The sequence below is a fragment of the Bufo gargarizans genome, chromosome 2 (assembly GCF_014858855.1).
Source record: "Bufo gargarizans isolate SCDJY-AF-19 chromosome 2, ASM1485885v1, whole genome shotgun sequence".
Taxonomy (NCBI): Eukaryota; Metazoa; Chordata; class Amphibia; order Anura; family Bufonidae; genus Bufo; species Bufo gargarizans.
In genome coordinates, this window is record NC_058081.1 from 140,404,438 (window position 1) to 140,548,616 (window position 144,179).

Below are 144,179 nucleotides of genomic sequence, written 5' to 3' on the forward strand. Positions count from 1 at the left end.
GTTCCTCCAGAGGCGGAGGAAGAGGCCGAGGCGGCAGCAGCAGAAGAGGCCGAGGCGGCAGCAGCAGAAGAGGTAGCAGGGGGAGCCTGAGTGACTTCCTTGTTTTTAAGGTGTTTACTCCACTGCAGTTCATGCTTTGCATGCAGGTGCCTGGTCATGCAGGTTGTGCTAAGGTTCAGAACGTTAATGCCTCGCTTCAGGCTCTGATGGCACAGCGTGCAAACCACTCGGGTCTTGTCGTCAGCACATTGTTTGAAGAAGTGCCATGCCAGGGAACTCCTTGAAGCTGCCTTTGGGGTGCTCGGTCCCAGATGGCGACGGTCAGTAGCAGGCGGAGTCTCTTGGCGGCGGGTGTTCTGCTTTTGCCCACTGCTCCCTCTTTTGCTACGCTGTTGGCTCGGTCTCACCACTGCCTCTTCCTCCGAACTGTGAAAGTCAGTGGCATGACCTTCATTCCATGTGGGGTCTAGGACCTCATCGTCCCCTGCATCGTCTTCCACCCAGTCTTGATCCCTGACCTCCTGTTCAGTCTGCACACTGCAGAAAGACGCAGCAGTTGGCACCTGTGTTTCGTCATCATCAGAGACATGCTGAGGTGGTATTCCCATGTCCTCATCATCAGGAAACATAAGTGGTTGTGCGTCAGTGCATTCTATGTCTTCCACCGCTGGGGAAGGGCTGGGTGGATGCCCTTGGGAAACCCTGCCAGCGGAGTCTTCAAACAGCATAAGAGACTGCTGCATAACTTGAGGCTCAGACAGTTTCCCTGGTATGCATGGGGGTGATGTGACAGACTGATGGGCTTGGTTTTCAGGCGCCATCTGTGCGCTTTCTGCAGAAGACTGGGTGGGAGATAATGTGAACGTGCTGGATCCACTGTCGGCCACCCAACTGACTAATGCCTGTACCTGCTCAGGCCTTACCATCCTTAGAACGGCATTGGGCCCCACCAAATATCGCTGTAAATTATGGCGGCTACTGGGACCTGAGGTAGTTGGTACACTAGGACGTGTGGCTGTGGCAGAACGGCCACGTCCTCTCCCAGCACCAGAGGGTCCACTAACACCACCACGACCATGTCCGCGTCCCTTACTAGATGTTTTCCTCATTGTTACCGTTCACCACAATAAGAAAAATATTATTTGGCCCAATGTATTGAATTCAAATTCAGGCCTTTTTTTACAGACACCTAACACTATCTGGCTATCTATTTATGTGTGAAGTTATTCAGAATGACCCTATGTGCACCTTGAATCTTATATACCCTTTTAGGGATAGATTTAAAGTAGCTCTGATACAGCAGAAACCACTAAATTAGGAAATTGCTAAATTGGGAATTGTATTTCAACGCAGAACAAAAACTGTGCTTTGACGGACACTAAATAACTTGACCAGCCACAGCAGTAACGACAGATTTAGCTGGATATAAATTTGAGGCCTAGTATTTAGGCGCTGGGTGACAGGTATAGGTTTACTGACAGAATTAGACTTGGAAATGCACAGTAGCGTGTGTGTGAAGTTATTCAGAATGACCCTATGTGCACCTTGAATCTTATATACCCTTTTAGGGATAGATTTAAAGTAGCTCTGATACAGCAGAAACCACTAAATTAGGAAATTGCTAAATTGGGAATTGTATTTCAACCCAGAACAAAAACTGTGCTTTGACGGACACTAAATAACTTGACCAGCCACAGCAGTAACGACAGATTTAGCTGAATATAAATTTGAGGCCTAGTATTTAGGCGCTGGGTGACAGGTATAGGTTTACTGACAGAATTAGACTTGGAAATGCACAGTAGCGTGTGTGTGAAGTTATTCAGAATGACCCTATGTGCACCTTGAATCTTATATACCCTTTTTAGGGATAGATTTAAAGTAGCTCTGATACAGCAGAAACTACTAAATTAGGAAATTGCTAAATTGGGAATTGTATTTCAACCCAGAACAAAAACTGTGCTTTGACGGACACTAAATAACTTGACCAGCCACAGCAGTAACGACAGATTTAGATGAATATAAATTTGAGGCCTAGTATTTAGGCGCTGGGTGACAGGTATAGGTTTACTGACAGAATTAGACTTGGAAATGCACAGTAGCGTGTGTGTGAAGTTATTCAGAATGACCCTATGTGCACCTTGAATCTTATATACCCTTTTAGGGATAGATTTAAAGTAGCTCTGATACAGCAGAAACCACTAAATTAGGAAATTGCTAAATTGGGAATTGTATTTCAACCCAGAACAAAAACTTTGCTTTGACGGACACTAAATAACTTGCCCAGCCACAGCAATAACCACAGATTTAGCTGACTATAAATTTGAGGCCTATTATTTAGGCGCTGGGTGACAGGTATACGTTTACTGACAGAATTAGACTGGGATATGGCCAAAAAATAACCACACTATTGATGGTTAAATGCAATTGGTGTGACAGCTTGACCAACCACACTATTGAGGGTTAAATGCACTTGGTGACAGCTTGCCCCTGATGTAGTATATGGCCAAAAAATAACCAGACTTTTGATGGTTAAATGCACTTGGTGTGACAGCTTGACCCTGATGTAGGATTTAGCCAAAAAACAACCACACCATTGAGGGTTAAATGCACTTGGTGACAGCTTGCCCCTGATGTAGTATATGGCCAAAAAATAACCACACTATTGCTGGTTAAATTCACTTGGTGTGACAGCTTGACCCTGATGTAGGATTTAGCCAAAAAACAACCACACCATTGAGGGTTAAATGCACTTGGTGACAGCTTGCCCCTGATGTAGTATATGGCCAAAAAATAACCACACTATTGCTGGTTAAATGCACTTGGTGTGACAGCTTGACCCTGATGTAGGATTTAGCCAAAAAACAACCACACCATTGAGGGTTAAGTGCACTTGGTGACAGCTTGCCCCTGATGTAGTATATGGCCAAAAAATAACCAGACTATTGATGGTTAAATGCACTTGGTGTGACAGCTTGACTCTGATGTAGGATTTAGCCAAAAAACAACCACACCATTGAGGGTTAAATGCACTTGGTGACAGCTTGCCCCTGATGTAGTATATGGCCAAAAAATAACCACACTATTGCGGGTTAAATGCACTTGGTGTGACAGCTTGACCCTGATGTAGGATTTAGCCAAAAAACAACCACACCATTGAGGGGTAAATGCACTTGGTGACAGCTTGCCCCTGATGTAGTATATGGCCAAAAAATAACCAGACTATTGATGGTTAAATGCACTTGGTGTGACAGCTTGACCCTGATGTAGGATTTAGCCAAAAAACAACCACACTATTGAGGGTTAAATGCACTTGGTGGCAGCTTGTGCTGGCGCACCACAAGACACAAAATGGCCGCCGATCACCCCAGAAAAAAGTGACTGAAAAACGTTCTGGGCAGCCTAAAAACAGTGAGCAATTCAATAGCAGCAGTTCAATCATCCACAGCTGCAGATCGATCTCTGAATGAAGTCTATTGGAGGAGTTAATCACTGCCTAATCTCGCCCTAACGTCGCAGCTGCAACCTCTCCCTATACTGATCAGAGCAGAGTGACGGGCGGCGCTATGTGACTCCAGCTTAAATAGAGGCTGGGTCACATGCTGCACTGGCCAATCACAGCCATGCCAATAGTAGGCATGGCTGTGACGGCCTCTTGGGGCAAGTAGTATGACGCTTGTTGATTGGCTGCTTTGCAGCCTTTCAAAAAGCGCCAAGAAAGCGACGAACACCGAACCCGGACTTTTACGAAAATGTCCGGGTTCGGGTCCGTGTCACGGACACCCCAAAATTCGGTACGAACCCGAACTATAAAGTTCGGGTTCGCTCATCCCTAGTCCTAAGTTTATTGGGCCTTACAAAATCTTGTCTGTCATCAATCCTGTTGCCTACCGTCTTGATCTTCCTCAGACTTGGAAGATCCATAATGTTTTTCATAAGTCCTTATTAAAAACTTATGTCCAACCCATTGTACCTTCGTCTTTGCCTCCTCCTCCGATTATGGTTGATGGTAATCTTGAATTTCAGGTCTCTAGGATTGTGGATTCTCGTGTTGTCCGCGGTTCTCTCCAGTACCTCGTTCATTGGGAGGGTTATGGTCCTGAGGAGAGGATGTGGGTCCCAGTGACGGACATTAAGGCCACTCGTCTCATCAGGGCTTTCCATAGGTCTCATCCTGAGAAGGTGGGCTCTGAGTGTCCGGAGTCCACTCGTAGAAGGAGGGGTACTGTCACCACCAGACATCTGAGAAGCTCTGACAGATGCCTTTCAGAACCTCCTCCTTGAGCTTCCTTTGTTTTGCTTTCAGTTCCTCATCTAGTTAGCCTCTCTCAGCTGTCATGTAGTTGTACTGATTGTTTCCCTTTAAATTCTGCCCCATAGTGCATCAGTGTGCGGTTTATAGTTCTTCCTGGAGTGTGTGTGCATGCTGATCCTACTTCCCAGTCTTCTACAAGATAAGTGTTGTGCATTCATTTGTGATTTTCTGTTTGCTGGATCCCAGGTGACCCTGACTCCCTCCGGATCTAGTGTAGGGAGCCGGTGGTCGTGTCCCCTCACTATTATAGGGTTTTCAGGAGTTATACAGTCAAGGTACGAGGATATGCGATCATCTACCATTGGGATTTTCGCATAGGCTGAGCAGTCAGGGAGAGTGCCAGGTCTGATGCAGGGGTCTCCCTTTTTGTTCCTTAGTTTTGGATCCAGTGAGTCGTATATTCATTTTGTGTTGTCTTGTTTCCTGTACACCTTCCGTGACAGCTCCTGCTTAATCCCAACCTGCACTATTCATTACCGACTTTGGCTTGTTTCTCAACCACGCTTCTGCTTGATCCCTGCCTGCTATATCTGCTACTGGACCTTGGCTTGCTCACCTCCTGCTGGGGCTATCCTGAGGACCGTGACCTGGTACTAACACGCAGCAAAGTCCATCTCCACCATCAGGAGCTCTGGCGAATACCAGTTAGTACTTAGACCCCGCACCTCAGGTGAAACCGTGTCATCAGCCAGGGTGACCAGTGTGAATATTTGCTCCATTGCTAGAGCTACTGGCCTCCGAACCTGACTCCAGACCATGACAGTAACTATTTGTGGATGTAGGTTTTCTGCAAATCTCAGTTTTTAAGGTTACCATTTTCTGTTTTCATTATTTTTAGGTCCAAGAAATAAATCTCCTTCTCCTGAATCTCGGAAGTATATCGCATACCTATTTCGTTGTTATTCAAAGCTTGGGCGAATTACAAAAAAAGTGAAAAACCTCCATTCCACAAGATGAGTATGTCATCTATATACCTGCCCCAAAATAATATGTGGCAGGTATATGACGACATCCCCTCTGTGATTCTCCCACCACCCCAAAAATAAGTTAGCATAAGATGGGGCACATGACGTCCCCATCGTGGTCCCTTTGATTTGTTTATAATAGTGCTCCTGAAACTTAAAATAATTGTGCTCCAAAATAAATTTTAACATGGATAGTACAAATTAATTGTGATGTCAGAAAATAGTGCTCTTGGTCCTCAAAAATAATTTGACTGTCGGTAACCCTAAGTAATGTGGTATGTTTGTGTATAATGATTCGACATCCAAGCTCGGTAATAATAAATCAGATGTCACTGTTATATCAATGATTTTAAGGAGAAGGTTCTTAGTATCTTTTATGTATGAGGGTAACGATGTTACAAATGGCATCAATATTTGGTCAACATATTCGCAAATTCCCTGTGTGAGACTGTCACTACCAGAGACTATGGGCCTACCTGGGATAGGTGTCTTCTTCTTGTGCACCTTGGGGAGGGCATAAAAAGTTGGAATCGTCTGACTTTTGTTATACATGTACAAACACTCGTCCTATGAGATAAGATCGTTCACTTTAGCCTCCACTAAAAGTTGTTTAAATTCAGTCAAATAATAGTTTGTGGGATTTTCCTGTAAGATTCTGTATGTATTTTTATCTCTGAGTAATCTTTGGACCATTTCAACATAATCTTCCCTATCTTGGATTAGGGTTGTTTCGATACTTTTATCCCGGTATCGATACAATACCGGGATTTGTCTTTTTCGATACTAGTCTGTGCGCCATGTTCCCTCAGCAGGACAGGGAAGAAGGAAGCAGTCTCTCCCTCCCCCCTGTGCTGCCACTGCCACCAATGAAATAAGAGAGGGGAGGAGGAGGGGAGGGGCTGTGGCCACTGCACCACCAACTAACATTTAATGCATTACAAATGCAGACGGTGGCAGAAAACATTGCCGGTACCTGCCTCTGACAGGGCACTGCGATCCGCGGTAATTAACCCCTCAGGTGCCGCACCTGAGAGGTTAACTGCCACAGATTGCAGTGCCCTGTCAGAGGCAGGGTGCGGGCAATGTGTTTCTGCCGCCAGCTGTGTTTGTATATTAAATGTTAATTATCATTGGGTGCACCCTGCCTCCCCTCCCTACTATTAAAACTATTAAAATATTAAAAAATATCTCCTATGCGGTGAACGCAGTAAAATAAAAAAAGTCACACTTGTGCCCACCAAAAATAGGATATGACTGTTCCATTATGGGCCAGATGTCCCATAAAATGCGGAATGCACGCTGCTTTTTTTGGCGTTTAATTTTTTTTGCGTGGTATCGAATGGTATTGAGTATTGCAATACTTTTTATGGTATCAAAACAGAATCAAAATTTTGGTATCGAAACAACCCTATCTTGGATAACAATATTTCCCCCTTTGTCACTCGGTTTTATTATTATTTCTGCATACTATTTTAGGTGCTCCAAAGGTATTCAAAACTGATTTGACAAACGTTGTTAACCCTTTTGGTGTTCCACAAGAATTAATGGAAAATGAAGATGAAATGTCAGAATTTCACTTTTTTGGCAGATTTTCAATTTTAATCAATTTTTTCCCACTAACAAAGCAATGGTTAGCAGCCAAACAAAACTCAATATTTATTGCCCTGATTCTGTAGTTTACATAAACATCCGATATGTGCTCGTAAACTGCTGTACGGGCAGAGTGCACTTTGCAGAAGGAAAGGAACGCCATATGGTTTTTGGAAGGCAGATTTCACTGGGATAATTTTAAGCTGCCATGTCACATTTGAAGACCCCCTGATGCACCCCTAGAGTAGAAACTCCAAAAAAATGACCCCATTTTGGAAACTACAGGATAAGGTGGTAGTTTTGTTGGTACTATTTGAGGGTACATTTGATTTTTGGTTGCTCTATATTACACTTTTTGTGAGGCAAGCTAACGAAAAATAGCTGTTTTAGCACAGTTTTTATTTTTTGTTAATTACAGTTTTCATCTGACAGGTTAGATCATGTGCTATTTTTATAGACCAGGTTCTTACGGACATGACAATACCAAATATGACTAGTGTGAGATCCTATTCATCCTAATAGAGCTATATTAGGGTGAATAGATAAGGGATTCAAAGATCCCAGGTTCTAGCCCCTAAGGGGGAAATAGTTATTAAATAAACTGTAAAGAAAAAAAAGATAAAACAAACACACCAAAATATTAAGTATAAATCACCCACTTTCCCAATTTTACATATAAAATATATAAACAATAAATAAATAAAATATTACATATCGCCGCATCCAAAAAGTCCAAACTATTAAAATATTAAAAAATATCTCCTATGCGGTGAACGCAGTAAAATAAAAAAAAGTCACCTTGTGCCCACCAAAAATAGGATAGGACTGTTCGATTATGGGCCAGATGTCCCATAAAATGCGGAATGCACGCTGCTTTTTTTGGCGTTTAATGGTATCGAGTATTGCAATACTTTTTTTATGGTATCAAAATTTTGGTATCGAAACAACCTGTCACGGCCATGGTCATGGTCGTGACTCCTGTGTCCGCATGCTGTTGCCTGCGGTTTGGTTGTTCAGCCACAGGTGAGGGCCGCTAGTTTGTTGCCTCACTTGTGGTTGCCACTGGCAACATGTGATTGTACTTGGCAGTATAGCAGCCGGAGCTGGTGCTAGGTAGCTTACTGTCAAGTGCATGCGGTTACACCTGAGTGGTGTGTGTGTATGTATGCACTCTGAATGTCTGGTGTGCACTCTGTTTTATGTTTGGTGTGCACTCTGACATTTTCCTTTCATCTGTGGCTGCCCGTGGCAACGTTTGGTGTTAGTACATGTGGTGGCAGTGTCTCGGCCTCCCAGGACACATTTGCCACACATGTCGTTGTCAACGGTAACAGCTGCAGTGAGTATTTGTGTGCATTTCCTTTTTTGTGGTCTCACTACACTTCCTGGTGTTGGAAGGGTTAATTCCCTTCTGTGTGTGTGATCACTGGGCGTGTCTGTGTGGGTGTGACTACTTGGGCCTATAAAGCCTCAGTGTTATCTCCAGTCTGAGGGGTTCTTCAGCCATGGTTAGCTGGAGCATCCTCCTGTGTTATATAACCTGCCAGTGGGGGCCACCCTTGTGGTCATAAGTTTAAGTTTGTGTGATGTTCAATTTATGTTTTCCTTTATTATTCTGTGCAGCTATGGATCTGGGTTCCTGTGTGTGGATGTGTGTGTGCTGAGTCCTATTAGTATTGTTGTGGACTTCAGCTTGCCTGCACACGGATCCAGTCAGCAAGGCTGTGGCAGGTGGCAGTTCACCTGCCATATCCATAGGCCTGTGTCTGTTCCCCTTTTTCCTGCAGCTTGGCCAGTGAGACTCCTGTTTCTCCATGTCCAGAAGGAACAGGTCGTCTTACCCTACTCCTAGTTCAGGGACCAGTCGGAGGGTGAGTAGGGATCCGAGGTTCCTGAGCATGGGCCCTCCTACCTTCAAGGTTGGCCCATGCAGCTAGGAGTTAGGGACAGATAAGGGATGTATTAGGAGGTGACCTGCTCCCTAATTCTGTTGTCCTGGCCGAGCAGCCATTAACATCTTCTGGCATTCTTTTTTAGGTGCTCCAAAGCTAGAGTTTCCTCTGCACTTAAATTGGATGGTGTCTGCTCTTTATTCATTTTTAATTTTGTTATATCCTGCAATACCGATTGGACAAACGTGTCAATCTCTTTGAATTGTGAAATAGTAGGCATATTTTTTTTATTTCAATTTTAGAGATGTGAAGGGAGGGTCCTGAGTGGCATTTTCTCCTTCATTTTCTCTCATTAAACTTTCCAATATTTCTACACTCCTCTGTTCCTTCTCAAATAATTTTGTTACAGCTGATTCATTTTGTTTATGTATTTTATATTTACGTGCAAAAAGGTTGATGTCCTTGATCCATGAGAATTTGTCACACAGTGGTATCGGAGCTAACATAAGTCCTTTATTCAAAAGAGATCTCTGTGCTGTCATTAGTTGACACTTGTAGAAATTAATGATTTGTTTATTATTTATATCCTCTATGGATTTGGACGCTCCTATTTGTTGTAGGCCCACTTCTCCCTGTCCCTCAACTGTACCCCCGTTTGTCCTAAAAAAAAAAGGGGGCGCTATTATTTTCGCCAGGAACTGTGCCTATCTGCAGGGTTGGTACATTCAAACGGTTTGGGTCTTGGCTGGTATTTGTCATTTGTTGTGAGGATTGGGCAAAGGAGAAGGATTGCATAGATGTACAGGGTGGGCCATTTATATGGATACACCTTAATAAAATGGGAATGGTTGGTGATATTAACTTCCTGTTTGTGGCACATTAATATATGTGAGGAGGGAAACTTTTCAAGATGGGTGGTGACCATGGCGGCCATTTTGAAGTCGGCCATTTTGAATCCAACTTTTGTTTTTTCAATAGGAAGAGGGTCATGTGACACATAAAACTTATTGGGAATTTCACAAGAAAAACAATGGTGTGCTTGGTTTTAACATAACTTTATTCTTTCATTAGTTATTTACAAGTTTCTGACCACTTATAAAATGTGTTCAATGTGCTGCCCATTGTGTTGGATTGTAAATGCAACCCTCTTCTCCCACTCTTCACACACTGATAGCAACACCACAGGAGAAATGCTAGCACAGGCTTCCAGTATCCATAGTTTCAGGTGCTGCACATCTCATATCTTCACAGCATAGACGATTGTCTTCAGATGACCCCAAAGATAAAAGTCTAAGGGGGTCAGATCAGGGGACCTTGGGGGCCATTCAACTGGTCCACGATGACCAATCCACTTTCCAGGAAACTGTTCCAGACAATCCAACACAATGGGCAGCACATTAAACACATTTTATAAGTGGTCAGAAACTTGTAAATAACTCATGAAAGAATAAAGTTACGTTAAAACCAAGCACACTATTGTTTTTCTTGTAAAATTCCCAAACAGTTTGATCTGTCACATGACCCTCTTCCTATTGAAAAAACAAAAGTTGGATTCAAAATGGCCGACTTCAAATAGGCCGCCATGGTCACCACCCATCTTGAAAAGTTTCCCCCCCTCACATATACTAATGTGCCACAAACAGGAAGTTAATATCACCAACCATTCCCATTTTATTAAGGTGTATCCATATAAATGGCCCACCCTGTAGAAGGAATGCTTACGGGAGGGTTTACATTTGTACTGATCGTCATCAGTCCTGGGTCTATCATACTTTGTCTTGTCAAATTTTCCACACATGTTTGTGGTATTGCTCTTCTACTCTGAGTAGGTCTTTTGGGTGCTTGATATTGTCTTTTTTTATTTTTTCTCTTTACACCCACTCTTCTGTCTGACGATCTCGATATACTCTGCCCTGAGCTCTCAATTTCTGAGGTTTCAGTGTCAGAGTCAATGTTTTCATATGTACTTCTTGTGTTATTCCTATTTTTCCAGATATAGACACAATCATTCTCAACATCTGAATGGTCCCTGACGTATTTACGATGTTTACGTTCTTTCATTTCCTGCTGCAGTTGGTCTATATTATTCTTGATTTATTTTTTTTCAAATTACTAAACTCTGGATGTTGACTAAAATCCTGTATCTCTTTAATTTATTTTTCTAATTGTTGGTCTAATTTAGAAAAATAGCTTTTTTCATATTCCGATAGATAACTCAATAATCTCAGGGAGCACTCTGTCAGGAGGCATTCACAACCCTTTACAAACTCAATATCTTCAAGATGTGAGTTTGGACTTAGGGGTATACGCAAACCCCTATATACAATTCCTTGTTGGATATATGTATCCAAACTAGCTATCTCCCACCACAACTGTATATGTTGGAAGTATGTTTTATTTAGATTTTTTAGTGCAATAATAATATCCGTCTAGTTAAGGGGGGTATTGCTATTAGAGAAGACCTGATTAGCTTCTACCTTTAGACTTTCCAAACTCAATTTTTGTTTAAGTAAGCCTGCCAAAGTCCTCAATATAAAAACAAATAAATGTAATTTATTTGTTTGGGGAGTGGTCCATAGAGTGCATTTCAGTAATGAAAAGCATTCTCCCTCATGCCCATGCCCATTACTTTACAGGTTGGATTACTCAAGGTAGTAAAATATATATTTTTTTAAATAATCTTACTGGAGTAGAATCTACAGGAGAGGCTGGCTGGTCTTAGCTGCAGTACAGATTTATAATAGGGGACGCTTGTCAACGGGGTCAATAAGTTGAGACAATTAACTAAAATTTTTAATCAATTCACATCTTAGACCCCAATCACGACCCAGGATTAATTCAAGCATTTCTGGTCCAATGGGCTAGAAAATTAACATTAACCCGTCTTTTGGATTTGAAATACTTTGATTGGAAACGCTCTTATTAGCTGTAGCTCCATTTCCCCTGAGGAAACCGCTGATGCGGTGAAACATGTTAAGGGGAGCTGCGCATGTTTTTTTTTTTAAATATTAGAGACCGTATGAATAGTGCTGCTGGGTGAACTGCAGACACCCCAACAGTTTGCGAATGATACAATGATAGAGTATAGTGAGAGAAGAGGGACAGATAGTGTCAATTACAAATACCAGGCATAAATAGACAGATAGAAACTAACAATTACTACCGAGTCTATTGATACAAGTCAGTAAGGTAACAGTGGTAACAGTGTTAAAAGGGCAGCACAATAACTGCCTGCAATAGTAGCGATCTAACATAGTAGGATTACTAGTCAATTTACATAATAAAGCATATCAAGGCATTTTACTTAATGGGGATATGAAGCCAATATCCCTGTTGGTCCCTCTCAGCAACTAGGAGGAATTTTTGTAAAACACTCATAGGGTTATCTTTAAGTTTTAAAGTAGTTAGTTTATTGGGTGAAATAATTGTTTTTAACAATATATATTAAACGCTATGTTTTAAATTAATCAAAAAGACCTTAAACAGGAATGTGATAGCCTTTGGTTATTGGACCAGAAATATCATTACGTCACCACGGGAGATTTTGCGCAGTTTCCTCGGCGCAATTGCCATTCCCCGCTACACAAGTAATTCAATTCGTCACAAATCAAATTTCCTTGTCAAATTCGGTAACGTAGCCGAATCAAATTTTTGATAACTTCACTCAACTGTCAATAGAAATAAAATAAAAAATACAACTTTTTTAGAATATTGTATAACAAGTGGGAGTCAAAAACAGGAGACAAAATTAATAAAATTCTAATGATAACTTTTTCCATGGCATTATTTAAAAAAATCTTCTTTATATAGATCTAGCTATTATTAAATTGACATATGGAGTGCTATTAATGTTGCATGCCACAACCCGCTATGTTATTAAAGTATCATCCTGTTCTAATACTATTAGAATAACACACTGCATTAACCCCTTCACTACCGAGCCACGTTTCACCTTAAATCCCAGGCTGATTTTTGCAAAGCTGACATGTGTCACTTTATGTGGTAATAACTTTAAAACACTTTTACTTATCCAGGACATTGTCAGATTGTTTTCTCGTCACATATTGTACTTTATGACAGTAGTAAAATTGAGTAAAAAAAAATTCATTTTTATTTATAAAAAAATACCAAATTTACCAATAATTTCGAAAAATTAGCAAATTTCTATTTCTCTACTTTTATAATATATAGTAATAACTCCAAAAACAGTTACTACTTTACATTCCCCATATGTCTACTTCATGTTTGGATAATTTTGTGAATGGCATTTTATTTTTTGGGGACGTTACAAGAATTAGAAGTTTAGAAGCAAATCTTGAAATTTTTCAGAAGATTTCCAAAACCCACTTTTTAAGGACCAGTTCAGGTCTGAAGTCACTTTGTGAGGCTTACATAACAGAAACCACCCAAAAATGACCCCATTTTAGAAACTAAACCCCTCAAGGTATTCAAAACTGATTTTACAAACTTTGTTAACCCTTTAGGTGTTCCACAAGAATTAATGGAAAATGAAGATAAAAATTTCCGAATTTCACTTTTTGGGCAGATTTTAAATTTTAATAAAATTTTTCCCACCAACAAAGCAATGGTTAACAGCCAAACAAAACTCAATATTTATTGCCCTGATTCTGTAGTTTACATAAACATCCCATATGTAAACTGCTGTACGGGCAGAGTGCATTGTGCAGAAGGAAAGGAACGCCATATGGTTTTTGGAAGGCAGATTTCACTGGGATAATTTTAAGCTGCCATGTCACATTTGAAGACCCCCTGATGCACCCCTAGAGTAGAAACTCCCAAAAAATTACCCCATTTTGGAAACTGCAGGATAAGGTGGCAGTTTTGTTGGTACTATTTTAGGGTACATATGATTTTTGGTTGCTCTATATTACACTTTTTGTTTTGTTTTGTTACAGTTTTTATTTTTTGTTAATTACAGTGTTCATCTGACAGGTTAGATCATGTGCTATTTTTATAGACCAGGTTGTTACGGACATGACAATACCAAATATTTTTGGTTGTTTGTTTCAGTTTTACATAATAAAGCATTTTTGAAAAAAACATTTTTTTTAGTGTTTCCATATTCTGAAAGCATATATTTTTTTATTTTTTTGGCGACTATCTTATGTAGGGGCTCATTTTTTGCGGGATGAGGTGATGGTACTATTTTGGGGGGCATACGCCTTTCTGATCGCTTGCTGTTGCTCTTTTAAGTGATGTAAGGTGACAAAAAAAAATTTTTTAGCACAGTATTTTTTTTTTTCATGGTGTTCACCTGAGGGGTTAGGTCATGTGATATTTTTATAGAGCCGATCGATACAGACTTGGCAATACCTAATATGTCTACTTTTCTTTTTTTCCCACATAGGGTGGCTTTTGTCAGGTTAGGGATTGCTAACTTTATACAGTACATGACTTTGTATAGTACCTAGTAATTCAATCTACCTAAATATATCTTCTTCACGATCCCTACACTGTCCCTGCAAGACCCTAAAATGGCTGGCTTGTGTGTCTTATTGCTCTGTCTGTTCCAGACATGAAAGACACATCCTATCACATCAGAGGCTGAGCTCACAATGGCGTATCTGCTTCAGAGCTAGCTTAGACCATGATAAACCAGCCAATATTCCCTCTCCTGATTGGTTGTCAGACTGACTGTAGTCAGGAGTCATGTAATCCTCCATCTTTGTCTTCCCTGCCCTGTTGCCCTCACTAATGCCCTGAATTTTAAATGTAAAATGGCGGGCACCATTGTGCATTATTTATCAATCAATCAAATCAAATTGCCAAATCTTTGGATTTTTTGGAAGAAAAAATTTGCGAAATTGATTACAAATCTAATTTGTTTAGAATCAATTCTCTTATCTTTAGTTCTATATTAAGATAACATAGTGGGTGGAAGTTTTATTAAACAGTGATTTGCAATAGAACAAATATCATATTGTAATATGATGGTGTACTGTGCCAAAAAGCAAACTTACTACTGCTACATCTGGTACACTGAGCCCCTCTGCATCGATACACATGTGCATAACTATTTGAATAATGCATATCTCATGGACAAAGGCATTGTCTTACCTTTGTGTGAAGGGGTGTTACGACATCTTTTAGGACCTTTATACCTCACACATTTTACTAGGAGGTTTCCACTGAGGTACATTAGGACAATGGATTCCACCATATGTTGGACAGTGCTGCTCAGTGTCACACTGTAAAGAAAAATAATCAAATTCTATGTGGAGTATTGTAGATCTGCTTAGAGACATTTAACCTGCAGATCCTAAACTGACTGAAGATCGATGTTATATTTGATCCATAATTGTACTTTACATCAGCTATAAATTAATAGAGTGGAGGCCAAGGGCTGAAGATCAGATAGACAACTGATTGCACCGGCTTGCAACCTTTGCTCCAACTAGTTATAAATTAGCTGAAGTCATGTGCAAACTCCTACCTCCAGATTGTGAGGAGGTATAAAAGGGACAGTGTCCCCATTCTTGGTTCCTGTGGCACCTTCTGGCACAATGGGGAAAGGCTTCTACGTTAGCAAGCTTGTGGCCTTTGTCTGCATCTTCTTTGCCATAGCTGCAGTGGCTACAATAATTGCTCTAGCAGTGGTTTATTCAAATGAGAAGTCCAACAATGATAAGGTAGAGAATGGAGGAACCACCACCACTGCTCCAACAAGCACCGCATCAAACATTGTTACTACAGCCAGGACCACACCAACGACCAACTCCTCAACTATAACCTCAGTAAAACCTGCCATTACAACTCCTGCGTCCAATGAAACATGGGATCAATATCGCCTTCCGCCTCACCTAGAACCAGAACTTTATGATGTTGACCTTAGACCCATTTTAACAAAAAATGACCAAGGACTCTACGTATTTCATGGAGTCAGCAAAGCCTATTTCACATGTAAAACAGCAACACAACAGCTCATTATCCACAGTAAAAAGCTCAATTATACCACAGACCCCGTACTCACTGATGACACCGGAATACAGATCAGCTCAAACAAATCCTTTTTTGCAGAGAAGACCAATTATTTAATACTGCCTCTCAACGAACAACTGCAACCTATGAAAAAATATATACTTCACACGCAGTACGTGGGAGAACTGGCAGATGATCTGGCAGGATTTTACCGAAGTGAATATGTAGAAGATGGTGTCACCAAGTAAGTAACAATCTAATAAAGACAGAAATTATAGATGCTGTTATTAAATGCTAATATCTATCTATCTATCTATCTATCTATCTATCTATCCATATATCTATCTATGTATCTGTCCATGTATCTATCTATCTATCTATCTATCTATTTATCTCATATTTAGCTACCTACCTATCTATGATACAAAATTATTTTTGTAACCAGCATGACTAAATGTACATCATCATTGTAGGATATTGCCACCCTACCAATATTAGTGTAGAGTATAATACATATAATCATATATTTTGAGATATTACTTTACCAACAAGTTTGCATAAAAAAATTCACAACTCGTACCAGATGTTTTTCCATATCTGCTTTTTTTTTTACCCCATTACGATAAAAATTCAAGTGCATATTTTTGTAACATCCTGTTAAAGACATGCAGTGTATGGCTTAATGCATCATCTTCCAATATATCTATCTCTAGACCAGGGATCAGCAACCTCCGGCACTCCAGCTGTTCAGAAACTACAATTCCCAGAATGCTTCATTCACTTATATGGGAGTTAATAGAACAGTCGAGCATGTTTGAATGCTGGGAGTTGTAGTTTTTACAGCATCTGGAGTGCCGAAGGTTGCTGATCCCTGTTCTAGGCCTTTGAGACTACCTTCCTTAGGCTGGCCATATACATTGGATTAATTTCAGCAGGACCAGTCAACCATCCAAAGAATATGGGAGTCTCCTGACTCTCTCCCTACAGCGTAAGAAGGGTCAGGCATGTTCTTAGGCTAGTCCAGCAGTGGTTTATCCCTCTTCTATTGAAGACTTACATACGTAAGTCTTCAATAGAGGAGGGATAAACCACTGCTGAGTTGAATATGCATGTTAACAGGGGTAAGAGGAATATATGGACCCCTTGATCATAGAGTACCCTCCAAGTCACTCCAACAATTTACCAGTAATTATGGGCGATTCCATTTATTACCTCAGTCTCTTACACGCAGTATGACGCTGCTTATTGCTTTGAAGGTGGCAGAGGTCCTCCTCACCTGCTGGGCCCTTGTGCAACTTCGTAGGTTGCACATACGGTATGTCCATTCCTGCATGTCTAAGGGGGGTCAGGAGGAATAGCTATTGGCAAAGTAAGACTCTGGCCAGCTTTATTTTTTTTTATTACCGTATATGCCGGCGTATAAGACGACTGGGCGTATAAGACGACCCCCAACTTTTACACTGAAAATATAGAGTTTGGGATATACTCGCCGTATAAGACTACCCCTTTTTCAACACACAGCAGTACATTACTGCATCCCACCACCATCCCTGGGTACCTCTGCCATCCCTGAATCCCACCACCATCCCTGGGTACCACTGCCATCCCTGCATCCCACCACCATGCCTGCATCCCACCACCATCCCTAGGTACCACCGCCATTCCATGGTATCACCACCATCCCTGCATCCCACCACCTTCCTTGTCCTCCCTCCCTGCCTCCCAGACCCTAAACATGTTTTTGTTATGTTATTCTTCATATTCACATTCACATACATATGCACATCTGCACCGCACTTAGATACGCCGCACGGAGATCTCGCACATGCGCAGGAGCGAGATGCGAGCGTCCGTGAGGATCCCGTGTATCCACGCTCGCCGCATGAAATCTCGCACATGCGTAGGAGCGAGATGCGAGCGGCCGGGAGGATGGCGGTACAACGAGCATACAAGGTACAGAGCAGGGGGGAGGCATACAAGGTACAGAGCAGGGGGCGGTATACAAGGTACAGCGCAGGGGGGGCATATGCCGTGGGTTACATCGCAGCTCTCAGTTGCTGGGGATACAAGGCAATAGCCCGGGCTCTCTCTGTTGATAATTCGGGCGTCCCGGCACTGCAGCGCCCGCCATACCCGGCGTATAAGACGACCCCCCACTCTAGAAAATATTTTCTAGGGCTCAAACGTAGTCTTATACGCCAGAATATACAGTGACTTTAATTATATATTATCTGGTTCTTTTAGATCACGGCTGTCCATCCTTTTTTGTCAAATTGTCAGATTACACTATTTCAAGGTGTCGCAAAAAAAAAAAAGGTTATCGACATTCATCGATTGATCACTAACACAGTCATTCCTCCCTCATTCAGTTCTATTGATATAGGTAGCACAAACATGTGATTGCTCATTCATTGGCTGATCATTGGCACGATTATACCGGCCAGTTATCAGCAATAAGCAGTCCTATGAACACCTGTTCCCAGTAATTGGTCCAAATATTGTGCCGTGTAATAGGAACTTCTGGCCCCTGAAACAGAAGATTTATACTTACCTGCTCTCCGCCGCTCTGGGCAGCGTGAGACAGGAAAGTGTTCTATTTCAGGGGCTGCAGGAACTTGTTAAAATTCATTTTTACCAGGAAATCTCTTTAAGTAGCGACATTTCCTTCCTGCATCCTATTCATAAATGAGTGCTTTCCTTCACTATAAAGGACAGCGCTAACTTTTTCTTACCGCTTCCTGCACCCCCAGATGTACTGTAGGTGCCCTGCAATAACCAGTAAACACTTTCCCTTACTAGCGAGTAAAGCACCTATTGGTTAACCCTTTAACCCTTTCAGGACACAGCCATTTTTCACCTTCAGAGCCCATCCTAATTTTGAAAATCTGACATGTCACTTTATGTGGTAATAATTTTAAAACGCTTTTACTTATCCAAGCCATTCTGAGATTGTTTTATCATCACATATTGTACTTCATGACAGGTGTAAAGTTGAGTCAAAATATTTAATTTTTATTTATTAAAAAAAATACAAATTTACCAAACATTTGGAAAAATTTGCAATTCATTTTTATTTTAGTTCTCTACTTTTAAAACAGATAGTGATACCTCCTAAAATAGTTATTACTTTACATTTTTCATATGTCTACTTTAAGTTTGGATCATTTTGTATATTACATTTTCATTTTTGTGGACGTTAGAAGCCTTAGAAGTTTAGAAGCAAATCTTAAAATTTTTAAGAAAATTTTCTAAACCCAATCTTTAAGGACCAGTTCAGGTCTGAAGTCACTTTGTGGGGCTTACATAATAGAAACCACTCTAGAACCAAACTATTTTAGAAACTACACCCCTCAAGGTAATCAAAACAGATTTTGCATACTTTGTTAACCCTTTAGGTGTTCAACAAGAAATAAAGGAAAATGGAGATTAAATTTCAGAATTTCACTTTTTGGGCAGATTTTCCATTTTAATCCATTTTTTCCAGTAACACAGCAAGATTTAACAGCCAAACAAAACTCAATATTTATTACCCTGATTCTGTAGTTTACAGAAACACCCCATATGTGATCATAAACTGCTGTACGGGCACACGGCAGGGCACAGAAGGAAAGAAATGCCATATGGTTTTGGAGGGCTAAATTTACTGGGATAATTTTAAGTTGCCATGTCACATTTAAAGACCCCCTGATGCACCCTTAGAGTAGAAACTTCAAAAAACAGTTACCCCATTTTGGAAACTACGGGATAAGGTGGCAGTTTTGTTAGTACTATTTTAGGGAACATATGATTTTTTTGTTGCTCTATATTACACTTGTTGTGAGGCAAGGTAACAAAAAATAGCTGTTTTAGCACCGTTTTTATTTTTTGTTTTTTACAATGTTCATCTGACAGGTTAGATCATGTGATATTTTTGTACAGCTGGTTCTTACGGACGCGGCAATACCTAATATGTATACTTTTTATTTATTTATTTAAGTTTTACACAATAACAGCATTTGTTAAGCAAAAACATCATGTTTTAGTGTCTCCATATTCTGAGAGCCATTTGGCAATTGTTTTAGGTAGGGTCTAATTTTTTGTGGGATGAGATGACGGTTTGATTGGTATGATTTTGGGGTGCGTATCACTTTTTGATTGCTTGATATTACACTTTTTGTGATGTAAGATGACAATAAATAGCTTTTTTTACACCGTTTTTTTTTTTTTTTTTTTTGTGTCTCTATATTCTAAATAGGGTATCATTTTTTGCGGGATGAGATGACGGTTTGATTGGTATGATTTTGGGGTGCGTATGACTTTTTAATCGCTTGGAATTACACTTTTTGTGATATAAGGTGACAAAAAAATTTAATTTTTTGATAAATTTTTATTTTTACGGCGTTCGCCTAAGGTGGCAGATTATGTGACATTTTTATATAGCACGTCGTTACGGACGCGGCGATACCTAATATGTATGTTTTTATTTTTTTATTTTAACACTTTTATGGTGAGTGGGCCTTTTTTTTACTTGAAACTTTAATTTTTTAATTATAAAAAAAATACATTTTTTTCACATTTTTTACTTTTTATATTTGTTCCACTGTGGGACTTCACCTTTTCATGGTTTGATCCCTGTTTCAATTCAGTACAATACATTCTGTCAGCGTCAGGCTGGATCTCCTGGGCTTTCGGCAGCCATCGGCCCCCTGTCAACACAGTGTGGGGGGCCAATGGAGTCAGAGGTAGCCCCCTCCCTCTGTAAACCCGCACATGCCATGGTCAGCGCTGACCGTGGCATGTGAAAGGGTTAATCCACTGCCATCACCGCATACAGATACAGCTATCAGTAACTGCTCTTGCACCCGCCCGATCACTTCACGTACATGCACGTAAGGATGCGGTAAGGCACCACATTCTCTGACTTACATGTACGTGATATTGCGGGAAGGGGTTAATGACCAGGCCTGAAAAGGCCTTAACCACCAGACACTTTTTGTTGATTTAGCTCAGGTGGTTCAAAAGCTTGTAATTTTATTTGTTGGACTACCAAAATAACTTTTGCAACTTTTTATTACATGACACATAGGACATTTTATTATGTTTTGTCGTTTTATTTGGAGGAAGCTGTACAAAACATTTTTAAAAAGTCATTTTTTTTTTCAAACTATAGCTCATTCTTTAAATATGCAAATTATTATAATTAGTTCCCTATTTGATCTTTTCTATTTTTTTTTATTTTTGTAATATATATGTATATATATTTTTTTTTTTATAAGCCTGTTGTCTGTATTGCTATATCAAACAAGAGATAATGATTTATCTATGTATGATACTCTTCTTTTATTTCTTGACATATTGAGTAGATATTTAAATATTGGATTCATACTATATATAGCATTCATTTTCTTTCTTGATTAATAACATTTCCTACTTTTTCAACCTGATTGTTCTAAGCCTGTCTATATGATATGTCAGCAGTGTAACCTGTGGAACTGTAGAATCTACTGTATGAAGTCTGGAAGTTTAACAAGCTGACACCCCCATTGCCCCCTCCACACAAACTTATAAAGATGGCCAATTAGCTGCTATGGCAGCTGCGGCTCTAACAATGGGGCCTAATTGATGCCTTTCTCTAACCCTAAGTTCACATCTGAGTGTTTTACAGCGCGTTCAAACGCGCTGTAAAACGCTCAACACATGAAAACCAATGCTTCCCTATGGGAATGGTTCTCACCTGGGCGTTTTACAGCGCATACGATCGCGCTGTAAAACGCCCGGCGCATAATCAAGTTCTTGAGCTTCTTTGGGGCGTTTTGACGCGCGTTTGTGGCCATAGGACACTGCAGTCAATCACTCAAACGCGCATTTACTATTGCAAAAAACGTGCATAAAAACGCGCAACAAAAACGTGCGTAAAACGCGCGTTTGAGAAACGCTCAGGTGTGAAAGCAGGGTTAGGCTACATGCACACGAACATTGTTTGTTTCCGTGTCCATTACTTTTTGCGGATAGGATGCGGACCCATTTATTTCAATGGGTCCGCAAAAAAAGGCGGACAGCACACCGTGTGCTATCTGCATCAGTATGTCAGTTCCGTTGCCCCGCAAAAAAAAATTGTGCGTGTCCAATTTTTTTCTAGTTTGCGGACAAGGATAGGCATTATTACAATGGATCTGCAAAAAAACTGATCCGCAAAAAAAAAAAATGATGCCATACAGAACGTCATCCGTTTTTTTTTTTTTGCAGATCCGCAATTTGCGGACCGGAAAAAAAACATACGGTCATGTGCATGTTGCCTTACGGCCATAATAAACTGCAATACATATTTTTTTGCATATTTTGCTAGCGATTGAGCGTTCCAGTGGTGAAGAACTGTGTTTAAAAATAATAGAAGAAAAACACCAAAACATTCCTATTATATGTGCTTTCAAGAAATATAAAAACAACTACACATATCTGGTATTGTTTCATCTCTAATGGATCCCAAACTAGTAAATGATCACATTAGTTAGCTATCGTGGTAATCGCAATAAAACATTAAAATTTGAAATACCAGAATTTCTGGCTTTTGGTCATCTTGCCTAAAAAAGTGGAATAAAAAGTGATCAAAAATGGTGCCAATAAAAACTACTACTTGTTCTGCAAAAAAACAAACCGCAACACAGCTCAACAGAAAAAAATGAAAAAAGTTAAAGCTTTCAGAATATGGACAAAAAAAAACTAGTGATTTTATGGACACCTTCAGGGCAATTTTTTATGATTGCATTTTACAATTTTAAGTATCACTTCTCAGTTCCATCAGCTGGCAGCTCATGTGAAGCCTAATCTTTGATCTTCCCCCTCATAAAAATATATAAAGCTAAAATCTTATCAAACGGATAACAGTGTGGCTTAAATGAGTTTTTATGAGGTCAGGAGTTGAGAGATAAGGCTTCACATCAGCCCTCAGCTCTGGGAACTGAGAAGTGATACTCTGCAGATTAACTTTTAACCCTTACATCTAAAAAATAGGTGAACATTTTTTCTAAAGACCAATTGAAAAAATGCTTTTAGCCTGAAATTAGTAAAATGCAATCATAAAAAATTGCCTGTAAGTTGTCCATAGCCTTTAAAGTACTTTTTATTTAATGTTTTTAAAAAAGCAGTAAACTATAAAAAAAAGTTTACATTTGGTATTGCCATAATCATATTCAAAGAATAAAGGTAATGTATTTTATACTGCACAGAGAAAGGCAGAACATTTTATATAAGAGTAAAAATTTTTTTTCCATCATTCTCTAGAGTTAATAAAAGATAATCAATAAGTTATATGCACCCCAAAATTGTGTGATAAAATGTTTAACTCACCCCTGAAAAGATAAGCCCTCATAAAGCTACATTAAAAAATAAAACAGTTATGCCCAAGGGGCGTTCTCAGGAAATACACTGATCTACAATAGATGGAAATGGCTTGATCCAGCCTACAATATGCCATCATGGCTGAGCAGCCTGACAGGAAAATTAACGAAAATGCAGTGTATACAAGTGCCAGCATGTAGTCAGGCTCCACCCCTTCATTCTCTTAGGCACCTCTGCAAGTGAAGACAACCAGTCCTGCTCACATTCTGGGACAGGTTGCTGGCAACCATTTTAAATCATTCCCAGGGGACCCCTTTAAGGGGTTAAGCAGTGCATATTAACCTAGAGTTTTTTTATCATAGCTATTTTCCTGGTTTATATCAGTCATTGAAGTGGGGTTGGATGTGCCAGTAATTTGCTTATTATTATTCTTTGGACATCCATTCCTTAAAGGGTTTATCCGGGAATTAGCAAAATGAAAATACTTAAATATTACTTTATTTTAAATATATTCCCAAATACCTTTCATTAGTTATAATGGCTTGTTTTGTCTGGGGAGAATCATTAGGAGAAATAAAATGGCCGCTGTCCTATTAGTACACACAAAACCTGTCCTAATCACACAGGAGGACAAGTTACTTCAGAGCATTGAGTCAAAGAGCTGCCTCATCTTCTATGAAACTGAATATAGTTTAATATGATCTTTAGCTAAATCTCTGTAGAAATAGAGTCCATGAGGAGGCATGAAGTACAGAGAGGAGGGTCAGTTGATGTGGATATTAATGTGCAGCAGTATGCAGTCTCCATTACCACAGCCTGTCCTGTCCGTCCTTTCTGTACTTCATGTCTCCTCATGAACTCCATTCCTACAGAGATTTATTTAAAGTTCTTATAATATGTATTCAGGATCATAATCCCTGGCAAGGGAAGAGGATGAAGCAGCTCTTTACCTCAGTGCTCGGAATTAACTTGTCCTGCTGTGTGATTAGGACAGGTTTTGTGTGTATTAATAGGATGGCGGCCATTTTGTTTCTCTTAATGATTGCTCCCTAATCAAAATGAGCCATTATAAGTCATGAAAGGTATATGGGAATATATTTATAATAATATATTTATAACAAAGTAATATTTAAGTATTTAAATTTTCTAAATTCCTGGAGGATCCCTTTAATGTATCTTATAATGCAAGCCAGGCTCTGATATTGTACCTCACTTGTTTCACAATATAAACTTGCTTTAGATTTCATTGCCATACAGTTCTTCCAGATATATTTTAAGGGGAATCTGTCACCATGATCTTGGGCTACCTGCACACAGTGTGGATTATAGACATTTTTTTCTGTACAGATTTCATGTGGAAATTCCACAGCATAATATAGTACCAGCAAAGTGACTGATTGAAAAACTCAAGTACACTTTGCTTTGTTTCTTAGGTGTGGAAATTGACCTGTTGTAAGGATTTAAAAATCCGCAGCATGTGAATTGTTAGTGCGATTCCGCACCTTCTGTAGAGTGGTCTTCCCCATAGATTTCAATGGTTTATTAAAATTTTTGTGCAATTTTGGTGCGGATTTTATGTATATTTTCTGCTCACAAATCTGCACTGGGTGCAAGTACTCTTATTTGTAGTAATACTGTAAATGAGTGTGTTATAGGTTAGAATCATGGTGACAGATTCTCTTGAAGAAACTAAAATGAACAACTTCCCCTTGCAAAGCTAATCATTTTTATAAACTGTCATCTACCAAAGAAAGTTAGCAGCAACTCTCCCTGTCTTGTTAGTTCATGCCTTATTTTATGGATAATTGGGTTAAAGTTGTATATTTTGGAATATTCCTAGGTTTCATTCCTAGGTATGTATTTTTCTTGAGCAATCTGCATATGGTATGTATACTTTTGTTCCATAAGATGTCAGCGTTCTTAGCTAGCATCAATACTTCCAATATAATTTAATTTACCTTATATCCTAACTTTTTAGTAAATAAGACCTAATTTATTTTTTCAACATAAATTTCTGATCAACCAGATGGAGAAGCAAACCAGTCTTGATATGCAATGCTCAGGGGCATTGCTAGGGTCTCAAAAGATCCAGGGCCCAAGCCCTGATGAATATGGCCCAAGTCTACCCTCCCCCCGCACACCGCATTTTACTGTACTTGCCATACAGCAGCACATACCTCTCACATCCAGGGCCTCCCAGGTGACGTCTCCTCTGATGTAGATCTTCTCGGTCATCATCTTCTCCATTCGGTCCGGACAATTTTTTTCAGCCGTGCCTCGTCTCTACAGAGTTTGACACACAGACATCTTAGCTTCCTCACATTCATATCATCATCCCCCAACCTTGAGTCCCCACAGTGTTATCCTGCTGCTCGCTGTGCTCCCGAAACCCTCAAATTCTATCCTGAAGAAAAATTTGTGCCATACAGATAGTCCCCGTCATAGCTATAGTGCTCCTCAAAGTTCCACTAATAGTAATTCCCTTCTAGAATGCCCTCATTAGTAATACAGCCAACTACAGTGCCCCCTACAGTGATAATGCTCCACAAGAGTGCCTCCATTAGTGGAAGTATCCAGTATTAATAATGCCCTCACAGAGCCCCCAGTAGAAATAAGGCCCCTATTGTTCCCCCAGTTGGTAATAAAGCTCTCTACAGACCCCCTCAGTTGTAATAAGGCGGATCTATAAGTCACTCCTATAAAGCCCCCAGTGGTAACAAGAATGCCTATAATGTCCCCTGGATTTACTGGATTTAAATTTTTTTAATGTCCGCTACTGCTATAATGCTCACCCTGAAGAGCCCCCAGTATTTATATCAACCCCTACTGTTATAATGCTTACCCTGAAGTGCCCCCAGTATTTTTATTACCCCCTACTGCTATAATGCTTGCCCTGAGGTGCCCCCAGTATTTATTTTACCCCCACTGTTATAATGCTCACCCTGAAATGCCCCTGGTATTTATAATGCCCCCTGCAGTGCCCCCTGTAGTTATAATCCCCCCTTTAGTGTCCTTAGAAATTATAATTCCTCTGCCCCTCCATCATATAGTCTCATGATAGCAGGTAGCTGCAAATACAGTGGAGGAGTTTAAGCATGCATGGGATAGGCATAAGGCCATCCTTCATATAAGATAGGGCCAGGGACTATTCATAGTATTCAGTATATTGGGCAGACTAGATGGGCCAAATGGTTCTTATCTGCCGACACATTCTATGTTTCTATGTTTCTATGTAAATAACACAATTTCTCTCCCTCCGTCATAGAGACCCATTTAAATAATATCACACCGTCTCTCCAGCCCCCTCCAACATGCAATTCCATGTAACTAACATCCCTCTCTATTTACAGCCCCCTCCAAAATACAGTCCCAAGCAAATAACATCACTTCCCTCCCTTCAGCCCCTTCAATATACAGTCCCATGTAAATAACATCACCCCCTTCCCAGCCGCCTTCAACATACAGTGCCATATAAATAATATCACCCCCTCCCCAGCTGTCTCAAACATGCAAACCCATGTAAACCCCCTCATCATTCAGTCCCATATAAATAACATCACTCCCTACCACAGCCGCCATCAACATACAGTCCCATGTAAATAAAATGACCCCCTCCCAAGCCACCTCCAACACACGGTCCAATGTAAATAATACCACCTTGCCCCAGCCACCTCCAACATGCAGTCCCATGTAAATAACATCACTACCTCCCACAGGCATCATCACCATACAGTCCCATGTAAACAACATCATCCCCTCCCCAGCCACCTCCAACACACAGTCCCATGTAAATAACATCACCCCGCCCCAGCCCCCTCAAACACACAGTCCAATGTAAATAACATCACGCTGCCCCATCCACCTTCGACATGCAGTCCCATGTAAATAACATCCCTCCCTTCGGCCATAACATACAGTCACAGTTAAATAACCAAACTCCCAGCATTCCTCTGCCTCTCACACTGAGAACCTATCCCTTCACTTACCTCTCCTCACTTAGCTGATCTTACCACAGGGACTTCTCTTCACTGCTGAACGCTGTCCTCTCCTGCACTGGTCACATGATGGTGACATCGTCGCAGGTCCTTTTCAGCCTCTGTGTATAGAACTGATCACATGACTGTGATGTCATCACAGGTCCTTTAGATCATCCATTGCATTAGATTCAATTGTATTGCCGTCCTGAGAACAGAAATACAGTTGTATTTATCTGGCAAGCAGTTTATTCAGGCCCAGGGCCCGAATGTTTTAATCCCTTAGTGACCACACACATTTTTTTTTATTTGTATTCCATGAGCTATAACTTTTTTGTTTTTTCATCAATGTACTTGTATGAGGTCTAATTTATGCAGGATAAGTTATAGTTTTTAATGCACCATTTTGGGAACATGTAATGATTGATTAAAGACAGCTGTTTAGCTAAAACCCTCGTTGTTTACATCATTAAAAAGGCGTATTAGTGGTCACTAAGGGGTTAACCTAGCAACGCCCCTGCTTCTGCTGTTTCCATATCAGGATTTTTAGGTTTAGTAATTATTACAGTACTTTGTATTCTAAAGGGAAATTCTTTTTAATCTACTAACTATTATGATTGGCTCTTCTATTTCTCATTAAAATGTCTATTTGGTGACAGGATCATAGCCACTACACAAATGCAGGCCCCTGATGCGAGGAAGGCATTCCCCTGTTTCGATGAGCCGGCATTAAAAGCTAATTTCAGCATCACGCTCAGACACAAACCAGACTATGTGGCATTGTCAAACATGGAAATTATAAGTAAGTCATTGTTTCCTTTTATCAGTAATATTTGGAATATTAAATAAAAACTCACCCATGCTATGTGTATTCAAGTATTGAAAAGTTAAAGATTTAGCATTTAAAGTTTAATAGCATAGAATTACTTAAAAAGTAAGTGAATCCTTTGCAATTACCTGGATTTCCGCATTGAAGCCATGTATTGCTGCCCTTCTATTCTTCTGTATAATGTTTTGATACACTTTAAAACACATTTTTCCTTGAAATAATTGCAAAGAATTCAGGTCCTTATTCTGCAAAGCAGCCCCAAACCATGATGCTCCCTCCACCATGCTTCACAGTTGAGATTAAGTTTTGATGTTGGTGTGGAGATTTCGGTTTCCTCCTGCCCGTTTGCTCTAGAGTGATCATAAAGGGGTTGTCCGGGTTCAGAGCTGAACTTAGACATATCCCCATCTTCACCCCTCCGGCCCCTCTGATTTTCATGCTCTAATGCTCTCCCTCGCCCTAAGCTGAATTGCGCAAGGCAATGGCTTTTTTGTTTACATTGGCACACTGCTAGGGGGAGGCTTTCATCCAGCAGTGTTTCCAGTGATGCCACAGGCTCTGATGTGTGGGCTTTAGCGCTGCCCTAGCCATTTTGCAGGCTAGGGCAGAGCTAAAACCCGGCCATTAGTGCCGGTGACATCACTGGGCTTACTGCTAGGCCAAAGCCTTCACCTAGCAGTCCCCATGTACGTCACCGGATCTCCAAAAAATGCCTTTGCCCTGCACAATTAAGCATAGGGCAAAGGAGAGCATTAGAGCATGACATACTCCAATGCTCATATCAGGGCGGCCAGAGAGGTGAAGATTGGGATATGTCCAGGTTCACCTCTGAACCCAGACAACCCCTTTAATAAGACACCCAATCCTAGAGAGAGCAGTAACAGTTCTGAGTTTTCTCTATCTGTAGATGGTAGATAATTTGTCTAACCATGGATTAATTTCATTAATTTCTTACTATTCATTTATTTGTCAGTAACCGGGCTTTGTATGCCTTTATTTACTGAATAACCTGTGAAATCTACACTTCAAATATCAGCTCCTTAAGGGGTTTGTCTGGGAAACATAAATTGATGACATATTCTTAGGACTGGTCAACAATATCAGATTGGCGGGGGTACAATTCCTGGCACCCTGCCAATCAGCTGTTTGAAGGGGCTATGCTAGCACTGCATCCTCTTCAGTGTTTTACCTGCATGATGTCTACTTTGTTATGGGGGTGCAGTGTACCTACAGTTGTTTGTCCCATTCAAGTAAATGGGAAAGGAAGCTGTAATTACCTTACACTGCTGCTACAAGAGAGACAGTATGCAGGTCAACATTGAAGAGAATGCAGTGCTCTCATAGCCCCTTCAAACAGCTGATTGGCAGGGATGCCGGGAATTGTACCCCCACTGATGACCTGTCTTGAAGATGCATCATCAGTATCTGTAGCCCGGACAGTCCCTTTATTTAAAACATTTTTTTTTATCAATTAGCGTTTGGAGAATTCATTAATAAATAATAATAAAGAGCAATTCACTTTTTTTCCATGCACTAGGGATATTTACTCAATTAAAGACATGAACAGTGAAACTGTTTGTGTGTTATTTGTTTAGTTACATTTTGTCTGGTAACATTGTGACTTAGATAGCAATACATAGTAACATAGTATATAAGGCCAAAAAAAGACATTTGTCCATCCAGTTCGGCCTGTCATCCTGCAAGTTGATCCAGAGGAAGGCAAAAAACAACAACTGTGAGGTAGAAGCCCACTTAAGGGTAAAAAAAAGGGGGGGGGATTCCTTCCTGACTCCACTCAGGCAATGTGATAACTTACTGGATCAATGACCCCTCTCTAGTAGCTATAACCTGTAATATTATTACACTCCAGAAATACATCCAGGCCCCTCTTGAACTCTTTTAGTGTACTCACCATCACCACCTCCTCAGGCAGAGAATTTCATAGTCTCACTGCTCTTACCGTATAGAATCTTCTTCTATGTTTGTGTACAAACCTTCTTTCCTCCAGACGCAGAGGATGTCCCCTCGTCACAGTCACAGTCCTGGGGATAAATAGATGATGGGAGAGATCACTGTATTGACACCTGATATATGTATATATAGTAATTAAATCTCTCCTCAGTTGTCTTTTTCTAAAGTGAATAACCCTAATTTTGATAATCTTTCAGGGAACTGTAGTTCCCTCATTCCAGTTATTACTTTAGTTGCCCTCCTCTGAACCCTCTCCAGCTCTGCTATGTCTGCCTTGGTAACAGGAGCCCAGAACTGTACACAGTACTCCATCTGTGGTCTGACCAGTGATTTGTAAAGTGCTAGGACTATGTTCTCGTCACGGGCATCTATTCCCCTTTTGAGGCAACCCAATATCTTATTGGCCTTGGCAGCAGCTTCCTCACACTGGTTTTTACAGCTTAGTTTGCTGTTCACTAAAATTCCTAGGTCCTTTTCCATGTCAGTGTTACCCAGTGATTTACCATTTAGTATGTACTGATGACTTGCATTATTCCTTCCCATGTGCATAACCTTACATTTGTCAGTGTTAAACCTCATCTGCCACTTCTCTGCCCAAGCCTCCAATCTATCCAGATCCATCTGTAGCAGTATACTGTCCTCTTCCGTGTCAATTACTTTACACAGTTTAGCGTCATCTGCAAAAATTTTATTATACTGTGCAAGCCTTCTACAAGATCATTAATAAATATATTGAAGAGGATATGGCCCAATACTGACCCCTGAGGTACCCCACTAGTGACAGTGACCCAATCTGAGTGTGTACTGTTAATAACCACCCTCTGTTTTCTATCACTGAGCCAGTTACTTACCCACATTCAGACATTTTCCCCCAGTCCAAGCATTCTCATTTTATATACTAACCTTGTATGCGGTACAGTGTCAAATGCTTTGGAGAAGTCCAGATATACGGAATCCATTGACTCACCGCTGTCAAGTCTAGAACTTACCTCCTCATAGAAACTGATTAAATTAGTTTGACATGACTGGTCCTTCGTGAAGCCATGCTGATATGGCGCTCCAAGATAGCATCTCTTAGAAAACCTTCAAACAGTTTACCCACGACGGATGTTAAACTTACCGGCCTATAGTTTCTGGGCTCTGTTTTTGGACCCTTTTTGAATATTGGTACCACATTTGCTGTACACCAATCCTGTGGAAAACTCCCTGTCAGTATAGAGTGTTTAAATATCAGAAATAAAGGTCTGGCTATGACATTACTTAATTCTCTTAGGATACGGGGCTGTATGACATCTGGTCTGGCAATTTGTCTATTTTAATCTTTTTAAGACGCTGTTGTACTTCTTCCTGGGTCAGACAGGGCACTTTTAATGGGGAATTTACTTTTACATTCTGCATTTCATCTGACAGTTTATTTTCTTCAGTGAATACAGTGGATAAAAAAATATCTATTAGCTTTGCTTTCTCCTCATTGCTCTCTGCAACTCCCCCTCATCACTCTGTAAAGGGCTGACACCTTCAGATTTCTACTTTTTACCATTTATATAATTGAAGAACATTTTAGTTTTGCTCTCTTTGGCAATTAATCTCTTGGTCTCTAGTTTGGCCGCTTTTATTTGTTTTTTACATATTCTATTTTTTTCCTTATAGTTTTTCAGTGCTTCCTCACTACCCTCCTGTTTTAGTGATTTAAAGTGCTTTCTTTTTGTCATTTATTGCTTTCTTTTTATACACATTGGTTTCTTTTTGTTCCTTAACTTTTTATTCCCATACGGTATGTACCTCTCACAATGAGATTTTAGGATGCTTTTAAAGATATCCCATTTTGTGGCTGTATTTTTATTTTTGAGGACATTGTCCCAGTTAGTTAGGCCTATTGCCTCTTTTAGTTGACTAGATTTCGTTTTTTTAATGTTTGGTATTTTTGTTCCTCCCTGAAGAAACACTCTTTTGAATGATAATTGGAAGGTTATTACTTTATGGTCACTATTTCCCAGGTGTCCCCCAACCTGCACATCTGTTGTTCTGTTAGGTCTATTGGTTAATACTAAGTCTAGTATGGCCGTCCCTCTAGTCGGGTCATAAACCAGTTGGCAATAACCAAAGACAAATACTTTTCCCAAGAACCTGTTTCCTTTATGAGATGTACAGGTTTCAGTTTCCCAGTCTATATCTGGGTAGTTGAAGTCCCCCATAATAACGACCTCATTATGATTTGACGCCTCGTCTATCTCGTTTAGTAGTAGATTTTCTGGGGACTCTGGTATATTAAGTGGTTTATAATAAACTCCTATTAGTAATTTATTATTGTTTTTGCCTCCATGTATTGCTACCCACAGTGACTCCACATGTTCATGTCCCTCACTTATATCTTCTCGGACTGTGGGCTTTAGATAGGACTTTACATAAAGGCAGACCCCTCCCCCTCTCCAGTTTTGGCAAACCTCTCTAAACAGACTGTAACCCTGAACATTAACCGCCCAGTCATAGCTATCATCCAGCCATGTCTCAGTTATTCCCACTATGTCATAGTCCTCCTCACACATCACAAATTCCAGTTCCCCAGTTTTATTAGTCAGGCTTCTGGCATTAGTATACATACATTTAAGAGGTTTAAGTATATTTTTTACCCTACACCTTTCCTTCTGAACTGTTCTAGTCCCTCCTTCCATTCCTCCCCCAGTTCCAGTACCTTGCCACAGGGCTCTATCTTCCCCTCCTATAAAGTAATTACCCTCCACCCCCAGACCCTAGTTTAAACACGTCTCCAACCACATTAATTATTAAACAAAGGGGATATGCATTTCTTATAACTGCATATAAGGGTAATGGTATGCAGAATATACAGACAAATATAAATTAGTATTTCATGTATACCCTGTAAGGGTGCGTTCACACCACTGCTATATACAGTGGATATAAAAAGTCTACACACCCCTGTTAAAATGTCAGGTTTCTGTGCTGTAAAAAAACTTTTTCCACCTTTAATGTGACCTATAAACTGTACCACTCAATTGAGAAACAAACTGAAATCTTTTAGGTGGAGGGAAGAAAACAAAAAAAACTAAAATAATGTGGTTGCATAAGTGTGCACACCCTCTTATAACTGGGGATGTAGCTGTGTTCAGAATTAAGCAATCACATTCAAAATCATGTTAAATAGGAGTCAGCATACACCTGCCATCATTTAAAGTGCCTCTGATTAACTAAATAAAGTTCAGCTGCTCTAGTTGGTCTTTCCTGAAATGTTCTTAGTCGCATCCCACAGCAAAAGCCATGGTCCACAGAGAGCTTCCAAAGCATCAGAGGGATCTCATTGTTAAAAGGTATCAGTCAGGAGAAGGGTACAAAAGAATTTCCAAGGCATTAGATATACCATGGAACACAGTGAAGACAATCAAGTGGAGAAAATATGGCACAACAGTGACATTACCAAGAACTGGACTTCCCTCCAAAATTGATGAGAAGACGAGAAGAAGGAGGCTACCAAGAGGCCTACAGCAACATTAAAGGAGCTGCAGAAATATCTGGCAAGTACTGGCTATGTGGTACATGTGACAACAATCTCCAGTATTCTTCATATGTCTGGACTATGGGGTAGAGTGGCAAGACGAAAGCCTTTTCTTACGAAGAAAAACATCCAAGCCAGGCTACATTTTGCAAAAACACATCTGAAGTCTCCCAAAAGCATGTGGGAAAAGGTGTTATGGTCTGATGAAACCAAAGTTAAACTTTTTGGCCATAATCCCAAAAGATATGTTTGGCACAAAAACAACACTGCACATCACCAAAAGAACACCATGCCCACAGTGAAGCATGGTGGTGGCAGCATCATGCTTCGGGGCTATTTTTCTTCAGCTGGAACTGGGGTCTTAGTTAAGCTAGAGGGAATTATGAACAGTTCCAAATACCAGTCAATATTGGCACAAAACCTTAAGGCTTCTGCTAGAAAGCTGAACATGAAGAGGAACTTCATCTTTCAGCATGACAACGACCCAAAGCATACATCCAAATCAACAAAGAAATGGCTTCACTGGAAGAAGATTAAAGTTTTGGAATGGCCCAGCCAGAGCCCAGACCTGAATCCTAATGAAAATCTGTGGGGTGATCTGAAGAGGGCCGTGCACAGGAGATGCCCTCGCAATCTGACAGATTTGGAGTGTTTTTACGAAGAAGAGTAGGAAAATCTTGCCAAGTCAAAATGTGCCATGCTGATAGACTCATACCCAAAAAGACTGAGTGCTGTAATAAAATCAAAAGGTGCTTCAACAAAGTATTAGTTTAAGGGTGTGCACACTTATGCAACCATATTATTTTATTTTTATATTTTTTCTTCCATCTACCTAAAAGATTTCAGTTTGTTTTACAATTGAGTTGTACAGTTTATAGGTCACATTAAAGGTAGAAAAAGTTCTGAAATTATTTATCTTTGTCTAATTTTTTTACATCACAGAAACCTGACATTTTTACAGGGGTGTGTAGACTTTTTATAGCCACTGTATTTCCATTAAGTGCGGCTGCGCTGCGCTCAATGTCAGCAGACCTACTTAACTACCTCTAACTACTTCTTACGCTCAGTACTTGCTGGCTGCCCAGGCGTGAGTTCGTTGCGCAATCCCGCGAGACCTGTGAACGTCAGTGGCGGGTCTCGCGGGAGCACGCGCCGACGGGATTGTGCAAAGAACTCACGCCTGGGCAGCCTTCAAGTACGGAGCGGAAGAAGTAGTTAGCGGTAGTTAAGTAGGTTTGCTGACATTGAGCGCAGCGCAGCCGCACTTAACAGCACACACCGGCTTCACCTCTAGGGAGAAGGGGGCGATGATTGGGGGATCTGTGGTGTGGCCGGTAGTAACTCAGAATTCATATAGAAAGAATGGATAATGCACACACTGGCTTCATACCTAAAGGAAAGGGGGGGTGGCGTTGGATGATCGGTGGTGCAGCCAGCACTAATGTCTGAATTAAGAAAGTCAAATTTTCTAGAACTAGGGTGAGTAACGGGACAGTGGAGGGCAAGGAAAAGAGAGGGGGGGGGGGAAAGGAGAGAAGGGGGGGGAAGTAAGGGAAGAGGAAGTGAGGAGTAAGTACCTGTCAGGAACCCAGTGTTTATTTCTCAAGTTTCAGAAAAATAAAGGACATTGAAGATGTTAAAAAAAAGTACGACTTACAATCATAGAATAAAGAAAACAAGCAAAAAACAACTAATGACTAGAGTGGTAAAGTGTTCTACAAAATAAAGTTGTACTAAATAGTTAAATTGGCATTATATGTAATGCTAATTGTTGTTTATACATTGACTTTTTTCTCTTAATCCCCATTTTTCATTATTATGTGATTTGCATTATTTACATATATGCTTCCTTATATTTACTGAGAGTGACGTTACTCTCATGTTTGTAATCATAAACTTTTTCAAAATAAAAGAATTTTCAAGAAAGTCAAATTTTCTAAAGAGCACAACAGGGTGGCACTTCCCAAAACTTTCTCCCAAGACACAAAAATCTTCAGATGCTGGGTTTTTCTCACTACAGATGGTGCTCTGCCTCCAAATCACAACAACTTATGTCACGAAGGAGAAAACCAATGTGGGCGGCACTCGCCAAAAATGTAGCTTCTTTATTCAGACATCATTATTGCAGACATCAAACATTATTGCTGCAGACATGGAGCGGACTTGGCATAGCGCAGGCTACAAGGATTGTGGCGACAGCCATTTCACACCTCAGCGCAATGCATGCTACCGCGTGGGAAGGTGGGATCCAGGGGGTCCAAGTAAATTCTTGCCCAGGGTCCTATCAATACTAAAGAAGGCCCTGAGTATAGTGTGGAGAGATAAGAGGAAGTAAATATAAATTTTTAAGATAATAATAAGTTCAAAATGGAACAAAACATTGAGAGCAGTGACTGTAAGCAGATAGATAACTTGGTGATCTAAGTCACTGCTCTGTTGCCTTCATAATGACCGACTATCATCATGTGCAGTAGGAAGAGCAGTTTTGGGGCACGTTTGTTACCACATTGCAACACCCCTTTTACACTGGCCGATTCTCATCACAATTTACTCAATTCCCACCTGTTGTAATGGACATACAGCAAAACATTGAGTATAATATTATGTTTTATCATTGATTCTGATTATGTCACCATAAACCCTACCATGATTGATAACTGAAATTAAAAAGTATGAATAGTGTTCTAGTATGTTTATATGGTCTATGTTAAAGTTCAACCTGCAGGCTGAGGTCAAGACTGTAGCATTACAAACATCTGCTCATCAATAATGATGGACATTGTAATAAAGCGCGTGTGGACTCACTATGTCCCTTGAGCAGGTTTTTCTTGGGGCTACTCCTAGGGCCTTATCTAAGTGTCTCATCAAGTATTCACCCTTTAACCAGTATAAAGAGATCTGTACTTCACTGCAGGGAACCATCAGGCTCCTACCCCATGGAACAGTCTTTCTTCAAGTGGGTGCTGACCCACAGGTACGGGAGATGCCAATGCAGGACACCGAGGATCAGGCAACAACCGTCGGCAGGTCAGGGCAAGCAGAGAATGTGCAATCCGATAAACAGGCCAAGGTGGGAACAAGTAGCTCAGGGTCAGAACAGAGAACAGGCACAGGCCAGGTACACTGAACAGGTAAAGGAACACGGCACACCTTAGCAGGAAACTAGCAAACTACAACCTATTGAATATAATTCTACAATAAAGCATGTATACCAAGCGTATACACAATTACATATGGGGCTGTGTTGCATTTATTCAATCTCTTTTATACCATTTGACAAAAATATTCTTGTTTAAGATGTAACTACTGAACAATGGAATAATGAAACCTGGAATATTACAACGTTTGAGACTTCTCCAAGGATGTCGACATATCTGGTGGCCTTTATAGTTTCTCAGTTTGAATCTATTGGCGACAACAGGGTGAGCATCTACAGTATTTTTGCAAAAAACAACAAAACATACATTTGAACATCAATTTATCATGCATATAGTTATATACACATAGAAGGAGATTTATCAACACTGGTGTAAAGGAAAACTGCCTTAGTTGCCCATAGCAACCAATTAGATTCTACCTTTCATTTTTCAAAGCAGCTCTGAAAAATTAAAGGTGGAATCTGATTGGTTGCTATGGGCAACTCAGCCAGTTTCGCTTTACACCAGTGTTGATATATCTCCCCCATAGTGTTGAGTAAGTTAAAATACTTTACATATTCCATTTATGATGTTTTCTTTTCATTTCACATCTAAAGCTATTCTCTGGATCCTGGTTACCTGATTGGCTGGGTCTACACTGCCCAATTATTGGGAAAATATGTTACTACAAACTTTCAGTCTCGATAATCTGACCTTGTAAATGTGCCGCCAATCACCCAATAAACAAGCGAAACACTTGTTGAAATAGTTGTCGTGCGGCACATTAAATAATCGTTTCTGGGCAGCAGATCGTGCTGTGTGAACAGGGATCTGCTGCCCAAAAACAGTGATTCTGTACAGGGACGAACGGTAGCAGTAGACATCTCTCGCCCCCATGCAGTGGATGTGATTGCTGCATATAAATGCAGGTCTTCAAGTCCACTGACGAGCAGGCTATTATTGGGAAGGAAAACGTCCTTCCAAATAATGGTCTGCTTGGTCACTGCCTGTAAATGCAGCATAATGCACAGCAAAGCCCTGCGCAATTAACCAGTATGATCCATCATGAAGGTTCTATGTTTCCTTTAGTACAAAATAAGGTCCCCTGCACACAAACGTGTGCACCCTGTGAACACAGTCCGTGGGGCAGCTGCAGCGGATTGCAGACCCATTCACTTGAATGGGTCCACGATCCGGCCGTTCCGCAAAAAGATAGGACATGTTCTATCTTTTTGCAGAACGGATGTACGGGACGAAACCCCACGGAAGCACTGCGTAGTGCTTCCGTAGGGTTCCATTCCGCACCATTCCGCATCTCCGGATTTGCGGACCCATTCAAGTAAATGGGTCTGCATTCGTGATGCGGAATGCCCACGGAACGGCACCCATGTATTGCGAATCCGAAAATGCGGCAATGGGAAGCACACGTTCTTGTGCAGGGGGCCTAAGTCATTCAGACTCTTTCAGACTCTGAAAACTACTAAAGAAGAATACTACCTCTATGCCTCCATATGAAATGAGAGACAGAATATGGCGGTGCAGCAGATGGCTCATGCGCCTCTATGGCACTTTTAAATGTTTGTACAGAAAGGCGCCAAAATATGTCCATCTGCATGAACAGCTATGTCGTCACGTAAAAGGACTAATAATTAAACTTTTTTAAACCATTTTGTGTTTCCAAGAGCAACCAATAGAATTTTTCAAGTTATGTATATTAATAAAAGAACACAAAATACTTGAAAATCAGCACAAAAATGGTGAAGTATTTGATCTTTGACGTTAATAATTTCATTTAAACTCCAAGCTTGTAGATGCATGTAGACAGACGTGACAAACCCAAATAAAGCAATAAATATTTTGAAGCTACTGACTAAAATACTGTACTATACACTAATGGTAACAAATGAAAATAACATACTTTGCTTCAGTGTCCCAGGCAAGTGATGACTAATTTCCATAAATTGATAGTACAATTATTGCTGGATAAGGTTACGGCTACTTGGTAAGGTTTCCTGATGCAGATTTGGAAGCCAAAGCCAGGGGTGGATTCATAAGAGAGGAGAAGTCCTATCCATTCTTTAAACCATCTCTCTACTTATGATCCACCTTACCATGCGGTCATACAATGCTCTAGAAAAATACATACTGCTCTGGCAATGATGCAGAGATCAATAAAATTGAGTATATTTAGTTTACGTTTAGTATATATTGAGCATACTTACCACTACATTATAACATTATACAGGTTAAAATCTGGGGCCGTAAAAAAGCAATTGTGGATGAGAAGCAAGGAGACTATGCACTGAATGTCACAAGGCCAATACTGGAGTTTTTTGAAAACTATTACGGTGTTCCTTACCCGCTGCAAAAATCAGGTATGTGTACTGAATATATTGTGTCCATTGTTGGCTTGTAAATAAACTAATTTCAATGAGATATTATATTTTTTGAAGGGTGTATATAAAAGGCACTCACATAAAAATTATCTCTCTCTTTAATGTGTCCTTCAAGGAAAAAAGTGAAAATGTAAAAAAAAAAATATAAACTACTCACAATAACAACCCCAAGTTATAATTACGTGGTGTCCATTGTTCTGGTCATTCATAGGAGTCTTTATATAAAAATCCTGCAGAATGTCTTTAGTTCTATGCAAATTCGTTTCTGCTACATGTGAATGGGGTTTTTAAAATTGTATTGTGAATTGCTGCAAATTTTTAGTCCATAATCCATTCTACAAAATTCTGTACCGTGTAAATTCATAGCGTATCTTACAGAAGGTAAGAAGGAAAGGGATATGGTTGATCTCCAGGATAGTTTCTTTACATATTTTTTAATTTTAATTGTAAACATTTGAACCAAAAAATAAAGAGGATATTGCTTAGGTGAAATTTCCCGAAATTTTTTGCGTATTTTTAATGTTATGTGTGCCTTAAAAATGAAAGTACACAGTACATCTCTTCCAAGTCTAAAGCTATGGGTGTTAACAGATATGCTGCAAAATGTGCGCTTTAACAGTTAGGTGTCTCCCTTAGACCAAATAGCTCTCCCAGACTTCAGCGCAGGAGCCATGGAGAACTGGGGACTTGTGACATACAGAGAGACTGCCCTCCTTTATGACACTAAGGAATCTTCCATTGGCAACAAGGAGAGAGTGCTCACAGTCATAGCTCATGAGCTCGCACATCAGGTTGGTTATCTTTCTTTTATACTTTTTGTGATATGATTTACTGCATGTCAAATCATAAACTAAAAGACTGATCTTACCAAAGAATAACCAGCAACCAATTTTTTTAAAACTAAACAGAAAAAACTGTTCAGACAAATTGACTTAGACCTCATGCACACAAAAGTATTTTTGGTCTGTGTTGGATGTCATCTATGTGCTGTCTGCATCTGCTTGTCTGTGCTGCAAATTAAAGAACCGGTCCTATTCTTATCCGATTTGTGGACAAGAATAGGCTTTTTTTTTACAGTGAGTTTAGTGGAAATTGCAGGATGCACACGGGCCTCATCCGTATTTTGCAAAACGGATACAGTCATGTGCAGGAGGCCTTAAAGTTAAAGGGATTGTCCCATGAAAAATATTGTACAGTTTTCAAACAAGCACCTGGATCTGAATACCTTTATAAGGGTCCATTCACACGTCCGTTTTTTCTTTCCTGATCTGTTCCGTTTTTTCAGGAACAGATCTGGACCAGATCTGGACCCATTAATTTTCAATGGGTCCTGAAAAAAATCTGACATTGTGCTGTCCGTTTTTTTTCAGGACCCATTGAAAATAAATGGGTCCAGATCTGGTCCAGATCTGTTCCTGAAAAAACGGAACAGATCAGGAAAGAAACAACGGACGTGTGAATGGACCCTAATTGCATGTAATTAAAAATTTTGTATACGCACTGAGCTAGTCAATAAAATGTATCTGTATAGCTCCACCTGCTGTTTGTTTCTTTTCTTATTTCTTTGTCCTGCTCACTGAGAAGGTCGCACATGCTCAGTTTCACCCTTCAAGCTGAGACACGCCCCCTTAGCTGCAGTAGAAAAGACAGTCCCCTTGAGCTGTCACCTTGATATAAATCTAGCAGAGCAATGAATGATTGTCAAGCACTATATGATGTCGTATTTTCATTTTTTACACTATTCATGGGATAACCCCTTTAAGTATTATGCGGATTCTAACCTGTCTACAGCATGTTCATTCACTGTTCATTTACCCTGGGTGAACCAATATGACTATATTAGAGCTTACAGGCTTCACCTATAAAATTCTATGTACAGTATGTAAACATCAGTCCACAATGAAAGTCAGCTAAACATGGTGCATTTTAAGCTGAATACATTTATACCCACGCTAACAATATCTTTTCTTTTCTGTAGTGGTTTGGGAATCTTGTAACAATTCGATGGTGGAATGATCTGTGGCTGAATGAAGGTTTTGCCTCATACGTGGAATATTTGGGATCTGACTATGCAGAGCCCACCTGGAAAATAGTAGGCTAAGATGTTCTTGTAAAGTAACATAACATATCTGAATGAGAGATGATAGTTAATGGAGATGAGATAATTTAAAGAGTTGTCAAATAATTGACATGTATCACCTATCAAGTGAGGCCCCAAAGCTGGGACCCACACTACTCACATAGACTTAGTAGTGCACATGTTTGACCACCTCTCTATTCAAACTTCTCCTTAGGTTACGTTCACTTCTCAATGTGTACTCCGTTCTCTGTTCTGGCAGAAGAACAGACTTCTGGAGAAAACCCGTATATGGCATAGCTGCACCCTGTTAGTTACCGCCGGATCCCCATAGACTTTAATGGGATCCGTTGGGTATCCGGCAGGTTTCTGGCATAAATGCCATCTTTCCGTTGGAGAAATACAGCAGCATTCAGTATTTCTCCAGCAGAAAGCCAGCAGAAAGCCAGCATTTATGCCGGAAACCTGCCAGATCGCATTATAGTTAATGGAGGTCCGGCAATGCCCAGCAGTGGTCGGCTACTCGATAGTCTGTTCCTTTTGCTGGAGCTGAGTACCAGAGTAAACATTGGAGATGTGAATGTAGCCTTACTGCAGTCATGCAGTGATGGGGAATGGGGAGCTCGGGACACCCACTGATAAAGGAGATCCCTCAAAGAGGTCCCCACATATTAGAGATCTATCACCTATCCTGTGGAGCTGATTGTGGGAAAACTGAAATAAAGTTCACTGATTTTGTGAATATTCCCTTCATATATATTGTGGGTGTTCCCATCTTACATGCAAAGGCTTATACAGCATGTACAACATAATCTAACATATACAGGGAGGTAGATCTGTGTAACAATTATAATTTATATTTCCAATAAACATCAACATACTATTTCCTTATATAGTTAAGTGCATTATGGGGCTGCAAATTAGTGGATCCGATTTACAAAGACTACTTCTGCAACCCTTATAGCTATGCACAAGGGTATCAAGTGAATCCATACAGTATAAGAAGCCCTGCAACTGCTATGAGACCCTTGGAGATAAAGAGGGGAATTTATTATGAGGGGAATATTTGAAGTCCATTTTGCTCGAATCTACATTGGTGTACTTTATGCCACATTTATCAAATGTCTCATGTTGTTTGATAAGTTTGTCTTATCCTTAAACCTAACTCTTCTGTCTAGAAAAGATACTCCAGTTTTCTTCCTCCACCCTCCTACTGGAGTGAGATTGCGACAATTTTTGCAACTTTTTTTTAAAAAAGTCTCAATGATAAATCTGGAGTCGAGCTCATTAACATAGCTAGCCAAATCCACTTTTCCACCCACATTACAAATCTAGAATCAGTGGTGTAAAACTAGAACATTTTTTGTGCAAGTGAAATTTTTTGAAGACAGAATTCTAAAGTAAAGACATTATAAATCAGGGCCAAAGTGTCCACTCTTGTTGGTCCCAGCCACTTTCATACAAGTTGGCAAGGACATGTGCATGAGGAACTGCACTGCCGTCACATGTGAATAGGAAACTGGTTCAAGGGTTCAAGGGAGAGAAGAAAATCAAAAGACAAGTCCCTTCTGGCCTGGGTGGGAAAACCAGGCACAATAATGGTCTGGGCCCATATTAATCTTTCTTATGGTGTCCCCTTTCATCTATTGTATGTATACCACTAGCTACAGATGTGTCCTTCCTTACCTCTTGGCCTATCCTATATATGTCTATTTGCAGTCACCCAGTAGGTATTCTAGCATATTGTGCTATTGTGTTTAATTTGCTCCATGTAATATTGTCCTTAGAGTCCTCAAATTCAAACTAAGGTAAGGGTAGACTCATCTGATGTCTCATAGTCCTTTAGCATTTCCAGATACTGCATATTATCCACCATTTATCCATGTGTTAAAGATAACAAAATCTCTGCATAACAAGATACACAATAATAAAAACTAACTATAAGACTTTTGTCTGAAACAACAATCTATACATGAACTGCAAGCCCTCCTACACACAACCACACAGACATCAACAGAAAAGATTGGTTTGCTGTTTTAGAAATACATAGAATTTTGGATAAATGAACTGGGCACTCTCAGGATATAGGGATCATACAGATATTTATTATGTATAGGACAATAAAGAAGGACAATAAAAAGAGAGAATATGGCCCTCCTATTGTACTAAACAGCACTTCCTCACTATAACTAGCACTCTGAATCTAGATAAGTACTAATGACTTTGTATGGCATATTCCTAAAATAAAACGGCAATAAAATGATACAATCGATCGCTAAAACACAAATTATTCACACAATAAAAAACGCATAAAAAGCGTGGACGCTGAATGTTCACTGGGAAAACTCCAAATGTCACTGTTGCGAGTTATTCCCAAACTCACTGATAAAGTTCTGAAGCTCCAAAGTAACAATTATTAAAGGCACCGTGGCGTGATAGTCCCACAACAAACAGGTATAGCGGCGTCCCGCTCTAGATTCAACCAGTAGCGTCCCACTGGGCGAATAGCATTCAAGTCTTGTTAAATCTCCTGTCAGCAAATATTCGATGAAAAAGATAGTCTTACCGGAAAAAAATTCCTCACCACTTCACTACACACCGTCGCTCTGCTGGGTCGCGTTTTATAAATTACCTCCAGACTTTTTTTGAGCGGTCAGGTTGTTGAAATCCCACGTAGGTAAAAGTTTGGCATGTGCAGCCCGGTCTCTGCTGTAGGCCGTCACGGAATCCTTATACTTTAACCTTATCGTGGTGTTGAGCGGTGTGGTACGCGGTTCCGGCACTATCTGTTGGTCCTCACTCTTTCAAAGTTCGGGGTCCTGTTAGAGCTAGACGCATTTCGGGGCTTAAGGTTGCCCCTTCCTCAGTAGCTAGGGCCATATTCTCTCTTTTTATTGTCCTTCTTTATTGTCTTATACATTATAAATATCTGTATGATCCCTATATCCTGAGAGTGCCCAGTTCATTTATCACAAGTTTTACGTCATTTTAGTGGACTGGGTGAGTGCACCTCAGGTTAGTCTTTGTGTGTTCCTGTGCGCCTCATTTACTATTTTTATTGCATAGAATTTTGGCAAAACTAATTACCGGTACTCATTAATTTTGTTTTCTGACAATTACAGAAAGACCTGATAGTGCTTAATGATCTGCACAGAGTGATGGGTGTCGATGCTTTAGCGTCTTCCCATCCGCTCACTTCAAAGGAAGAAGATGTGAATACACCAGAAGAAATTAGCGCACTTTTTGATTCCATCACTTATAGTAAGGTAAACTGTTCAACATACACATGTTCTGCTACTATCACATTAGGCTTTTGGTGAAAAGATACACAGATATATTTTTCTTGTTTTTCGTCTATTTTAAATAAGAAAAAAAAGGTTATATTTTAAAAGAAAGAAAATAAAAAACAACCAGGCCAAAAACAGAATCCCTATAGCCTACCCATTTCTACCAACTTTCATTACCCCAGTCACTTTTCACCAGTAAACACAGCAGGCACCCCATTTCTTCTGTAGCCCCTACACCCTCTTTCCCCTGCAGGTTCTACAGCCCCCACCCCCTCCTAACTGTTATGACAGCAGACTTTTTCTTTCTCCCCCCCCCCCCCCTACTTACAGCATGATTCCTTCCCTCATATCCATGTATAGTCACAGCAGAGACTCCCCATGCTCTTTCATCTATGGTTACTGCAACCCAAGTAGTCACAGCAGGTCTCCCGTTTATCCCTTTATAATCTCTTCCCACACTCTGCCACAATGTACTGTTCTGTTGGCGGAAGCAACATGAAATCAGCCTATTCCCGGTTACTGCTGCCTGTGACAGTCTGACATCCATTCACTATATAGAGGAGGAAGCCGACTCTTTATTGACCAGCGATAACTTTTTAGACAAGCATCATACACACAGTAGATAACACTAACCCATCAAGAAGCAGACTGAAGAGGAAATGACTATCTATGGTAATCATCTTTTCATTACTCTTGCATTCACTGTAGGGTGCAGTGGTTATTCGGATGTTGTCCTCATTTCTCACTGAAGAACTTTTTGTAAAGGGACTGAATGTAAGTACCGCCTGCTTGTCAAAATAATTTTCTGCAGCTTCATTTATAAATCAAATCACACCTAGAAAGCAACCAAGGATGTATGTGTAGTAGTATGCACAGAGGCCACTTTTTGGGCCCAGCAAATGAGGGTTTTGCTCTGTTCTCACAAGACGAAACGTAAACTTTATTCACTAATTTCATTCTATATTTCATGCTATATTTTCAAACAAATATAGAAAAAAAATCACAATAGGTAGGGTGTGGTGGGAGAGAGCGGGATGCAGGGGACACAATTAAGACTGAAATAAGCTTTTCTTGACACCTGGTATCTGGGGTGGCTGCGTGGGCCCCCATTCTAAGTTTTGTTATGAAGATCACTATAAGTATTTTGATCTTCAAAATTTCTGAAGATCTTTTCTAGATGCTTCCCTTCTTTACGATAGTAATCTATAATGCATAGAAACCTGTAGATCATAGAATATTTACAAGAAAAAAACTGCCAATAAAAATTAAATGCTCCAGTGCTCTTCTCTGGCGGGCTGCCTGGGTGAAATTCTGGGTATGTCCGGGATCAGCTCTGAACCCGGACAACTCCTTTAATTAATACTAAGAGCATGTGGTAATTATGCACCTGGCTGGCAGTAGAAAGCGTCCTCCTGCATTCAACTGTATTGCTGTCCCCTGGACAGTGATAGAGTTGAATACTGCAGGGGGTGGTAGTATTTTGTGCTGCATTGTGTATTTGGTTCTGCTGGGGCAGTATTTTTCTTGTACTACAGTGTTGCTGTACCTGTCTACTTATATTGGCCCTGCCTTATGTCAATTTGGACCCGCCTGCAACATGGGGCCACTTTTAGGCTTTTTTTTTACAGGACCACTATAAGTTCCCATTCCTCCCTGACTGTAACTGTGTATGCCTCCAGTTTTATATGGAATTCAAGTATGACGTTGCATGATAGCATATAATCTATATTAACATACTGTAGCTTTGCCATGTGCAGGAAACCTTATTATTCAGCTGTCAATGTTAACTTTCTTTTCACCTTTTTCCTAGGCCTACCTTAAAGAATTTGAGTATCAAAATACAGTGTATAATAATCTGTGGAATTCCTTACAAGACGTAAGTTTAGATAAATGGTCAATCTTCTTAGATAGATTGTAAAGCTATTGGGCCAGATTTATCATGACTCTGACAGCTCACTCCACTTTCACATATGGCTAAAGTCAGTTTTAGCCAAGTCAGATTTATGATCGGCCCTTTAAGACTGTAATAAATGTGGTTTGACGGCAGCAGTTTATCCGTCAGTAAGCAGCTTTACAAAAGTCGCACATCTTTATGAAAAAGTTGCATGTTCTAATAAAAAGTCGCAAAAGATAAGCATGGTCCTCCACTGGAGTGAAATTGCGCATTTTTTTCAATTTTTTTGTGACTTTTTAAATAGTCACAATAGTAAATCTGTCTAGAGATTAATTTACATAAGAAAACATGCGCACTTTCAGAAAACTGGCGAGCATAGTGCAGAGCCAATAAAAGTCGCACATTTTTGCGCAGTTTAAGCGATTAGGCAAAAATTTTCGACTTTTTCACTCCATTATTCTGACTTGAGCTAATGATAAATCTGGCCCATAAGTGTTCAAGCAAAAATAAAGAACTTTTTAACAGGATTGCATTAACTTCTCGCACTTGGTTTTCAAATAATCAGATTTTAAAGGGCACGGAGCCCTTACGTTCGTGGGCATGAGCCCTTACGTGTTGATGTTAGCGCAAGAAGAAGCGCATTCCTTTTAGACCGTCATCAGCTGATTCCACATAGATGTCTACAGAACCTGTTCTATTAAACGCTTATACAAGTAGAGCCCCCCCCCTCCCCCAACAGAGTGCAGAGTGAAGAGGGTGTCAGCAGTAAGTTTGTGTTGATGTCACTGATTATTTTGCCCTTCCTCTGATCCGTCAGAACAATAACCCCCAAAAAACAGATTTTCCTTTTTTCTTCCTTCCTTCTGACAGATCAGAAGAAGGGTCAAATAAATGATGATGTCAGCAGCCAGGCCGAAAGGCACAATAGTGGCCCAGTCATGAAGTGGGGAGGGTAGGAACAGCATAAGAAGTCCACAGAGTGGCCCTATGACATATTGGTGAGGTGGAAGCAGCATGAAGAGGTCACAGAGTGGCACAATGACAGAGTGTGGAGGTGGCGGCCGTAGCAGCATCAGGAGGAGGCCACAGAGTGGCACAATGACAGTGGAGGTGGCAGCAGCATCAGGAGACCACAGAGTGGCAAGGTGACATAGAGTGGAGGTGGCAGCAGCATGAGGAGGCCACAGAGTGGCAAGGTGACATAGTGTGGAGGTGGCAGCAGCATCAGGAGGCCACAGAGTGGCAAGGTGACATAGTGTGGAGGTGGGTGGCAATACCAGTACCCGCTGAAGATGGTGGGTGAAAGATGGAGCACTTGGTATCAGATGTGTGGCATCAGGCGGGTGACAGCATCAGAATAGTAGCTGAGGCAGGTAACCAGAAGAAATCGGTCTCTTTTGTCAAAATGTTGGTGTGGCCCCATGGATGATCTAGTCTGATGCATCAGCCATTGGTGGGTGGAAATCCTGGCTGATCCACACCTGATTCATCTTGACAAATATCAGTCTCTCCAAATTTTGGGTGGGCAGGCAAGTTTTTCCTGGGGTAACTATGGCCCTGCCGCACTAAACACCCGCTCTGATACTGGCTGGGCAGGACAGCTTTTCCAGGGCAAACTCGGCCAGTTGCGGCCACAAATCCAGTTTGGATGCTCAGTATTCCAAGTACCACCTGCTGGTTCAGGTTCTGCTCCAGGTCTACATGCTGCTGCTGGTGAGTAGTTTCTTCACTAGGCGGGTGAAGAAATCTGCTCATCAGCGACTCTAGATAAAGGTTGCTGCTGATGGAGCTGGTACTACTCCTGCCACCCCACCCCTCCCCAGCAGCCATTGCAGTGGAACGTGAGTGCAGAGGGCCCCCCCCCCCCCCCCCCGTTCAGAGCTGCGAGAGGATGGACGATGGCGCAGATAGTCTGCGGCAAACTGACTACATAGGATGTCTCTGTAGTAGTTCAGTTTGTCCTCCCTCTCAGCAGGTGTAAAAAAGGCCCCCATTTTGGACCGGTAGCAAGGGTCCAACAAGGTGGAGAGCCAAAAGTCATCCCTCTGCCGAATGGTGACACTAGGTAAGCAAGCGAGCATGCATCGGGCCATTTGTGCAAGTGACTTAGAGGGACACCCTGCCTCCATCTCCACTGCATACTGCCACGTTGTGTCTGGGTCCTCTGCCTCGTCTTCCTCATCGCCCTGTAGCTCCTCTGGCTGCTCCTGCTCCTCTTCTCCTGTCACCTGTGTAGAAAAACCACCCATTTTGCTACACATTGCTTGTGCTCCAATGTCCTCCTCCTCCTCCTCCAGTTCAGCCCCCACAGGGCTCATGTGACCATTAGATCTAGGTGCCACGTCTCCAGTCCCCTGACCAGCCAGATTTACCAGCATCTGTTCCAGGACATGAAGCAGTGGAATGACATTGTTCATCCCGTAGTCCTGGCGACTGACAAATAATGTAGCCCCCTCAAAGGGCCTGAGCAAACGGCAGGTGTCACGCATGAGCTGCATGTATGTATGGACAGCAGAACCTATCACACTACCTAACACACTGCACTGCAACAGCTACACTATTTCAGGATATAACCTACACTGACTATCTCCCCCTAACTATCTGTATGATATATATATATATATATATATATATATATAAGCTATCTAGCTATCTATCTAATGTAGTGTGGAAAGCACAGAGCACAGCAATAACACTGCTGTCTCTCTCAGAACTTAAAAAAAACTGTAGAAAATTGCTGCTGGCGAGGTTCTTATAAAGTAAGGGGTAGGCAACTTTCCTATTGGTTGCTAGGGATGTTGCTAAGCTCAGACAAAGACATTGCAGCCTTCTCATTGGCCCACAAGCAAGAAAGGAGGTTAATGATGAAATAAAAATCTAGAATATTCTAAATTCCGAATATATATCACTATATTCTAAATATTAGTGAATTCTCGAAGTGCCGATATTCGCGATTAAGTCCAACACTACACACAATGGCAAATACTTTTTTGTGCCACTAATATACGCCAAAAAGGGCTTTAGAACATATAACTGCACCGCTGAATGGCAAATAGGCCCTTATTTTTTTCCACTTATACTTGACAGAAAAGGCTTTAAAACAGATAACTGCACCACTGACCACCAAATATATTTTTTCCTTTTCCACTAATATACGCCACAAAAGGCTTTAAAACATATAACTGCACCGGTGACTGGCAAAAATATTTTTTGTTTTTCCACTAATACACGCCACAAAAGGCTTAAGAACAGATAACTGCACCGCTGAACGGCAAGTATATTTTTTACTTTTCCACTAATACTCACCACAAAAGGCTTTTGAAAAGATAACTGCACTGCTGAGAGGCAAATATATTTTTTTCTTTTTCCGCTATTACACGTCACAAAAGGCTTTATAACAGATAACTGCACCGCTAAACTGCAAATATATTTTTTCTTTTTCTGCTAATACACGCCACAAAAGGCTTTACAACAGATAACTGCACCGCTGTGCGGCAAATATATATTTTCTTTTTCTGCTAATACACATCACAAAAGGCTTTACAACAGATAACTGCACCGCTGAGCGGCAAATATATATTTTCTTTTTCCGCTAATACACGCCAAATAAGGTTTTGCAACAGATAACTGCACCGCTGAGCGGCAAATATATTTTACTTTTGCCACTAATACAGGACAAAAAGGGCTGTAATTTTCGCACTTCACCACACAATGGCTAATAAGGCATTTTTTCCCACTAATACAATCCAAAAAATGCTTTAGAACATATAACTGCACCGCACAAGGGCAAATAAGATTTAGAAATATTTCCTTGTAATAAACCCTGTTAATGCCTGTATCAAACAGCACTTGCACCCTAATAAGAATGGTTTGCTGGAATTACAGAGCTGTATAATGGCAATTTGAAACCCCAGTTAGTGCAGCAAGGTGTAATAGGAATGTTCCTATTACCCAGACTGTAACCTCACCTATTGAACCTTGTTTAACATAAATGCTGTGACGTGATTCCTCCCTATCCTTTCCCTACACCTTGAATAATCTTTTCCCTGCACTTGTATTTTTTTTTTTTTTAGAACAAAGACATTTTTTTCTATCACTGTCCCTAGCGCCTCCAGACGTCTCTCCCTGCACTAAGTACACTAAGATGGCTGCCGCTATTTATAGGGCTGTGACATGTCCTCACACATGTAGCAGCCATTTTAGGAAAAAAATGTGATTCGTTACCACTAAGTGCGATAAAATTTGGCTTCGGTGCGAATAAAATTTTTCCTAAAATTCAGATCGAATTCCAATTTGTCAGCTTTGATTCACTCATCTCTATTAGTGGCACGACCCCTTTAACTGCATGCACACAACTATTTCTGTGCTTTGAGTCCCTGTGAGAGAAGAGCATGACAAATGTTTGTCATTGTCATTGATCAGTACTGTACATCTGCAGCCTTTACAGGAGACTTTCCTGCTCTGCCGAGATCTAACAGATGTTCTTCAGTTCAGTAGACTCCTGAGTAATCAAGGAGAGCAGACCAGGATCACTTGATAACAATAAATACATACAGTACATATGTACTCATTAGCTGTATAATACGAAAGTAAAGTAGTGGCTCAGACATTCTGTTGGTTGTATATTACATGAATAGACTGAAACACACATAAGCCAATGGACTAACAATGCCACACATACACATGGAACGGAAATGTTGGTGGTTTTTCCTTTTAAATTCAATTTTCTTGCATTTTGTTTTCGTTCTAGGCCTATAACAAGGAAACTAGCCCAGTTTACCTTCCAGACTCAATTGAGAATATCATGAACACTTGGGTCTTGCAGATGGGTTTCCCAGTGGTGACAATAAATACAGTAGATGGCTCTTTAATCCAGAAACATTTTCTTTTGGATCCTACCTCAACAGTGTCTCGTGCATCAGAATTTAAGTAAGTAGATAGTTTAAACAATTTTTTTCTAAGGAAAGTGGCTCCTATCAGGGAATTGAGAACTTGTTAATATCTGAGAAAACAACATTTCTGCATCATTTAGTAGTTGAAGATGTTGGATGAAGTGGCCACATTGTGGATATACTGTATGTGTGGAGAGGGGGGCTTGTACAGACACAACCGAGGTTGCAATATTTGCATGGAGATAACCACGAAAACGTAAAAAAAAAATAAGAGAGGATCATTTAAAAAAAAAAAAACATATACAGACATCCCACCTTATGCAACTGACTGTAGAAATTCTGTGCTCGTATTGTGACCTGCAAACAGCGGGTCAGCAATATACGGGCACCGGCCGTGTGCTCACCGTATCATGGATGCTGACCCATTTACTTGAATAGGCCCGCAATCCAGAAGATACTGTGTGGTGCGGAACAGAGACACAGATTAGAAGCCCATGGAAGCTCTACGGAGTGCTTCCATGGGTTTTCTGTCAATGCCTCCGCACCGCAAAAAATTAGTGCATGCACTACTTTTTTACGGTGCGGACAGTCGGATGCAGATCGCGGATTCCATTAAAGTGAATGGGTCTGCATCCATAGACGGCGGGCACACGGCCGGTGACCGTGCAATGCAGTCCGCAACTATACTTACAAGCAAAAGTGTATATTCATTGTACCATAGTCAGGTTTGCAAACATCAAGTATACATTTTGTATCAATTGTCTGTTTTCAAGATCTTGGCTTCTAGTTATTGTTGTACATTAAGATGCTTACCATGTGTCCTGACGTATGGAAAACATAATTTTTTTTAAAATCTCCTTTTTGCTCTCAACTCATGTAAGTGAAGACTTACCATATTTTTCGCTTTATAAGACGCACCTGATGATAAGATGCACCTAGGTTTTTGAGGAGGAAAATAAGAAAAAAATATTTTGAACCAAAAGGTGTGCTTTTGGTAGCTTTTGAACTAAAGGTGGTCTGTGGATGATGTACTGTTATGGGGGGGATCTGTGGATGACGCACTGTTATGGGGGATCTGTGGATGACGCACTGTTATGGGGGATCTGTGGATGACGGACTGTTAAGGGGGATCTGTGGATGACGCACTGTTATGGGGGATCTGTGGATGACGCACTGTTATGGGGGATCTGTGCATTACACTGAGGGGGATCTGTGTATGACATTGAGGGGGAATCTGTGGATGACACTGAGGGGGGATCTGTGCATGACACGGAGGGGGGATCTGTGCATGACACTGATGGGGGATCTGTGGATAACACTTATGGGGCTCTGTGGATGACACTTATGTCATCCACAGATCCCCCTAAGTGTCATCTACAGATCCCCCATCAGATGCATCAGTGTGGAGGGAGGAGGCGGAGACACTCATGGCGGGGCCCGGTGCAGTGACTCTACTCTAATACACCGGGCCCCGCAACTGTTAAACATTCAATCTGATCTATATCTAATAGTATATGCTCTGTACGGCTCTTACTGTAGTACCGTAAGTATAGCGCAGACCGGCATCTCTATCGGTCATGCGCCACCTGCCGCAGCTCCCTCATGCGCCGTCTGCTCCAGCTCCCTCTGTCTTGTGCCGCCTGCCCCAGCTCCCTCCTCATGCGCCGCCTGCCTGCTTATCTCACTTTATGAATGAACAGGCAGGCGGCGCATGACAGAGGGAGCTGGGGCAGGCGGCGCATGACAGAGGGAGCTGGAGCAGACGGCGCATGAGGAAGGAGGTGCGGCAAGCGGCGCATGACCGAGGGAGATGCCGGTCTGCGCTATACTTACGATACTACAGTAAGAGCCGTACAGAGCATATACTATTAGATATAGATCAGATTGAATGTTTAACAGTTGCGGGGCCCGGTGTATTAGAGTAGAGTCACTGCACCGGGCCCCGCCTCCTCCCTCCACACTGTCACTGATACTTCGCTGACCGCGCTGTGCAGCATAGCGGCCAGCGAAGTATTCTCTTTATAAGACGCACGGCCATTTCCCCCCCACTTTTGGGGGGGAAAAAGTGCGTCTTATAAAGCGAAAAATACGGTAATTATCCAGTGCTGTTTATAAGATGGAAGCAGAACTTCAGTTGCTATGGGTGACTTAATAGATACACTGAATCTTTTTAGTACATTTTATGTCAAGCTTCACCTTCTTTCAAAGATTCTTTAGCTATTTTTACAAGGTTATAGGCACTTAGGCAGTAAGTGCATACCAGCCCTTTTTTAGGCTTACAATAAATCATAATATACAAGGTTGATACACAAATACCAGTAAAACCATGTTTAAAGGGATTCTCTGGGAATTCATAAAATTACTGAAAATGCTTAAATATTACTTTATTATAAATGTATTCCCAAAATACCTTTCATTAGTATTAGTGGCTTGTTTTGTCTAGGGAGCAATCAATAGGAGAAATAAAATGGCCGCCATTCTATTAGTACACACAGAACCTGTCCTAATCACACAGGACAAGTTACTTCACCACAATGAGCTATAGTGCTGCCTCATCCTCCTCTCTACTCTACTTGTCAGGGATTATAATACTAAATACAGATGAAAAGATCTTCAGCTGAATCTCTGTAGGAATGGAGTTCATGAGGAGACATGAAGTACAGAGAGGACAGACTGTGGTAATGTGGGGCTGTGGTAATGTAGCGGATTGCAATGTAGCTGCTGGTCATCAGCCACATCCCCACCCTCCTCTCTGTACTTCATGTCTCCTCATGAACTCCATTCCATGGTAGCTCAGTTTTGTGAAGTAACTTGTCCTCCTGTGTGATTAGGACAGGTTTTATTTCTCCTAATGATTGTTTGAGATTAGTGGGGGGTCTGTGAGGTCAGACCCCCAGTGATCAGCTAGTTATGTCCTATTATGTGGATAGGGGATAACTTGGCAAACTTGGCATGGCCCCCTTAAGATAAACTAAACAACAACCCAGGGTAACAAGGATTTACAGAAAGCTCTGCAACAGCAAAACCAAACAAGTTTAGCATGTATTACAAGGGGCTGTACAAGTTCTAAACATCTGTCAAGGGAACCATACTAACTGCTCCCCAACTTCCAACATTGACTGGGGTCACATGCGCTGCTTCAGCCAATGACTGGCTCCAGCAGGTCACTGCAGTCAAGTGCAGTTTGGGGGATGCCATTCATTAACATTTATATGAGCCCGCGGGGACCGATTTTTGGTGAGGACAGTGGTACACCCACACAGCCAGAACCAGCTTAGGGGAACAGGTAAGCATACTTTCCTTAACAGGTACTAATGGGTGGAGGGTCATTTAATCTCTTTAAAGGGAACCTGTCACCACCCAAAACCATCCCAAGCCACCAGCAGTACCTGCGTGTAGCCCGCAGTGTGTTTCTGATGATGCCTTTCTTCCTGAAGGCAGATTCAGCAAAAGTACTGAAAACGTTGGTTTATCCCCTGCCGGCGCGCTTCTCCACACATGCTTGAAGTCAAGGGGGCAGTGGTCTCCATGCTTCAAGTCACGGTAACCGCGTCCCCTTCCCTGCCCCTTCGCTGTGACTGACAGCGGTTATGCAGAGAGTTCGGCAAAGCCAGCCGAACTGCCGGCTATCAGTCACAGCGAAGAGGCAGGGAAGGGGGCGCGGTTACCGTGACTTGAAGCAAGGAGGCCGCTGCCTCCATGACTTCAAGCATGTGTGGAGAAGCGCGCCTGGCAGGGGATAAAACGTTTTCAGTACCTTTGCTGAATCTGTCTTCAGGAAGAAAGGCATCATCAGAAACACACTGCGGGCTACACGCAGGTACTGCTGGTGGCTTGGGATGGTTTTGGTTGGCGACAGGTTCCCTTTAAGTGATAAACACAAAATTATTTCTGTATGAGTGTTGTTTATTGGACAGGAAGGAATTACATAGCCAGTTTTTAAAAAATTTGAATTTCTCTTAAATTTTGCTTGTAATAATATGTGCATCTTTTTTTACCATATTACAACAACAGATAAAGTATTAATCATCTAACTTTATTTTAAATCTATTTCAGCTATATATGGTATGTTCCTATTTCATACATCACCAAAAATTCTGGAAATGGAAATATCTGGCTAACAAAAGAAAGAGGTATGAACAAAAAGTGTTTCATGTTAAGATGATAAATTTTTAAGGTCAGTTTCACACTGAGATTTATCTTTTTTAGCAGGCTGTTCTGGCAGGGGAACCGCCTGCAAAGAAAAAAAGGGGTCAGTCAGCACATCCCAATGCGCAGATGCACGTTGCTATGGCTGAAAACAAAAAAACAAAAATACAATGCAACAGCAAACCAAATACAAAAAAGTATTTTAGTGCTAATGTTATGCTTATTTAGTAAATTTGATATTCTAGGCAAATACATTTTGTACCAGCCTCCTCTCGGCATGTTTGCTGTGCTGCGGCCAGGTCCCCGGCCGGTCCCCATTATAGTGAATTGGGCTGGCCAGACTTCCGGCAGAACACGTGTGCAAATGGCAGTACCCCTGCTGGAACAGCCTGCCGGAATATATAAACCAGTGACAGGTGAACCTTGTCTGGAGGCTCAAAAAAATATATATATCCAGGGAATATACCAGATGGATCCCACCAGACGTGATTCAAGAAAACAGAAAACACTACAAAAGGCGCCACTCCCAAGGATGTAAAAAGGATAAGTGAAACGAATGATGATATTAGAATAATAAAAACTATAAGATAATATATAATAATTAAATAAAAATTATAAGGTAATCTCCTAAGAGGAGATTCCTATGGATGAGAGTGGTAGTACTCACTTCACAGGGGGGGTGACTACCCCCCCTGTGAAGTGAGTACTACCACTCTCATCCATAGGAATCTCCTCTTAGGAGATTACCTTATAATTTTTATTTAATTATTATATATTATCTTATAGTTTTTATTATTCTAATATCATCATTCGGTTCACTTATCCTTTTTACATCCTTGGGAGTGGCGCCTTTTGTAGTGTTTTCTGTTTTCTTGAATCACGTCTGGTGGGATCCATCTGGTATATTCCCTGGATATATATATTTTTTTGAGCCTCCAGACAAGGTTCACCTGTCACTGGTATTTGTCTATAGGGAATGAAAGTATTTTTCACTTCCCTACAACACTTGCGCAGCCTTCCCCAAATAGTCATTGAATAGGCACGTAGTTTTGTGGTGCTACTTTATTTTATTTTATATTTCTCTTTTCATTTATACCTACATATCCTCCATCCCTCTGGCGCCTCGTTCCCAGAACCTCCAGTCCTGGTAGAACTACTCAACCTCTTTTTTCTTTTCTCTTATTGGAATATATAAACGCCAGTGTGAAACTGGCCTAAGCTACAGTGGATATAACAAGTCTACACACCCCTGTTAAATGTCAGGTTTCTGTGATGTAAAAAAATGAGATAAAGATAAATCATTTCAGAACTTTTTCCACCTTTAATGTGACCTATAAACTGTACCACTCAATTGAAAAACAAACTGAAATATTTTAGGTGGAGGGAAGAAAACAAAAAAATACTAAAATAATGTGGTCTTATAACTGGGGATGTAGCTGTGTTCAGAATTAAACAATCACATTCAAAATCATGTTAAATAGGAGTCATGGTCCACAGAGAGCTTCCAAAGCATCAGAGTGATCTCATTGTTAAAAGGTATCAGTCAGGAGGAGGGTACAAAAGAATTTCCAAGGCATTAGATATACCATGGAACACAGTGAAGACAGCCATCATTAAGTGAAGAAAATATGGCACAACATAGACATTACCAAGAACTCGACGTCCCTACAAAATTGATGAAAAGATGAGAAGAAAACTGGTCTGGGAGGCTACCAAGAGGCCTACAGCAACATTAAAGGAGCTGCAGGAATATCTGGCAAGTACTGGCTCTGTGGTACATGTGACAACAATTCCCTGTATTCTTCATATGTCTGGGCTATGGGGTAGAGTGGCAAGACGAAAGCCTTTTCTTACGAAGAAAAACATCCAAGCCAGGCTACATTTTGCAAAAACATTATTTGAAGTCTCCTAAAAGCATGTGGGAAAGGTGTTATGGTCTGATGAAACCAAGGTTCAACTTTTTGGCCATAATTCCAAAAGATATGTTTGGTGCAAAAACAACACTGCACATCACCAAAATAACACCATACACACAGTGAAGCATGGTGGTGGCAGCATCATGCTTTGGGGCTGTTTTTCTTCAGCTGGAACTGGGGCCTTAGTTAAGCTAGAGGGAATTATGAACAGTTCCAAATACCAGTCAATATTGGCGCAAAACCTTCAGGCTTCTGCTAGAAAGCTGAACATAAATAGGGACTTCATATTTTAGCATGACAACGAACCAAAGCATACATCCAAATCAACCAAGAAATGGCTTCACCAGAAGAAGATTAAAGTTTTGGAATGGCCCAGTCAGAGCCCAGACCTGAATCTGATTGAAAATCTGTGGGGTGATCTGAAGAGGGCCGTGCACAGGAGATGCCCTCGCAATCTGACAGATTTAGAGTGTTTTTCCAAAGAAGAGTGGGAAAATCTTGCCAAGTCAGAATGTGCCATGCTGATAGACTCATACCCCAAAAGACTGAGTGCTGTAATAAAATCGAAAGGTGCTTTCAACAAAGTATTAGTTTAAGGGTGTGCACACTTATGCAACCATATTATTTTATTTGTATATTTTTTCTTCCCTCCACCTAAAAGATTTCAGTTTGTTTTTCAATTGAGTTGTACAGTTTATAGGTCACATTAAAGGTGGAAAAAGTTCTAAAATGATTTATCTTTGTCCACTTTTTTTTACATCACAGGCACCTGACATTTTAACAGGGGTGTGTAGACTTTTTATATCTACTGTATATGTTACACTTGAATTAAGCATAATACTTATTTAGGAAACAGCAGTGATTTATTCCCGGGCAGACTGGAACCATAAAGTTGCCCTAAACTAAAAAGAAACCTTAAAGTGGCCTTAATCTTGTAGGTGGGACCAAACTAACAGAAGGCAAGGCCAACATTAGTAGGCAGACCAGCAATTCTATAGTGCAGCACAAAATACTGCATTCAACTGTATCACTGTCCTGAGGATGGAAATACAGTTGAAGTTTAATACTGAGAGCATTGGATCGCTATGCACTCGATTGGCAGCTGTTAGGAGGCCTTGTGCAGTCCCGTGGGCATTGGCCCACCAGGATATTTCCCTGTAGGGTCTATGGCAAGTCAGTCCCCGAAGATGATCCTAAATAAAATTCTTATTTTCTGTAGTCAGCTGTGTATCTATTGGCATATGTACAAAAACTCTTCTCACAGTTTTATGGACTAGTATGGATATTGCATGTAAAGCCAGTGGAGATTTGCAAGTTGTTCATACTATGTGGACTTCTAACTATAAATGCTTGGCTGACAAAACATGGGACCCATGCAGTATTATGGCTGCATATTTAGTGCCAGTAAGCTTTCGGAAATGCTTTGCTGATCTTACAGGACACAAAGAGATCCCACCTAACCACTTACTATATACCAGCTGCACGAAGCATGATACACACATGTACATGTCTCACAACTGTATCGTGAAATAGGTCTGAAAAGTAGTGAGGATTATGCAAACGTATGAAAAGATGGATGCTTCTGCGGGGAATTGTGGCCATTCTTGGATTTAAAATCTTTCATGAATGGGAGTTTAGCAGTATGTTGCACGATGGTTTTGTCAATTGCTTCTTGCATTTCAGAGACAAATAATTCACTTCAGTTATCGGGAGACAACTGGTTGCTTGCAAACATTGATGTGACTGGATACTACAGGGTTAACTATGATGATGGAAACTGGAACAAATTGGTTCAGCAGCTGGACACTGACCTTACAGTGAGTATTGGATGTGCAGGAGGATGACACACATAAGATAATTAAATTTGGCTAAAGGGTAAATAGCAAACCAGCACTGTTAGGCCTTATGCACATAGTCGTTCACTTGATTGGGTCCACAATCCGGAGCTGCGGTGCAGAACGGAGGCACGGAAACCCACAGAAGCACTATGGAGTGCTTCCATGGTGTTTCTGTCCGTGTCTCTGCACTTGTTCTATATTTTTTTATGGTGCGGACGGATCAGGGATCTATTCAAGTTGAATAGGTCTGGATCCGTTGCGGCAGCTACGCGGATGTTGCCCGTGCATTGGGGACTGCAAATTGCGGTCTCAAATGCACGCAACGCCCGAACAACGGCCGTGTGCAAGAGGCCTTAGGCTTTGTTCACATCTCTGTTTTGTAAATCTGGTTGGTTGTCTATTCTGGCAGAGGAACAGAGTACCTGAGTTTTGGTGAATGGGGATTTGGCAGCGCTCAGCGGTGTCTGGCTATGCAGGATATGGTAACTTTGATAGTCTGTTCCTCTGCCAGATAAGACTACTGGATTTACAAATCGGAGATGTGAACATAGACTTTAGGGTGGGGAATTGATGATGACATTTTTTATTTTGGTGCACAACAATCAAGAGGCAGACACATCAGAGGCAGACACATATATGTGGAGATACATATTGGCCTACATTGCCAATTTCAAGCATTAGTTTGGATTTCATCTTTAGTTTGTATTTTTAGCAGTTTTTATTACATTTGTTTGGAGAGGTTTCCATAATTACAGCAACAACCTAGATGCTCTGCATCAGTTCATTAAAACACAGGGGGAAAAAACAAACAAATTACAGCCATATACTTCTAATTGTAAATACACACTTAAGGTGCCCATACTCCCTGGCATCATGTGTCGGTGAAGGTCTGGGAGCTCTCCATACACAGTACATTGGTGACCAGCCCCTCTGAAAATGACGAGTTTTGCTCACAATAGCTTAACGTGTATAAAGACCTTTAATTTGAACAACCAATTAAAGGGGTTCTTAGGAATGAGGAAAATAAAAATACTTAAATATTACTTTATTATAAATATATTTCCAAATACCTTACATTATTTATAATGGCTTGTTTTGTCTGGGGAGCAATCATTAGGAGAAACAAATGGCCGCTGTCCTATTAGTACACACAAAACCTGTCCTAATCACACAGGAGGACAAGTTACTTCACCACACTGAGATAAAGAGCTGCCTCATCCTCTCTACTTGTCAGGGATTATGATCCCGAATACAGATGATAAGATTTTTGGCTGAATCTCTGTAGGAACGGAGTTCACGAGCAGATGTGGCTAATAAGCAGCAGCACTTGTGTGCTGTCTCCATTACCGCAGTCTGTCCTCTCTATACTTCATGTCTCCTGATAAACTTAATTCCAACAAATATTCAGTTAAATATCTGTCACGGTCCCTCAGGTGACTGATGTCAGGAGATCAAGGAGACTGGCTGAGCGTGGAGGAATCTAACAGCCTCCTTGATGTCTCTAGATTCAGTGTTGATAGGGTTAATGACTACTTCCCTTGTCTCAGCTGTTGCTCAGTTGTCATCACTTCTACCCTTTATAGTTTGACCCTACCCTTCTGAATATGCGGTAGATTGCTTCATTTAGTTTTGGAAAGAGCTGGAGTGTGGTTCTCCCTGAGTTCCTGCTTATCCTTCTACAACAGAAGCTAAGTGTCTCCCTTTCCCCTTGGTTATAGTTACTAGGCCTCAGGGAGATGCTTGTTCCTTCATCTTGGAAGGAACGGGTTGTCTCAGCCCTGCCAATATCTTTAGGACTCCTCAGAGTCTCCAGGGCTTCCAGGTTCCTGTGTATGGGCATTTCTACCTTCAAGGGGTGCCCATACGGTTAGGAGTCACTGCCAGGAGTAGGGTTATTTAGGTGGTTACCCTTTCCCTTCCCTAGCGTTGAGGCCTAGTGGCTTTTCCCTTTCCCCCTGGTTGTCGGTGTGGTGTTTACTTCTTTACCTCATCCGTGACAATATCATATTAAACTGTAGTCAGGATCATAATCGCTGACCAGTAGAGCAGAGAGTAGGATGAGGCAGCTCTTTCTCTCAGTGTTGTGAAGTAACTTGTCCTGCTGTGTGATTAGGACAGGTTTTTTGTGTACTAACAGGACGGCGGCCATTTTGTTTCTCCTAATCATTGCTCCCTAGACAAAACGAGCCATTATAAGGTCTCATTCACACGATCGTGTGAAGCCCGTGCTTTGGACCGAAAATTGTGGTCCGCAATGCACAGGCACTGACCGCGACCCAGCCGCATGGGGATCGTGGACCCATTCACCTGAATGGGTCTGCGATCCCTCCATTCCGCAAAAAGATAGAGCATGTTCTATCTTTTTGCGGTGCGGAGGCATGGAACGGAACCCCAGAAAGCACTCCGTAGTGCTTCTGTAGTGTTCTCTTCCGTGCTTCCGTTCCGCATCTCCAGATTTGCGGACCCATTGAAATGAGTGGGTCCGCATCCATGCGGAATACACACGGAACGGTACCCATGTATTGCGGATCCGCAAATGCGGTCTGCAATACGGCAACGGGCAGCACACGTTCCTGTGAACGAGCCCTAACTATTGAAAGTTATTTGGGAATATATTTATAATAAAGTAATATTTACATATTTTCATTTTCTTAATTCCCGGAGAACCCCTATAATGACAAATATAATGATAAATCTGATATGATTCTTTTGGAAGATCCTTGCCCACTGGTATTGGCACCTGGTATTAGGGTTAGTATTACCATTTGTTGAAATTAGTCACTAGGGTCTGCACAGTGTACTGTGCACAAAATATTGCGCTGCATAAGTGCTTATGCAGACGAACGTAAGGGCTTTGTGCCTGTATTGCAAACCATAAACGTGGGTGCACACTATATGGGTATCGGCCATGTGCATTCCGTGTTGTGGATGCGAACCCATTCAACGCAATATACGGCAAGATACAGCAAAAGATAGGACATGTCCTATCTTTTGCGGAACGGAGGCATGGATCGGAAGAACTATGAAGCGCTTCTGTGGGCTTTCAGGTCAAAAGATAAGTAATGTTCTATCTTTTGCAGTAGATCGAGGACCTATTCACGTCAATGGGTCTGCACACAGCCAATGCCCATGCATTGTGGACCGCTATTTGCAAACCGCACTGGCATGGAGCCCTTATATTCGTCTGCATGAGCTCTAACTGGCACATGGTATCACACCTTGCAGTATTGTTCATATCAGTTATGACTTAGTGTCACGGCTTATAATATATTGCTGATTGTTTACAATTATAGAAACAAGAAATGGCACTTAATTCTTGGTTTTTTTCTTCTCTTTTTTTTTTAACAGCGCATTCCTGTTATTAACCGAGCTCAGATCATTGATGATGCATTTAATTTAGCCAGGTGAGCATAAATGTTTTATGACATTGGCCATTAGTGCACTTATATGCCATATTTAAATTTATGTTATTGGTAACATTTTAGAATTCCTAAACACAGAAATTGATTTTTTAAAGGGGTTAAGATGATACATCCCCTTTAATAAATCTTTTCTATGTACCCCTCTTAAGACTTCTCGCTTTTGCACTTGCTCTGGTGGATCTGGTCCATCCATTTAGGGTATTACACATTTACCTGCGTGTAATACTAAGTATCCCCTGACTTTGTTCAATCCCTGACCTGCTAAATTCCTTCTCAGACATCTGTCCCTTTTCCTTTCCTGTCTTACAGCTGTTTCCTCTACTCTGACTTGGTTCTCTCCTTAATCTTTCCCATTTGTTTCAGCTGCAGTGCACTTACACTAAAGAAAACCTGTCACAATTCCTGATGTGTGTGTTTTACAAAATACTTGTATTCCACATTAAAAGGCCATTCTGGAACATATTTTCTTATTACTTATTGTCAACTGGGTGTTACCAAATGGGGGGTTATGTCTCTGCACAGTCTAGCACTGTCCAATTAGTGCTGTCAGTGTCAGACTGTGCAGGGGCACACCTCTAACTGGTAACACCCAGTTGGTAAACTTTAAAAACAGGGGAGGGGCACAACATAGAGTCATAAGAATGTATGATCCTGGATTGTTATGGCATGCGGAATGGAAGTAGTTATTAAAACAGACATGTCATATGATACCAGATACAGAGTTAAGTATGTAGTCCCTTACTCAGTTAGCAGCTATTGCCAAGAAAAAAAAAACTATAATTGGAAATCAATTTGGGAACATTTATATTACAGTATGTTTATTTAACCCTATAACACAAAGAATGTAGTGATTTCTTACAAGTGAGTCTCATTAAGTCTATTTTGGGGTAACTGTAGCTATGAAGGGGTTTACTGAGATTTTGATATTGATGGACTATCCTCAGTCAATGTGAGATCAGGGTCTGACCTCCAGCAGATCAGCATTGGTGAGCTCCGTAGCCTCTTCCTGGGACAATGACGTCACATGCATTGATGGCATGGCCTAGGCACAGCTCACTCCTGATCAAGTGAATGTGGCTGAGCTGCAATACCAAGCACAGCTGCTATGGATGGTGCTGTGCTTGGTACGCTGCGAGGAGACCACCGCACTCACCAGTGTCAGACCCCCGTTCTGATATTAATATAGTGATCAGTATCAAGAGCTCAGAAAACCCCTTTATACTTAGCATTATAATTTCCTTGGTGGTAAAGTGTACTTATTGTCATATATTTTATACATTAGTAGTCTATGGGAATACATTAAATGTTGTAATAGATCTTATTACCAAAAGGTGGCATTTTCCTTCTCCTTCATCGGCATATAGTTTCTTTTCTCAGCTTGCAGGCTCTCTGTAAATTCTCCAAAAACAACTTTTTTACCAAAAATCTGTATGTGCACAAAATTATAAATGCTAAACAGAGAGGAGAGAGGTGGATAGGAACCTAGCAGTATCTCATCCCCAGTGTCAGTGTGAGATTCCTGTGTGATAGAGGAGGGAGAGGGAAGGATCATGTTATAGTCACCCTGTGATGCTGTGACACGGTAGGGGAAGCTCAGAGTACACATCATGGCTGTGAAAGGGCATCATGAAGAGCCTACCCACTCAGCATAAAACACGGAGGGAGAAATGTACATTTACAAAAACCAGAAGAACAGAAAAGACCCGAAATATACAGGTTACATACAAGATTTCTGACTGCACTGCATCGAATATACATCTACAACAGTGCAAGTAGGGATTTTGATTTAGTTTTCATTGGCTTTCAGAGCTCAGATAATAAGTACTACAAGAGCGCTTGAAACAACACAATTTCTGTCCAAGGATGTGGAGTACATGCCATGGCAGGCAGCTGTCAGCAGTCTCGGTTACTTTACGCAGATGTTCGATCGCTCAGATGTGTACGGACCAATGAAGGTAAATCAGCAGAATTTTGTATCTTTCTTGTTAATACAGTGAAATGTAATTCATGTTCAATTCATTACAGAACAAAAATCTATTTTAGTCCAAGATCACACAGAACAGTTACAGTGTGTAATATTTGATAGGCTTCTCTGAGCCAAAAGCAACAGGGCAGTCCCCTCCCAGTGGCCTGGATTCAGCTAGCACAGTCCTGCTGTCCCTGGACTCTAGTCCTACCAAGTCTCAGAAGGTCCTTAGAGCCGGATACCAATCTGGACTTTGAAAACTACAGTAAGAGCCGAGGGGTTCCTGGAAGGGGACTGAGCAAAATCCCCACACAAAAAGGAAATCCCCAAATGTATCACCAAACAAAATGGCTTCTTCAAGGGTATCACAGATATGTTAGTGCTGCCCTTAAATACTTGGATAATGTGTTATACCTGTGGTGCTATAATTCATACAATAATATCTGTCGGAGGCATCAAAGTTGGCTAATCTGAATTAGCACTGGAGCTCAGCATTTCCCTACAATTACTGCGTGCATGCTACACTGTTACGCATGAGCAGTACAAGTGCTGGCAAAGAGTTACAGATGGCAAAGAAAGTTTATACTGCAATGTAAATGGGGTAAAAATGAAACCCAAAAAACAAACCCCCCAAAATTGTAAAATCATTGACTTTTTTTTTTAATTCCCTTCAAAGTTTTCAAATATATCATATGTATTCCAATATGTTCCCATAACAATTCTACTCACCCTGCCGAAAAAAAAAGCCGTAATACAGCTACATTGAAAAATAAAGAGAAGTTTTGTAAGGGGGGGGAGTTAAAAAATGAAAATCACTGCATTACCGAGGGGTTAAACTACAGTTTAATATTGTTAATTGCACCATACAATGATATTATATTGTATCAAGGTCATTGTTCATTATGCAAACTTTCTCCAACAGACTTACATGAAGCAGCAGGTTACTCCACTATTTACTCATTTTAAAAACCTAACAAATAACTGGACTGACAGACCTGCCACTTTAACAGAACAGTAAGTACAATCGCTATGAAACCTGATTGTGGACCTATAATTCTAACAATTGATTCCTAAAAATAGGGAAAAAACTTTCATGGGGGGACAGTTCAAACTAATAATAGACATTTTTAAAGTGCAAAAGTTTTTATAATTCCAATACATTCGCCATAACGCCGTGTTCACATCTGCATTGGAGGCTCCTCCTTCACAGATTACATTAAAAAAGCGGGGAAAAAATAGGAGAGCATGCTGCGTTTTCTTTCTGGTAAAATAATGAAACCCATGATGGAAACCCGATGGACCCCATTATAATCCATGAGGTCCATTGGGTACTGCCAGCATCTGCCATGTGGAACAGTAGATAATAGTGCAGATGTGACCCCAGAGGTAATTTCAGTTTTAAGTCATAAAATAAGTAATGTAATAAAAGTAAAAAAAAAAATAGCGGCAGTAAATGTTTTTTTTTTTTTTAAATGGTATCAAACAAGAAAATATAATTCATGTATTCCTTTATCATGCATTTATCATTTGTGTATTCCTTTTAGAAGTGAGCAAGAAACATTGAAGAAATGTTTTCCATTGAACCATTTTTAGCTTGTTGATCCTTAAAGGGGTTTTATAGTCTGGGGATATTAATGACCTATCCCCATGATATGGTAACAGTCATAGCGATGCTGAATATCCTCCTGTGGTATGTCATTCCAAGCTCAACTTGGACCTGTAGTTCGGCCAAGGCGGTTGTTGGCTGCTATGCATGGAGGATTCATCACCCTATCCAGTCCCAGACATTCTTGATGGGGGCAAGATCTGTTGATTGGGATGGCCCAAGGAGCTGATGGATTCCCTGACAAGCACATTGTGTAGCGTGGGCAGTGTGTGAAAAGCATTATCTTGTTGGAACGGCATGTATTCACAAAAAGGCAGTAGGCTGGTTCCACTATATCCTGAACATATCAAAGGCTGCTTAATGTTCAATCCATAACTACCAGATTGGAATGGACATGGTAGATAATCATACCCAACACCATGGCACCTGGTGTTAGTCCTGTGTGTCTCAGCACTATACATGGCAGTAAGCGCTCCCCAGCCCTCCTGTGATCTCTGATGCAGCCATCATCAGTACCAAGGCAGAACCGGCTTTCATCACTGAACACTATTATTTGTCATTCATGTCTCTGATGGGCTCTGCCACTGCTCCAGTGCAGGCGCTCTTGGCGATGATGAGAGTTCAGTGGCAAACAAGCTAGTGGAGTGCATGAATGCAGTCCTCCTTCACATAGATGACTTCTTATGGTCCAGGCAATCACTGCAGGGGCTACTGCAGAACCAGTATGTGATGCCATGGCTGTCCTTTGACAGGTCATCAAAATCAGATTAATGGGGTCTGACACCCAGTACCCCCAATGATCAGCTGTTTTCAGAGTCAGAAACTAAACATTAGATGGAGCCGCAAGCAGAAGGCTCTATACACTGTGTTGTTGCTTTGCTGTTATACTGCAGTTCAGCTCCCATTCCGGCTCTGGCGTTTATTATTACTGCCCTGCTTCCCCTAATTGAATACATTTTGGGGCATTATTTAACATGATATTAATAAAGAGAAATATCATATTGACAGAAACCTTAGATTTTAAAAACTGACCAGTAACATCTTGGATATTTGGTATTGCACTGCTTTAAAGGGAATCTGTCACCTAGTTTTACCCTATAGAGCTGCAGACATGCACGGATAGATCTCCGCTAGCATGTCCGCAATATATTGCGGACATGCTAGCGAAGATCTATCCGTGCATGTCCGCAGCTCTATAGGGTAAAACTAGGTGACAGATTCCCTTTAAATGTATAGGTGCCTATGTTTGTTTGTTTGTTTTGTTTGTTTATTTATTTATTTATTGCCAACAGATACAATGAAATTAATGCAGTCAGCATGGCTTGTAGCTATGGAATCCCAGAATGTGGAGAACTGGCCACCAGACTCTTTAACGAGTGGAGAACTTCAAATGTCAATGGGTATGTGTTCAGAAACTGCAGATTAATATACTATAGGTTGAAACATTGCATACTCCACATAGTGCACTTATGTTATAGTCATTAGGGGAGATTTATCAAACTGGTGTAAAGTAGAACTGGCTTAGTTGCCCATAGCAACCAGATTCCACTTTTCATTTTCCAAAGGCGCTCTGAAAAATCCAGTTTCCTTTTGCACCAGTTTTGATAAATCTCCCCTAATATTTTTATGTATAGTGTTATGCATATTTGTAATAGAATGAGACATTTTCTGGGAATGCCGATTGAATACCCTTAAAATGCTGATAAAATTCAAAGGGGTATCCAGCTATTTCAGATTATCATACATCGACAGGATAGATCATAGGCGTCCCACCAATCAAAATGGAGGCCCCATGCCCCACAGCCCCCTAAAATGAATGAAGCAGCAGGCCGCTCATGCACACTGCAACTTCATTCATCTCTATGTGACCTGCTAGAAATAGTCGAGTGCTATACTCGGTTGGGGGATAACTTGAAATAACAGGAATACCGCTGACCACAGATTGTGCTGTGGTTGGAATGCAGAATTGGTATAAGGGGCTTGGTCATTTGGTTTTTGTTTCGTGCACCAGCAGTACAGCTTTTATTATTGCTTATATTATTGTACTAGCCCAATGCCATTAGTGGTATGGTAGACTCTCTTATGAAACTGATACCATGTTCATTGATGTTATTTTGTGTGTCTATGTGAATAGGATTCATCCAAATCTGAGGTCCACCATCTACTGCAATGCCATAGCTCAAGGGGGAGAAGAAGAGTGGAATTTCTTATGGGAACAGTTCACGAAGACCACTAATGCGCAAGAAGCTGACAAGCTCCGGGCAGCGCTGGCGTGTAGTAAGGAACCCTGGATCCTGAATAGGTAAACTGAGTTTGTAAAATCGAATGCATTTTTAACAAGTTTAATTTTTTGTTTTTTAAAGCTGACATTCTGCTTAAATGGGTTATCTGACTCTTTGTAGCTGATGAACTATCCTCTGGATAGTTCATCAGCATCTGATTGGTGGGGGGTCCGACTCCTGTTGTTCAGCTGTTTGAGAAGGCAGCGGCCCTCCTGGGAGTGACACGGCCTTCTCACTGGTTACCTTAGACGAGTGACGTCACAACCATTGATTATGTGGCCTAGGCGCAGCTCAGCTCCATTCAAACAACTGATCAGCGGCTTTCCCCGGGTGTCGGATCCCCACCGATCAGATGCTGAAGACCTATCCAGAGAACAGGTCATTAGTTACAAAGTGTTGGATAACCCTTTTAACAAACAATCCCATCGACTAAACTGCCTGACCAGTTTTTATAAAGAACTGACTCCCTATTGGTTGAGCACAATGGCAATGATTGGCTGAATACAGCTGGTTATGCCATCAACATGCAGTTTCGGCCGATGAACAGCCAAGGTTTTCCAGCATGGCGGTTTACATTTTCAGCAGACAACAGTCTGCTGTTGGTGATCGAGAACGCTCATTCATGCTAGTTTTTTAAATGACAGTTGGCCTGAATGACCGAAATCTGCCATTCCGGAAGACTTTAATCTCATGTGTATGGCCACCTTTAGGTCCCTACAGTGGCTGTCATGGCTCTGACCAACTTATTCGTTAGTAATGTATTAGGAGATGAGGTTCATAGTAAGGATTAACAATTACAAGTATCTAAGTACCGTAGCTCATGGCACCTCATTTATTCTGTTTGCCTTTTTGCTATGAGTAATTGGCCTTCAGAAATCTACTGCCTGAGTCAAAATGCACAACATCTTACTTTATGGTTTTGTTTAAAGGAGTTTTCTGAGATTCTGATATTGATGACCTATCATCAGGATATGTTATCGATATCTGATCAGTTATATTCCATCAATTGATCAGCTATTTGAGAAGGCCAAGGCGCCCACAGCCTCATAGCAGCACCACAGCCTCATAGCAGCTTACCAAGCACAACATTGTCCAATGTCCATGTGCTTAGCACTGCAGCTCAGCCTCATTGCCTTGAATGGGAACGAGCTGCATTTAGGCCACGTGTCTGATGAACATGAGGCTACAACACTAGGGTCTCTTCAAACAGCTGATCGGTGGGGGCGCCAGCAGTTGGGCCCCCCTGATCTAATATTGATTACCTATCCTGAGGATAGGTCATCAATATAAGAAAAGCAGACAACCCCTTTAAGTCATCTGACAGATAGCTAGCACTGGTGCCTTGCAGCAGAGCTGGGGTCCTAGATGCGAGTCCAACCAGGGCAACATCTACATGGAGTTTGTATGTTCTCCCCATGTTTGTGTGGGTTTCCTCCAAGTACTTCGGTTGCCTCCCACACGCCAAAGACCTACTGATAGGGACCTTAGATTGTGAGCACTATTGGGGACAGCAAGTGATAAAGTCTGTAAAGCGCTGCAGAATATAGCAGTTCTATATAAGTGCATAAAATAAATAAATAAATAATGTCTGTTATATTGCTGAGGAATATGTTGGCGCTATATAAATAGGTAATAAATAATAAAAATGAAAAATATATTTCACACATATGGTCTATATAGTAAAAACTGATGTGTGCTTATAATTTTATATTTTCAATTCACAGACTTCTGGAGTTTTCCTTGGATCCCAACAAAATCCGCAAACAAGATACTCTTTCTACAATTACCAATGTTGCTAACAATGTGGTAGGCCAGGACCTTTGCTGGGAATTTATTAGCGCCAACTGGGAAACACTTGTGAAAGAGTAAGTAAAAAAGCAAACAAGAAACGCTAATCCTATAATGGACTGTTCTACCTCATCTTAGGACTTTATTTTGTAACCATCACTAATATATAATTATGTGAATCTATCTGAATGTTTGCATCTGGTTAATGGAAACACTGTTATAATTGTCTGCAAATCAAAATGAAATGATAACTTCCTATTTACATGACTGTATTTGTGGTCTGCATCTGATCCGCATTTTTTGCATTGATGCGGACCCAGTCATTTCAGTGGATTTGTAAAAACAGCAGAGAGCACACTGTGTGGTGTTCGCATCCGTAGCCCCGCTAAAAAAAAAAAAAAACATGTCCTATTCTTGTCCATTTTGCGGACAAGGATAGGTATTATTACAATGGATCCGTAAAAAAAAACTGATGAAACATAGAAGTCACACAGACGTCATCCTTATTTTTTGCAGACCACAAAATACAAAGGTTCGAGTGAATGCACCCTTATATTGACACATTATTTACTTGTTTGTTTATTCATTTATTGTTTTCTTTGTTAGGATTGGAGCTGGAATGTCCTTTGGTAATGTGATTAATGGAGTAACTAGAAGATTTTCCACAAATTTTCAGCTGCAGCAAGTAAGTAATAATATTTTAGCAGCTCATTGACTAGTTTACATGAGAAGTAAATATGCTTATGGTTAGAACTGGATAGGAGATTACCAGGATACACTGTAAATAGGAAAACATTACTGTCACTGTTTATCAATGCCTAGAGGTTTACAATATTATCACTGACTGAAGAAATACCCTTATAATATAACTTTTAATTCATACCTTTAAATAGACCACATCATTTTCACACAATAGGAAAACATTCCCCAATTTTGCATAGTATAGCTATTCAGTAATCGTCAGATAGCTTGATGGTAAGGATACACCTGTAAGTAAACAAGCATACAGCTTACCATCCTAGCTAAAGTGCCTGAGGACCCAGGTCTTTCTGCCCCCCACTGAGATGATTGGTGATCATAGCCAGTGTCATCATCATGACCATTATCAGCCTTGTCCTCCTGCATAAGCAACTTATCCTCTTCCTCCTCCTTCAGTGGTAGTTCCTCATCCTCATCCTCCACTTCCTCCTCCATGCATAGGCGTGCGCAGCCTATTACATTAGGGTGTGCACCCTAAAGCACAAACACACACGACGCGCGCGCGCGTATGTATGTATGTATGTGTATATATATATGTTATATCCACAGATCCTCCATAACAGTGTGTCAATTTTTATTGTACTAACCTACTACTGGTACTTAAAAGACAAGCTTTCAAGAGTTCTCCTTTCTTCCTCGCTACGCTTGAGTATTGAGAAATAATCTATTCCTAAGGGTGGGTTTACATCTGCGTTATGCCATTCCGTTATAGGTTCCGTTCCAAACGGAATATATAATGGAATGGCCAGATGGAATGCAAAACGGAAACCTTTAAGAGGCTTTCCGTTTTGCTCTGTCCTAATAGAAGTTTATGAGAAAGCATAAACAATCCGTCTGGGTCCCGTTATGCTGTTATCCTGTCGACAGGACTTTGTTTTCCGTCTTGCATAACGGGAACCAGATGGATCCGTTTTGATTCCCATAGACTTCTCTTAGGACGGAGAGCAAATGGAATGCCTCCTGCAGAGTCTGCACTGTACGAGAGAGACTGCTATAGTGGCTGTAAAGGGAATAGTTGCAGAGCACACAATGACAGCCCCAGAGCCTTTCTGCTGCCTGACCAACCGTATGCTTCCACAGCGCCAGCCCAGCCTGCAGGACATCAGAGAGGCCTGGGGTCCACATTACAGCACCAATACATTTATTTATCAAAAAGCATCATACATAGCTAAAAACAAAACAAAAAACATTTTTTTTACTGTCCCTTTAAACAAAAGCCAGAATATAATAAAAGACAAAAAAAAAACAATTTACTTACAAAAGAAGCTGTTCAGTCGTCTGCTGTGCCGTCCTCTGCTTGCTTCCGCAGATTCTTTCCCCTCCTTTCTGTCTCTCCTCAGTGCGCAGGCACACTGTTATGGGAGATCTGTGGATGACACACTGTTATGGGGGACCTGTGGATGACGCACTGTTATGGGGGATCTGTGGATGACACACTGTTATGGGGGATCTGTGGTTGACACACTGTTATGGGGGACCTGTGGATGACACACTGTTATGAGGGATCTGTGGATGACACACTGTTATGGGGGACCTGCGGATGACACACTGTTATGGCGGCATCTGCGGATGACGCACTGTTATGGCGGCATCTGCGGATGACGCACTGTTATGGGGGCATCTGTGGATATTGCACTGTTATGGGGGCATCTGTGGATAACGCACTATTAAGAGGATATCGATGGATGGCACTGTCATGGGGGCATCTGTGGATGACGCACTTTTATCAACAGTGCATCATCCACAGATCCCCCCATAACAGTATCATCCACAGATCCCCCCATAACAGTGTCATCCACAAATCCCCCCGTAACAGTGTCATATTCCACACAGATGCCCCCATAACAGTGTCATCCACAGACCACAGATATCCCCTTAACAGTCTATTAAGAAGATATTTGTGGAAGGCACTGTTATGGGGGTATCTATGAGGAATCTGACACAGATGCGGGGGGGGGGGGGGGGTCTGTGGTCTGTGGATGACACTGTTATGTGGGGCCAGGGGGATCTGTGGATGACACATATATAGCAGCATCTTGTGCTATATATGTGTCATCATCCACAGATCTCCCCCCCCCCCCCATAACAGTGTCCCTGACAGTGACCCCCCAGGGGTGGAGGCCGCCGGGGTCTTATGCAAGCAAAGTGTTGTAATAAACTACTTACTGGGAGACTCCAGCTAGTAATCCACAATCATTGGGCAGGCGGCAGCGTAACGTGACATCACTCCGTCACGCCGCACGCGCCTGCTCCTCCCACTTTATTAATGAAGCAGGCGGAACAGGCGCGTGGCGTCGGAGTGAGTGACGTTACGCAGCCAGCCGCTGGGACACGGAGCATGGGAGCAGTCTGAAGATATCATTGTGGCTGTGCGGGACAGCCGGGGCTCAAGCGGCAGTGTAGGAGGATGAGCACGGAGGTGTGATTAGGGTGTGCCCAGGCACACCCGGCACACCCCGTGCGCACGCCTATGCCTCCATGAGACTTTCTCCATGTGGGTTCCAAACAGCTACAGGGCAGCCAGAAAGATGCAGAAGCTGCACTTCTGCTTTCTCTTGTTGCATCTGTGTGAGCATCTGCTCTAAGATAAATATCAGGGGGATGACATTATACATGACGCATTTGTCCCTACGGACAAATCTGGTGGCTACTTTGAGGAAACAATGCATGCTCCTTGCTGAGTAGGTCTGGTGCATTCATCACTTTATGTTGCTCGTACAGACGCCCTAGCATGTACAGGGTGGAATTCCAGCAAGCTGGAATGATGTAGATCAAGCGGCGCAAAGGCAGACTGTTCTGTCACTGCAGGTCCGGGTGGGAGTTCTTTGCCACAAAAGAATGGCTGCAATGCAAGGACAGTCTCCTGGACATAACCAGCACCCTGTGCAAGCCACTATACTTTATTGAAAAGTGTTGTACAACAAAATTTATCAGGTACGCCATGAAGGGAGCGAGTGTTACCAAATACAGGGCAGCCACGATGTTATTGCCATTGTGGCTGACCACATTGTACTGTTAGAGTTGGTGAGGAGACAGCCAGCAGGGTGTTTGCTGCTTGATGCACTTGAACAACTGATTGGCTGTGTGGCTACTTTTGCCCAGTCCGATCAGCTCTAATGCGGCATGGCAATGCTTCACTTTACACATATGATAAGAGGGAGGGGGAAGTGGGAGCGATGCTCTACCCTGCTTCTGGTGGGTAAAGGAGGATATCCATGGAGGAAAAAGTGGAGAAGGCGCTTAAGTCTCTGATGTGGGAACCAGACCAACACAAGCATGGAGCTGCCGCAAAAAAACCATTAACCCAGTGGGTTGTGAAAGACATGTACTGTCCCTTCCTGTAACAGCTGTTCCAGGTGTGGACGGTTGTGTGCATCTTGCCACACACCAAGTGTTTCAAGGAGTGTCCCACATTCTCCGTCAAGTGACAGTACAACGCAGGGATGTTTTTTTTTTTGAGAAATAATGGTGGCTAGGTATCTTCCAGTAAGGCTTGAGCTAACATCATTAGTTCTATAAAAATAGACACTGCACACCCAGCAACTTGGCCAGGTGAGAGTTAAGCTTGCCTACCAGCAGATTGCTCAGTGCATTCCATTATCGATGGCTGACAACAGAGCAACGTAGGAGTAGTCTCAGCCTAAGAAGAAGTAACATAACGATGCCCAGGGCACGGTACTGCACATGGTTGCAGCCTGTATTCCTCAAAGGAGAAAGAGGACATTCTTGTTGTGCTGACAGCAGCTTCAATTTTCCAACTGGTGATGTTGCATCATATGCTGCAATACAGCCGTACTGAATACATTTGTGCTTGAATGCCCACGGCTTTAATCCTGCAGATATTGCACACGGCAATGCTTTCATCTTCTTCCTGCCCATCACACAGTCTTCGTCATCATCATCTACCTCACCCTCCACACCACTTTTATCAAACTGTGATATGAATTCATGGGCTCCTTAGCCCCCCTCCCGATTCCTTTCTCTGTGTTTGCCCCAAGTACCACTGTTGATACCACTGCCTCTACTACCACGATCATAGAGACAAGTGCAACTATTTCCACCAACACAGCTATGCATGGCATCCACTGCCTTATGACAGTGCAAACGCTAACTGTTCTTACACAAGTCATCACCATGGAGACTCTCTTGGGTATCTTCTATAGCACATAGGGTTTTGTTGTCTCTTCTTGGGAAAAAAGAAAGGCCCACACGAAGAGAGTGCATTGAAGACAGAGAGGACTCAACTAAATGACTTCTTTGAGGTTGCAAGGAGGAGGAGCAGGAGGAATGTTTTGAACCCTGGCTCCAAAGCACGGTGTCAGACTCAGAAGTGATTTCCACATCATCCTACTGTGACTGAGAGGAGGAGTGAGCCTTCCAGTCCACAATCTCATCCTCTTTGTCCTCAAAAATAATGTAGAGCCTATTGTAAGCCAGGGAGAATTGTGGTCTACTACTACTACTACTGGCCTGATGCTGCTACTACCCACATTCTAACTCTCAGATGAGGCCTGGGTCATTTGTTTTCCACTCTTCTGTTTTCTTGACTTTTTTTATGAGGCCTATAAATCAAAATTCATGGGTTTCCTATAAATGAAAAGAACGCAATTTTTGCAGTAAAATTTATTTGAACTACACAGTATCTTGCAGTAATACAACCGTTTTTTGCTGCAAAAATAAAATGCATTCAATAACACAGATATAACAATTGCATTATTGCAGTAGTGCTTTTGTTGTAACTACCCATTATCTTGCAGTAATATGAAACGCGTTTAATAATATGGGTATAAATATGTTATTGCAGTTTTGCTGTAACTGTAAATACCTGTTATCTTGCAGTAATAAGCAATGTGTTTAATAACAGGGGTGTAAAAAGGACATTATTGCAGTTTTGCTTTTGTTGCAACGACCTATTGTCTTGCAGTAATATGCAACTAGGGTTGAGCGAACCCGTGGGTTCGCCGGGTTCGGCCGAACTTCAGGTGAAAGTTCGGGTTCGGGACCCGAACTTGACCCCGAACCCGGAGCCCATTTAATTCAATGGGGACCTGAACTTCACTTTATTATTTTCCGCTATAACATGGTTATAACAGAAAATAATAGCATTCTTAAAACAGAATGCTAAATAAAATGTCTACTGAGGGGTCAAAAATAAAACAAAATCATCCACTTGATCACGCAGCCGGTATCTTCTTTTCATCAGGACCTGCAAAAAGAATGAAATGAGTTGTCAGCTGCTGTATTAAACACACAACTGGGTGGCCAGCCCCTCATTCCCTCCCTAAAATATACTCAATTATATCTTCTTATTCTTTCCCTATACTTACAGTGTCCTTGTCACAGCATATTAGTGGCTTCTGTCTGTAATGGCTTTTTGTCAAACACTGCCAGGTCACAAGGCAAAGACAGAATGGCAATTCTTCTGTCTAAGCATCAGGACCTGGCTGCCTACTACACCCTTAGTGGCTGATCAGTTGGTCCTTCAGCCTCTCAGCCAATTAGGGCGAGCCATCCCCCCACTTTCTCATCCCCCCACTTTCTCATCTGGTTTTCCCCACCAATTTTTACAGTAAAATGGTGCTGGGTGCCATTTTCATGTGATTTGTCTGAAGCGAATTTTAAAAACTTTGGATTAGTTTGATTTGACGAATTTTTGTAAAATCAATAACAAATGCGATTAGTTAGGAATCACTCATATCTAGTCTATACTGCTATTCAAGGTTTGTTTTTGGCTTCCTTGGGTTTACAAGTGCAAAAGTTTGAACTTGATGAACTTGTGTCTTTTTTAATGCACTAAAATTATTTTCAGATGACCAAATAACAACGGCTTATTTTTTCTCCAGCTTAATCGGTTTAAACAGCTCAATACTGATAACAACATTGGTTTCGGTACTGCGTCTCGTACTTTGGAGCAAGCTATAGAGAAGACGAAAGCTAACATTGTCTGGGTAAATCAGAATAAAGCTGCTGTAAAGCAATGGTTCGAGAATGCTATAAAACCTTAAAAAGCAGATGAAAAACACCACTGCACAATTGTGAAGAGAACGTTTACGAACCACATGTACCTCCATATGTGGTTTTCTATAATGTATAAAGCTACAGAGAAAAGAAAACATGATACCATAGAAATGTGATTTCTGTTCTGACAAGATTCCTTCTGCTAGATTACCCATCCAGGGTTTCTATGAATTTCCATTCTGAAGTGACTGAGAAACCCAAATGTATTCCCGTTTACATATCTATGTCCTTAGGTTCCAGAGGCTTTTGTATGTGGTACTTCTGCTGTTATATATATTACATGATTGGAGAAAATTTGAGGAAATACTTTTAATGAACTATTGCTTAAATCAAGTTTTTGAATTACATTTTTTTAAAGAATTTTTGTTGATTAAAAAAAAAATTCCATGTCTATCAATTTAAAGCGGCTCTGTCACCAGATCACCCCTATTGAACCAGGTACATAGCCTGGTAGGGTACTTAAAAAGCCCCCCTCCTGGTGCTCAATATTGCTTGCCAGCAAAGAATTAAAAGTCCGATTTTATCAACAACCGTGGAGCTGACAGTGAGGAGAAAGGTATAACTGCAGTATCACCCCTACCAGGCTATGTGCCTTTCACCAGAATTAAACTTCTAAACTAACTATACAGGCATGTAGAGCGGCGCCCAGGGATCTCCCTGCACTTACTGTTATACCTGGGCGCCGCTCCGTTCTCCCGTAATTGCCTCCGGTATCTTTACAGTTAGGCTCCACCCAGGGGAACCTGCCGTCGGCTCATTCTCCCATGCTGTAGCGCTGGCCAATCACAGCCCTCCGCTCATAGCCTGAGAGAGAAAAAAGCCTCTCAGGCTATGAGCTGAGCGCTGTGATTGGCCAGCGCTACAGCATGGGAGAAGGAGGTGCCGGCAGGTTCCCCTGGGTGGAGCCTAACTGTAAAGATACCGGAGGCAATAATGGGAGAACGGAGCGGCGCCCAGGTATAACAGTAAGTGCAGGGGGGTCCCTGGGCGCCGCTCTACATGCCTGTATAGTTACTTTAGAAGTTTAATTCTGGTGAAAGGTCCTCTTTAAATATGTCAAGACTTCCTGTTCTTGAAAGCAGCCACATGGGCAATAGACACAATAGACTGGAGGGACCCCATTGACCTCTATAGGAGATATTTCTAAGCAGGCTTTCTGACCTGTGCAGAGGTCAGGAGGGAGAAGGTAAGCTGTGAAATCACATAATATGAATGGTGTATTCTGTGTTATCTATACAAAGCTCATATCTGTCATTGTAATTCTGCCTGTTATGATAATACCATGGCTACTGAAAAGTTACCTATAGAGAACAAGAAGTCTCAGCATATTATTAGCTTTTTTTAATATAGTGACATGGAAAATGAAAACAAAAAGCCCCAAGAATTCTTAAAAAAAATATGCTTAAAGCAACCCTTCAAGAAAAAAAATTCACGTGAACTGGGAAGTTAACTGAAAATGCACATGATGACCTCCTTTTCATATTTTTAGTTGTGCTAATTCTCGAGCTGCTCTTCGCCATCCAAGATAGCCACACAGCTTCTCGGACTATATGCTGCACTTTGTATATTGGTAGCCCAAGGCACTTCCTGCTTGTCCATCACTGGTCTTGGATTGTCCAGCACTGTTCACATGAGCAGTGCTGATCAAACCAAGAGCAGCAGGAAGCGGTGCCTCCACCTTGGATGGCAGAAGGAGAACCCAGGAGTTGGCACATCTGCAGCTGTAACGGTGAAAAGGAGGGCATCGGGTAAGTGCTCTGTTCATTCCCCAGTTAATGTGAATATTGTTTTTCATTAACCTGAGGGTCGCTTTAACCTAAAAATGTAAACAGTAGGTCATTTTCTGATGACACACTTCCTTTAATATCTAAAATGCTGTACAGTATCATTCCTTGCTTGCTATCTTGGTACAACCTCTGCTAATAACCATGTTTACTCCATAAACCCAATTACCGTAACCTTTAGGGTGCGTATGCGTACACATGGGAACGATACGCCACTGATTCGCCACGTGGGTAGATTCTGCAATGTTTCACAGTACCAGCTAAGTGGAACACTGTAACACTGTGAAAACAAACAAATCTGTAATAAAACTGACCTGTGGTGTGGATTTTAATTTCTCAGTATGTAAAATTATGCTGCGGATTTCCACCCTGGATTTCACCTTTTTGCAATGCATAGGGTGAAATTCACAGCAAAATGCACAATAAATCCACAGCCAAGATTCCATCCTGTTAGGCCACACTCGTAAAGGTCACATAAAACAATAGGTAATTTTAGGTGAGAGCCTATAACAAAAAATAACCTACCTTTATTTATACTTTATAATCACATTGTAAATAAGAGCTTGATTTTTCATACATACTATATTAATATAAAGCACTGCCAGAAAAAACAACTGCTTCTACCTTCTTGTTTTTATTACAGAATGTCAAAATAAAAGCTGATTTAACAAATGTGTGGCTGGAAATTATGGCTTCTTTGTATTAATTGCGTTAAATCATTTTGATTTGATCACCAAATCAGTCTCCTGTTGTTTGTGTCACCCTACGCCATGGGTCATTAGTATGTAAACTGGCGTACCACTCAGTATGAAGGAATGGTCGGATTCCATAAAATCTCTCCATTTCCGAAAGAAGGGGCCTGTTAATGTAGATCTGCAATACTCCATCTCAATACGTTCTAACATCAGGCATTTTGATGTCTGTTGGATAATCTCCTTTAGTGGCGGAGTATTTGGTTTAAGCCAGTATGTCAGCAGTTATCTTTTGGCCACTAGTATAATTATGTGGATTGCCGCTTTGAGTGTAATTACGCCTCTCCCTACATAAAACAGAAGAATCTCTGGCTCCAATGGAATTTGTGACTTTTTTTTGCAACCAGAGACAGAAGAGACTGCCAGAAGGTCTGCACCTTTGGGCAGGACCAAAGTCATTGTGTAAGATCAGCGTTTGAAACCTGGCATTTGGGGCAATGGGTTATTCTGCCTTCTATAGTCTTATTGGGGTCTCGAGGGGTATAAAAGCCATAGGTAGCTTTATGCATTATTTTAAAGTAAGTTTTCTACTAGGCTTCACTATGTATTGTTTTCTGAATCAGAACCCAGCCCTCTAATATCTGTTCGTGAAGGACCATGTCTGATAACGCTTTGAACAAAGAAGAGTCCCCCTTCTTGGAGCTTAACTCTCTCAAAGAGCTATAAATGATCGCTAGACTCTTTTTATTTTCAGGGGTCCCTAAGAGAAGGTCAAAGCAATTAGTAGAGAATTCCTGTGTAAATATTTTACTCTGGGGTCCAAGAAGGCGGTTAGTTGATAGTACGCAAAAAAATGGTCTGAAGGCAGTCGGTATAGAGTATGCAGTTCCTGAAATGTAAGTTCCTCCCCTCCTTCTGATTCCATATATGCCTGACCTCATGTATTTCCTTATCTGGCCATATCTGGAATTGTTTATTTAGAGAGGTTGCATGAAATTCCGGGTGTCTCCAAATCATCATTACTTTAGACATTGAAAATGGCAAATTATGCATCTTTCTGGCCGCCTTCCAGGGAGCTATTGTATCTCGCAACAACACACTGCATTTTACAGGGCCAGGTAAGGCTGTGTTACTAGTGTGGAGGATAGCATTAAAACTTCAGGGCCAGGCTAGTTCTTCCTCAATGTGTGCGAGGTTTTATTTATCCAGTTCAGACCATGCCTCAGTAAACCAGCCAGATTATAGTTCCTGATATCGGGTAATCCTATGCTACCCCTGCTCCTTTGTCTGGTCAGTTTAGCTATGGATATTCTACACCAGGGGTAGGCAACCTCTGGCACTCCAGCTGTTGTAAAACTACAACTCCCAGCATGCATACTTGTTCTGCTCTTCTAAGAACTCTCATAGAAATGAATGGAGCATGCTGGGAATTGTAGTTTCACAACAGCTGGAGTGCCGAAGGTTGCTGATCCCTGTTCTACACCGTCTGGACTTCCAAATAAATGACCGAAAGGCCTTGAGGAGCGCAATATCAGCAAGTTTCAATAGAATCAGCAAGGTTTGCATGGGGTAGAAGAGTTTGTTGAAACCCATCATTTTTATTAAGTGACATCTTCCCAGGAGTGTAATGGGGCGATTTGACCACGATTTAAAGGATAACTGTCAAGTTTTCATCAAAAATCTATTTTAGCAAATGCTACTGCTGCAACAGCATTATGCATAAAGCAATCTTTAGTTTTGTTCACATACCACTGTTTTCCTTGAGTTTTTCCCTTAGTTACGGCTGTTTAAACATTTACAATATGAGGACCTTCTCAAAATGGCAACTGCCTTCCCTCACTTCTTATACACACTTGCTGTAGCCAGCAGCTCCCTGCCAGCCAATCAGATTGGATTACTGAGAGACACGCCTCCTCACTCTGAAGCCTAATGCAGGCATGCAGTGTGAAGGACCGCCCCTCTGTCCTATGTTTATACTAAAAGGAAGACAGACAAGCCCTAGCAACAATCTAGCAAGGGAGCAGTGAAAAGGGACAGAGGACATTAATGAAAGCTGTTATTATAAGGTAATGACAGATCTTTTTACAATCATTGACAGACTAACTCAGGTATACATGCCTTGTTCTAATAAACTAGCAAATAAAAAAAAATATGACAGTTACCCTTTAAGGTCCAAGAATATTTTCTTAAACAATGGAGGGTATATAATGATTCTGGAGTGTTTCCCATCTTAATTCCTAAGTATTTAATACACTGTATTACTACGGTAACAGGTGTATTGTGTAGTTATTCTTTGTGAATGTTTTGTGACACTGACAAATCCAATAATTCACATTTGGTCATATTGACTTTAAAGAGAGAAGTTCGAACAGAGCTGGGAGATCTCTTTGGGGTCGTGCTAGAAATAACAGAAGATCATCAGCAAATAAAGCGTGTTTAAGCACTTGTTTGCCTATGGCAATACCTTCAATATGTTTGGACAGAGACCGTGCTGTAGAAAGCAGTTCCAATGCCAGATATAACAATAGAAGTGAAAGGGGACATCCCTGTCTAGTGCTCTTTTGTAAACCAAAAGTCTGTGATAAGTAACCTGGGGTGGAAATTCTGGCTGGGGGCGAAGAATATAGCTATGTAATATACATCCTAAATTGGTCCTCGAAACCCATGGTGTCCAATACCTCGTTCAGCTATCCCAAGTTCACATTATCAAATGCTTTTTCTGCATCTATGGTGAGGAGAGCTGGGGAGGGATGAATAAGAGGGCGCATTTTGACCTTATCTAACAAAGACTGGACTTTACGTAAGTTATAAACCGCTGCTCTGCATTGTATAAATCCTACCTGATGGGGATTTATAAGTTTATAGAGAAAAACTGCTAGTCTGTCAGTCAATATTTTTGAGAGATATTTAAGATCATTATCTATGAGGGGAAATTGGGCAATAGGAGGATGCCAGAGTGTCATCTTTTCCTGGTTTTGGGAGCACTTTGATATAACCCGTGTTCATGTCCGGTGGTATCGGCTGTCCCTGCAGTATTTGGTTATATAGGGATGTGAGGACCGGTGTAATTTTAGGAGCTAATATTTTATAAAACTCATTAGTGTAGCAATCTGGTCCTGGAGCTTTCTGGTTTGCAGATTGGCGGATTACCCTTCATACTTCCTCCTCAGTAATAGGTAGATTCAAGGCCACTAGATCTGTAGGTGCAATTCGAGGTAGTGAGACATTGTCAAGCCATGCCTTGCCTGTCGTAACACCCCATTTCGGTGCTGAATAGAGATCCTGGTAATATTCTTTCAAGATTTCGTTTATCTCCTTTGGTAGTTGACATATGCCCCCTTCCCCCGTGCATTGCCGTGATCAAAGAAGGTGGTTTTATCCCTTTAGCTAGACACCATAGTTTTCCCGACTTGTTCCTAAATCTAAAAAAGGTGAGCCTCCCTTCGTGTGCCATCGAATTCTTCTTTCTGTCTGTACCATCTATCATATCCTGCTTTTGTGTTTTGCCGTTTCAGTTTAGATTGTGGGGATGGCCGAGATTGAAACTCTGTGTAGGATTCTCTTAGTGCATTTGTTAATTCTTTTAGCTTCCCAAGTGCTGTTTTTCGGAGACCTCTTGTATATACTATTTTCCCCCGTAACACTGCCTTGCCTGCTCTCCAAAGTTGTGACTCGCCTAAAGAAGAGTTAGTGTCCCAGTATTCCTCCCACCAATGATGTAACATTTCTGAAAAACTCTCATTCAAGGCTATGTCCAAAGGAAACCTCCAAATGAAGTGTGAACCCCTCGGGATACTATATGCCATTTCTAGGATTGCCAGGGCATAATCAGAGATGACTAGATTACCCATATCCATCGACAGCATTTTTGGGAGAATCGTCTCTGTCACCAAAAAGCAATCTAAGAGGGACCAGATGGCATGTGTGGTAGAGAAAATTGTAAATTCTCTCCTGTCTGGGAAGAATTGGGGCCATGCATCCTTTAAACTGGCCCTAGTAGCTAATTACATCAGGACCTTGCTCCCTGTGTCTGGGCATTCTTTGCGGCATAAGGAGTTACGCCTATCCTTATCATGAACCATCACTACATTTATGTCCCCCGCGACTATCTAAAGAGATATTGGATCATTAAGCGCCTACCTCTCAGGTCTCCAAAGAACACAGAATTGGCATCATTTGGACCATACACGTTATAAATGCTCAGGTTTTCAGACCGGGAGCTAAGCTGAACATGCAGTAACCTGCCCTCCTGATCTTCCTCAGAGAATATCACTTTATGTGCCAGATTCTTATGGAGGAGAAGTAGTACTCCCCCCCTTCAAGCCTCCAGGGGGCGAGCCCAGAACTCTACCAACCCACAGGCATTGCATGCGGAAAAAAACGACCCTAGGTAAGTGCATTTCCTGGAGTAATGCTATGTTGGCTTTTAAACTCTTTAGATGACTTAGCACCATTAGGCGTTTGTGTGGAGACCGAAGACCTTTAACATTCCATGAGACAATCTTTGTCATGATGAAGATCTGAATTTGGTACAAGGTAACCTGCAAGCTTACTAGAGAAAAAGAAGTACATATCTTCCTGAGATCTAAACATATTCCCCATAGAACTAGCCCAACCTGTATTTATTAACAATAAAAGCAAAGTATGTATAACAGAAATAGTAGAGAACAATAAAGGGCCACACAAGTGACATCTATCTAGGACTTCACTTCTTCCCAGCATGACAACAGTCAAACCGTGTTAAGTCATGCTCAGAAAAAAAATCCAACCCTACTGAGTGCACTTTTGGATTGGTACTGGTCATGAAAGAGGAAGAAAAAAAAAAGAAAATAAAGAAAAAAAATAAAGAAAAATGAGAGAAGCAAGACATGAAAGGTAAGAAATACTGCCCAAAATCATCGGTAACACACTAAACAGGGATACTTTTTTGTGGGCCACCCTGTATGTTCTGCATTTGTAACCAATTTATTTGGGTCCTAAGGATGAGAAACTAATACATTTGAAGCGGGTAGGCCCAGGATAGCTTATAATATTTTACAACTAAAGCTTAATGGGGGATTAAAATTTCCAAATTATCTGAGCTTATAATATTGTGGTGTTGATAGCCATGAATTTGACCTTACTTCCATGTTGTCTAATAGGCTGCAGGAACAAACATTCTTGTCTAATAAAGATAATTTTCTTCATCTTGCTGTTTGTGTAATTCCAGAAACAATATACTACTGATGTCCACTTGGCAAAAACTAGGGTATATTAAGAATTTACACCCTTATAATTAGTTGCATGTGATTCTTCTGGTCTCTTCTGGACACTTAGGGGGTCATTTAGGCGTATTTCAGGCGCAGATAGTGGCGCAAGGATTAGTTGCGCCGCCATCTGCAACTTCGCCCCGCTTATGCCAGGTCTAAAATTGTGGGCGTAGCGTGGACAGGGAAGCCTGTCTCATTTACCAAAAGGTCTAAATGTAAGATAGCTCAAAAGCTGTCTTCCTTATAGAACTGGCGCTGGATGCGCCGAAGTTATGGAGAGGCCTGTGATCCACCGGCAGTTATGGGGCTTTATTAAGATCAGTATTTAAACCGCCGGTCTGAATAAATGTGTCCCTTAGTGAATAGGTCTACTAGTAAGACATTATCCTTGGAAGAAGTTAAGTTGAAATACCCAAATGTAGCTTTTTTGTTTTTCCCTTATTTACAAGCGAGTAATTATCTTAATAAACTGTTGCCCACTTTGAATGCCAGAGAGTGGAGTTACAGGTTAATCTCAAACATATTCCAACTGTGAGAAGTCGCAAAGCTAGTTATTATAAATCTCTCCATACTCCATACAACATTTATGACGGCTACATCTAAATGGACCAATGATATTCCACAGATGACAATGTCAACCATGTTTGGATTGTAGCCTCCGTCAACTTCCATCAAGGACTTTATTCGGTTACTGTATATAGTAACCGAATAAAGAAAATATAGAATGTATATAGAAAACTGTTGAATATTCTCCATACCTGGATAGAGCCTTTACACCTGCCCTTCAAACTATTTCTGGAGAAACTTTCATTTATTATGAAGATGGACCTAGTGGAGGCATTTTTAGGGAAAGAAAAACATGGGAAAAGGTTTTTTGAGTGCTAAGAAAGTTTTATAGATTTATTTATTCTACGTGTGACGTAGTTCTTTCATGCCTACTGGATGGATACATCCACTAGGTTGAATACTGAAACATAACTTACCAAAGGAAAAATGGATGTACTTTCAACTTCAAGTTTAAGTTGTCTTTTCTTCCTTTTCTACCCTTGTTTCTCCTCCTACCCCCTACATTTTCTCATTCCATATATACCTTCTTTATGAAGAGGTCCATGGGATGACCCAATGGTGGTTACTGCCTTGTGATTTAAAACAGGATGTGAACTCCATGGGTTCAAACACTTCATTTTGGGCAAGCGGCTGGTGGTCTTTACCTCCTAACTTCCTTGCCATTTGTCCCTCATGTGAGAATGTGGACCTCCAGGTCAGTTCACCTGCCCAGTACCTCACTCCTCCCCCTCCCCCCTGACTTGTACATATAGACACATATGTACTTCAAGGCGCAGGAGAGGGGCAATTTCTGCTCTTCATTCATATGATGAAAAATCTATTTGATTTATGTTACTGCTATATGCATTAGTATCACAATACATGCCATGGAGGAAGTATACAGGGACCTAAAACGTGTTTGACTTTTTCTGCGATATTATGAATTTTTAATATGCTGGTATATCGATACATATTATAAGTCTAATTACCGCTTTCTATCCTGTAACTTATTATAATACAATTTACCAAAGTCTTCTCACCTATTGCCGTTCTCCTGCACACTGAAGAACCACTGCTCCCAGACAAGCTTACAAGTAGAATCTATCCTAACGACTGCAAGCTGCAGCTGTCAGCCCAATTTTCTATTCAACCCACAGCTCCCATGCACAGAAATATTAAGCCAGACGCCGCTATCTGTACGAATTGCAGGTCACAGTGAGTAATCAGGAATGTGCTGGATCTATTCTACAAAACTATCTTTATACAGTATCTATTGGCAACTAGTTGGAAATTGACTCTGGAAACTGCTTATCCACGCAATGTTACTATAAATGACTATTACTATGTTCATTAAGCCCATGCAGAACATCTGATACAAGAAGCTGTTTAACTGTGGATGGACAGTTATCTGTTATACAAAGAAGTTATACATCACATAATGACTAGAGATGAGCGAAGTTCTTGAAAATTTGATTCGGCGGCTTCACCGATTACTCACGTCACGAAGTGCATTTTTTTGTATGTAGTGGGTGCAATGACAGGGAACAGTGATTGCTCCGCTCCCCATCATTGTACTCCTCAGATGCCGTGTCCATTGTTGATCGTGGCATCTGGCATTAATATTAAGGTGTATAATAAAAAATTTCAAAAAAATTACACTTAACTCATCCATTTGATCACGAAGAGCCCCCTCCTGCAATTTTGACTGAAGATTCAGTGCAAAATCTCACACGGCCCATCATGTTGGCCGGCGAGGTGACGTCATTTGTCACCGTGCATGAGATTTTGCACGGGATCCTCAATCAAGATGGCGGCAGTGGGCTCTTCATGCTCAAGCAGATGAGGTAAGTAAGATATTTTTTTTTTTTACTTTTTTTTTACTTTTTTTTTACTTTTTTTTTGTACCCCATTTCAGGGAAAATCGATTCGTTGACACAAAGTACAAGGAAATTCGGCTTCGTGGCAAATAGAATTGTCCCTGAAATTCGGATTGATGTCCACTTCGGACACTTCAATTAACTCAACACTAATAATGACTATATAATATTTCTAAAACTAAATCTATTGCTACTATTATTTTGTCAGAATATTTTATTTGTTTTAATGCTATTTTATATTTAAAAAGGCTAACATTAAACTAACATGTAGTTTCCCTTTGACAATTCTAATTTTCAATCTTTCTGTTCACATATTTTTTTTATTATTATTATTTATTTGAAAGCACCATTAATCACATGGCGCTGTACATCTAAGCGTACATACATTATATACAACAACACAGGTAAATTAAGCATGAACACACTGATAAAAATGGGGAGAGGACCCTGCCCACAACAGGTTATAATCTATAAGGGAAGGGGGAAGAACACAGTAGTCATGGGTGGACTGGCCATATACCCTACAGGGAAATTTCCTGTTGGGCCCATGTCCAGAGGGCTGGCCGAGCCCTCCCCACGACCACTGGCCAGGTACATAATAAATGCTAGAAGCATCAGGTCTTTAGGCACCTGCCCAGCAGCCACAGGTGACCACCTGAATTCAGCTCTATCACTATCCTCAGTATGATAATAGCGCAGTATTTTATACTGCACTGTGGTATTTGATTTCGCTGGAGCAGTAGTTTGTGCTGCACTATGGTATTGCTGGCCCCACCACTTCTGTTGCCCCTGCCTTGTAGCTTTTGTTGGTTCTGTTGTTTCCCAGCCTTTTGTCAATTTGGACTCGCCGCTTTTTAAGTTTTTCTCCAGGGCTAATTTAAATTCCCAGTCTGTCCCTGACAGCTGGTGCGGGTTAAAGCTGCTTATCTGGCTGTGAGGCTGCAGCACGCTCATGGCATGAGGTAGGCTTTCCTGAAGAGGTGGGTTTTCAGGTTACTTTGGAAGGTTTGGATATTGGGGGAGAGTCTGATGTGTTGGGGAAGCAAGTTCATCTTGTAGATGATTGTGCAAAGAACAGACAAGAGGAGAACAAAGAAGGAAGTATTGTAAGAATCGGAAATTACGCGTGGGGATGTATCTGGAAATCAGGTCAGAGATATAAGGAGGGGGCTGGTTGTGAACGGCCTTATATGTTGTTGTTAGTATTCTGAACTTAATTCGCTGGGCAGTGGGGAGCAGTGAAAGGATTGGCAGAGGGGAGAGACAAAGGAGAAACAAGGCGAGGGGTGGACGGTGCCTTCAGGGCCTACATGTTATTAGTATTTATTGTAAACCAACCCCATCGGTACAGGGGCCAACAGTAGTGTACTCGGCATCAATGCTACACATTTTCTATAGCTCGGTAAGCCACCTGTGCTGAAGTTATTATTTATGTTACTGTTATCTGCGCTGCCAACTGAATGTAACTCCTAATATGTCAACCTTGAATAAAAACTATGAGAATATATACAAGTCCCCTTCTGAACTCAGAAGCTGGTAGGTTCTTACAAAGAGAAGCTAGAGGTTGGTAAAAGCCTACCATGGCCCATATAACCCTGGCGGTGGATTACAACTGGACTTGACTACTGGCTATAAATTATTTGTTGGGTTTGTGGTCTGACTTAATTTCTTATTTGTGTTCTATAAGGCTACTGCAAGTTTATGCTGTGTCAAATAACAAAACTTCATTAACTTTAACTTTTTTCCTTTTTATTGTACATAAAATGTATCCTAGTCAATAAGATGCATAACACCATTTCAGCATATGGTAGTTCTCCCAGTCTTAAGAAACATGTTTGCTCTCATTCGTGTCTTCACTTGGTGGTTTAGGTCTGTCAAACATTGTGTTTATGTCATCACTTGGGCTTCCAGTCACAATAATCCAATGATTTTCATTCTCTTCAACTCTGTGTCCATTTAGGTATGTGTGTGCTGTGATTTCACATTCCTTACCAAATAATGTCCTGCAAAAAAGATGAAAGGAGATATGAGGTATAAGCTGAAAGTGCTATCACTGCGATTCTGGTCTGTTACAAGCATTACATTCTATGTCTAGTACTGTACTGTAGATGTAAGAACTGGAAGTAACACTAGAGATAAAAAGTAGAATATTGCCATGCATATCATGCATTTGTTCTACATGACCCATCACTGCTATGCCCTAGTACTTATATAAAGTCCCCCACAGAATTGGTCTGGTTGGATGTCACCAACTTGTGGCAAAGACCATGTCTACATATGAGAAACCTCAATGAAGACTAGGTATCAATTTAGCTTTCACACTGGACAACTGATCTGACAACACATATGTCAAGAAGGTAATATCAGAAGTAATAGAAGCAACTTGTAGTGCAAAAAGTCCAAAAAAGAAATAACGGCTAGTACAAATAATCTATACTATACTATTATACTACTATATACTAATAACATGTCTCTAGTCATGATCAGTAGTCAGAAACTGACCACTGAAATCATTGAAAAAAGATTGTCCTTAAAACATAACTTTTTAGTAGAACCCCATGAAACCAGGTACAGTATAAGCAATCAAGAAGGAACCCCAGGTCACAATGCAGGGTAACCAAATAGACTATACCACATATAGATAGTACTCCACACTGGCATATCGGATGGACACTCACCACCTGACCCATGTATGTCCATGCAACAAATCCATCAGATAACGATACAATGTCATCAGTGAGCTATGTGGTCCGGCCACGGTGGCTTAAATCATTGAATAACATGGGAACTGTGTGACCTGTTCCTATTTAAACACTGAATCTCCCCAAAATATTCTTCATCATATACGTCCCTAATATCACAAATCATAATCTATACCTGAATGGAACGTTAAATATGAAAATAATAAATCTTTATTACATACGCTATGTTTATTAAAACAAAGGAGCATAGAGCTCACTTATGTTATAGGAGTTCTGCAGTTTTTTTAAACTGATGATCTATCCTCTGGATAGATCATCAGCATCTGATCGGCAGGGGTCCGACACCCGGGACCCCCGCCGATCAGCTGTTTGAGGAGGCAGCGGCGCTGGCAGTAGCGCCGCAGCCTTCTCGCTGTTTACCGCAGGCACAGCGACGTCACGACTAGTATCAATGGCCTGGGCAGGGCTAAGCTCCATTCAAGTGAACAGAGCTTAGCCCCGCCCAGACCATTGATACTAGTAAGTTATACTGGGCCTGCAGTAAACAGTGAGAAGGCAGCGCCGCTACTGCCAGCGCTGCTGCCTCCTCAAACAGCTGATCACAGTTGTCGGACCCACGCCGATCAGATGCTGATGATCTATCCAGAGGACAGATCATCAGTTTAAAAAGACTGTAGAATCCCTTTAAACACATATGACCTCATGGGGGGGGGGGGGAGGATTTAGAGTGTGGAGACCATATGGATGTCTGCCTCCACCTATCGTAATGATGTAGAGGAGATCAAAGCACTGAATATACACCGCTCTCCCTAAGGCTCTACAACCAAGATAGGCACCGTTGGAAATATATCAATTATAGCGTCACCGTTCTCAGAACTTCATCAATTACACCTCAGGGACTCTTCCCTAAGAAGAAATACAGCAATGGGCTCTGTGTAATGGTCTCATTTCATATGGTCGCTCACAAGGATAGCGTTTAGGTTCTAACCCTTACACCTATTAAACATGCTATTCCCACTTAACAATAACCTACTCTACGCGTTTTCATGCGGTGGTGAACCTGCATTTCATCAGGAGCAGGTAGAAACTAGCAGGTAAGTAATAGGAGTAAATAGCAAATAAGCAACAGCATCCCGGCGCTATGATGGCCATACACAGACAAACACTCTCCGGCATTATATAGCTCAAGCTCCGGCAGGCGCGGTCACCAATCACGGAGGGGGGGGGGGGGGTGTACACCAGCTTCCCCTGTCGCTGGATACTGAACTCCATTGCAAAGTGGCGATTCCAGGGAAGTGCTTACTGTAGCACCTACTGTATCCGGGGAACTCTGCGGGGGCTCTACATAAATCAAATTGAGATATCGCTCCAACGTGTTTCCACATAATGGGGGTCCTTCACTTGTAAGCAGTCCATAGATTGTATCATATATAATGCTTAAAATGCCATTCTGCCCTAATATACTATAATTTAAACATTATTTCCACACAATTGGGGCTAATCAATTGTAATTTAACAATTGATCATAGCTATGATATCAGGATAGTAATTATTTTATGACTCAAACCTGATGTATCGTTAACATATATTCGGTGGCCAAAGCAGAGACAGTTAGTCACATTAAACACGATGGGACACTTAGCCTTTGGATAACCAGGATATTAAGGTCTCAGCCCCGTAGCAATGTCGGGGGAATGTCAAATAGATCATCCATAGCACTTAGCATGTATCAGGATGCTTCCTGATGTGTCAAAGATCTGACACCTGATACATAGTTCTGATATTAAATATTAAAATGTTAATCAGAGTGGCATATCAGCCATTACCAGACGTGGTGCGAAACATTGCTGCATGTGACAGCAATTGTATTATGATTTAATTGCACTACCTCAAGATGGAGTCTCGGCTCTCTAGGACGTACCATTCATGAGATAATCCCAAAAAATTACCTGCATTAGCCAGTAAAAGCCGGCAAGTCTTTCTCAAATCCCAACTGCCATACACACGGTCACATGTCCCTTATCAGCCAATAGAAGCTTGCGGGCCCTTAGTCTCCACATACACACAGTTTTACTTCAGGTTTCCATAACAACCCAGCCATTTTTCTTCACTGCTGTAGGTCAACTTTAGGCTAGGGCTACAGGACGGCAATAAGTCGCACAACACATAAGGCACAAATACGCTGCCGGACTCCCCTGCCGCTAGTGTGAAACTAGCCTAAAAAGAATTTGACAGAACTGTTAATGTCATTCAAAATCTGAATGGATTCTGAATAGGTATTTTATAGTATAGTATGCCATTTTTGAAAAAAGGCAGAGGTCCAAGATCAGACTTTACAAATACTTTCTTCTGACATGAAACATTTGGAAGTATTTCCCCAAAAATAATTTTGTATAGCAAGCAAATGTCATACACTGTATGTGCACAAACACGCAGTTTCCAGCTCTCTTGGGGAAAGTGAAACCTAAGTTGTGGCCAGGGCAGTTTCTAGGGAAATTTACCAACAGGGTGAACATTGGAGTGTGGGAGGAAACCGGAGTACCCGGAGGAAACCCACGCAAACACATATTCGAATCTAGGACCCAGTGCTGCAAGGCACCAGTGCTAACCACTGAGCCATTCTGCTGCCCTTCTGTTTGGAAAATGTAAACACAGTTATTTTATATGGTAAAAGTATTTTCTATTACATCAAAACAAAGAAAGAATAAGATAAAGCCAATAGGATAATTCACATGTATTGTGTGGCTTACCATAGTATATACTTCCTAAGGACAGCTATGCATTGATTTGTTTTACTGTGAACAATAAGGACTTTAGTGTTTGCCTGAAATCAGAAAAATATTTGTATTAGTGACTATTTACTATATTCATAGTACTTTAAAAATGTCATGTACAATAATAAGGTTAAAGTGAGGGCCTGTCACTGGTAAGTGCGATCAGGCGACCATATACTATAGGAGCAGGCATTCTGAAAAATGGTACTTGAAAACGTGCTGAGATGCCAGACAGGATACACTCCACTATCACCAGTCCAGGGACCACTGCTCCTATAACTACAAGTGTTGTGTGGGTGCGCCAGGTATAGGCGAAAGAAGGGAGACTTATCCACCAAACAACACTGGTAGTACAAAGAAGGAATGGGTGAGCTAGAGACGGACAAGACCATAGGGTAGGTTGCTGTGTGAGGCTACAACAAAAGCAGATACTGATGTCGCACACTACATACAGCTAAGGCCTCATGCACACGATCGTTCCGTTTTTTGTGGTCCGCAAACTGCGGATCCGCAAAAAACTTAAGCCGCCCGTGTGCCTTCCGCAATTTGCGGAATGGAACGGGCGGCCCATTGTAGAAATGCCTATTCTAGTCCGCAAAACGGACAAGAATAGGACATGTTATATTTTTTTTGCGGGGCCACGGAACGGAGCAACGGATGCAGACAGAACACGGAGTGCTGTCCGCATCTTTTGCGACCCCATTGAAGATAATGGGTCCACATCCGAGCCGCCAAAACGGCGGCTCGGATGCGGATCCAAACAACGGCCGTGTGCATGAGGCCTAACTCAAAGTCCTGCTCTGCTCAATGCCCACAAAAAAGTACACACAGAGAGAGCAGGCAAAGTGCTGTCCTGACATTCTAGGCAGCGGTCAGGCTAGCAGGATTCAGCCACACAGAGTAGCTATATGAGGCTGACAGTACAACTATTTAACAAGTGCCAGACAGCCAGTCCTCTCCACCCAGCCCCCTGGTAGGTGTACAAGTGAGGGCTACAAGGAGTATATGCTGCTGGGCAGCACAGGCTGCTCTGGTACAATACAGCCGCTGCTCTCATAATATTAAGAATTCCCTCTATCTCCTACCACTAATAGAGACCAAGGTACTGTCTATTTGGGGAAACTCATTCCCTAGTGCCAATTGGATGCATTTCTACAAGATTAAGCCAGACGTTTAATCAGGAATTATATTAGGAAGCGGGCATATCATAAGAACAATGGCATACCACCACTGATGTTGTGTGGTCAGTGGCCAGCGTTAGGATGGCCATGCATGGCCGACCACATGCCGGGTATATAAAGGTGACCTCATTCGCCCAAATTATGTAAGAGGGCAGTGCACCAATAGGAAAAGCGTATGTGTGCAAAACCACACACCCCCTAGAGGTGGACACTGCTCTAGTCTAGTGTATTTACAGCTGGGGGAGGCGCTCTGTGGCTCTGCTAATGTGGGAACCTGAGACGGCTACAGGGGCTTGTCAGCTAAAAAAAGAAATAGAATCTGGCAGGAAAAGCCAAAGGATGTAAAGTGCAACAGACCACTGTTACAATAGGTGCACTGAAGCAAAGAATATGGGTAAATAAATAGTCGCATTATGACTTACTACAGAGCTAAACCTAATATATTGAGGGGGGAACCATTGTCATATTGTTATATCAAGGGGAGAAAGAGAACTGGATCGCACATCCACAATGCTATGCTTTGATCTAATTCAACTCGCTTCTCAGCATAATATTAAAGTGTACAACCCCCTATACTGCATGCTGTACAAGAGGCATTAGTGTTCATTTTGATCAAAAGGCATAAGCCCACTCACCACGTCAAGGTTACCTACTCTGACAAAAAGGCGCAGCACAATGCGGTGACAAAGTGGCACTTCCCTAGTAGGTGGCGGGACCCAGGAGTCAAAAGGCAAAAGCCCACTCACCAAGTCAAGGTTGCCTCTTAGAGTGGGACCTACTCTGACAAATAGGCGCAGCACAGTGCGGTGACAAAGCGTACTGCCCTAGAGGGCGGTAGGACCCAGGAGTCAAACAGCAACCCTGCTATCTGACAATGCCACCCATTGCACTGGGCCCCACTGACCCACCAGCACAGCGCCACAAAAACAAAGGCCACCACGCAGTACTGTACCATGTGAACAGTTGTCAAACACAACATGTTCACTGCTATCAGGAACTGCGGGTCAATTACCACTTATATGCAGACTTCTGCAGAATTAAAACCACTTGTGCCAAATGAGAGGAGTGCTGATACCAATAATAAAGAAGAAATATTAAACATGCATATATCAAGGGGAGAAACAGAACTGGATCGCACATCCACAATGCTATGCTTTGGTCTAATTTATCTCGCTTCTCAGCGTAATATTAAATTGTACAACCCCCTATACTGCATGCTGTACAAGAGGCATTAGTGTACATTTTGATCAAAAGGCATAAGCCCACTCACCACGTCTAGGTTGCCTCTTAGATTGTGACCTACTCTGACATATAGGCACAGCACAGTGTAGTGACAAAGGTGGATATTGACCTGCAGTTCCTGATAGCAATGGACATGTTGTGCTAGACAACTGTTCACATGGTGCAGTACTGCGTGGTGGCCTTTGTTTTTGTGACGCTGTGCTGGTGGGTTGGTGGGACCCAGTGCCATAGGTGGCATTGTCAGACAGCAGGGTTGCTGTTTGACTCCTGGGTCCCGCCGCCTACTAGGGAAGTGCCACTTTGTCACCGCATTGTGCTGCGCCTTTTTGTCACAGTAGGTAACCTTGACGTGGTGAGTGGGCTTATGCCTTTTGATCAAAATGTACACTAATGCCTCTTTAGGGGGCTGTACACTTTAATATTGTGCTGAGAAGTGAGTTTAATTAGATCTAAGCATATCATTGTGGATGTGCGATCCAGTTCTGTTTTTCTCCCCTTGATATAGTCATATTGTTATACCACACATGTCCACATTACATCATGCTCAAGGGGACATTGAGTCTAATGGGTTTCATTTTTCCAAAGTATTGAACGCCACATTGGCATGTAAGGAGGTAAATAACCTCCACCATCTTGCAGTTGATATAAGATCAGATGGAGTATTTGTTGCCTGCCACTGAACTGGTGAACCATTTTCACACTTTCACTGATGCATGCCACACAATGGCCACATCTATACATGCCTGTTTCCTTGCACTGGAGCCATGTGTGTGTGGTTGGAAAAAGCTATGCACCAGTCTGTCACTAAGTTATTAGTGGACGATCACCATCATGATCTATTTTTTTCGGGAACGGAATTGCGGATCGGGAAATGCGGATGCGGACAGCACATAGTCTGCTGTCCGCATCCGTTCCAGCCCTATTAAAAATGAATAGGTCCACTCCGCACGCAAAATTGCAGAACGGATGCGGACCCATTCTGCAGACGTGTGAATGGCCCCTAAGATCTGCTTGTAAGATACTCCAATTCCTAGTTAGAATGTCTCTGACCTTCTTATGGGCAGCATCAAATATACCAATAATCTGTGTAGTCTCATTCTCTTGGCTCTTCATGCAGGGAGTCAATAAAGATTCTCTATTGTGTCCGAGGGAATGGTGGTAAGTCTCTCGGAGCAGTGCAGAATTACCTGAATTGGTCATTGTGTGGCTGTATGCTCGATTTTTTTAACTTGCTAACAAACGTGTTGCTAAAATGTCTGAACCTACTAATCAGAAAGAGTGTCTTTACAAAGACCATGCAAACATGGCATAGGAAGAGGCCTAAGTGCTCAAGGAGCACCATTGCCTCTTCATACCATGAGTCAGACCCCCAACAATCTCATATTGATGACCCACCCTGAGGCTAGGCCATCAACATGTAAATCCTGGAGAACCTCTTTAAGCAACAACATCCACAAACCCTAACCTCCATGCTGGCATGCAAGGTATAACAGGACCACAACGACACATACTACATGTGGTCCTGTCCTGCTGCTGTCTGGATTAGGGTCGAAACGATTACTCGATTGAATTCAGTAATTTGACACAAAAAAATCCTCTATGCAAATTTTTTGCATCGAGGATTCGTTTGTGTCATGTGACCATGGAGCGGGAGTGAAGCACTTGCTATTACTCACTGCTCCTTGGTCACCCGCCGGCCTGTACCGCGCTGCACTTTCCTACTGACAAATCATCAGGACATGGTGCTGTTTTTCAGGGCGACAGTGTAGCGCGCAGAGAAGAAGATGGAGCTGTGGAGCGGCGTGCCTACTGGAGAGGCAAGTATTTTATTTCACTGGTGCTGGAGACATGGCTAGGAGGGGCAGCTGTTGGCACTGGGGGGCAAGCTGGTGGCACAAGGGGCACCTGGTGGTACTGGGGGCAGCTGGTGGCACTAGGGGGCACCTGGTGGCACTGCGGGGCAAGCTGATGGCACTGCGGGGGGGGCAAGCTGGTGGCACTGCGGGGGGGGCAAGCTGGTGGCACTGGGGGGGCAAGCTGATGGCACTGGGGGGGCAAGCTGATGGCACTGGGGGGGCAAGCTGATGGCACTGGGGGGGCAAGCTGATGGCACTGGGGGGGCAAGCTGATGGCACTGGGGGGGCAAGCTGATGGCACTGGGGGGGCAAGCTGATGGCACTGGGGGGGCAAGCTGATGGCACTGGGGGGGCAAGCTGATGGCACTGGGGGGGCGAGCTGATGGCACTGGGGGGGCGAGCTGATGGCACTGGGGGGGCAAGCTGATGGCACTGGGGGGGGCAAGCTGATGGCACTGGGGGGGCAAGCTTATGGCACTGGGGGGCAAGCTGATGGCACTCGGGGCGGGAGCCTGATGGCACTCGGGGCGGGAGCCTGATGGCACTCGGGGCGGGAGCCTGATGGCACTCGGGGCGGGAGCCTGATGGCACTCGGGGCGGGAGCCTGATGGCACTCGGGGCGGGAGCCTGATGGCACTCGGGGCGGGAGCCTGATGGCACTCGGGGCGGGAGCCTGATGGCACTCGGGGCGGGAGCCTGATGGCACTCGGGGCGGGAGCCTGATGGCACTCGGGGCGGGAGCCTGATGGCACTCGGGGCGGGAGCCTGATGGCACTCGGGGCGGGAGCCTGATGGCACTCGGGGCGGGAGCCTGATGGCACTCGGGGCGGGAGCCTGATGGCACTAGGGGGAGCCTGATGGCACTAGGGGGAGCCTGATGGCACTAGGGGGGGGCCTGATGGCACTAGGGGGGAACCTGGTGGCCCTGGGGGACAGCTATTAGAGTACTCGAATAATCGTTGGATTAATCAATAGAATACTCGATTACAAAAATAGTCGATAGCTGCAGCCCTAGTCTGGATACACATATTTATCATTTTATCAAGTTATCATTTTTAGAATTACATCATTATTGAAGGCAAAGTTATATTTATCCAACATAGTGACTGGTCATCTCTGAATTAGGTGGTAGTTCAGAAATAAGTAATAGGTGTGGTCAGAAGTAATAGGTGTGGTCAGAAGTAATAGGTGTGGTCAGAAGTAATAGGTGTGGGACGAAATCCTGCATTTTTTGTGGGATGTGTTAACAAATACCACATTTTTGTTGCATGGATGCTGTTGCAATATTTTCATTTTTTGAATATCAGTATTTTATACAACTGCTGATTCTGCATTTTCTGGAGTAGTTTTACTTGTGGGAATTTAGTTTGGCCTAACTTTTCTGTTCAGTGAATAAAAAAAGTTGACACCATTGTGTTGCTCCATATGCACTCATACAGTTATTACAAAAAGAAAATGATGGAATGAAAAGTAATTATCTTAGAGACTATTCACACGTGACACATTCGTGAACTATAGAGATGAGAATATGGCTGCTAGCACAAATAACAATAAACATATGAATTATGATAATTTGACGTGTGGTTTCCACAAAAAAGTGCATGAAGTTTTCTGCAATTAAAGGTACGTTAGGTTTCACACCTATTCAGTTGATTTTGGATATCATGGTGCAATTGTTCTGGCATGTCCAGACACAGTGTGACAATGAAGTCAAATGGATGACATACATACCGGCACAGGCAGCCCTTCATGTTCCAGCCTAAACTGTGGGTCCAAGTGAACGACCTGCCAGCAGGTCTCATATGAAGCCTGGTCTGTTAAACTGACCTCTTGCAAATGAGACTTCTTGCTGCTCTTTAGAAATGATTGACGGTCACTTGTCAGATATAACTGAAAAAAAGAAACACGTTACAAGATATGTGCACACAAATACACATATAGCTTTCATAAAACTGCAATAATATTTTTTTTTACACTGAGTCTGTAACAATTACTAGTGTTCCCTGCACCTCTCACTGGCAGGGTGAAAGGCGGAGAAGCAGGCGATTGCGGTTTATCTTCCAGCAGTACTGTAATCGCTGTTATTGGTCTTTCAAAGAGATCACAATCATACTGGTCCCCCAAAAATCTCCAACCCCCTGTGAGCTGACAGCTCGAGCTTGGTGATTTCATTGCTACATGCAGCGCAATCCTGTTCTAAAGTGCTGCTGTAAAAAGCCCATTAATGACAGCCGTAAAAAAAACGCATATCAATGGTCATTAAGAGGTTAACTTGGACAACAACTTTAATACTAAAACAACCATGCTTACAATATACAATTGGAAAGCTCTGCTTGAAAAAATTGCCACGAGGCAAGTGTATGCTGCTTTTCTATGGGGGTTATACTTTGCATTTTGTTTTACAATTGCCTTTTGATACTGATCTTCAGAGGTGACATCAGAGGGGTAACCAACTTTTCTAGAAAAATGCTCAGGGATTGGAAATAACACATATGCGAAAACCCAAATTTTAAAACCTGCTACAAAAATGCAACAACTTTAATCAAAATAGCAAAAAAAAACAAAGCTTGGCATTTTGGATGCATTTTTAACAGAAAAACAAAAAAACATAGCTTGTCAGCACCTCAGAGGAGATCCACTACTGTACTCACAACGCTCTGGGGGTCCTGGTTCCAAACTTCCAGGACGGCCAGGGGTGATGAGCTCTGCAGCAGCTAATAACTGGCTGGAGTAGTGATGTGTCCCACAAAATGGCACGTCACGAGGCCACGTGCCACATCAAGGCAAAATTAAAACTTTAAAGGTTTAATTCGGCATACAAAAGTATATGATACAAAGTAAAATCCTCCATAAATAGTAGTTAAAGAGCTATTTCCATCTCAGCCTTTCATGGCTCTGATTGGAATAACCTCAGTAAGGGTCCATTCACACGTCCATTGTTTCTTTCCTGATCTGTTCCGTTTTTTGCGGAACAGATCTGGACCCATTAATTTTCAATGGGTCTTGAAAAAAAATCAGACATTGTGCTGTCCGATTTTTTTCAGGACCCATTGAAAATGAATGGGTCCAGATCTGTTCCGCAAAAAAGGGAACAGATCAGGAAAGAAACAACGGACGTGTGAATGGACCCTAAGTGTGAGATGAGAACTGCAGTCTGCTACCCATATGGGCTTCTGCTTAAAGGGATTGTCCGCATTTTCTATTGATTACCTATCCTCAGGCTACATCATCAATATCAGATTGGTGGGGGTCTGACTCCCTGCACCCCTGCTGATCAGCTGATTGAACGCACAAGGTCCCATTCATTTCTATACGGGGCTGCAAAAAATGCATCCGTGAGGCTGAGCCGCAAATTATAGAACATGTCTTCAAAATAGACAATAATAAGCATTTTTAATGGGTTCCGCACAAAAGTGCAGATCTGCAAAATAACTACAGTCCTGTGAATGCACCTTTAGGGTGCATGTACACGACCATATGTATTTGCGGTCCGCAAAAAACAGATCCGCAAAAAATACTGATGATGTCCGTGTCCATTCCATATTTTACGGAATGGAAAAGCTGGCCCCTGTAATCCGGACAATAATAGAACATTATGGAAAGACGGAAACGGATTGCACACGAAGTAACTTCCGTTTTTTTGCAGACCCACTGAAATGAATGGTTCCGCATACGATCTGCAAAAAAATGGAATGGACACACAAAGAAAATACATTCGTGTGCATGAGAATATTAGCAAAGACAGGTGCACTCTGCGGTCCTCCTAAACCCTCAAACTGATGTTAAAATTGAGAGATTAGCCAACATGTCCTACTGTGGAGGACATGTCTGAGCCCGAGCACCGCGCCAAGGTTTCTCAAGTAGCTCGGATCCTAACACTCACTTACCTGAGCCGTATAGGAAATACCAGGGGCCAGTGGGCGAATTACAGAAGCGTGAGGAGCGTCACATTGTTATCTTGTGTAGGATGTTCATTGTGGTACTTGTGGTCCGCTGCGGGCATCCTCCGCTGTATGCATTTTGCTGGGGATTGCCATTAGCAACGGGCCACAAGTGCAGGACTTGCTCCCCTATATATATGCACAACTGCATGTGGGTTTGAGCACTTCCTGCCTGTGTAACACCACGCCATTTTTTGTATTTATTCGTGAGCATGAGCCCTTAGGATGCGGTATTAGTGTTGTACTGCTTCTCTGTGTGTAATGACCATGCAGACGGAAGCTGACTGAAGTTCCTCTATGGGTACATTCACATGAAGTATTTTCACAACCGTATTTTTGGCCGACAACACGAGGACCCATTTAATTCGGACAGCACACCGATGTCATTGCAACCGAGATGAAAATTATAGAATATGTCCTATTCTTGGCCGTTTTGAGGACAAAAACAGGCATTTTTTCAAAGGGGGCCAATGAAAAGCATAGGATGGACACAGATTGTGATTTGTGGACCGCAAAACAGATACAGTCGTGTGATTGCATTGGGTGCAAATGTTATACAATATATGTTATTATATTATTATATGAATATTAATCTGGAAGACATATGATGATCAGTGCAATCACTTACCTGTCCCATGAAATCTTCTGCGGTCTTCAATGCAAAATTCTGTCCATAGCACAAAGGTTCTCCAGGTTCACTAGCATCTACACTGTGATACAATCCAAACATGAAATGATTATTGCCATGACTCTTGGCACATGAAACTGTGTGCTTTATAAGGTGTCTACTATTACAAATCAGGAATCACGGTGTCATATTGATGATAAAATACAGGTTGACAGCACTCCTTAGTGATAATGCTGTGGGTGCTCGTCTCCAGGAGGGGTGGTAAAAAGCCCCCCAAAAAAGCAACTTATAGATGTAAAAAAAAAGTAAAAAAATGGAGACAGCACGTCCAAAAGGTGGAATTTATTCAAGATGCGTCTGGAATAAATTCCACCTTTTGGACGTGCTGTCTCCATTTTTTATTTTTATATTTTTTTTTTACATCTAAAAGTTATTTTACTGCCAGCATTAAAGGGGTTCTCCAGGGATGATTTAAAATGGCTACCAGCAACCTGTCCTAAAATGTGAGCAGGACTGGTTGTCTCCACTTGCAGAGTTGTCCAGGGATGTGAGGGGACAGGACTTCACTGCCCACTATCCTGCTGTACAATAGATGGTAATGATGTGATCCTGCCTACGATAAAGCATATTGGCTGAGCAGCCTGACAGGAAAACTACCCAATATGTAGTAGATGCAAGTGCAAGAATGTAGTGAGATCCCGCACCCGTGAAGGCAACCAGCCCTGATCACATTCTAGGACAGGTTGTTGATGGCTATTATAAATCATTCCCGGAGAACCCCTTTAACCCTTTCATGACCGGGCCTAAAAAAGGCCTGAATGTCCAGGCAACTTTTTGTGATTTTGTGCACGTGGTGGTTTAGTGACCCTAACTTTTTTTTATTTGTTTGACTACCAAAATAATTTTACGATGTATTTTACTTGACACTGAGGACTTTTTATTAGCATGTTTTTTTTTAGAGTTTTTTTTTTCTTAAGTTTAATTTGGGGGGCAAACCGCTAATTCTTATTACAAAAGGATTTTTTTTTTATTATAGCTTTTTATTATTAAATATTAAAACTGACACAAAAATTAGGAGGGGGGAGGGAGGGAGAGCCGGAGGCGTCACACAGGATTATGAGGCGGCGCTGAGGTCAGGAAAGGAGGAGCTGGGCACGAACGGCGGCGGCAGCTTGGATCCATTTACATCCCCTTGGGCACCTTAGTTTTATGAATGACAGGTTAGTAATAGCGTTTTTTAGGCAAAATGACCCTACAGATTGCATTTATAACACCACATTAGGAATCAGTAAAGCTCCCTGAACATAACCATATTTTTATCTGGAGGGGGTTAAAACTGGTGACAGAATCCCTTTAAGGTGTCTAACCTGAAAATACATTCTTGAACACATAAAATGATATCAGTAAAACCGTTGTCTGTGAGCACATCATAATAATACCTTGTAATAATGAAGGCGTTTCTGCCACAAGGTTTCACGTTGCAGCTGGCACTCACTCCACATGGCGCGGTCAGGTGGCTCTTCACATGGAGTGCACTTTCCTCCGGGTTTACAGAGAGGGTGTAATTACCGTATACTGGAGATGGGTTACTCAAAGACTGCTCACTGTTTTCTGGATTAAGTAACATGACCACATCTCCAAAATGAAGAACGCCATCCTTAGAAATGGAAAGATCTGCCTGAGAAAGAAATTTAACTTCAATTTAAACTCAAGAAACCATTCGCTCAGAAGAGAACCCTTGTCATTACAATGATTGGTGCTCCTGCCTGTACAAGTCCACCATCTATACCTCCAAATATATATGGAGTGCGTAGAATGATTAGTCAATCCTAAGAGGACAAGCTACGTGACCTCACTGCTGCAGCCATGTAAACACCAGCAGGGAGGACCAAAGCAAAGAAAGTGGTGTGGGATAGCATCTTTTGTTTTTTTATCATAATCAACAGAACTTTTTTTAAGAGAGATGTTCCCCCCCGGTGGAAGTTTTCTGCGGACCACCCAGCATGGTTGTGGGGTGTCACCTTACCGCTGAGGTCAGTCATCTGATGATGTTGATGCAGGGAGACCCAACAGCTGTAGGGTCAGCAGCTACAATCATGTAACACAAAATATAATTTCAGTTTTTCTAAATTTTTGGACACAAAACACTTTTACTACACAAAACACTATTTTGTGTAATAAGAACAACTAATATGTCATACAGAAAGATAGTTTCTAAGCACTTGTGGCACTGCAAAAAACAATTTATTACAGACAGAAAAACATACTGTGACAAAATACAATTTTGTGACACAAACTACTACTCTATACCGTAAAAAAGTCTATGACACAAAACACTTTTCTGTGATCCAAAGATATTTAAAAAACACACTTCTGACAATGAAAACACTTTGTGACATAGAATTACAATTTGCAACAATGGGGGTCATTTATTATAAGATATACGCCTGTTTTCTGGCAATCTGCGACTTTTCCCCGCTCACGCCAGGTCTAAAAAAGGGGGCATGACATAGGCGGGGAAGGGTGTGGGCCTGCCGGTCCGTCTCATTTTTCACTTTCTACCTGTTTTAGGTGTAGAAAATGTTCTACCTCTACGCAAGCAGTGGTTAACCACTGAGGAAGGAGTGAGTTGACACGTATGGTTAAGGAAGCCTGACACCTATGCACTCCAAAAGCCATGACCTGATATCCATGGATATGAAATAGAAGAGGGCCCTACAGAAAGTAGAAGCTTCACCCTGAGGGATAAGAAATAAACGAACCCCCCCCCCTCCCACTGAGGATCAGACAGCACCGTAGACCAGCTCAAACACGTGGGACGCCAACCCTGACCACGTGGGACGCCAGTCACTACTCCCGGACGAGTGTATTCAGCACAGCCGGGCAGTAAACCACTTCACCAGGAGCGGTCTCCAGGAAGGAGGTAACAGACAACCAGGTACCGGCTGCTGTGTGGGACGCCACACAGCAGCGGCACTGAATGACATTTTTTACCAAGGCATAAAGATACATATGTTATATGCACAGAGGGCAATCTATTGAAGGGGACTGTGCCGCAACTGAACAGGTTCATTAGTCCTCAACCACCAGATCGAACATTTTGACCTGTCAATAGTCAAGGTGTACTCTTTTTATTTATATTGACCCATTCTAAGGAGCATCGGCACATGGTTGACTGCAAGTGTATCATAGCCCTAAATATTCCATATCTATCTGGTTGAAAGCTTATCCTCTGGCTGACACTAAGCTTCCTCTTGCAAAGGGGAACTAATTGTGTATATCTTACATATGGGATTATTTCTATGTGGACTACATTATTGTTGGTTTGAACAATAGAAACCACGTCCATGATTCCAACCTATGGTGTAAGAACACCTTGACTGATTTACGCTGCAGGAACAACATAGGTGTACTGTAATTACTATTGAATGTTTTTAATACATCGCTATTAATTGATTGTGATTGTGCCATTGATGTACTTTTTTCTGAATTTTTTCCACACTTTTATACATTATCTAGTCCTAGGAGATATTTAGACGATACCATATTATAAAATTTATAATTATTTATATCCAAACCTCTCAGTGTGGTTTCAGAAGTTGAGTGCTTGTCGCTCTTTATCTACTATTGCATTTTTTTGTGTTTTAGATATGCCATAAAGAAGACTGTTTTATGCTATTGGATGCTAAGAATTCCTTCAATACTGAACGTACATCCCGCAGACATTTACTGCACAGTGGTGATCTGGGTATTTCTTTGTGAAAAATGAATATAATTTTGTGACACAGAAGAAAAAAAAAATTAACAATTTATTGCACAAAATAACATTTTGTGAGACAAAATACACTTGAACTATTGAGCCAAAGAACACTATTCTGTGACACAAAACACTATAATATAAAAAACACTTCTCTGACAAATGCTATTTGTCTACATAAAACCAATATTTTGTGACACAGAAAAGTATTTTTTAAATACTTGTGACACCAAATACACCTTTGAAACCTGTATCAAATAAAACACAATTCTGTTACAAAACACTTATCTATGACATCAAAAATATGTTGTGTCACAAAACACTATTCTCTGAGATAAATCCCCTATTGTATGATATAGCATCCTATTTTCAAAATACCCTGCCCTACTGCAAGTACACAATTCCTACAATGGCAAAAAAATAAAAAATCACTTCTGTGTCAAAACACCATTCTGTAACTTAAAATCACTATTCTGTGACACAGAAAGCTATTTTTAAATACTTGTGGCACAAATTTATTACACTGAATAACATTTTGTGACACAAAATACACTGTTGAAACATTGTGTCAAAAACACTAATCTATGACAAGAAAAACACTTCTGTGACACAAATCTCTAACCATGACATAAAACATTCTTTGACACACAAAGCTACTTTGTAAACAATTGAAATACAGAATAACATTTTGTGACCCAAAAAACACTGTAGAAATATTGTGACAAAAACACTATTTTGTTATACAAGACACTATTATATGACATACAACACTTCTGTGTCACAATTCTGTGAAATTAAAACCACTGTTTTAATATACAGAAAGCTATTTTGTAAAAACTAGTGAAATGAATATTATAACACAGAATAACAATTGGTAACTTTTTTTAGAATAAAGAATAACATTTTGCAACCAAAATACACAGTTGAAATAGTGTGACAAAAATACTATTTTGTGATACAATACACTAATATGTGACCTAGAAAACTAATTTGTAAACAATTTGTAACACAGAATAAGATTTTGTAATAAAATGCTGAAATATGACAGAAACACTGACATAATCATTAATTTGTGACATAGAACAAATATTTTGTGACACTGTAAGCTAGCTATTTTGTAGACTTGTGATACAGAATAGTATTTTGTGACACAAATTTTAGAAAGTAACATTTTGGACGCAAAATAAACTTGAAATTTTGTGACAAAAACTCTATTCTATATAGTATTTTGTGATAACACATAATAACATTTTGTGACATAAACAAAGCATAAACTAAACTTGAAATGCTGACAAAAGAATATTCTGTGACATAAAACACGGTTGACAAAAACGCTTCTGTGACACGAAATACTAATCTGTGAAATAAAAACACTTCTATAGGAGTAAACACTATACTGTGACACGAAATACTACTCTATGCTCTAAAAATATTTATGTGACACAAAAACACTATTGGGTTATAAAAAACTATTCTGTTACATAAAACCGCTATTCTGTAAAACCACAATTCTGTGATACAAAATAGTATTTTTAGATCTGTAACCATTTGTTACACAGAAATAGCACTTTGTAACATAAAATGAACATAAACGAAATACTTGAAATGTTGTGAGAAAATAATATTCTTTGGCACAAAACATGATTGTCAGAAAACACCTCTGTGACGCAAAATACGCATCTGTGAAATAAAAAAAGACTTCTATAAGACTAAACACTATTTTGTAACATAACACCACATTCCTCATCGTCCTATGTGCTTCTTTTGGACTTGAGGAAAGCAAAATTACCTGGCCCCTCCCATTCATGACATTCTCAAAGGTCCCTTAGCTTCATCTCTATTCACTGTACTTTAGGACCTATTGAGATGGCTGTGTTTCTTTTCAACATAGGGCACTCTCCTGTCTGCACTAATCATACAGATCGGTGTCAGGCAGACAGAGAGAGAAGTGTGCAGGTGCACACCTCTCTCATTGATCCAGCACGGCGCTGTATGAGCGTTCTGCCAGATCATTAAGGCTGGTTTCACACAAGCGAGTGTCACACTCCGGACTCGCAGTGTGAGTATTAGACAGCTCCCGTCCTGAACTTCCAGCACTGCCGGAATCGCATTGCAATATATTCATTTATAATGCCATGTAACCATTACAGTTTGGGAATGTATTGGATAACACTGACAGCATTTTGTCAGTGTTATCCAATACATTCCAGACCTCTAAGGGTTACATAGCATCATAAATCAATATAATGCTATGCGACCTAGGCAGTGCTGGAAGTTCAGGACTGGAGCTGTCGGATACTCATGCTGCGAGTCTGGAGCGTGACACTCGCTTGTGTGAAACCAGCCTGAAGGGGTTGTCTCACCTCATCAAATAATATTTATTATATGTATAATTGTATTTTAAGTCATTTACTAAAGGTACTTCTGTTTTCAATAATGCTTCTGTCACCCACTACCTTTCCTTTTCCAGCCTTTTAGACCTTGCTTGTCTCTTGGGGTTATGGCTACCGCTTTAATGCAGCAGCGGCGGCCGCGCTTGCACACTTGGATTGATACCTCTGGTTTTTCTGGTAAATCGAGGATCGGGAGGAGCGAGCGCACATAGAGGCCGGCACATGCGCATTACCTCCCGGCCCCGGCCACCTCTTATCTCTAATGCCTAAGCTTAGAAGAGCCTCAGGACTTCCGAAGCGAGCATGTACAAGCAAGGACGGGTCTACTTGTTCCCAGCTCTTCTAGCCTCTGCCATCAGTCAAGGAAAGGGGCCCGCTCAGAAACTGGCTAACAGAGCAGAAAGGAAGACCGGAAAGTGGGGGAGGGGGGGGGAACCCCTTTAAGGAAGAAGTCAGGGTGGTCTGGCACTGCGGACTATAACAGGCAGGCACCTTTTAGTAAGATTTTTTCTTGTCAAAAAGTGGCTCTTATAGTCAGGAAAATACAGTAAATGCCACAACAAGTGGTCATCCAACCACATCGTGGCAGTATGTCGGTTACAAACTGAAACTGGAAACTATAAGGTATATATATTAGATATGTTATTTTTGCTGTGAACAAATGGCATCCCATAGTTACAGCTAAATATCGATTATGGGTCTAAAACATTGAAGAAACGCAAAACTCTCCATTATAATCTTTAGGCATGCTTAGAGAGTTTTTCCTCCATTAATTAAAATGCCATACGGTAGAATTTTGCTGTTGGAATTATGATGTGTCCGCGCTAAGCTTACGCCGGTGGCGGCATGTTCTCCACCTCTCATTGTTTGAAATGGCAGGCAGTACTGCAGGTTCTGTCAGCCCTTCCATTTAGGGTCCATTCACACGTCCACAAAAGGGTCCGCACCCGTTCCGCAATTTTGCGGAACGGGTGCGGACCCATTCATTCTCTATGGGCCCGGATGTGAAGCGGAGAGCACACTATGTGCTCTCCGCTTCCGCATTTGTGGAGCGCGGCCCCGAACTTCGGGGTTTCAGCCCCGAACTTCCGGTCCGCAGCTCTGCAAAAGATAGAACATGTCCTATTCTTGTCCGCAGTTGCGGACAAGAATAGGCATTTCTATAGCGGGTGCCGGCCGGGTGTATTGCGGATCCGCAACACACCACGGACGTGTGAATGGACCCTTAAAGTATAACTGTCGTATATATATTTTTGGGGGGAGTATTGGATTGTGGTGATTAATATCTCCTTCGTGGCCCTATTTCAACTGTTCACTGTGCATTCAATTACCCCTTAATTCCACAGTTTTGTTCCCTGTGCTGCCTACTTTTACCTCTGCTTAAAATAGGGTTGCTATGCAGGTCCGTCTATGTGTTGAAGGACGGAGGACGCAGAAGCACGCAGTGTGCAAGGTCAGATTACTGACAGCCAGGGACTGTAAGTAAATGATTAAAGCCAGGTCCTCCCCAGCAGCTGATAACAGTGCCTGGGCTGTGTGCACTTCTCCCTGTCCCTGCGCTTGGCAGACGCTCCCTCACTCAGCAGACTGGGACAATGCAGAGCCGAAGCAGCGCAGACCAGGGAAGGGAGATCTGCCGTCTGCTCAGTGTATAAATGAAAGCAACATGTGGTAAGAGGACCCCTTTGTGCTGCAGGAGATTAACCCTTTAGGGGGAGGGCTCTGGTTACTGACACTTTTGGGGGGCTATTGTTACTGGCTAGTGAGGGCAGGCGGGATTAGCCTCAGGGGGAGGGCAGTGGCGGCCATCTTAACTGAATAGTGAAATTGCAGTTTTATGCAGACTGATTGCTAAGGGCTGAATCTTATTAAATATGGGGTAAGTCAGTCTAATAGTAACTGATTCTGGAATATCATGTTATTAGTAACTACATATATGAAAATTGAAATTAGGGTCTAAGTGTGACAGTTATCCTTTAAAGCCGTAATAGTGCCAAGAAGGGACGTGTCCCCTCCTAACGCAGTATGCGGACAGACGTCTGGAGGTTCAGCTCTGCTCAGTGTGGCTAAACCACAAGCAGGGCCGCAGCATTTAATGTGAAACACTTTCTATACCCTAGAATCCTCACTGCAGAAAAACAAGTGACAGGGCCATATGCTGATTACCCCATTACATGCGGATAAATCTAGGTGAGAATCTGCAGCAATTCCGTGGCAGAAATGAGGGTCGGCCTCAGATTGTGCTTGGTGTAAATGAGGCCTAATAGTTTCTTGAAAATAAACACGTACAGTATATTCATCTCTTACCTTTTTCAAAACATTCTTCTTAAGGTTGCTTGACTTTTGGATTAGGAGTTCTCCTTTTTCTCTTTTTTCTAAGAAATCTTTCAAAAGATCCTACAAAAAACACAGTAAATAGAGGTCATTACTTGTCAGGTACAGGCTAGTATAAATATGACATACATTTTTAAGGCAATGTCCTAAATTACTGCTTGTACACAATCTAAGAAACTGAATCTACGGAATCCGTGTTCCCTGCGCTCATCTATTGTCATGGGATACATGTTCACGTTCATATGGAGACAGTGGCAGAATTTACCACCATGCAAACCTAGCAAATGCTTGAGACCTCAGAGATCATGGTGCCCCCTGCTGGCCACAAATGCACCTGGTTCAGATGACGGTGCCTCTTCCCAGTTTTAGAAATACCAGGCTGCACTGCTGAGTGGGGATGAGGCCGGGTTCACATCACTGTTTAGTTTTCCGTTCCTCTGATCCATCAGAAGAACAGGAATAATGGATCCTTTATTCTCAGCATTATGCTTATTTTGCATCTATTTTAGGCCTCATGCACACGACTGTATGTATTTTGCGGTCCGCAAAAAACGGATCTGCAAAAAATACGGATGACGTCCGTGTGCATTCCATATTTTGCTGAGTAGAACAGCCGGCCCCTAATAGAACAGTATTGTCCTTGTCCGTCATGCGGACAATAATAGGACATGTTCTATTTTTTTGCGGAATGGAAATACGGACATACTGAAATGGAATGCACACAGAGCAACTTCTGGTTTTTTGGGGGGACCCATTGAAATGAATGGTTCCGTATACGGTCCGCAAAAAAAACGGAACTGACACTGAAAGAAAATACGTTTGTGTGCATGAGGCCTTAGGCTTCGTTCACATCACCGTTCAGCCTTTCCGTTCTCCTGCTCCGTTTAGGAGTAGGAGAATGGAAAGGACGGATAAGGCACATAACTGACGCCAAATGGAGCCCTTAGGCCCCCTAGACTATAATGGGGTCCGTTATGTTTCCGCTCAGAAGATGATTTTGAAGCGGAGACAAAAGTCCTGCATGAAGTCTCTGCTTCAAAATCATCTTCTGAGCGGAAACATAATGTACCCCATTATAGTCTACGGGGTCCTAAGGGCTCCATTTGGCGTCAGTTATGTGCCTTATCCGTCCTTTCCGTTCTCCTTCTCCTAAACGGAGCAGGAGAACGGAAAGGCTGAACGGTGATGTGAACGAAGCCTTAGTCAGTTATGTCTGCGATCTCTTTTTTTTGACGGGGGAAAAGTCCTTTTCTCCCATCAAAAATAACGGATCTCAGACGGAACTGAGTAAAATGGATGCACAATAAGCATAACATGTGCTGAGAATAAGGCCCCTTTCACACAAGTGAGTTTTCCGCGCAGGTGCAACGCATTGCACCCGCACTGAATCCTGACCCATTCATTTCTATGGGGCTGTGCACATGAGCGGTGATTTTCACGCATCACTTGTGCGTTGCGTGAAAATCGCAGCATGTTCTATATTCTGCGATTTTCACGCAGCCCTGGCTCCTTAGCAGGGCCGTCTTTAACGCAGGCCCAGTTGCTCCTGGGGGTCCAAGGCAGCTGCCTCTTGAGCCTCGCTGGCCACTCGAGGACCTTTGATGGGTTTATACTTTATTAACTAAGTAGCAGGACATGTAGGGCATACATAATGGATTTCCCTGCACTTACTATTATTTCTGGCCGCCGCTCTGTTGCGCGCGCTGTGGCACCCGTTACCTTCTCCTGCGCTGTATGCTAATCACTAGCATCTGAACACCAGGGAGGAGACATCAGGAGAAGGTAACGGGGGCCACAGCGGCACAACAGAGCGGCGCCCAGAAATAATAGTAAGTGCAGGGACATCCCCCATGTATGCCCTACATGTCCTGCTACTTAGTTAATAAAGTATGGACCCATGAATGCGGCAGCGGCACTTGTGTTCTCCATCTTGCCCAGGGTCCAATCAATAATAAAGACGGCCCTGCTCCTTAAAAATGAATGGGACTGCGTGAAAAACGCATAGCATCCGGAAGCAAGTGCATTGCACCGCACGTAACAAACTGAACAACTGAACGCAATCGCAGACAAAACTGACTTATTTTGAGAGCAATATCGCACGTTTTTAACTGAACGCATTCGGACCCAATCCATCACGCCCGTGTAAAAGGGGCCTAAATGATCCATTATTTCTGTTCTTCTGATGGATCAGATGGATTCACCTTACCGTAGCAGTATGGCGAGGATGGAGCTTAGTGGTGCAGACTAGAGCTTAGCAGTGTGATGGGGGGCAGCGATGGGCTGGAGATAGTCCATTTAGACAACCACCCCTGCAGCCATAGTCCCAAGATCAGTGTCAGGGCTGATGCAGCACATTACAGCGCTGCACAACCCACAAGTTGTATAGTGTTATAATACATCACTCATCGCAGCCTATAAAGCCCCACATTATCGCCACATACTTCCGATTTTCTACAGCGCTGTGAGAAGCACACAAGTCTGCCCGCATCCTGGGTAAGATCGCAGCACGTGGCACACAATATGTCACCGTGGAGCCCTGGCCTTACACTTGGTTGTTTTCTTTTTGTGGGTGCAGCTGAAGATGTGACCAAGGTCTACGGCCAAACATGCGGCAGATGTTCTGCGCCAGAATTGTCTGCGGAAAAGGTGCAGCATTTCCAGCAGCAGTGAAGTAGCTGCAGCGATATCCGCCATGACACGCAGCGCAGATTTTAAACGTCCATTGCGTCTGTGGAAATGTCCTGTGGATTTCACCCTTTGCAATATTGCAGTATTTCTGTACCAAACAGAATATCTGGATTTTTTCATTGCACAATACTGACAGATAGGGCTCGTGCACACGAACGTATTTTGTTTCCGTGTCCGCTGTTTTTTTTTGCCAGTATCCAGAACCATTCATTTTAATGGGGCCGCAAAAAAAGGAAATTACTCCGTGTACATTCCGTTTCTGTATGTCTGTTCCACACAAAAAATAGAACATGTCCTATTATTGTCCGCATTACGGACAAAGATAGGACTGTTCTTTTAGGGGCCGGCTGTTCCGCTCCACAAAATACGGAAAGCACACGGACGTGATCCGTATTTTTTGCGGATCTGTATTTTGCAGACCGCAGAATACATACGGTCGTGTGCATGAGGCCCATACTGTGGAGCATCAGCAGAGGACCCATTAGGTGTGTCCGCACCCTAATAGATAGAGCGTAGGACAGATATTTCAAGTATTGAGAGCTCTAACTTAGACGCTGTTCACACTTTGACTTGGACTTACCGGCAGAGGGCAGCTGACTGAATATCCCAGAGCCCAGCATGCTTGTACATGAGCAGATGTCTGCCACTCACTCCCATATACTGTGCAGTAGACATTTTTTGCAAGATCCCCTTCAATAGCAACTGGTGTATACAGCCATCTACTACTTATGGTGGCGCCATTTCTGAGGCAGGCTATTACTGCATGTGTTATAGCAGCCTGCCAGGTGACTACTGTCTCCCCAGCACAGACAGGCGATGGTCTGTTACCTCGTCTAGGGACACATCCTCATTCCAGTTCCCGATCCGCACAGAGGGCCTGAAGGTCCGGACGCTCATGCTGACGGCAGTTCTGATTCCAGACTTCAGTGTACTCCAGCTGCTATGGGAACGCCAGCCTGTTTACCGTCGCTATAGGAACCGTGAGGATGACGTTACCTCATGCAAAAACGTGCCGATGTTACGGAACCCGACGCCATGTTGGTAGTGGCAAGCATTCTATTAGCTATAATACAGCGTTTGGTGCCATCTAGCGGCAATAGCTAGTATTGCGTGTGTTACCTGAAAGCTATCGGTAACATCTAGCTGTTGCGCTCTATACCGCATAGGTTTTGCGTAAAAATGTTAGTTACCACTTGTGGTGGCAGGGATGTAGTGCAGGTTCTTACACAGTCTCCATTATCAAATATTATTAAAATGCTCCCAAAACTGTTGACAAGAACCCTCAGTGGAGCTAACCAATAAACAATATCCGCTGGTGTCTACAGAAGAACAGGGCAGCAATGGGTGCCTTATGGTTCCATAATGACTATGAGGCTCATTTCCTAAAGACTGGCATTTCACATACCAGTTCTAGTAAAAAGTCCAGTGCACCAGAAACTGCAATCTGCTGTAGTTAGGAGCTGGTGTAGATTCCTGGGGTCAGGGGTGTAGCTATAGGGGCCAAACTCAGAAGGGGCCCACCCAGGAGGAGGACTAAAAGATTTTAATGTCAAGGCCCCCATAACAGTATTATACAATGAAAATAGATAGGCCTCATGCACATGGCTGTTGTTTGGGTCCGCATCCGAGCTGCCGTGTGCTGTCCGCATCCATTGCTCCGTTCCGTGGCCCCACAAAAAAAATAGAACATGTCCTATTCTTGTCCATTTTGTGGACAAGAATAGGCATTTCAACAATGGGCCGCCAGTTCCATTCCGCAAATTGCGGAAGGCACACGGACGGCTTCCGTTTTTTGCGTATCCGCGGTTTGCAGACCGGAAAAAAACGGAACGGTTGTGTGCATGAGGCCATACAGTGACACTGTAGGAAACGGATGGAGAAGCTACTGGGCCTGGTCTGAGAGAGTTATCTTGACTAACCACAAGAGTGGGGGTTGCGGAGGAGGAGGTGGTTGGAAAGAAGTTTCTTGGGGGGAAGGGAGGGTGGCAATCAAAAATTTGCTGTGGGGCCCAGTCATTTCTAGTTACGCCACTGCCTGGTGTAAATGTGTGATGACAGCAGAGAGAAACATAAACAGTTATAAACTTTTGCACAAAATACTGTTTTGTGCAAAAATGTACCACTTTTGTAAATGATTCCCCTACGACTTGATGGATGGTGGTGTAAGTCGTGATATTCAGCATGGAGAAGATTCTTCCATTGTGTTGGTTCTCTGGTTTCAGCAGCACTTGGCTTATACAAAAAATATTAGTAAGGTAGTTAAAGGGATTGCGAAAGAATACAGGGAGGAGGGTTTGGCAAACTCGCCCACTTGGCCGGACCTGTAGAGGTAAGTTTACTTCCCGATGCTGGCTCCCGCTTCTTCTCCTCCAGACCTGCGATGCTCTGCTGGGCTCCCTCGATCTGGTTTGACATCACCCTAGCCAATTACTGGGTGCAGCAATGACTGCCCCCTCTTGCATCATGTGACCATTTGTCATGGTCATGACCAGTGAGTGGCAGATGTTGACATCGAGGGAACCCAGCGGAGCATCTCAGGCCTGAAGGAGGGGTGGGCATCCAGCGCCGGGAAGCAGGTAAGAAATCTTTCCTTTACAGGTCAAGCCAAGAGGGCAAGTTTGCCAAACCCTCCTCCCCTGATTCTTTCACAACCCCTTTACAGCTCATGGACACAAACAGGGCTCTGTACCCGTCTTGCGGACCACAAACAGCAGGTCCACAATATACAGGCAATGGCTGCGTGCAGTCCGTGCAGCGGATCCGGACCCATTGACTTGAATGGATCAGTGATTTGCAAGATATGGCAAAAGATAGGTCATGTCCTGTCTTTTGCGGAGCAGAGGCAAGGATCAGTAATCCACGGAAACACTGCGAATCGCTTCTGTGGGCTTTCGGATCCGTGCCTCTGCACCACAAAAGATAGGACATGTCCTATCTTTGGCTGTATCCTGCAGATCGCTGACCCATTCGAGCCAGTGAGTCCGCATCCGCAGCACAGAGTGCACACGGCCGGTGCCCACGCATTGCAGACCGCTATTACATCCCTAACATTCGTGTGCATGAGCCCTTAAGGCGATTAAAAGGATTGTGCAGTGTCATCAATATCAGATACGTCATCAATATCAGATAGGCGGGGATGCAACTCCCAGCAACACTGACGATCACCTGATACAGCGCTCCCCACCTATCTAAAAACGTCAAATTACCAGAACACTCCTTTAAATTAATAATTTTGAAGTTTTACTAAATCTTTTCTCATAAAAATCTATATATCAATCAGCTCAGCTCTTCCTGCTCTATAACATGCTGCCTGTAGATTACACTGCATTTTCATGGTGACGGGTTCACTCCTTTTTTATATTCTTCACCAGGGAAGAATTATTATAGTATTTGTTCATTTTACTAGCTAGGGATGATTGAATCGACTTCGGATGAAACATCCAAAGTCGATTCACATAAAACTTTGTTTCAATACTGTATGGAGCTCTGTACAGTATTAGAATGTATTGGCTCAGATGAGCCGAAGATATTACGGGACTTCGCATAATAACTTCGGAAATGAATTTAGATTGTAAAAAAACATTTCCCGAACTGGGGTTCGGTTCCAAGTGGTACTGGCTATAGACCCTATTTGGAAACTTCCAGGTGGGCCAATGTTTGGGATGTGGGTGTATATAACAACTTGCTTTGTGATATTTGGTTAATACACAGCCAGCTAATACTAAGACTTTGGGGCTTTTTATCTAAGCACTGAGAAGTTAGAAATCTTCCACAGTAACTATAAGGGACTATGCAAGGTTTTGGAAGGAACAGACAGACACACTGATCTTTTGACTGTCCGGTGTAGCTCTGTTGTTTATGTCTGGAGACTTGTTTATGTCTGGAAAAACTGCTTAGTCTTTACCATAGGCTTGTATTGAAACTCTATACAAATCTATGGCAGACAATTACAACATCAATACTGTTTAGGCTGTGCTTTTCCACTCCACCCCTCCAACTAGAAGCGTCTAATTCAGTTAATAACTGTATATAAGGAGAGCAGCTAGAGACCAAAGTTGTCTGCAGACAGGGACCAGTGTTTAGCAGAAGTGACCAGATGAAGATGCTGAGATAAGTATACTCTGCCACAGACCCTGGGTCACCAGCCCTTTGACCATAGGTCCAGCTGGATGACTAAGCCACAGACCCTGGTATAATGCAGACCCTGACTCTCTGAATTTATATCCTATAGGTGTGCACGATGCATTACCAGCCCCTTTCGGAGAGGAGAAACACGTGATTACAACTCGGTGTCTGGGGGACCCAGCATAGCGTTGGGGCTACACCAAACCCAGCCACTGAAGGGCCACTGTTATTTTTTTTCAAAGGCCACTTGAGGTTCCCAGTCCATTGCTGTTGCCATGCATAGAAGGCTAATACTTCCAGCTGAAATAGTCTTCTAAGGACATGTGGTACGCCCATCAAAAGCAGGCCAGGATGATGGTGTTGGAAGTAATGTCACATCCAGCTATAAACATTCCATTTCCTATATAGTAAACTATATATAGCTGAGTCCTTTGCCCTCTATAGAAGGGTGGTACTTCCAGCTCCATTATACTGTGTTGTCTCCTCCATGAACAGGTGATACTTCCATTTAAAAGAAGCATAAGCTGGTGGATGAGCTCCTACCACATCCAGCTGCTATTTCCTGAAGCAGAGCTGGGGAACCTCTGTGGCTGTACTCACTTTCCCTGGTCTTCTTCTGGGCCTACTCTGTGCCCTGACACATACAGCATCAGGACGTAGTGTATGTAGGAGCTCACTATGACCTGACGCTGTGCGCTGTCAGGCCACAGTACAGCGTGGCGGGAAGAAGACAGTGGCAGCTAGATGAACCCCTCTCTGGACCCCTATGTGATGAGCTTGGCTGCCATTAATGCGAAATAAAGATATCAAGAACTAAGGGGGTCATTTATTATACTGAAATACACCCATATTAGACGTATTTCAGGTGGCGCCACAGCGGTAAATTATTTATAGTTTTCAACACCAGTTTTAGGCGTAGAAAATGGTCTAAATTTAAGCCAGCAAGGAGGCTTACATTTAGACTGGAGCTGGATGTGCCAAAGTTATGTAGAAGCCTTTGCCTCTTCATAACTTCGGCGATCCACCGCCACATATAGGGGTTATTAAGACCGGCATCTAAATCGCCGGTTTTAATAAATGATCCCCTAAATGTATAATATTCTCAACTTAAAAATTAGACTTCTATATTTAGTCAAAATGATGCCTGAACTATATAATATATAGTGCAGGCGACATTTTGTGCTGCACGAATACAGCGCTCTGGATTTTATTAAATTGAAGAACAATTTCTGTAACTTACCCCTAAGTCAATAGTATGTTTGACCAAATATAATCACAGAAAATAATGCACTATAATAATAGATGCAAGCATAACATATGGACTAAGCCCTCACTCTATTGATAAAATCTGAGACACTTGGTCAATACATTTTGATCAAAACACATCTAAGCCCACCCACCAAGCGACAGGGTGGTCTCAGTTCAGGCGGGTCCTACGCTAAACCTGCCTATGCAACACACTATATGTGCGGGGTCTGCTCTCCTGAACATAAATGCATAACGGCATAGGCAGGTTTAGCGTAGGACCCGCCTGAACTGAGACCACCTTGTCGCTTGGTAGGTGGGCTTAGATGTGATTTGATCAAAATGTATTGAACAAGTGTCTCAGATGTTATCAATAGAGTGAGGGCTTAGTCCAGATGTTATGCTTGCATCTATTATTATAGTGTACTATTTTCTGTGATTGTATAAATATAGCCATGTACATCCGCAACATTCATTATCATATCGTGCGGGATGTTTTTTTATATTTTTTTCCATGATATGTTTGACCAAATATAGCAGTCAAGTTTTTAAGTTGAGAATTTTGTATGGCCTGCGAACGTTCTTACAAATATCTAAATGGCCCTCGGCAGCAAAAACGTTCCCTACTCCTGTCCTAAAGGGTACAACACATATCTACATTGCCCTCTGACAGGTAGTATACTCAGGGCACTATGAATTGTGTTATCTTGGGGCAGCAGGGGGCAATATACTGTGTGATGGGCACATGCAAGGGGCAATATACTGTGTGATGGGCAAATGCAAGGGGCATCACACTGTAGGAGGGGTACATGTAGGGGGCAGTATACTGTGTTAAGGGCACATTGGAGGCATCATAGTTTATGGTGATACATAAGGTGCATCATACTGTGTCGGAGGCACATTAGAGGGCACATAAGGGGTCACCACAATGGTAGATGATCGCATATCCTCGTACCTCGACTGTATAACACCTGAACACCCTATAATAGTGAGGGGACACGACCACCGACTCCCTACACTAGATACGGAGGGAGTCAGGGTCACCTGAGATCCAGCAAACAGAAAAACACAAATAAATGCACAACACATTTATCTTGTAGAAGACTGGGAAGTAGGATCAGCATGCACACACACTCCAGGAAATAATATAAACCGCACACTGATGCACTATGGGGAGGAATTTAAAGGGATGCAATCAGTCCAACTACATGACAGCTGAGAGAGGCTAACGAGATGAGGAACTGAAAGCAAAACAAAGGAAGCTCAAGGAGGAGGTTCTGAAAGGCATCTGTCAGAGCTTCTCAGATGTCTGGTGGTGACAGTACCCCTCCTTCTACGAGTGGACTCCGGACACTCAGAGCCCACCTTCTCAGGATGGGACCTATGGAAAGCCCTGATGAGACGAGTGGCCTTAATGTCCGTCACTGAGACCCACATCCTCTCCTCAGGACCATAACCCTCCCAATGAACGAGGTACTGGAGAGAACCGCGGACAACACGAGAATCCACAATCCTAGAGACCTGAAATTCAAGATTACATCAACCATAATCGGAGGAGGAGGCAAAGACGAGGGTACAATGGGTTTGACATAAGGTTTTAATAAGGACTTATGAAAAACATTATGGATCTTCCAAGTCTGAGGAAGATCAAGACGGTAGGCAACAGGATTGATGACAGACAAGATTTTGTAAGGCCCAATAAACTTAGGACCCAACTTCCAGGAGGGAACCTTCAATTTGATATTCTTAGTAGATAACCACACCAGATGACCAACATTCAGGTCCGGACCAGGCACACGTCTCTTATCTGCCATACGCTTATATCTCTCACTCATGCTCTTTAGATTATCCTGAATCTTTTGCCAAATAGATGACAAAGACGAGGAGAATCTGTCCTCATCAGGTAAACCAGAAGACCCCTCTCCCGAGAATGTCCCAAACTGCGGATGAAACCCATATGCACCAAAAAATGGTGACTTATCAGAGGACTCCTGACGACGGTTATTTAAAGCAAACTCAGCAAGGGACAAAAAAGAACACCAATCCTCCTGATTCTCCGCCACAAAACAGATGTGCCAAAACAGCGCAGATATGTCTCCAGATTCTGATTGACGCGCTCTGTCTGGCCATTCGACTGCGGGTGGAAAGCAGAAGAGAATGACAACCGAACCCCCAAGCGAGAACAGAAAGCCTTCCAGAATCTGGAAACAATCTGCGTGCCCCTATCAGAGACTATGTCTGAAGGAATACCATGCAATTTGACAATGTGATCAATAAATGCCTGCGCCAGCGTCTTAGCATTGGGCAAGCCAGGAAAAGGGATGAAATGCACCATTTTGCTAAAACGGTCCACCACCACCAGAATCACAGTCTTCCCCGAGGAACGAGGCAGGTCCGTAATGAAGTCCATGGACAGATGGGTCCAAGGACGGGAAGGAATGGGTAAGGGAAGGAGAGGACCTGATGGCCGTGAATGAGGGACTTTGGCACGAGCGCAGGTCTCGCAGGCTGCCACAAAACCCTCAACCGACTTACGAAGCGCCGGCCACCAGAATCTCCGAGCGATGAGATCCACTGTGGCTCTTGCCCCCGGGTGCCCAGCAAGGACCGTATTGTGGTGTTCCTTAAAAATCTTGTGTCTTAAAGCGAGAGGCAGAAACAACCTCCCAGGAGATCAGGAGCCTCTGACTGGGCTGCCTGCACCTCTGCCTCCAATTCAGGAAAAAGAGCAGAGACCACCACACCTTCAGCCAAAATGGGACCCGGGTCTTCAAAATTCCCACCTCCCGGAAAACAACGTGACAGGGCATCTGCCTTCACATTCTTAACCCCGGGGCGGAACGTGACAACAAAATTAAACTTTGAAAAGAACAAAGATACCCTGAGGAGGAGGATGGAATAATGGGGGAAGTTATCCCTGATGACAATTCGTCCCCGCTGGAAGAAATACTCCTAGCGGTTAAACAGAACGGAGATTTAATACAGGTGGTTACAACCCAACTTGGATTTATTCAAGTTGATGTGGGACTAATAAAAGATGAATTGACCAAAATGCGAGACAGACTCAACACCCTTGAAAGTTCTGTCACCCTTATACAGAAGGAATCCAAAAAAATAAATACGGAAGTTTCTATACTTAAAGTGGAAAATAATCTCCTGAAGAAAAAGGTAGTGGACCTTGAAGATAGGTCACGAAGATATAACGTGAGAATAATAGGGATTCCAGAGGGTGAGGAAGGAAAAAATCCAACCGAATTTGTACAGAAACTAATTCTTGAGAACTTTGGTAAAGAGTCATTTTCTCCTCTTTTCATGATTGAAAGAGCTCATCGGGTCCCAGGAGGAAAACCAATTCCAGGGAGACAACCTCGGACAATCCTTGCTAAGTCACTGACTTCAGAGGACAGAGATGTCCTCCTGAGAAGGGCGAGGGAATCCTCACCGGTTGTGTATAACGGGATTAGACTGGCCTTTTTTCCTGACTTTTCGAAAGAAATACAAGAAAAGAGACGCACATTCATGATTGTTAAAAAGAAGCTAAGAGAGAGGGATATTAAATATTCTCTTATATTCCCGGCAAAACTGCGGATTATTTTTGAAGATAAAACTTTTTTTTTTGATACCTCAGAAGAAGCCGCGGACTGGATTGAGCGAAACAATCGATGACTCAATTGGGTTATGAATTGACGGGAATAATTAGTAATATAAGGGGCTCATACCCCTAAATGTAGTCTTCTTTGCTTCAAAATGGCGGTGTGGGGGTGGTTGACTGGGGGGAGGGTCGAGGGTTGGTCATAGGAAAGAAATCTACTACAATATGTGGTGGGTTGCCTGTGGGAGGGGGGTGAGGGGGGGGGTTGGGTTGTGGTGCGTCAAAGTAGGTGTGGTTCCCTTTTTTTTCAGTTTACTATTCTCTTTTTCCATCTTGTTTTCTCCTTTTTCCCTCTCTCCTAATCTTCCATTGAACTATTGTTGATGACGATGATTAGAATTTTTTCTTGGAATGTACGTGGTTTGGGGGAAAGAGGTAAGAGACAAGCGGTTTTTGACTTGACTCAGGCCCATCTACCAGCAATAGTATGTTTGCTCGAGACCCATCTTACTGAGGAGACCACTAGAGTGGTCGACAGGGGATGGGCTGTGCATACGTATCATTCTACCCTCTCCAACTACTCGAGAGGTGTTACGGTGTTGATACATAGACTTATTGACTTCGTTTGTGAGGCATCCTCTGTTGACCAACAGGGAAGATTTATTTTTCTATATTGCAGGTTAGGGGGAGAGTTATGTATTTTGGCCTTTGTCTATATCCCTCCGCCATTTTCTCTTCTGGTTCTTAACTCTCTTCTATTATTCATGGATAAATGGCCAGAATGTCCAACATTGATTATTGGTGATTTTAATTGTGTCATCGATCCTTTACGTGATAGGGTCTCTATGAGTGCTAGGGGTGACAGTACGGTCCAGGGGTCCCCCCTCGCACGGTTCTGCCTGGAGGCTGGATTTGAGGACGCTTGGGAATATCTGGGACAGGGGAAAAGGGTTTTTTCATGTTTTAGTAAAGCAGGTAAATCATTGTCTAGAATTGACCTAGTACTGATAAATAGCAAATATATGAAATTGATAAAACGAATGAAATATGAAACAAGGTCAATATCTGATCACTCCCCGTTAGTACTTGAATTATGCTTCTCTCAGGATAGATATATATCAAAACCTCCCTTTAGACTAAACCCTTACTGGCTATCAGTCATAAAGACACATGAAATAATTCGAAATGAAATAGGCCGATTCTGGGATATCAACGACGGCTCAGCAAAAATTCAAGTGGTATGGGATACCTTTAAGGCGTACATGAGGGGATTGATGGTTAGTAATATCACGAATCTTAGAAGAGAATATGGAAAAAAACAGAAAAATCTAGAGAAACATGTGATCTTAGCGACAGAATCCTTCCATATAAATAAGACGGAGAAAAATAGGGAAAATATGCAAAAAGCCACACAAATATATGCTAATTTTTTACTGGATAAAGCTCAACAGAATCTTTTCTTTAAAGGGCAAAAATATTTTACAGAGTCTGGGCGACCCGGTAGGCTACTCTCCAGAGTAATCTCCAATCAACAACCTAAAAAACATATAGAGAAGGTTCGAGTGAGGGATGGTAGAACAGTTACTGGTCAGGGTCCGGTGGAGAAGGCCTTTTTTGATTATTTTCTTGATATGTATAAGGCTGATTCTAATATTACAGACGATAAGATAGATCTCTACCTAGATAGGATTAACTTTTCAACTATTACTGAGAACCAAAAGAAAGCATTAGAACTGGAGGTCTCAATTAAGGAACTTGAGGGAGCTATTAAATTATGTTCATCTAATTCTACTCCCGGTTCAGACGGGCTTCCATATGAATTTTATAGCAAATATGGGGACTGTATTTTTCCTAGATTACTGGAGGTCTTTACTAAATCAATGGAGGATGGGAGGTTGCCAGATTCAATGATGGAGGCTACAGTGATACTAATTCCAAAAAAAGGCAAGGACCCTCTAGATTTAGAATCTTACAGACCAATTTCACTGCTTAATGCAGATGTAAAGCTTTTGGCGAGGGTCCTTGCTACAAGGCTCTCTGGGGTCATCTCCTCCATAGTCCATCCGGATCAGAGCGGTTTCATTAAAAATAAGGGTACACATTATAATCTACACCGGCTCTTTTCTAATATCCAGGCCCCTGGGGGGACCGCCCGCTCCATCCTGTCATTAGATGCCTCTAAGGCCTTTGACAGGGTGGAGTGGCGTTTCCTCTGGAAGGTTCTTGCTAGGATGGGCTTTGGAGAGAGGTTTATACGTACTCTTAGGCTATTGTATGGATCTCCAAGGGCTAAATTGAGTCTTAATGGAATTTTGAGTAGCAGTATCGAGTTAAACAGAGGCACCCGTCAGGGTTGCCCACTATCTCCCTTATTATTTGATATATATATCGAACCCCTTGCGATGGCCATTAGGCAGGACGATCAGATCAAAGGATTTGGTACGCTAGGAACACAAGATCGTATCTCACTATATGCAGACGATGTTCTGTTTTTTATAGATCATACGGAAACCACTCTCCCTAGGATTATTCAAATGGTTAAATTATTTGGTGAGGTTTCTGGTCTTCTTATAAACTGGACCAAGACTAGTCTGCTTCCAATAGACCCCCTACCACAGAAAGAGATTCCTGTTACACAGATGGATATTGTTGATACTTTTCAATATTTGGGTTTGACGATATCGCCTCGGGTCGAAAATTTTGTAGAACTTAATTTGATCCCCATAATAGTAAAGATCAGAGCTAAAATAGGAATTTGGCTGAAACTTCCTCTATCTAGAGCTGATCGAGTTTCACTAGTCAAAATGGTGATATTACCACAATTGCTCTATGTGCTCAGGAATACACCTATTTGGATACAAGACAAACATTTCAAACTTATAGAGAGACTAATTAATGATTTAATATGGGGAAGAAAGCGAGTTCGAATTAAGTTGGAGTATTTGTATAGATCAGTGGAGTGCGGGGGTTTAAATCTCCCCTACTTTAAGGGATACTTTATTGCAGCCCAGCTATTGAGGTGCTATGAATCAGAGCATAGCGCACTACTGGGGAAGTTGGTAAATAGTCATGCCCACAATAATATTTTTTCCTTGTTGGAATCTGGCCTATTGAAGAGCTATGAGCAAGGCTACAGAGAGACTATAAAACTACTCCTTAAGGTGTGGGCTACAACTAGGACATGGTTGAAAGTTAAGGGTTCACTTACATTTACGCCACTTTGGCATAATTTGTATTTACAAAGGCTGGATGAAATTGCAGCTGACACATTTTGGCAGAAGAATAAAATTTTATATATTTCACAGGTAGTTAAAGATAGAGAAATTAAATCCTATATAGAAATGATACAAAATTTAAAAAATCTTTCATGGTTTAGGTATTTCCAATTGCGTTCTGTGTTATCCAGCTTGGATGATAAGCGGCTGTTGGATATAGATAATGTATCCTTTCTGAATGATTGGGTAGGAGGTACACATTCCAGAATAAAAATTTCAAATATATATAAGTTATTACTTAAAGCACGGTTTAGTGACATACACTCTCCAGGACAAAAAGCGTGGGAGGTGGACTGTCCGAATGTACAAATAGAAGGGTGGGATAATATTTTTGGGAATCTATCTTCACTATCCCAGAACTTTAACCATGTCCTGATACAATTTTATATCTGCCACAGATTATATATTACTCCATTGTGGATGAACAAATGTGGGTTAAGAGACTCGTCCAACTGTCCCAAATGTGACACTGTAGGAGCAGACTTTCTCCATATGATATGGACCTGTCCAGAACTTATAAACTACTGGAACGGTATCAATAACTATATTATGTGTAAACTAAAAATTCGAATTCCTTTTGAACCACAAGTATTTATTCTCAATGATCTCTCCAAATTAAAAAATCATAAGTATCAAAAGATTCTCTTGAGTAGAGTATTGATGTTGGCTAGAGTTTTGATCAGCCGCACCTGGTTTGCCCGATCCACTCCAAACAAAAACACATGGATAAATTTAATTGATAAGGTAATGAACTACGAAAAATTTTTATACAGACGGAGGGAAAATGAATATCAATGGACCAGGATATGGGGTGGTTGGAGGTCTGGTTAGCTGAGATCAAGTTGTTTTATATATAAAGGTCCTACTTTGACGCACCACAAACTGGGAGGGAGGGAGGGGAGGGTTTTCTAAATATTTTGAAAAGATGAGTGGAATATACGCACATATAATCACTTGGGTTACTAAGAATTGAGAGACTGTAATAAATTTTTTATTGTAAATGTTTTGTAGTTTTCCCAATAAATTAAAAAAAAAAAAAAAAAAAAAAAAGAGAAAAAAAAAAAAAAAAGAAAAGAACAAAGACCATCTGGCCTGTCTCGGGTTCAGACGCTTGGCTGACTCCAAGTAGGCTAGATTTCTATGGTCAGTAAACACGGTAATAGGGTGTCTGGCTCCCTCTAGCCAATGGCGCCATTCCTCAAAAGCCGACTTGATGGCCAACAACTCCCTATCTCCCACATCGTAATTTCTCTCTGCGGAGGAGAGTTTCTTCGAGAAAAAGGCACACGGTCGCCATTTGGCAGAAGAGGAACCTTGAGACAAGACCGCACCCACACCCACCTCAGAAGCATCAACCTCAACTATGAAGGGTAGAGAAATATCAGGTTGTACCAAGATGGGAGCGGAAGCAAAACTCTCCTTGATATCAGAAAAAGCCTTACGCGCCTCTACCGACCAGGAAGAAAAATCTACCCCCTTTCAAGTCATATCAGTGAGTGGTTTAACAACAGAGGAATAATTCAAAATAAACTTCCTGTAATAATTGGCAAAGCCCAAAAAACACATCAGCACCTTCTGATTTTCAGGAAGCTCCCACTCAAGCACAGCGCGGACCTTCTCGGGATCCATGCGAAAACCAGAAGCGGAGAGAAGAAACCCCAGAAATTTAATTTCTGGAACCGCAAACACACATTTTTCCAGTTTCGCGTACAATTTATTTTCCCGCAGGATGAGCAAGACCTGACGTAAGTGTTCCTTATGAGTTTTGAAATCAGGAGAAAAAATCAAAATGTCATCCAAATACACTAATACAAATTTCCCCATTAAATGATAAAAAATGCTGTTCACAAAATGCTGAAAAACATCTGGAGCATTCATCAAACCAAAAGGCATAACCAAATTCTCAAAATGGTCCTCAGGGGTATTGAAGGCCTTCTTCCATTCGTCTCCTTCTCTGACCCTGACCAGGTTGTATGCCCCTCTTAGATCTAATTTGGAAAAAACTTTAGCCCCAACAATCTGGTTAAACAGGTCCGGGATCAGAGGAAGCGGATAAGGGTCACGAATTGTGATACTGTTCAGCTCCCTGAAATCCAGACAAGGTCTTAAAGAACCATCTTTTTTCTTAACAAAGAAAAAAACAGCGGCAACAGGTGACTTCGAGGGTCGTATGTGTCCTTTTCTCAGACTCTCAGAGATATAAGCACGCATAGCGACCCTTTCAGGTTGGGAGAGATTGTATAAACGAGATTTAGGCAGCTTGGCGCCTGGGATGAGATTAATAGGGCAATCGTACTCCCTGTGCGGGGGCAAATCCTGAACTCCGCTCTCAGAGAAGACATCCGAAAATTCAGAGAGAAAAGAAGGTACAGTCTTAGTAGAAACCTCAGAAACAGATGTCGTGAGGCAATTCTCTCTGCAAAAGTCACTCCAACCATTTATTTGCCTCGCCTGCCAATCAATGGTGGGGTTATGTTTAGTGAGCCAGGGTAGCCCCAACACTAGAGGAGTAGGCAATCCGCTAAGGACGAAACATGACACATCCTCAACATGAGCATCACTCAAAATTAAAAGGATATTGTGAATTATGCCCTTTAATGATTTCTGAGAAAGTGGAGAGGAATCAATAGCAAAAACAGGAATATCCTTCCCCAAAGTGCATACCTGGAAACCATGAGTTATCGCAAATTGATTATCAACGAGATTGACAGCTGCTCCACTATCTACAAAAATCTCACAAAAAATGTTCTTGCTCTCTAGCGCCACCCTGGCAGGCAGGACAAAACGGGAACTACAAGCAAACGGAAAACCTTCAATTTCCGCCTTAACCCTGCCAATGTTAACAGATGGAACATTTTTAAACGATTTTTTCCTTTTAGTTTCCTTATTATTCTCAAAAGACTGTCTGAATCTCCTAGAGGGACAAACATTTGCCAAATGATTTATACCTCCACAACAAAAACAAAACTTCCCATGCGGGCTGAATCTTCTATCGTCAGAGGCAATCAACCCCAGCTGCATGGGCTCCTGCTCAGAAGGGGTTGACAGCGCCTGAGACCCCTGCGCACTGAATGAGACCACTGCACTGTCCTGGGATTGAGTATGACAGGAAGGAGTGATCTCTCCTCTTTCTCTAAGACGCCTGTCAATACGAACGGCCCGAGACATGGCCGAGTCCAAGGAGGTAGGCCTCTCATGAAAGGCAAATGCATCTTTCAATCCCTCTGAAAGACCATGGCAAAATTGACTTCGGAGTGCAGCATCATTCCAACCAGTATCAGCTGCCCATCTCCGAAATTCTGAGCAGTATAGCTCTGCGGATTGTTTACCCTGGCATAACAGACGTAGTCTAGACTCAGCCAAAGCAATACGATCCGGATCATCATATATCTGACCCAGGGCTAAAAAGAATTCATCCACTGAACGGAGCGGCCGTGCCCCCACCGGCAGCGACAAGGCCCACGACTGAGCGTTACCCCTGAGCAGCGATATAATGATCCCCACCCTCCGTTCCTCATCACCAGAGGAATGGGGAAGAAGGCGAAAATTGAGTTTGCAAGCCTCTCTAAAACCCACAAAATTCTCGCTACCCCCGGAGAACGTATCCGGGAGCGAGATCTTAGGCTCAGAACAAACTCCATGAACGCAAGCTGAACCGGTCACTTGAAACTGAGAAAAAGTCTTACGGAGATCTGCTACCTCCAATGAAAGACCCTGAAAGCGTTCAGTCAAAAGTGAAACCGGATCCATGCTTGAGACGGTTTTGGCGGTTTATAATGTCACGGAAGGTGGACAGGAAACAAAACAACACAAAATGAATATACGACTCACTGGATCCAAAACTAAGGAACAAAAAGGGAGACCCCTGCATCAGACCTGGCACTCTCCCTGACTGCTCAGACTATGCGAAAATCTCAATGGTAGATGATCGCATATCCTCGTACCTCGACTGTATAACACCTGAACACCCTATAATAGTGAGGAGACACGACTCCCTACACTAGATACGGAGGGAGTCAGGGTCACCTGAGATCCAGCAAACAGAAAAACACAAATAAATGCACAACACTTATCTTGTAGAAGACTGGGAAGTAGGATCAGCATGCACACACACTCCAGGAAATAATATAAACCGCACACTGATGCACTATGGGGAGGAATTTAAAGGGATGCAATCAGTCCAACTACATGACAGCTGAGAGAGGCTAACGAGATGAGGAACTGAAAGCAAAACAAAGGAAGCTCAAGGAGGAGGTTCTAAAAGGCATCTGTCAGAGCTTCTCAGATGTCTGGTGGTGACAACATGTACATCACAGCTGGACGTGGCTTAAGGACCAGTGACGTACATGTACGGCGGGCTGATCAGCAGCACCGACCAGGCAGTCCCTGCTGCATACGCCAGCATCGGGGAAGACACAGATGCCGGCGTATTAACCCCTTGTATGCCGCGGTAAAAGCTGACCGCGGCATGCAGAGGGTTTGTGTAGGGTACGGGTGCCTTCCGCATCTCCATCGGGTACCTTCCATAGGCATCGGGGCTTGCCTCCTATGGAAGCCTGTGAGATCCAGCCCTTAGGCAGACTGTAATGCATGTGGGGCAGGGTGTGATGCATGTGGGGCAGGGTGTGATGCATATGGGGCAGGGTGTGATGCATGTGGGGCAGGGTGTGATGCATATGGGGCAGGGTGTGATGCATATGGGGCAGAGTGTGATAATCACACACTGCACTGCACTACATACATCACAAACTGCACCACATACTTTACACACACTGCACTACATACATCACAGGCTGCTGCTGTCACCTTGTTCTGTGCCTCCATCTTGATGTCCAGACATAGTCATAGTCTTCTTGATGTCTGGGACATATCTGCTGTGGTCCTTGAGCAGCACGCCCTGCTCTCGTTGGTACAGCCATCCTCAGGAGCCGGACCCTTCTTCTTTTATCTCCCGCCAGCTTCCCCTGCTGCAGAGGTCTGTATTGCTCTGGCACCCGCCCAAACTAACCAATAGCAAAGCTCTGTGCTGTGAGGAGCTTTGCTATTGGTTATTGCAGGCACAGGCAGCATCGCTGCGCTGCCTGTGCCGTTCACAGTGCTGAATGTAGGGGAAAAGTCTAAGGCGTATTGGTACCCCTCAGACTTTTTCCAGGGAGTAAAATGGCCTGAACAGGCGTCAATGACGCTTGTACAGGCGTTATTGCGACCTCTGTGTATGTGTGATACCACTGACTGTCTTTTGGACACTCCTAAATTTTATTCCTAGGAGCATAAGAGAAGTAGAGCACACCAGGATAGACTTCAGTACAGAGATACAAAGAGCCTGAGCGCAGTGAATATGGCTGGCTTTGATGCTTTGCACCAAAGTATCTCCTCAGCCTCCACTTCTTATTAGGATTAGATGAAGAGAAGGACGGACCATAGCTGCCAGGGCTGAAAAAGGGAAGGACTATACTGGAGTAGGTCCAAAGAATAATTCCTTCTGGTTGTCCAAAATACTCCAGTCTGACACGACTGGTCTTTCTTTACTCCACTGCAGCAATGACATTTCAACCTCAATGATGGCACCACTTTAGCCAGTAATTTGAAAGGTAAGTACAAATTTAGTATTACTATGTTAAACCATACTAACCTGATCTAAAACAGTACGGCTAGTTTCACAGTAGCGCTTGTACTCCCGGCAGGGAATAGCCTGCCAGATCTCTCTGCATTCCTGCATTGCCAGGAGCTACACTGTTGCCAAACTGCCCCATTAACTATCATAGAGACCAATCTGGCCACAGCCCAGCAAATATGTCTAGAATCCTGCTGAAAATACAAGTCCTAGTGTGAATCTAGCCTAAGGGATTCCCAGCTGAGACACATTAAAGAGGATCTTTTATCGGTTTAGCCCTAGCACAATTATGGTCTTACCTTATAGGGCGGCCCCCACTGATGCCATGGCACTTTCATTTTTTTCCAAAGACCCCCCGTTCGTGCACTGTTGGCCCAGTTGATTTCGGCGCCTAATATTATAATGAGCCGACTTGGTTATACTAGGCGGAGACTGGCAGTTTCGCTGGGCGCGGTTCTCTTCTCCCTGGCTGTGAGCGCATCGCTCTTAGCCAGGGAGGAGCCCTGGCTAAGAGCAGTGCGCTCTGATTGGATGCGCTCACAGCCAGGGAGAAGAGAACCGCCCCCCGAAACTGCAAGTCTCCGCCTAGTATAACCGAGTCGGCTCATTATAATATTAGGCGCCAAAATCAACAGGGCCAACAGCGCACGAACGGGGGTCTTTAAAAAAAAAAAAAAGTGCCATGGCATCAGTGGGGGCTGCCCTATAAGGTAAGACCATAATTAGACTAGGGCTAAACTGAGGAAAGGTCCTCTTTAATCCTAGTAGAGCTATCAATTATTGCAATAAAATGAAAATATATGTAATGCACATTATATATACCTTTCTACGAAGAAAATTAAAATGGGTTTTCCAGGATTTTAATATTGATGACCTATTCTCAGGATCCACATTTCATTTTACATTACTGCCTGTGCAGGCAAAATTGAGCATATTCCCTTACCATGCAGCAAATCCACTAGTGCCACATCTAGTTAGCGGCTCTATGTTCTGATTCCCCCCCCCACCCCATGACATCTGTATGTCTACATTAAATATGGAAAGGGACATGTCCGGTGTCTGCGCGGCTGTGGCTCTGAAGTAAATAGGAGGAAGAAAGGACGCGACTGCCGATGGGTTTTTGGCAACATTTCGGCGTGGCTGTCCACATCAAAATTATGCGATAAAAACTGCTTGTAAACGGCCCTTACAGCTCTAGTACATGCTAACGAGTCCTGATATTGATGAGCTCCTGGCTTTCTGTGCCCCCTGCCACTGACTTAACAGTTTTTTCCAACTGAATCAGCAGCAGGTGGGCAGAAAAGGCCAGGAGCTTATGAATATGTGACTCATCTGCATGCAATACAAGGTTTTAGCTAAGCGGCTGGGTCAACTAAAGAAAGTAGGGATCAGTCACTAGTTTATGTTTCCCTTAGGACACCATAAAACTGGTGACAGATTCTCTAACGGTCAATACTTTCTCTAACTAGCCAATATAGTCATGAATACAGCTCCCACAAAGGATGTAACCCAGATCTTCTACCCTCCCCACATTCCACAACTAACAAGATTTGACCATAATATACCAGACAGAAAGCACATGAGCTGAGAGAAAACGATTTTATTTTTTAAGAGTTAATCAAATAAAAATAATAACAATAAATAACAAACATTAAATCCGTGAATGCTTGAAAACTCTCAGATGATATGTTCACGGTATCTCTAGCCCTGCAGGTCTTATGTCAGGTGCCTGGTCAATGATGAAGATGGTAAGTCCAAGATTATCATTCAATACTGATATTATTATGAACGTCTGATCTTATGAACGTCTGATGTTATCATGGTGGAACTGTTTTTGATGTTAAGTCCTTTATTCCAATGTCCTGATGTTGCAACAGCAGAAGACTGCACTAAGAAATCCCGATTTCTGGGCCTTTGCTCCACTGCTGTTGTTGTTCTTTCTGAGACATTTTGGAATCCACCACTTTCTTCTCTTATGGATCTTTTCACTTTCCTCCTCTTCCTCACTGATTTTATCAAGGTCAAAGCAATTTTGGAATCTTCTTAGTCCAATGATGTTGTTTTGCTTGTCCATATCTCCATTCTCTTCCTCGCCATCCTGTATCCACTCTCCTTCCTCATTCTCTTCCTCTTCAGGAATGGTCTTTAGACTGGGCCAAAAGACCTTCCCAAATTGAGAAGGCCAGGATGCTGGCTCCGCCTCCTCGACTTTCTTCCTCCATTTCTCATCTGGGTAGTCCTCACTATCCATATTCAATGCGTACAAACTGCACACCAACATTGAAAATACTCCACTGTCAACTACAACCCTCAAGAGAATGTTAGCTCTGCAGCCCCTTATATAATGTGTCTGATGTCACAATGTCCAAATACAAAGATGGACAGCCAATCAAATTCTCTCTTGTTTGCATGTGGTTCACAATCTCACACTGAACACAATATTCACTTTTTTCTCGGAACATCAACAACCATATAAACACGTGAACAATTATAACCACAAGTTCAGTATACTAGAAAACATATTTGCCCAGATTTTAATGTCTGCACCTAGAATCTGCCTAAAAAGTAGAGCATATTGGCACAACTATGGTTTCTACAACTTTTTCCAACTTGTTTGAGAAGTGGAAAACGTTTAGTGGGAAAAGAGCATAAAAATTGTAAGCTCGTATCACCGCTTTGTATTTCCATTGTTTTGCTCCAATTCTTTTTTTTATTATGCACACAGAATATTTTGTCCGGTCTTTTTGACGGCCCTGAATGGAGTCTCCAATGCAGATGTGAACAAGCCCTTAGCCAATTGATAGTTGTTATAGTCAGAGAGAAGTGTCTAGCTGTTCACCACAAGTATCATCCAGCCTGGGCCCCTGTGATAAATCTAATGCAGACAGCCTGTTCACTGTAAGGTTAGGCCACCTACAGGCTTAGTAAATTTGCCCCATTCTGCTGTTTTGATAAAAACAAGAGTTAGGGTACTTTCACACTAGCGGCACGGACCTCCGGCAGGCTGTTCCAGCGGGTGAACAACCTGTCAAATACATTCTGCCGGGGGCATGCGTTTACTAACTGTAGGACGGATCCGACAGGCGGTTCACCACTTCTTCAACTTTGATTCGCTCATCTCTAGTCATCAATATAAGATCAGTGGGGGTCAGACACTTGGCACTCCCTCTGACCAACTGGTTGAAGAAAAGGCGCGACGTGCCAGCTCAGCCTTTCCTTAATTTTTTACCTGCTCGCCATCTGCATCGCAGTGGTGAGTAGGTGTTATTACAAGAAGTTGTCCTTTTCACGTCTATGTGACGGCACGTTCCTATACACTTGAATTCTACAGAGCCATCCCATAAAAGTGAATGGGACCGCCTACTCACCACTGTGACATCGATGGCGAGCAGGTAAACAATAAAGAGAAGGCAGCCCTGGCATGGCGCACGCCTTCTCTTCAACCAGCTGGTTGGTGGGGGTTCTGGGTGTTGGACCCCCGCCATTCTGATATTGAGGACCTATCCTGAGGAGAGGTCATCAATATTAAAATCCCGGAAAACCCCTTTAAGTTTACTATACTTTTTTATTTGGGCTATTATACAGCATATTTGAATAACAGTACGCTTTAATGTAGCTGAACACTGAAGTCTAAATGTTCTCTTCTCTACTAGAGAAGAGGAAACTGGGAAAATCTATTTCTTTATTACTAAATCATTTGAGTAATCAGAAATAACTTCTGAGCCCCTAAATATAAAACGCCAGCTTTATGAAGGTGCATTAAATTTACAGAGCCCTATCAGAGTACAAAGTATTAGATTTGGGAGAAAACTACACAGGAGTCCTCTCCATTATGTTAGCACCGGACAATGGATGGTGTATTTCAGCGCAGCTTTGAGAATGGCAAAACTGCAGCCAGCAACTTGCATCTCACTGGGAACATCTCACTGGGAACATTTCATATCACCCATACCTTCCTCACCATCCATTCACCTACAGAGGGACCTCCCACCACTGTCAGCAAATGGGTGGTGATGGACGGGTATCCTTAGGCCTCTTTCACATAAACGATACGGATTAGGTCCGGATGCATTCAGGGAAACTCTCACTATTTTGAAGGCAAGTTCACTCAGTTTTGTCTGCGATTGCGTTCAGTTGTTCCGTTTTTTCCGCACGGGTGCAATGCGATTTGATGCATTTTTCAAGCGCGTGATAAAAAACGGAAGGTTTGCAAATAACATCTCTTAGCAACCATCAGTGAAAAACGCATCGCACCCACACTTGCTTTCGGATGCAGTGCATTTTTCTGAAGCCCCATTCACTTTTATGGGGCCAGGGCTGCGTGAAAAACATAGAACATGCTGCTGTTTTCATGCAACGCAGAACTGATGCATGAAAAAATGCTCATGTACACAGACCCATTGAAATGAATGGGTCAGGATTCAATACAGGTGCTATGCTTTCACGTCACGCATCGCATCCCGCGCGGAAAACTCGATGGTGTGAAAGGGGCCTAAGGCCCCTTTCACACGGGCGAGATTTCCACGCGGGTGCAATGCGTGAGGTGAACGCATTGCACCCGCACTGAATCCGGACCCATTCATCTCTATGGGTCTGTGTGCATGAGCGGTGATTTTCACGCATCACTTGTGCATTGCGTGAAAATCGCAGCATGCTCTATTTTGTGCGTTTTTCACGCAACGCAGGCCCCACAGAAGTGAATGGGGCTGCGTGAAAATCGCAAGCAAGTGCGGATGCGGTGCGATTTTCACGCACGGTTGCTAGGAGACGATCGGGATGGGGGCCCGATCATTATTATTTTCCCTTATAACATGGTTATAAGGGAAAATAATAGCATTCTTAATACAGAATGCATAGTACAATAGGGGTGGAGGGGTTAAAAAAATAAATAAAAATTTAACTCACCTTAATCCACTTGTTTGCGCAGCCCGGCTTCTCTTCTGTCTTAATCATTTCTGTGCACAGGAAAAGGACCTGTGGTGACGTCACTGCGCTCATCACATGGTCCGTCACATGATCCATCACCATGGTGATGGATCATGTGATGGACCATGTGAGGAGCGCAGTGACGTCATCAAAAGGTCCTATTCCTACTGCATCAGGGGGTCTTCAAATGTGACATTGCAAAATGATCCCAGTGAAATCTGGCCTCCAAAAACCATATGGCGTTCCTTTCATTCTGCGCCCTGCCGTGTGCCCGTACAGCAGTTTACAACCACATATGGGGTGTTTCTGTAAACTACAGAATCAGGGTAATAAATATTGATTGAATATTTGTTTGGCTGTTAACCCTTGCTTTGTTACTGGAAAAAATGGATTAAAATGGAAAGTCTGCCAAAAAAGTGAAATTCGGAAATTTCATCTCCATTTTCCTTAAATTCTTGTGGAACAACTAAAGGGTTAACAAAGTTTGTAAAATCAGTTTTGAATACCTTGAGGGGTGTAGTTTCTAAAATGGGGCCATTTATGGGGGGTTTCTATTATGCAAGACCCAAAAAGTGACTTCAGACCTGAACTGGTCCTTAACCCCTAAAGGACTTAGGACGTACCAGTACGACCTATTTCCCAAGTCCTTAAGGACTCAGGACATACCAGTACGTCCTAACTTTAAAATCGTGATTGCGGTGCGGCGGGGGTTAATCGCAACAGGATGTCCGCTGAAATCATTCAGCGGGCATCCTGTCACAACGCCGGGGGGGGGGTCATGTGACCCCCCGTATCGGCGATCGCAGAAAACCGCAGTTCAATTCAGACCTGCGGTTTGCTTTGTCTCCGGTGACCCGATGAACCGGAAAAATACTGTGATCGGTGGTGTGATTACACATCACCAATCACAGTACGAACTTTTGGGAGAGGCGGTGCTGGCCGTGGTGCTGAATGCCGCTGTCCAGGGTGCTGATTAGTGCAGGGAGAGAGGCGCGAGATTCAAACTTCCAGCGCTCCTCTCTCCCCTCCTCTTCCTGTTCAGCACCTGCACCGTGCAGCACCGACCTCACCAGGCTCCTGCGATCCCCCCATCGGCACCCGTCACCCTCCTGCACCCATCACCCTCCAGGTAGGTTAGGGTCAGTGAGGGAGAGGCACCGTTAGGCAGGAATAGAAGGAAAAAGTTAGTTAGGAAAAAAAAAAAAAAAAAAACACTTTATCTGAATTTATTGTTTTCTAGCTTTCAGACCCTAGACCCCCCCCTGCCTCCGACTCCGAGAGCCCCAGTGAGGATGAGTATGACCCCACGTTCCTCTTGTCACCCGCATCCTCCTCATCATCATCTGATGATGATGAGCCCCCAAGGCGGCGGAGACGCCGCCAGGCGGAGCCAGGGGCCCCACATGCTATGGACTCTGTGGCCCACCCTAGTACGAGCCGCCCTGGGGCTCGTACTGGTTTCCCGGCCCACCAAATAAGCCCACCGGAGCCCACTGCCGGTGAACTTAGCTGGTGTCCCCCAGTGGATTTTGAGCCCGAGATTTCGGATTTTGTTGGCAGATTCCCACAGTGGGGTTTACTGAAATGGACTTTTTTAGTTTTTTTTTCAGTGACCCATTTGTGAATCTGATGGTGGAGCAGACGAACCTGTACGCCCAACAGTTCGTTGCTCAGCACACAGACTCTATTTTGGCTAGACCCGGTGGCTGGACGTCGGTCAGTGCAGCCGAGATGAGGACATTTTGGGGCCTCGTGCTGCACATGGGTCTAGTGCAAAAACCCAGTGTCAGGCAATACTGGAGTGGGGACGTCCTCTACCAGACCCCACTCTACAGTATGGCCATGACACGTCCCCGGTTTGTGGCCATCCGGAAATGTCTGCATTATTCAGATAATGCAGCATGTCCCCCCCCCCCCCTCCCTGAGGTGATCCTGCCCATGACCGTCTGTATAAGATCGGGACCAAATTTGCACAGGCCTACGTACCTGGAAGGGAGGTCGCGGTTAATGAGTCTTTAGTTGCGTTCAAGGGGAGACTCAGTTTCCGCCAATACATTCCCACTAAGCGGGCGAGGTATGGTGTGATGTACAAAATTTGTGAGAGTACCTCAGGGAACACTTTCAAATTTCGTGTGTACGAGGGGCGAGATTCGCGTATTGAACTCCCAGAATGTCCCCCCACTCTGAGTGTCAGCAGGAAACTCGTGTGGGACCTTATGTACCCACTGCTAGATAAGGGTTACCACTTGTACGTGGATAACTTTTATACTAGCATTCCCTTGTTCAGGTCCCTTGCCGCCAGATCCACGTTCGCTGGTAGGACCGTGCGGAAAAATCAACCCGGCCTCCCTACCTACCCCCTCCAGGTACCTATCCCCAGGGGTGAGACCCGTGCCCTTACCAGTGAAAACCTGTTGCTGGTCAGGTATAAGGACAAGAGGGATGTCTTTATACTGTCCACAATCCACGGTAACAGCACCACCCCCGTCTCTGTGCGAGGTACCGTAGCAACGGTCCTCAAGCCGGATTGTATCGTCGACTACAATCGGTATATGGGAGGAGTTGATCTCTCTGATCAAGTCCTCAAGCCATATAATGCCATGCGCAAAACCTGGGCATGGTACAAAAAAGTTGCAGTCTACTTGGTACAGGTTGCCATGTACAACTCTTTTGTACTATCCCAAAGCGCTGGCAGCACAGGGACATTCCTTCAATTCTATGAAGCAGTCCTCAAGGACCTGATCTTTTCGGACTGGGAAAGAGCAGGCCAGAGTACCTCGGGAACTGGAGGCGCCCGGATCGTCCCTGGCCAACATTTTCCAGGTGTGGTCCCCCATACTGGAAAGAAGGGACAAACCCCAAAAAAGTGCAGTGTGTCACAAGAGGGGTATACGGAAGGACACCACCACTCAATGTGACACTTGCCCCGATCACCTGGGCCTCTGCGTTATTGATTGCTTCAGGGAGTATCACACTTCCATGGAGTACTAAATTTTTATAATCCCCAACAGTCCCCTAGAGAACATAAAAAACTATGGCTCTCAGACTTTGGAGACACGGAAACAAATTATTTTTTTCCAAAAATATTAGTTTTAGTGCAGGCATCCTCAAACTGCGGCCCTCCAGATGTTGTAAAACTATAACTCCCAGCATGCCCAGACAACCTACAGCTATCAGCAGGGCATGGCGGGAATTGTAGTTTTACAACATCTGGAGGGCCACAGTTTTAGGATGCCTGCTTAGTGTCTCCAAAGTCTGAGAGCCATACATATTGGGCATCGTCGCGTGCGTAAAAATCTTCTCTATAAATATAACATTTAACCCAACCCCCCCGGATGAACAGCGTTACAAAAAAAAATGGAGATTGCAGAAGCGCCATGGCCTTCTCTCTGCCTTTCCTAGGCCGAGTGATGACACGTTCATGTGTCACATGGCCTAGAAGCAGCTCAGCCCCATTCAACTAATGTGGCTGAGTGCAATACCAAGTGCAGCCTCTATACAATGTATGGCGCTGTGTTTGGTAAGCTGCGAGAAGGCCACAGCACTACTGCCTTCTCTAAACACCGGATTGACGGGGGTCCTGGGTGTCAGACCCTCATCAATCAGATACTGATGACCTATCCAGAGGATCAATCATCAGTAAAATGTTATGGAAAACCCTTTTAAAGGTGTGACAGGGGCTCCAAGCAAACTTATATCTGGGGGCCCCAGTCCCTGGCTATGCCACTTTCCCTACTGATGGACCTACTCAGTTTTACTAGGTGGTTGGAAGGATAACAATGGACTAAAACCCTTTAGATGCCTGGAACCCATCTCGGCGATATTATTGGTACATAAGCCCTGTTGTTTCCAATTCGAATACAATGAATATTGGCTGGTTTCATGATGGAGGTGGCTGGCTAAACATAGAACTGCTGAGATCAGAACAGTATATACAGTATATTAGATCAGTGCTGGACGCCCGCCACCTACATCTAATTTTAGAAGAGACTTCACAAATCACTTCCTGAAAGCATTATGTTCTGACAATAAGTCATAATTTAATAAGCGCAGCAGGAACACGATCTAGCCGTGAACCACCATATGCTTTGTACTTTATGTTTTTTAGAGTTTAGGTGGATATTCGTTCAATATAAATCACTTTTCTATGAAGCATCTGTCTCTTCAAAAGGTTTATGCGACGGAAATAGAGTGCGCAGCCACCGAGCTGCACAATGACACATGGGCTTGAAGGACTGGGAAAAGTAAATACGTGCAAGTACGTGAGTGTGTGCACAAACACCTGGAGGGTGACGGATCTTGTAATGGAATCAGCAGGAAACATCTGTTTAGTGCAAAGTTACAGGCTGAGCCCCTGATAGTCTTTCACTTTTAGGCTGCATTGTATTAAAAATAAGTCAGTTAGGTTTCACGTTCTTCTGCCTGTAGTGATATGATGCAGACAGTTGTGTATACACATGCCTGGCAGATGTGGCCCTTCATAGGGTCTCATAGTCAACACTTTATCTAAATGATAGCAGGACGCTTAACAAACTGCAGTTCCTTTTATGTTCTTGAAGGAAGGGCTCCACCTATAATCACATTCATGTGTTGGTAAGCAGACCACGCAGCTGTATCTGTGAAGACTGAGCTGGAGGCTGGCCAAGAGCGAGCAGATATTTGAGGAGTTTATCATTATTTAAGGAACAATAGAGGTAACTACACCCATCCTGAGTGTAGGGTTGCAACTGTGACAAAACCATTGAACCGTTAGGTCCATTCCATTTTCTTTCTTTTTTTTTGCACACTACCCTTTGTAAATTATTATCTAGAGACTGGCCATGTTCTAGACAGCTTGGTTTGAGAGAGATGAATGTAAGGTCATAGGTACATCTAAATCAGGCATACAAATAAAGCCAGTCACATATGGTCCATGAAGTAGGGTGATCTTATTTACATACATTTTACATGGCTACATGAGCCATAGACACAAAGATGTATCTATAGTTAGATCTTTCTACAACAATTGTCTAACGACTGTGTATATGCAACAATATCGTAGAATGATAGACTAAGGATGCCTGAGAGTATGTGTGAGGTTAATGTGGCCCCAGGGTTTAACTGGGGTTCCTTGTGCCCAACAGAAGAAATTATTCTCAGGGCCCAACCCCCATATCAACAACAAAGTCTAATATTTGGACTTGCAATCAAAACCATCCCTTTTGGCAGGTATTTAGGAACCTCATCTATTAAATTATACAAATCAAACTTTCTCTTGATCCGGACCTCTTTCTGTTGAATGTCTCCCCAGTGCCATTGCACAAAAACTTTTTACGGCTTTTCCTATATTGACTGACGCCAGATGCCTATAGCACGAAACGGTTTAAAGGGATCTGGGCTCCATGAGATAAAACTGTGCTCTACATGATTACTAAGTTATTCCCTATCCTTATTTATAGTTATTAGGATGTTCCTTGGAGATTCTTGTGAATTAACTTAATATTTCCCTTTGTCTAGTGTCTTGTCTTCCCCCTACATCTTCACAACGATCCACCATAGAGAGATCATTCTGTTCTGTTTTTTTTATTATAATTATTCATGCCTTTAAAAATGTTCATAATTCTTTAATAAAAAATACCATAAAAAATAAAGTCTAACAGGTTTTGATTCAAATAAATAGATCCAGGTGGCAAGTTACTGGCTTAAAGGGCGGCAACAAATGATACTTTTTTTTTAATCCTGAATCTTTGGGCCCCAGTATGGTTTCTGAACCTCGGCCTACCAGAAGATCGTCTGGTACTCTACTACCTATCAATATGAATAGACCTTGAAGGTAGGAATATTCATAAGCAGGATACCTAGGCCCTGATTTTCCTGGAATAAGTATAGGACCAGAGACAACCCATTCCTCCCCAAAAGGACGAATGGAAGTCTCTGTCTCAGGCCCAGATACAATAAACATAGAAACATAGAATGTGTCGGCAGATAAGAACCATTTGGCCATCTAGTCTGCCCAATATACTAAATACTATGAATAGCCCTTGGCCCTATCTTATATGTAGGATGGCCTTATGCCTATCCTATGCATGCTTAAGCTCCTCCACTGTATTTGCAGCTACTACTTCTGCAGAAAGGCTATTCCATGCATCCACTACTCTCTCAGTAAAGTAATACTTCCTGATATTACTTTTAAACCTTTGCCCCCTCTAATTTAAAACTATGTCCTCTTGTAGCGTTTTTCTTCTTTTAAATATTCTCTCCTCTTTTACCTTGTTGATTCCCTTTATGTATTTAAAAGTTTCTATCATATCCCCTCTGTCTCGTCTTTCTTCCAAGCTATACATGTTAAGGTCCTTTAATCTTTCCTGGTAAGTTTTATCCTGCAATCCATGTACCAGTTTAGTAGCTCTTCTCTGAACTCTCTCCAAAGTATCAATATCCTACTGGAGATATGGTCTCCAGTACTGCGCACAATACTCCAAATGAGGTCTCACTAGAGCTCTGTAGAGCGGCATAAGCACCTCCCTCTTTCTACTGGTAATTCCTCTCTCTATACACCCAAGCATTCTGCTAGTATTTCCTGCTGCTCTAGGACATTGTCTGCATACTTTTAAGTCTTCTGAAATAATTACCCCTAAAACTCTTTCCTCAGATACTGAGGTTAGGACTGTATCACTGATTTTATATTCTGCTCTTGGGTTTTTACGTCCCAGGTGCATTATCTTGCACTCATCAACATTAAATTTTAGTTTCCAGATTTTTGACCATTCCTCTAGTTTTCCTACGTAAATCCTTTTCCATTTGGTGCATCCCTCCAGGAGAATCAACCCTGTTACAAATCTTTGTGTCATCAGCAAAAAGACACTTTACCATCGAGGCCTTCTGCAATTTCGCTGATAAAGATGTTAAACAATATGGGTCCCAGAACAGATCCCTAAGGTACCCCACTGGTAACAAGACCATGGTCTGAATATACTCTATTGACTACAACCCTCTGTTGTCTGTTCCTCAGCCACTGCCTAATGCATTCAGCAATATGGGAGTCCAAGCCCAATGACTGCACTTTATTGATAAGCCTTCTATGTGGGACAGTATCAAAAGCCTTACTAAAGTCTAGATAAGCGATGTCTACTGCACCTCCTCCATCTATTATTTTAGTCACCCAATCAAAAAAATCAATAAGATTAGTTTGACATGATCTCCCTGAAATAAACCCATGCTGTTTTTCATCTTTCAATCCATGGGATTTTAGATGTTTTGCAATCCTTTTCTTAAGTATGGTTTCCATTAATTTCCTACCTTTCTTGTGAATGGGCACAACATTTGCTACAAACCGGATTCCAAAAAAGTTGGGACACTAAACAAATTGTGAATAAAAACTGAATGCAATGATGTGGAGATGGCAAATGTCAATATTTTATTTGTAATAGAACGTAGATGACAGATCAAACGTTTAATCCGAGTAAATGTATCATTTTAAAGGAAAAATACATTGATTCAAATTTTCACGGTGTCAACAAATCCCCAAAAAGTTGGGACAAGTAGCAATAAGAGGCTGGAAAAAGTAAATTTGAGCATAACGAAGAGCTGGAAGACCAATTAACACTAATTAGGTCAATTGGCAACATGATTGGGTATAAAAAGAGCTTCTCAGAGTGGCAGTGTCTCTCAGAAGCCAAGATGGGTTGAGGATCACCAATTCCCACAATGTTGCGCAGAAAGATAGTGGAGCAATATCAGAAAGGTGTTACCCAGCGAAAAATTGCAAAGACTTTGCATCTATCATCATCAACTGTGCATAACATCATCCGAAGATTCAGAGAATCTGGAACAATCTCTGTGCGTAAGGGTCAAGGCCGTAAAACCATACTGGATGCCCGTGATCTCCGGGCCCTTAAACGACACTGCACCACAAACAGGAATGCTACTGTAAAGGAAATCACAGAATGGGCTCAGGAATATTTCCAGAAACCATTGTCAGTGAACACAATCCACCGTGCCATCCGTCGTTGCCAGCTGAAACTCTACAGTGCAAAGAAGAAGCCATTTCTAAGCAAGATCCACAAGCTCAGGCGTTTTCACTGGGCCAGGGATCATTTAAAATGGAGTGTGGCAAAATGGAAGACTGTTCTGTGGTCAGACGAGTCACGATTCAAAGTTCTTTTTGGAAATCTGGGACGCCATGTCATCCGGACCAAAGAGGACAAGGACAACCCAAGTTGTTATCAACGCTCAGTTCAGAAGCCTGCATCTCTGATGGTATGGGGTTGCATGAGTGCGTGTGGCATGGGCAGCTTGCATGTCTGGAAAGGCACCATCAATGCAGAAAAATATATTCAGGTTCTAGAACAACATATGCTCCCATCCAGACGTCATCTCTTTCAGGGAAGACCCTGCATTTTTCAACAAGATAATGCCAGACCACATTCTGCATCAATCACAACATCATGGCTGCGTAGGAGAAGGATCCGGGTACTGAAATGGCCAGTCTGCAGTCCAGATCTTTCACCTATAGAGAACATTTGGCGCATCATAAAGAGGAAGGTGCAACAAAGAAGGCCCAAGACGATTGAACAGCTAGAGGCCTGTATTAGACACGAATGGGAGAGCATTCCTATTTCTAAACTTGAGAAACTGGTCTCCTCGGTCCCCAGACGTCTGTTGAATGTTGTAAGAAGAAGGCGGAGGTGCCACACAGTGGTGAAAATGGCCTTGTCCCAACTTTTTGAGGATTTGTTGACACCATGAAATTCTGATTCAACATATTTTTCCCTTAAAATGGTACATTTTCTCAGTTTAAACTTTTGTTCCGTGATTTATGTTCTATTCTGAATAAAATATTAGAAGTTGGCACCTCCACATCATTGCATTCAGTTTTTATTCACGATTTGTATAGTGTCCCAACTTTTTTGGAATCTGGTTTGTATTTTCCAATATTTTGGGTTGACTACTGTTACCAGTGATTGGTTAAATAAATCTGCTAATGGTTTTGCTAGTTCACCGCTAAGCTCTTTTAACAACAGGGAAGATAACAAATACAAACGCAACACTT

General features: G+C 42.3%; 2 protein-coding genes across 2 annotated transcripts; one reads left to right on the forward strand and one right to left on the reverse strand.

Moving 5' to 3' along the window:
• The first annotated feature begins 15,281 nt into the window (after positions 1 to 15,281).
• LOC122927567 (aminopeptidase N-like) lies at positions 15,282 to 76,897 on the forward strand. The gene is made up of 20 exons (XM_044279511.1): positions 15,282 to 15,942; positions 27,649 to 27,791; positions 36,598 to 36,743; positions 38,683 to 38,812; positions 39,470 to 39,624; positions 40,812 to 40,925; positions 44,033 to 44,176; positions 44,906 to 44,971; positions 46,008 to 46,073; positions 50,842 to 51,020; positions 55,040 to 55,116; positions 58,732 to 58,865; positions 62,235 to 62,290; positions 64,116 to 64,263; positions 65,197 to 65,288; positions 67,173 to 67,280; positions 68,015 to 68,182; positions 69,887 to 70,027; positions 70,557 to 70,635; positions 76,553 to 76,897. Exons 1-20 carry the CDS (start codon positions 15,284 to 15,286, stop codon positions 76,712 to 76,714), a joined length of 2,967 nt encoding a protein of 988 aa, XP_044135446.1. The 5' UTR covers positions 15,282 to 15,283; the 3' UTR covers positions 76,715 to 76,897.
• Positions 76,898 to 88,602: 11,705 nt separating this feature from the next.
• CFAP161 (cilia and flagella associated protein 161) lies at positions 88,603 to 113,393 on the reverse strand. Its single transcript, XM_044283232.1, has 7 exons — positions 113,200 to 113,393; positions 109,657 to 109,746; positions 102,639 to 102,877; positions 101,200 to 101,281; positions 98,362 to 98,520; positions 92,328 to 92,401; positions 88,603 to 88,878 (listed from the first exon to the last, which is right to left on the reverse strand). Exons 1-7 carry the CDS (start codon positions 113,266 to 113,268, stop codon positions 88,698 to 88,700), a joined length of 894 nt encoding a protein of 297 aa, XP_044139167.1. The 5' UTR covers positions 113,269 to 113,393; the 3' UTR covers positions 88,603 to 88,697.
• Positions 113,394 to 144,179: the final 30,786 nt, after the last annotated feature.

Coding starts and splice junctions, on each gene's coding strand:
- CFAP161 (XM_044283232.1), bottom strand. CDS start 113,268: ATGAGCGTCCGGACCTTCAGGCCCTCTGTGCGGATCGGGAACTGGAAT. Junction 92,402..98,361: donor ATGAAGGGCTGCCTGTGCCG/GTATGTATGTCA, acceptor TTCTGATTTCAG/GCAAACACTAAAGTCCTTAT. Junction 88,879..92,327: donor CTTAGGAAGTATATACTATG/GTAAGCCACACA, acceptor TCTTTTTTGCAG/GACATTATTTGGTAAGGAAT.
- LOC122927567 (XM_044279511.1), top strand. CDS start 15,284: ATGGGGAAAGGCTTCTACGTTAGCAAGCTTGTGGCCTTTGTCTGCATC. Junction 44,972..46,007: donor TTTTTGTAAAGGGACTGAAT/GTAAGTACCGCC, acceptor CCTTTTTCCTAG/GCCTACCTTAAAGAATTTGA. Junction 65,289..67,172: donor CCTGCCACTTTAACAGAACA/GTAAGTACAATC, acceptor TATTGCCAACAG/ATACAATGAAATTAATGCAG.